Below are 144179 nucleotides of genomic sequence, written 5' to 3'. Positions count from 1 at the left end.
TATACAGAGCTGTCATTATGATTACTAGTGTGACTGTAGGTGTGACACAGACTTGCAGAGGTCTTCTCAGCTGTTAATCTAGATGGGTTTGAGGTTGCTTGTGATTTACAAAAATGCCATGATTATTCATTGCTCTCAATTCTTTTGTCCAAAATAAATTGAAAGTTCCTTAATATTTTGGGCTAGGGACTACAAATCAATTTTGAAATGATTGACTGTAGTATTCTGACTGTACTTCCTTGACACGTAAATACACCTATTAGTCCACTGTCCCACCCAACAAAGGTAGCAAGTTATGCTTTGCTAAGAAGTTGATCAGACAAAGCCCTGTAGAGATTTGTACTTATCTCACAAGACACAAAGCAGAGAACTCTCTTACTGTTCAGTTGGCTAACAGATCTTCAGACACTGACTTACCTTCACCATTCACCTACTTCTATATTCTCCCTCCTTCCACAGCGGTCTGCATTAAAGCCCAGAGAAAGGTCAAACTGTTCAAACAGATTCACTAATGCTAACAGTTAGAGTTCAGAATGGAGACAGTTCTCAGGATCAATTCAGAAAAGTTAAAGGCACAAGGCAGCTTATTAGTTCAGCTCATATAAACAATACTTGGTCAGACATTCACAAAACATGTCATAAACTTTACAGCAAATAACCTAATTGAAGTACTTCAGCCAACAACATGACTCAGACCAAATCCCTATGTTCAGAGTCAGCCACAGCAGAGGTTGTAAATACACTCAAATTCTGGAGAAGCATGTAGCATCCTGCTGTACACCATGTCATATCAAGCACGGATACACTAAGGGCCTCAGCAAGTGTGAGTTTCCATATGCAGTTGAGGAAGACCGAAGAAGTTGGAGGAAAACAGGCGATATTCTAGTAGCAGAAGATTGGCTGTTGCTAGAAGGACCATGGCTGGAATGTGCCTCTGCATAGAAAGCACAGTAAAGCATGTGGAGAATCTGAAACAAACATATATTCATGATACTTCAAAACTTCCAAGAAAAGAAGACAGGCATAACTACTACAATTGGGTGTGAATAAAATTTGACTGTTAGCAAGATAAAGATGCATCATGCTGGTTTTCAGTTACCAGCTTACTGAAAAACATTAGACATTCACTCATAATGCTCAAGAAGGAGCCATTTTTGTGTTCAATGACAAAATAAAGGAGAATAATGCATGTTTTATCATTTCTTTGAAGTGTAGCCCAGAATGAAACTGTTGCCTGACTCTGAACATACACTGTGCAGAACATGAGTAACCCCACTGAGATTAGAATGAAAGCTACTGTTTCCTAAAAGAATGACGTTACTGGAAAATATATTCTCTCAACATCAAATTTTATTTTATGTTTTGTATATATCCAACCACTCTATTAGTGAGTTGACTTTCCGTGAGCCTGTACTTCACAGAATCACAGAATCACAGAATCACTAAGGTTGGAAAAGACCTATAAGATCATCCAGTCCAACCATCCACCTATCACCAATGGTTCTCGCTAAACCATGTCCCTCAACACAACATCCAAACGTTCCTTGAACACCTCCAGGGAAGGGGACTCCACCACCTCCCTGGGCAGCCCAATCCAGTGCTTGACCATCCACTTCTGTATGTGGGTGCTGTTTCTCATAAACAGCTTTTTATAGGTGTTTTCTACAAAAATTTAATGCAGTGCAGCAGAAAGATTAAGTTCATCGTTCAGTTAAACGTAGAGATTTCCCATGTAAAAGTGTGACAGTGGTACTTCCTTGCCTTGAGCCTGAACGTGGTTAATCTTATACAAAAAGTTCAGTAACTGGATACTGACTATGTTGTCACTTATGTCTGCTTGGAACAGGAACAGTTCTAGTAAAGCCAGGGGATTTTATTTTGACACATGAAAGGAACATCATTATTATACAGAGCAGCTGAGCAGGTCAACTGTTAAACAGCTGTAAATCAGTTCAACTTGCAAAGAAATGTTTTGAATCAGATAGACTTACCTGCGTGTGTTCTATCTATATGAACTGTTACAGTGATTTTCATGCATTTTTGCTGGAGTAGAAATTAGATAAAAGTAATAATAGTAATATAATAATAGTAATTTTAAAAAAATAAAGCAATAGTAATAAAGAAATAACAGTATTTAGTATTCTATATCATTTTACATTTCCCCCTTTATGCCAGACAAGGAGAAGCATACTTTGAAAATAAACAGTCGTTAATAAGATCTCACACATAACTGTAGTGCTTTCTGTGAAGGAATGAAGAGATCCTGAAGCTGATACATCAGAATAACAGCTCTTTGCATTATCATAGTGCAAGTGGTAGAAGACAGAGGGAAGGGTGTTGAAATGCGTGGTAATATTTTGCTTCAGAGGGTTCTTCAACTCATTTTCTTGCTGCCTGCATATGACAAAATACCCAGTTGGCAACTTCACTCTGATTTATAGGGAAGGTCAGCTAAACCCAAGCAGGCATTTTGCTAAGTATCAAGATATCTTTCTGTGTGTATACTCCATCTAGTTGAAAGGAAATTGAAAACTGAAGTATTAGCAAGGCTAAACAATAAGACTGAGTGATGCTATCTTTAATCACTGTCACTTTTAGTAATTCTACTTTCTAGAATTGAATAGCTTGTTTATCATAATTAAGATTACAAATTTAGAGGAGTTCTCCGCTTGTCATGATGCTTCCCTATAAACAGACTGATAGGATGAAAGTCCAATTTCATCTTGTGCGTTATTGCTATGCTACCAGGTTAACACTACAGAGCAGAGAAAGAATGTTGAAAATAACCTTGCAGTTCTTATCTACACTTTGCAGTTCCTCTGAGGTCAACATGTGGCTTGCACCAAAGCCAGACCCTCCTAGAAACTGCAGTTCTTTCCAGCTGTCAACTCTTTGACATCTAAAATATCAGTTTTTCAAGATGTGCTTAACTAGGCTGCAGTAGCAGCACTCAGTGATTCTTTATTTTCCAGAGGCAAACAGTATTAATAGGTTTTTTTACAACAGAAAAATTAAAAAAACACTTTAGGGTCAATACAGGGTGCACAAAGAAAGTGAGGAAACTTTATGAAATTAATACTTGCAGAAACTTACATGTTTATCCAATGATAGAAAATAAATGGAAGTATTGGCATCAACATTTGTTTAAGTAAAGGCACATTAACAAAAATTATAAGTGTAAATAAAAGCTGATAAAAGTTTGGCAATATCCCTGAAGAAAATTGCTGAAGTGTCCAGAATCAACATACCAAAACCTTCTCTATATTAAAATAGTAAATCATACTTGCCAAGTGACCAAAGGGAAAAGAAAGTCACAGGAGATGATTTTTCAGAGTAGGTTTTGTTTATTTTTTCGCAATTATCTTCAGCATGGAGACCACAGCTGGTCCATGTGTGTCCATCCTGAAATTTATACAAGAGAAAAGTAGGTAAATCATACATCTATTAAAGCAGAAAACTCATTTCTCCACACAGTCAATTCACTGTAGATGGCACATGAATCTAAGCTTAAAAATTAGCATGTACATGTTGAGGTCAGAAGGCAAGATCTGCAGACCAGAACCCTCCACATGATTAATTTTCCATTAAGGCCACGAACATATCACAATTGCAGCTTGAGAGGAGAACTCCAGCCACCTGGCAAAGCAATAATGATCCTTTGTAAAAGTCTCATCTACAATGTCCTTCACTAAGTTTCACTTTAATCCGCCATTCCTTTGAAGTAAGTTGAGCTGAACATGCCCAAACATCAGTGCAAAGTCCAGACAGGATAGACATATTTTTGAACAGAGAGCACAAGAAAGTCTTGGGAATGTATAAGCCTTTGTTTGAATCCCATCTGTGGTCTCTTGTCTGCAAAAAATAGAAAACTATCTCAGCAGCTTCTTGACAACTCAGCTAGAGCAGTGGGCAGAAAAAAATGATAATAATTCATAGCCAAATCTTGTGTTCCAAGCTACCACTGGAAATATTCTATAAACTACTTAGTGGTCAACTTTCACAATGCATCTCCAATTAAAAGCACTAACTGTTTCAAGACAGAGTTTTGAACAAACTTCTGCTGCTGATTGCAACCTCTGTACAGTACTTGCTCTTTCCCCTGAGAAAGAGATTCATGTCTCTTGAGGTCTCTTCCAATCAGGGCCATTCTGTGATTCTGTGGTTCTGTGTCTCCATATTACTCTGGAAGGGTCCATCAGAGAGTTTTCCTGGTAGGGGAAAAATCACCTCGTAGCTCTGCTGTATCTTCCCCCAGTCATCAGGACACAACACAGGACATAGGAAGAAATTGTGTAGCACCTCTGGGAAGCAGGGAAACACCAAGCATGCTGAAGGTACGCTCATCTCTATCTTAGCAACATGTGCCACATCCATTTCTGCCAGAGCAGGTTGAAGATGTTATTTCACACAGTTGCTTTGCCACTTTTTATTTTAAAAGCATAATGTCTTCACAGTTCTGTCGTCTACATCTTATCATGTTTAATAACAGTGGAATAGATCTAAAGATTCTTCCCTTCTTTGTTGATTAAAATCTTTTAATCTTCCCATGAACACTAAGTAGAAATACAATACTGCTGAGCAGAAAAAGAACATTGACTCCTCATCCCACACCTTTGCCAAGAGGAAATCTTTTCAATAGATGTGGCTGAAAACTGAACACGACTTTCTATTCTATTGTAACAACAAAAAGCAAATCTCAGAAAAGTTTTCAGAAACAGTTTTAAGAAAAATATCATTTTTCTTAAAAGCAATTTGTCTTTTGCCTTGTAAAGTGAAAAAGATGGACTTTGACTGTCTTTTGAATGCCAACAAGTCTATAGCAATGGGCTGACTTTTCTAAATTTTTAACAGCTGTTGTTACTGAAGCAGATAACCAAATTTACAGCAGGTGACTCATGATGACACTTTGCTACTGTGAAATCTACAGACGTAAAATTATCATGTTGCATATTTTAAGGAAAATATAATGTCTTCCGGCTGAGTTTTGAGATCCAAGAGAGTTGCATTTTACAGTGTTTGATGGTTTCCATAATTTGCAGGTGTCAACTCTTTAATTCAAGCCAGCCAACTAATTTTGCCATGTTATTTTTGATGTTGTTTAGTATTTCTAAGAAAAAAATATAACAATTCAGCTCAAATAAATCCTAAGATCCTAAGATACCCCCACAGAATGTTCAAGCAAGTTCAAGAAAATGCAGCACAAAACTCTTTTTAGATCCCAGCTTTTCAGACCAATTTCAGAAAGTTTGAGATATTGTATTGAGATACTGAGATATTAACATTTTTTTAATTATTGCAGGGAAAAAAAAAAAAAAAAAAACAGATCAGGATGAGAAGAGCATTCTAAAACAAGAATTTCTTCCTTGCCTCCCCACAATTACTCTTAATTCAATAACTACCTAAGAAAAAATGGGATAGGAGTTCATCATCTAAGTTAATTGAGCATCTGACAAAAGAAGTCTTATTCATTAATAACATGATAATTGTTGCCTAAAATATATGAATAAAACAAAATTTAAAACCATCACTGTGCTGTTTCTCAGCAGTAAGAGCACAAACTTGCTTTAAGTGTCTTTGCTTCCCACACAGACTGCACATTCTGCTCACATTTATAGCAGTTAATTCTTTTCCATCTCAGCAAAATAAAATCACAAGAGTGTTAGACAGAACATACCAGACAGATTGTACCACAAAGGTTTTGTAAAACCTGTGTTTGAACAAGAAAACAAAAATTGCATGACATTTGAGGGATTTAGCCAGTACAAATCCCAAGGCACCAGTTCAGAGTAGTGCATTAATTTGTTTGGTAACTTTAAGAGCAGTTAAATGGCAATAGGCATTTAATTAAAGAAAATGTCATGGAACTGGAAGCACATGATGAACCTAAAATATACATTACTCTTTGGGGAAAAAAGGTGTTCCACCCTCCATGTAATACAATTAAAATCTTACAATTCAAAGACATTGTGACAGCTCAGTTACATTGCCCTTTATTTCATACTCCATTAGAGAAAAGAGATGACTAAGGATTTTTGCGGTCTCTTATGCAGTTATTTTAGCTTTAGCTAGGATAGAATTTTCTTCTGAATGTCTGGTATGATGCTACGTTTTGGTTCTAGGAGAAGAACGTTGATGACACACAGTGTTTATTATTGCTGCTAAGCAGTGTTCTACAGAGCCTAGGCCACTCTCGGAGAAGGGCCCAAAGAGCTGTGAGGGAACAGAACTAGGACAGCTTACTTAAACTGACCAAAAGGGTATTCTGTGACATATAATAACAAGTGGAAGGAGTTTTGAAGGGGATAGGAGTTCATCTTGCTCTCTTCATCTCAACTCTTGGGGGAAGAGCTGAGCATTAGTCAGAAAGTGGTAATTACTAGTCATTAGTTGTTTTATATATATATTTATATGTATATATGCCACAATTACTATCATTTTCCTCTTCCCTATCTCAGTAAATAGGTATACATCAACCCATGCATTCTACTTAGTTTTGTTTTTTTTTTTATTGTGTCACCTGTCTCAGTGGGAAGGAGGGGAGTCAGCAAACAACTTTGTGATGCTGAGCCATCTGCCAGGTTAAACCAAATAGTAGCGTAAATTGTAAGCTCCATTTTCTCCATTTTAAAATACAGTTTAAAAGTCTGTATGTTGCTGATGGTATGAGTGAAAAGTGATCTCTACTGTTGAACACTCAACCCTGGCTACCAGAAATACCTAGGTGAGAGATGAAATACATTAATGCAATTGCTTTTTACCTAGAGTAAACGTGCTCAAATTCTTCACTGAAATTTCCTTCTTGAAAGACAAAATATCTTGCACTTGCCTTTCTAAAAACATTATCAATCTGGAAAATACCAGTAAGAAAAATATACTTTCAAACTTCCAGTGTTATGCCAAGTTCACAACAGACAGATTTAGAAAGTCTGAGAGTTATGCCACAGTGTTTACCCTGAGGTCCAAGCAGGCACTAAAGAACATGTGTATATCTCTACCAAATGAGGTACTCACATAATATACATGGTTTTGTTATCTTAAATACATGTTATTATATTTTGGATCTTAGATTCCTGAGAATGAGATAGATCACAGTATCTAATAGATCAGCATTCCCAGTGTTGTATACTATACCCAAGAGCACCATTTTCAAGAGATGATATTTCAGGGAGTGAGAGTAAGAAATATAATAGGTGGTTAAACCAAAGAATGTGCAGCAACATACCTGCAGCCCAAGTGAATGAGTTGTACTGTTGTTTGGGGAATTATTCAAGTAAATACCATGCACTTAACCAGCTTTTTGAAAATTATTGTAGGGAAAGAAGACTCTACACAGAACTAAATCAAATTCTTCATACTGCTGTAATTCCAGCCTAGCACATAATTTTAATTCAGTAGAAATATACTACCTGATGACATTATAGGTAGATGAAGGGGTGGTGGGAGATAGAAGGAGTACAAGGCACTGCTACCAGACGTCACTAATGAATGCCACTCAATTCCCACAATGAAAATTTGATTACTTGATTCAAATTTTTCTCCCATAGAACTTAGAAGAAATCTAACTTGCATACCTACTCATGTATACCTTAAACCTTTTTTTTTCTCATAATACACTAATGTAATCTTGATTTGTCTACTCTCATAAATATAGCTTCATTTTCTTTAAACCTCCCTTTATATTCTGTCTTATCATCCCTGCAACTGGCAGATCCTTCTTTCTTAACAGCAAAGAACTGCTAAAAATTGTCCAAGTGCATGAGCAAGAAGTTCAGCTTGCTGAAGGAAGTTTTTCAAAATTCAGTTTCTTTAGAGGTCATGGGGTCAAGTGCCCCTTTTCCTATCTATAAACAATTCTTAGTGGAAATATAAAGAAAAATATAGATGGAATGCAAACAGCACTGCAAGTTTTAGCCTGCTTCCCCCTAAATCTCAGAGCCTAATGCATTCATCCGGCTCATTAAGTATTCCACAAAGAATCCTTCTGGGCACAGCATACATTTTCAGCATCCAACCACCAGCAAGATAAAGTGTACTCAGAGGCTTAAGGGGACAAGTGCACTTAGAAGTAAAAAGAGAGAATGCATCTGTGGGGAATCATACCCTTTTATCTCTGTTGGAAATAAAGAAGGGTACAGTATGAATAGACAAACTTCCAGCAGCAGGGAAATACTTTTGTTTTCTGTTAAATCATCTTCAGAAACAGAAATTCCAGTTAAAAAATTTCGAGATTTCTGCTGTATTTTTGATGCTTGTTGTTGAGTATTATCTGCTGTAAAATTACTATTACAGGTACATTATTTTCAGTGGAAAAAATATGATAGACTACTTAGCATTTCCAATTTCAACCTCTACTCTCACTTTCTGGGATTAGATTCCTGATTGCTTACAGAGACCAAACATCAGGTAGGAGCACAATAAGTGATGAGTGGTGCAAAGAATACATAGCTAATGGTGACAACTATGTTGAAAAGTAATGTTTTTTTAGCTAAGAAATTGCTCTCTCAGATAGTTTTATTATGCTCTTTGTATCTGTTGTATTTACCATGAAAAGAAATAGGAAACATTACTTTCAGATTGACCTAAGTACTTTGATGTCATTTCCTTTTTACCATCACTTGCACTCTGAGGCATATAAATGCCACCTTTGCAGAAGTATTACCTCGAATAAAAAAGTTACTTCTCCTGCTGACAGAAGTAAAATAGTCCTCTAAGAACGCCAATTCTGAACTTGATGTACACCAGAACAAAAAGGCACATATGCACATGTTTTAACAAAGATTAAATAGAGAATGGCATTTGTCTGGAGCAGTAAATAACTCCCATGTACACTTTTCTGGCTTTTAGGCTCCTTTTAATACTGTGTGACTTTGTGCTCTCTTCATAATCATCCAATGCTGGCCAGTGTTGCAAACTAGTTGTAGGACTGGTGTTATATGTGCCTTTAATTAGATTTAGCCCTCTATCATGTTTCAATATTATGATTTAGTCAAATCTCTTTGGGGTTAAACAGCTATAAATACTAATTTCTTTATCATAGAATGTCTTGAGTTGGAAGGGATCGTCTAGTTCCATCCACTGTTGCAGGCAGGGTTGCCAGCCACTAAATCAGGCACTGGATCTGTCCAGGGCCCATCCAGGACAGGCCTTGAATACCTACTTTCAGGGTGGGTCATCCACAATTTCTCTGGGCAACCTGTTCTTGCACCTTACCACACTCTCAGTTAAAATTTTCCCCTGACATCTAATCTAAATCTCCCATCTTTTCGTTTAAAATCATTCCTCTTTGTCCTATTATCTGCCCATGTAAAAAGCTGTTTTACCTCCTGCTTATAAGCTCCTTTCAAGTATCGAAAGGCTGCGATGAGGTTTCCCTGGAGCCTTCTCTTCTCCAGGCTGAATAAAACAAGTTCACTCAGCCTTTCCTTATAGGAGAAGTTCTCAGCCTCCTGAGCATCTTCATGGCCACCCTCTGGACTTCCTCCTAGAGCTCCACATCTTCCTTATGCTGGGAGCCCCAAGCCTAGACATTACTACTGATGGAGCCCCATGACAGCAGACCAGAGGGGAACAATCACCTTCCTTTCCCTTCTGGTTTCCTCTCTTGATGCAGCCCGTGTTATCATTGGCCTTCCAGTTTACAAATGCGTACTGATGGCTCATATTAAATTTTTCATCCACCAGGATCCCCCAAGTTCTTCTCAACAGGGCTGCTCTCTAAGAGTTCACCTTACAGTCTATACGCATATCTGGGATTACCCTGACCCAAGTGCAACTCCTTGCTCTTGTTCTTGTAGAAGTTCATGGCCCAAGAGGGCCATGGGCCCTCTTCTCTAGCCTGCTCATGTCCATCTGGATATCATCCCTTCCTACTGTCTTATCAACTCACCACTCAGCTTGGTGTCTTCTGCAAATTTACTGAGGGTGCACTTATTCTCATCATCATCACCAGTCAGTCCCAAGTTGAACCCCTGGGGGATACCATTTGTCACCAACTTCCACATGCACATAAAGTAATTGACCACAGCCCTTTGGCTGTGACTATTCAACCAGCTCTTTATCCACCTTATAGTCCAGCTTTCAAATACACATCTCTCCAATTTAGAGATAAGCATGTGGTGTGGGGACCATATCAAAGCCTTGCACAAGTCCAAGCAGATGATGTCATATACCAATGTCATCACACTGTTATAGAAGGCCACTTGACCTGCCCTTGGTGACGTCCTGCTCATCTCACATGTGCATTAACGTATCTTCCAGGAGGATCCGCTCCATGATCTCCCCAGGCTCAAACATAAAGCTTTATATCTTTCTTGCATATGGGAACAATCTTTCCGTTTTTTCAGTCACCCAGGACTTTGCCTGACAGCTATGACTTTTCAAATAGGATGGTGAGTAGCTTGGCAACCACATCAGCAAGTCCTTTTAGAACCCCGGGATGCATATCATCTGGGCCCATAGACTTGTACACATTCAGCTTCAGGTTGTCTCAGATTTGTTTCACTTTGGAGGCAGAATTTTACTCTCAATTTGTAAGAAGCTTCCTGACTAAAAGTAAAATAAAATCAAATGACCTTCCTAATTAAAATTCCACTGGATGTCAGATAGATCTTACGCACAGGAGTGATAAGTTTGACAGCATTTCAATTTTTTCTGAAGTAACACTGAATTTCCGGGCTGGACGGATGTGGAACAGCTTCAGGATGGACTCAGAATACCTATTTAGAGGGCCTGAAATAGCATGAGATTTAGTGTAAACTAGACAGTGGTTCAGGGTGACACAGAATTACCCTGGAAATTTATAAGATAATGTTTTATTTTGGACTAATGTTTTACTTTGATTTTTCTTATTTGCAATAAAATGAAACTTACCACCTTTAAATTCAGACGACCCTCTTCGCTGTTTAACCTGTTATCTAGTGTAATACAATCATTTGGAACATTTGGCAAGTCACTTTTCAACCATCAGTTATCCTTACATAGATCTCCTATTAAATCAAAAGCCTAGAACAGATTCTCCCTTTTTTTTCATCTCAAAGACAGCGGCAGTCAATAAAGTCATCCACTTCAAATTCAAGATATATAGCTGATGGATTTTCATACTTCAAGTTTCCAAATGCAATATTCACATTGTTTGCAAAGACACAGCAACCACCTGCAACAAGTAATAGAATTTTCTGTGCTTAACAAAATCTGATTCCTATCCAGATACCTGTTAATTGACCCGTAGAGAAAGCATTTCATTCTGTGTAGTCAGGCAGTGCTATTTAGATAAATCAATACAGAAGAGAGTGCTTGGGAGTCTGAGTTTTTCAGCAGAGGTCAGGGTTAGTCTGCAAATGTGTTTTATCCCTTGAAGGATTTATGTTAATCCAGTTTTGCTTCTGATGCTGCTGATTCAAAGCTTACATCATAACAAAAAATCTCTTTTTTTAAATACTCAGCTGAAATCACTGGATCATAGGAGTTTCAAGTCCAACAATCTGCTAACGCAAGATTCTTACAATAGGTTACACAAGAAAGCATCCAGGAGGCTTTTGAATATCTCCAGAGAAGGAGACTTCACAACCTCTCTGAGCACATGTTCCAGACCTTGAAAGTTCAGTTTTTTCCCTTGTTCCTATGGAACTTCTATTTTGTGCCCATTACCCCTTGTTCTGTTGCTGGATACCACTTGACTCCTACTATTTATATATTTATTAAGCACTGATAACATTTCCCTCAATCTCTTCTTCACTGAAAACCATGCTGCAATCAAGCATCACATCTTTCTAAACCAGGTTCTGATAAGGGAGATTTCTCTCTTCTACAAATTATCTCATTTCTTTGCTTTCTGGGTTTCTTCCAAAGAAGACAGCATCTTGAGCTGCTAGTCCAGCCACCACGACTACTCTGGAACATGCCTTCCTGAGAACATATTGCCACACCAGGCAATTTCCTTTTCTAATGCTGGACTGGCATGGACCATATGCAAGCTACAGATCAGGCTTCTTCTGCAAATGAGACCCAGCTGACCTGGTTGTATCTGTGGAAATTATGAAGATACCTACATATGTTCAGAGAAGGAAGAAGAGGCTAACCCATCAGCACTTTTTTTTCAAGGGATTTAGAAGATGCAAGCCAAACACTCCTATGATTGGACTTCTACTGATTTCCACACCAAGCTCTTGGAACTGCCTATGGCTAATGATGTCACACAGTATGAGAAACTGCAAAATATTTTAACTTTCCATGTCCAAGTTTTATGGCTAGGGGAAGGAAAAAGGAAAATCAGAACAGAGAGCCTACACTTTCTTTCTACAACAATCTAGTCTTTACAACAGACAAGATTTCATTATCTGCCACACATCCATGTTTTATTCAATCAGATCCAGTGTGCACTATTTCATAACTTCAGCCATTTTAGATGAATACAAAGGAATGTGTGTACGATTTGTATGATATCCCTTGCCCAAGGCACAAAATGCACTAAGACTGCTCATGAAAAATAAATGAAATATCACTGCCTTCTCACCATACAAGGTAGCTCAGTGATGAGTGCCAGAGCCTGGCCCTTGCAGTGCCAGGCGATGGAGGCAGCACTTGTGTAAGATGTGACCAGCTAAAGGACTTACTTTGCCTTGTGGTCAACCTGAAGGAGGAGGTGGAGAGGCTGAGGACCATAAAGGAATGTGAGAGGGAGATTGATTGGTGGTGCCAGTCCCTATCAGCCCTGAGATCTTGGCACACAGCTGAGGCTCCGTGTGGAGCATGTCACCCCCTGCCGCCTTGCAAACAGGTAGTAGAGGGGAACCGGCAGGTAGACTGTGTTCCTGCTGCAGTGCAAGGCAATTTGAGAGCAGAGCAAGGCAATCTAAGGGAGAAGGAGGAGTGGAAAAGGATACCAGCTCGGCAAAGTGGGCGTCCTCCATCCCGACCATCCTCGGCTCCCCAGGTGCCTCTGCAAAATAAGTTTGAGGCCCTGAATCTCGAGGGAGAGGTGAGTGAGGGGGTGGAGGGAGGTCCACCTGTGAGGTTGCCTCGGGCGAAGCGGTCGACCCCACGCCTCAAGACTGCCTCCGCCCGGAAGGATAGAAGGGTGGTTGTCAAAGGCGACTCCCTGCTGAGAGGAACGGAAGGCCCTATATGTCGGCCTGACCCTACCGGTAGGGAGGTGTGCTGCCTCCCTGGGGCAAAGGTCAGGGACATTGCTAGGAAACTTCCTGGTCTCATTGGCCCTTCTGATTATTACCCATTATTGATAGTTCAGGCTGGCAGCGATGAAGTTGCTGAGAGAAGCCTGAGGTCTATCAAGGAAGACTTCAGGGGACTGGGGCGGGTAGTTGAAGGAACGGGTGTGCCGGTGGTTTTTTCTTCCCTACCTTCAGTGGCAGGGAAGGATACCGAGAGCATCCAAAAAATCCGCCTCATAAATAAATGGCTAAGAAGTTGGTGCAAGCACAGGAACTTCGTTTTTTTTGACCACGGGGCAATTTACTCTGCACCTGGCATGATGGCTGCAGATGGAAGTAGCCTGTCTCCAAGGGGTAAGAGGATCCTAGCCCAGGAACTGGCAGGGCTCATTGTATGGTGTTTAAACTAGGTATGAAGGGGGAAGGGGACAGAATGAGGGCCACTGGGGTTGAGAGGGTAGTTCGTGGCTCAAAACGGAGTTCGATGGGTGAAAAGAGTGGTGTTCAAAGGGATGGAGAGGGGCAGGGGGGTGCTGCTTCCCTAAAGTGTCTATACACTAATGCGCGCAGCATGGGAAATAAACAGGAAGAGTTGGAGATCTGTGTGCGGTCGCAAGGCCATGATCTCACTGCGATCATGGAGACGTGGTGGGACAGCTCGCATGACTGGAATGTTGTCATGGAGGGCTATGTGCTTTTTAGGAAAGATCGACTGGCGAGGCAGGGTGGTGGAGTTGCTCTTTATGTGAGAGAGCAGCTAGAATGTATTGAACTCCACCTGGGGGAGGGTGATGTAGCAGTGGAGAGCTTGTGGGTGAGAATCAAGGGGCAGGCTGGTATGGGTGACACCGTTGTGGGTGTGTACTACAGGCCCCCTGATCAGGAGGAGGAGGTTGACGAGGCCTTCCACAAGCAACTGAAAGTAGCGTCGCAATCCCAGGCGCTAGTGCTTATGGGGGACTTCAATTATCCAGATATTTGCTGGAAAAGCAACGTGGCCAGGCACGCGCGGTCCAGACGGTTCCTGCAATGTGTTGAGGACAACTTTCTGATGCAGATGGTGGAGGAACCGACAAGGGGAGGGGTGTTACTGGACCTTATTCTCACAAATAAGGACGGGTTTGTTAAGGAAGTAAAAGTTGGGGGTAGCTTGGGTTGTAGTGACCACGAGATGGTGGAGTTCAAGATCTTGAGTGGAAGAAGCAAAGCAAAAAGTAGGATTGCTACCCTGGACTTTAGGAGAGCGAACTTTGATCTCTTCCGGGACCTACTTGGAGCTATCCTGTGGGCTAGGTTGATAGAAGGTAAGGGGGCCTGTGAGAGCTGGTTGGCATTTAAACAGCTCTTCTTCCACGCCCAGGATCGGTGCGTCCCTGTGAGCAAGAAATCAGGAAAGGGTGGCAGGAGACCTGTGTGGATGAGCAAGGAGCTCGTGCGCAAACTCAAAGGGAAAAAGAAGGTCCATGAAATGTGGAAAAAGGGTCTGACCACTCAGGAAGAATATAGAAATGTTGTCAGGGCCTGGAGGGATGCGACGAGGAAGGCTAAAGCCCGCCTGGAATTGAATCTAGCAAAGGTGGTAAAGGATAATAAAAAAGCCTTTTTTAAGTATGTTAACAGTAAAAGGAAGACTAGGGAGAATGTAGGTCCTCTACTAAGTGAGGGGGGTGTTCTGGTAACGGGGGATGCTGAGAAGGCGGAGATACTGAACGCCTTCTTTGCTTCTGTCTTCAGTGAAAAAGCTCCCCCTCGGGAATCCCAGGCCCTGGTGGTTAGTGAGAAGGTCTGGGGAATGGAAGACTTCCCTTTAGTCAGGGAAGAGGCGGTCCGAGAGCGCCTAGGCAACACCAATGTTCATAAATCCATGGGACCCGATGGGGTGCATCCACGGGTGCTGAGGGAGCTGGCAGAGGTGATTGCTGAACCGCTCTCTATCATCTTTGAGAGGTCTTGGAGAATGGGGGAGGTGCCTGAAGACTGGAGGATAGCCAGTGTCACTCCGGTCTTCAAAAAGGGCAAGAAGGAAGATCCAGGTAATTACAGGCCAGTCAGCCTCACCTCTGCCCCTGGAAAGGTGATGGAACAGATTGTGCTGGATGCCATCTCCAGACAACTGGAAGAAAAGGAGGTTATCAGGAGTAGTCAGCATGGGTTCACCAGGGGGAGGTCATGCTTGACCAACCTGGTAGCCTTCTATGATGTTGTCACTGGCTGGGTGGATGGAGGGAGAGCAGTGGATGTAGTCTACCTTGATTTCAGCAAGGCATTTGACACTGTCTCCCACGACATCCTTATAACAAAGCTGAGGAAGAGCGGGATAGATGAGTGGACAGTGAGGTGGGTTGAGAACTGGCTGACTGGCAGAGCACAGAGGGTTGTCATTGGCGGTGCAGAGTCTGGTTGGAGACCTGTAACCAGCGGTGTTCCCCAGGGGTCGGTGCTGGGTCCGGTCTTGTTCAACATCTTCATCAATGATCTTGATGAGGGGATAGTGGCCACCCTCAGCAAGTTTGCTGATGATATGAAGTTGGGAGGACTGGCTGACACACCCGAAGGCTGTGCTGCCATTCAGCGAGACCTGGACAGGCTGGAGAGCTGGGCAATAGAAACCAGATGAGGTTTAACAAAAGCAAGTGTAGAGTCTTGCACCTAGGGAGGAATAATTGCATGCACCGGTACAGGTTGGGGGATGACCTGCTGGAGAGGAGCTCTGCGGAGAGGGACCTGGGTGTCCTGGTGGACGACAGGTTGGCCATGAGCCAGCAGTGTGCACTTGTGGCCAAAAAGACCAATGGCATTCTGGGGTGCATTAAAAAGAGCGTGGCCAGCAGGTCGAGGGAGGTGATCCTCCCCCTCTACTCTGCCCTGGTAAGGCCTCATCTGGAGTACTGTGTCCAGTTCTGGGCTCCTCAATACAAAAAAGACAGGGATCTCTTGGAAAGAGTCCAGTGGAGAGCCACAAAGATGGTGAAGGGCCTGGAGCATCTCCCCTATGAGGAAAGGCTAAGTGATCTGGGTCTGTTTAGCCTTGAGAAGAGAAGACTGAGAGGGGACCTGATCCAGGTCTATAAATATCTAAGGTGTGGGGGGCAAAGTGGTGAGGCCAGACTCTTTTCAGCAGTGTGCAGAGACAGGACAAGGGGAAATGGCCAGAAGCTGGAGCATAGGAAGTTCCGCACCAAGGTGCGCAAGAACTTCTTTACGGTGAGGGTGACGGAGCACTGGAACAGGCTACCCAGGGAGGTTGTGGAGTCTCCTTCTCTGGAGATATTCAAGACCCGCCTGGACGCCTACCTGTGTGACCTGATGTAGGGATCCTGCTTTGGCAGGGGGGTTGGACTCGATGATCTCTGGAGGTCCCTTCCAACCCCTACGATTCTGTGATTCTGTGATTTCAGGCAGTCATGTCTCCTGACCATTATTTGACATTAATACCATCCCCTATGATGACATTTATGGTTTCCATTATATTTTGCAGCACTCCATTGATTTTGAGATCTATAGCACCTACATGAATTGTCCTTGAAAGTGTTGTCATTACTCCTGCTTGTACAAAGGTGAAGATGTGCCCAATTAATTCAGGATCAAACACTACCTACCTAGCAGTTGCCTGACAGATAAAGAAGTAAAGACTCTCAGCTTTTAGGGGAGGGGAAGGGGAAAAAAAAAAAAACTGAAATTTTAATGGGCAAGAGATATAATTACCATATTATCATTTTTGTTTTTCATTACTAAACACCTGAAGTTTTACAATGGCCTTTCAGAATTCTGAAAAACTAATGCCATACTTCATCTCCATCACAGCTAGTTCCCTCAAGTCCTGGATACCTTTCTCCATGGCAGACAATTTGCCTGGTTTAAATACTAGGCCTTCCTTTCCCTCATAGCTGACAAGAGTTGCCATCATAGGGTGAAAGACTTTTCCAGTTGCTTTGTAATTGCCACTTTCCCTAGAAAGAGATCCCAGCTGCCTGGCTTCACTGCCTGCTAAGTCCATTTTACTGAGTCCACCATCCCAGCATCAGAACAACCAGGTGGCCCTGTACTCACCTGGCCCACAAATATTATCTTTTCACAAATCTCACAGCTTACTCAACATTAGGAGTTGGGTGGTTTCTGTCTTATTCCTCCTGCATTTGTGATGGCTAGAAAGTTTTAGAAAGTTTAGAAAGAAAGTTTTAGTCTTTATCTTCTTCTCTGAACTCATAAGTTTATCTCCTTGCTAAATGTTCTGAATTTCATTGACATTTTTTTGTCTTACTTATAGGGCAACTGATAACAGTGGTTGGTTCTCTAGTTGTGCTATGGGGCTTTCGACAGGGACTGAAGTGGCCATAGGACTGGTTATGAGGGTCATGGCACCTGCAGAGCCCACCAGAAGGTTTAGAGTAACTGCAGAGTCTGTCAAAAAAGGTCAGAATAACTCTACAATTGTTCATAGCAGGTGTTGTAGCAGCTGCAGGGTCCGTCATGAGGGTTGGGGCAAACACAGCTGGCAATTTTATCATAACATAAGCCAAGGCCACACAGTAGAGCAAAATAAAAAACTTCACTGTGAATTAGCCTTGGCTCTCTACAACACTGCTTAGCAGCAACTATAAACATTGGCATGTTATCAACGTTGTTTTTCTCCTAGAACCAAAACATAGCATCATATCAGGCATTCTGAAGAAAACAATTTCATCCATGCTGAAATGCTGAAACTAAGATGTTTCCTTTACTAACTCTAAGCTTCAGTGTCAATTCCAAATTAATCAAATTTATTTTTCTGAGCAGAGTCTATAAAAAAAGATTACTTGTTTTATACATGCTGAAAGAAAATATATACAAGTGTACAACCATGTCCAGAGTTCAAAGGGTGACTTATAAATGTGCTCTTATAAATGGAAGATAGTTGAATTCCTTTCCCCCAGGCAAAAATCACTTTGGCATTTCCTAACCTAATTTTCCACTTGTTTTTCCATTAATGCCACTACAAGACTGTAAAATACAAAATACATATGTAGCATTTAGCTTAGGATATTTCTTCTTATGAGTTTCTTGAGGTAATATTTTATTTATAAGGAGGTTCAGTGGTCTGCTGGTCTGCTCACTGCTGGAGGCCTTATTCTGGATATGAAACCTTGGTAGACTTGATGCACAGTAAATCCATATGCAAAGGCCAATTTGCATAGTTATACTTTGTCCTGGGTCAGTTTCTTGGGCAGGCTGTGTCATCAACAACTTCAGCTGGCATAAAGACAACTTTTCTGGGCTTTTTTTTAATGAGCATTTGTTTCCACAGCTGTATGGAAAAGTAAGGAAAATCCTATTGCTATGCACTTTTTGTTATCTCTTAGGATACGTGGACTAGTATGAACATCTTATTCAACCACAAACTATGGAGATTATCTGAACATTTCTCTAGAATACTGAGATGAAATGAGTTTTGGCAATAGAGGAAAAAACAGCTGTTGTTTGCATAGGAGTTTGACTTGATATCAGAAAAAGAGCCAGATAAAAAATTTCAGGTCTTTACACTTGGGGAATATGAACAACTTCTTAGTCCTGCTTCACTTACAAGCTCTGACTGAAGGCAACTCAGAATAGCAGACAGATAAGGCTGGAGAAACCTTTAATCTAAAGTGTTTCATATACCAGCCTCTGGAGGGTGACCAGAAAACAGCAGTGTGCCTTTAATCACACTACCAGAATGAAATGGCTTTTACCTGCTCAGCATTATGTGGTCAGGGAAATTGTTCACACAGGGATCTTGACTTCCAATTCCACCCCTACCTTGCCCACAGAGAAATACAAAATTGCCTATGGGAAAAAGCGTAATAAACTGTGGAAGAGGCTGGCCATGAAGCAGCATGACGTAAGGCTGCACAGGTGCTGTTTGTAGCACTGGCAGCTCCTTGCCTTGGTATGCTCTTCATACAAGTCTGTGTTGCACAGTGGGCTACTTTTACAGCTGGAGCAAAATTCTGAGTCTGCCACTGTCTGTCTCTGACTCGACTCCAACTGCTGTCTGCAGACCAACACCGATACCCAATGCCTGAATGGGATCTATATGAAGCAGGCACTTGCCACAGTCAGCTCCACCCTTCTCACGTTTTAGCACTGATTAGATCTAGAGCAGACTTTTGGAAGCCATCAGCATTGCCTGAGATGAAGAGTCTTATCAAGCATAGATGGAAAATCTCCATTTTAGGATCCAACTAAGATTTATCAGTCAACAACAGTTCAGATTATGCTAAGGACAGTTTGTTCAGTCTCCCTCACACAAAAATATGCATATTTCCCATCAGCTGCAGGGTTCTCATAAAAAAAACACAGAAGAAAAGCTTTCACAGTGGGCTCCTTGTGACTGATGTACTACACTGCTACACATGCTATACACATGCTACATGTGACTAATGTGTAGCAGCTTGAAACTGCATGGCATGTTGTGCCATAGTGTCTATATCTGGATTATTCTCTTTCAGCAGCTATCAAATACGGGTTTCTCTGTTCTTTTTTTTAAGTAATTTTTGCTGACTGAAAGTAATACAATATCTCTTGAGGCTTCAGAGGCTTATTAAAAAGGTACCTCATTTTTTCCTTTGCATGCACACACTTGGGGTCCCTACAGTTTGTGTTTGATCAGTAAAAATGAATGGAAATAAAAATGAAAAAACAAAAGACATAAGTCTCATGGATTTATTTTTATCTTGAGAATCTTCAGGAAGTAATATTTTTCAGCCCCTAATCTTAATGATATATCAGGCAGAAGCTGTGATTATCTCCGTGAGCTTTGCACATTAATTAAGCTGCACTGCATATTCTTATCTGAACTAGTTCACATTATAACCATCTTAAAAACAAACAAACAAACAAACAAACAAACAAAAAATCCTACTTATAAAAAAATTGATTTACACAAGGTAATGAGAAGAGCCAGCAGTCCTTGGGAATAGCTAATTTGATAGTCTATTAGGAACAAAAGCTTTTACAGAAAAGTCTTGATCTATCTGTTTATTAAAAAAAAAAAAAAAAAAAGTAATCTGAAAGATTACTTTTACATTACCATTACAGGATTCTGTATGAGCCTTCAGACTACTCAAATACAGTCAAAGGCTCGCTACATAATGTTTATAGATATGCAATTAAACACAGATTAAACACTGCATTTACTGTAAAGATTTTTTAAGTTGCCAAACACTTTGCTGATAGCAAACAGCACATCTTTAATACAGGTCAATGAAGTGAGGTGACTATTAAAGCAGTTCTCCATTTACTGAAATAACAAGTTCAGAATATTCACTTTGATATTCATGCTCAACACAAAACAACTGAAGCCTTACTTTAGAAAGCAATTGGTGTTCTATGAAGTTTTGTTTTGAAAGCACAGCCCAGGGTCTCTGCCAGTCATCTGTGAAAAATCTAATCTAGATCCCAATGTCAAAGGCTGAGATAGCCAAATTTCTGCTGCAGTGATTCTTGTAAGGGTCTCTTTCTCACTCTTCAAGCTTATCTCACTCTCTGCGGCGTCTACGCAGCTTCTGTAGCAAAGGGCATACTTTCCTGTATGAAACAGGCCCTGTAACCAGAGACTTTCCTTAATTAAAGTCCAATCTGAAGTCCATAATTTTTCAGGTTTTCAACTTCTGATTTGGCCTGAGGTGTTCACCTAACCCTGTGTTCTTAACGTCACATGTCAGTGCTCAGTCAGGCAAACCCTGACAGCTCAATTCTAACCCAGGTATTTACTAAAATATCAAAAGCACACAGTTGATGAGAACACCAGTTCTGCCACTTCAAAAGGCATACATCTGTAACTGCAGCAATAGCTAATGTTCTCCATTACTCCTCTCACCCTTCTATTACAGGCCGTCTCTTGCTTCCATCATGATACCACTGTGCTCAACAATGCAGCTAGATCGCCTCCCTACCCTGGAGCCTTCACAACTAGGAATTTCCACTACACTCACTTTCCTGACTGTTTCATATACATTCCTATAAGTTGGTAATAAGAAGACATCAGAATTACAACACTTTTTTTACAAATTCTTAGAATTTGGTTTGAACTGGGAGCAACTATGTGAGGAATCTCTTCACAGTTCCTTAATACAATTTATCATCACCCAGAAAAAAGAAAGCAAAAAAATGTGATATCAGCCTTTCCAAGACTTGAAAACTTTGGTTTTCCCATTTTCAACCTAGAGTTTTCTATCAGAACATTGTGAATTAGAAGATAAAAAGTGGGCCTTAATGTATTATTGTGTTTTATGTCTGTCAACGGTTTACGGGCTGGTTCAGCCCAGTTCCGTGACTAGCGGGGCGGAGGGATCCGCAGATCCGCGCCTCCGGAAAAAGGGAACAGGGGACCCCAAAATAATTAAAAACAGCGGCAACAATCTGAGGAGAAACAAACTAATTTACTAAATATAGTATCGGAATGCAAGATAACACACTATAATACAATATAATTAAATCTGAAGCTAATAAATCAAATATAATGAGAGAGAGAATGTCCGAAAGGTGGGTAGGCCTCACCACAACGCGGAGAGCTGAGGTGAGATGCGCAGTCCAGTTGAGCAGCAGGGAGAAAAAGGGAGGAGAGCCAACGAAGAGCAGGCTAAGAAGAGTGCATCAGGTGACCTTGCCAGGAGTTGTATCTTGAGACTCTCTGTGACCGCAAAGTCCCCTGGGGAATGTAGTTCTTCTTCTCTTCCAGGCAGGTACCCAGAGCTTGAGCACCAACAGTTAAACTCCCACTGCCCCACATGATGTTATGATGTGGAATACCGAAAACCAAAAATCACAAAACCATGACATTCCACCCCTTATTCTACATCACTACATCATGCTTAACATATATAAACAAAATATAATTACCGAACACTAAACACATGCACACACAAACCTGTATATATACATGGAATTACTGACTGCACTCCCCCAACATCAAATTCCCTTGTGGTACACATTGAACATCCCCGGTTTTCTGCATCACCCACCAAGTGGACCCAGGTCCCTGGGCAAAAACAGTTCCACTAAGAGGTTTGCCCTTCCCAGAAGCTGGAAAGACCCAAACCGCTTTTCCCAGCATGTTCTTTACATGTACTACATGGACCTTATCTCCCTTGACAGTATGTAGGGAGCTAGCAGGACCATCACGATTGATAGATCCTCTAGTATTGACCAACCAGGTGGCTTCTGCCAAATGCTTCTCCCAATGCTTAAATGTTCCACCACCCATTGCTTTCAGCATTGTTTTTAACAACCCATTGTAGTGTTCAATTTTACCAGAGGCTGGTGCATGATAGGGGATATGATAAATCCACACAATGCCATGATCCTTGGCCCAAGTATTTACAAGAGAATTTTTGAAATGAGTCCCATTATCTGACTCAATTCTTTCTGGGGTGCCATGTCGCCACAGGACTTGTTTCTCAAGACCCAGTATGGTGTTTCGGGCGGTGGCATGGGGTACTGCATATGTTTCAAGCCACCCAGTGGTTGCCTCTACCATAGTAAGTACGTAACGCTTACCACTGCGAGATCGTGGCAAGGTGATATAATCAACCTGCCATGCCTCCCCATATTTATACTTTTGCCATTGCCGTTCCTCCCAGAGAGGTTTCATCCTCTTGGCTTGTTTAATTGTGGCGTATGTGTCACAGTCATGGATAACCTGTGAAATAGCATCCATAGTTAAGTCCACCTCTCTCTAGCCCATTTGTATGTTGCATCTCTTCCTTGATGACCCGAGGTCTCATGGGCCCACCGAGCTAGAAATAATTCACCCTTGTTCTGCCAATCCAGGTCTACTTGAGCCACCTCAATTTTGGCGGCTCGATCTACCTGATGGTTATTTTGCTGTTCTTCAGTAGCCCGACTCTTGGGCACATGAGCATCTACATGGCGCACCTTTACAACAATATTCTTTATTCGGGCAGCAATGTCTTTCCACAGTTCAGCAGCCCAAATGGGTTTACCCCTTCTTTGCCAGTTGTTCTGTTCCCACTGCTGTAACGACCCCCATAAAGCATTTGCCACCATCCATGAGTCAGTGTAAAGATAAAGCATTGGCCACCTCTCCCGTTCAGCAACATCTAAGGCCAGTTGGACAGCCTTTACCTCTGCAAATTGGCTTGATTCTCCTTTCCCTTCAGTGGCCTCTGCAACTTGTCGTGTGGGGCTCCACACAGCAGCTTTCCATCTGCGATGCTTCCCCACAATACGACACGATCCATCAGTGAACAGGGCATATGTCTTTTCATTTTCTGGTAGTTCATTGTATGGTGGGGCCTCTTTAGCACGTGATACCTCTTTTGCTGGTGGTGTTCCAAACTTTTTGCCTTCAGGCCAATCCATGATCACCTCTAGGATCCCTGGACGGCTGAGGTTCCCCATCCGCGCTCTTTGCGTAATCAACGCAATCCACTTACTCCAAGTGGCATCAGTAGCATGATGGGTGGAAGGAACCTTTCCCTTTAAACATCCAGTTCAGCACTGGCAGTCGAGGTGCCAGAAGGAGCTGTGTTTCAGTACCAACTACTTCAGAAGCAGCCCGAACCCCCTCAATACGCGGCTAAGATCTTTTCAGTTGGCGTGTAGCCCTCTTCCGACCCCCTGTAGGCCCGACTCCACAATCCCAGGGGTCGGCCTCGGGTCTCTCCTGAGGCTCTTTGCCACAAACTCCAAGCGGGAACTTCCTCTCCAGCAGCAGTGTAGAGGAAGTTCTTTACATCCTGCTCCGTCCGTACTGGCCCCAGGGCCACGGCACGGGCTATCTCTTGCTTAATCTGCTCAAAGGCCTGCTGCTGCTCAGGGCCCCATGTAAACTCATTCTTCATTCTTGTCACATGATAAAGGGGGCTTACAATGAGGCTGTAGTTTGGAACTTGCATTCTCCAAAAACCCACTACGCCCAGAAACGATTGTCTCTCTTTCTTATTAGTGGGCGGAGACATGGCAGTGATTTTGTCGATCACATCTGTCAGGATGTGACGGCGTCCATCTTGCCACTTTATACCTAGGAACTGAATCTCCTGGGCAGGTCCTTTCACTTTGTTTCGCTTAACAGCAAAACCAGCATGCAGAAGGATCTGGATTATTTGCTCTCCTTTCTCAAAAACTTCCTTTGCTGTGTTGCCCCACGCAATGATGTCATCAATATACTGTAAGTGCTCAGGAGCACTGCCCTGTTCCAGTGCAGCTTGGATCAACCCATGGCAAATGGTTGGGCTATGTTTCCACCCCTGGGGCAAACGATTCCAGGTATACTGAATGCCCCTCCAGGTGAAAGCAAACTGTGGCCTACATTCTTTGGCCAAAGGAATGGAGAAAAAGGCATTAGCAGTGTCAATGGTGGCATACCATTTTGCTGCTTTTGACTCCAATCCATATTGGAGTTCTAACATGCCTGGCACAGCAGCACTCAGTGGGGGTGTGACTTCATTCAGGCCATGGTAATCTATTGTCAACCTCCATTCTCCACTGGCTTTACGCACTGGCCATATGGGACTATTAAAAGGCGAGTGAGTTTTGCTAATCACTCCCTGATTCTCTAGTTGACGAATCAGTTTCTGAATGGGGAGCAAGGAATCCCTGTTGGTGCAGTACTGCCGTCTGTGCACTGTTTTTGTAGCAACTGGTACCTGTTGCTCTTTTACTTGTAGCGACCCCACAACAGACGGATCTTCTGATAGGCCAGGCAAAACAGACAACTGCTTAACACCTTCTGTGTCTACAGCAGCTATTCCAAAGGCCCATCGATACCCTTTGGGATCCTTAAAATATCCCCTTCTGAGGTAATCAATACCAAGTATACATGGAGCCCCTGGGCCAGTCATAATAGGGTGCTTTTGCCAGTCTTTACCAGTGAGGCTGATTTCAGCCTCCAACATAGTCAGCTCTTGGGATCCCCCAGTCACCCCATGAATATAAATTGATGTTGTCCCTTGGTGACTCGAGGGCATTAGAGTGCACTGAGCACCAGTGTCCACCAGGGCCTTATATTTCTGTGGTTCTGATGTGCCAGGCCATCTAACCCACACAGTCCAATATACTCTATTATCCCTTTCCCCCCCCTGGCTGGGGGCAGTGCCCCTCTATTTGTTACCTCCGTTGTCTGCAGCAACTGGAGCAATCACCTTTTTGGAGAAGTTCACCTTGGTGGTTGATTTGTCTTGTAATTCTTTTACCCGTGCTTGAAGTGCAGGAGTAGGTTGTTTATGCCACTTCTTCATATCTTCTCCATGGTCACGTAGGTAATGCCACAAGGCAAAACGTGACATAGTCTTACTGTTGTCACTTGCTCGAGCAGGAGGACGTCTTCTTTTGATAGCTGAGACGTTGGATGACACTGGCTGGGAGGAAACCAAGTTGATCAGCCCCTCCAGTAGGCTGTTCTGGGAATTCTGGTCCCCATTGGATGTGTCTGTTACCACCGTGGATCCATCAGCATTAGGCACGGTTGACAGTTTGTCTATTATATCTTCTTGTTTGTTTTCCATTCTATTCAGCTTTTCAGCTACTTTTGCGATGGCTGAAACACAAGCTCGCAGAGGGCTTAAATGTAACTCAAAGTCTTGAAGTTTATTAATCAGTTCATTTATAAGGGGTCTTCTTTCCCCTCTGCCATACATTGCTGCAAATGTACTGGCGTACCTTTCTGGTGCAGTCTTTGTGAATGTACACCACATATTTGGTGTACACCTGACTCTCTCAGGATCATGCTCTTGATCCGGCTCATCAGGAATGAAATCAGGGCTATGTAGCGTTTCCACCACAGCATATTCTCTCAAATAACGGATGCCTTTTTCTATATCAGTCCATTTCTTTTTCTCAGGCATCAGATCGTCTTTGAAGGGGTATCTTTCTTTTACAGCTAACAACATCCTCTTCCAGAGGGTGAAGGCCTGGTTCTGGCATGTACTAATGCCTCTGTCAATGGCTGAGTCCGTAATTGTAAAGCAATAAAATCCTGTTCTGAATTTCATTTTTCAATGAAAAATCATCAAGCACATTAGTATTGAAAAGTTTTACTTGTCTTTATTTTCCTCAGTTGCTGAGTTTCATTATGAGAAAAATTACAAGATAGCAAGTAACACACTATATGGATGCAAACCATAAATACTCTCAGCCAACAGCCTCTATTTAGTAGGGCGCTAAAATTATGGTATATACTCATAAGAAGAAAAGAAAACAGGCCGACCATTTGTTTTCCAGGGGAATATGATGTCCAGGGAACATTACATCTGGACAGACAGTACACTTACAGGACTAGTTTGTTTGCTGCCAAAGAAGTTCTGCATTCAGCAGAACATTGTTCATTCGGAACAAAATGTTAAATAAGACAGCTTAGCTCATTTTCTTGGCACTGCTCCTACTGAAACCAATGAACCATAATCTAAAACACATTCCCAGTTCTCTGGATATATTTGACTAATATTTCTCAAAGAACAACCTGAAAAAGAAGAAAAAAAAAGGTTAATGTCTCTGATGCTTAGAAAATTTTAAAACTTGTTAACTACTCTAAAAGCACACAGGAAACACAAAAAATATCTTTTTGCTAGGTACCTGAACAGAACCTTTTTTCCATGTAGAGAACACAGCAAAAACTCTACTTTTCAGGGTGAACTTTTGTGTTTGTTCTATTTTCGTTATATTCTTCATACTGATCTGTTTGTATTATTCTTTGTCTCATAGAGTCTCTGCAAAAGATTAATATTATGCCCTTTTGGAAAATCTTCATCACTGGGATGAGGTTTTTGTCATTAGTGTTTGATGGCATTCCCTTTGATGACTTTGGCATGCGACCAGTGGGTATGCTGCTCAGCAATAAGACACTGGTACTTGTCAAATAAATTTCACTGCAGTTGTAAACCTGCATTTCACTCCTCATAACTCCATCATTGCTTCTTCTTTCCCTTCGTCTTTTCTCACTTCTTCACATTGAGCTATCTTTAAGTAGATGAGAGGACTTTGTTCCTCCATAGCAGGCTTCCTCTTCCATTGAGTCAAGAGTCAAGATTTAACTCAGGAAAAATTTTGCCAGGTGTTTGAAGCTACAGAGTTGTAAGCAAACACTTAAGAGATGAGTACTTTTCTAATATTTTTTGACCGTAGGCAGTAGCTAAAATAAAATACCTAAAATTAAAAAATTATTTCTACTAGTATGGAATCGTGCATGTCTGTCTCCAATAGTCTAGTACGTATTCAAACATGTACATATTGAAAAAGATCAGATGCTCACATCATTGATCTTGAAGCAGGTAATTCGTGTGTTTTCTTATGCCAAATAAATAAATAAATAAATAAATAAAATCCTGAAATACTTAATAGATCTCAGTACAACAACAGCTGCCATTTTCAGAGGAACTGGTGGGCTATTAACCAGGGAATACTGGAGCCTGCAGGTTCTTATAACTTACTTTACAAGCATGATCTATGAATTTGTAGTTTAATGTGTGTACATCCATCTCTCACAAATCAAGTTCAAATGTGAAATAGTTTTCTTCTGTGTATACTTATGTAATGAATTCTTCCTCTTGCAAAGTGACCTCTAGAGTATGAGAACTAGTTTCATTTCAAATTTGTGTCAATAAAATATTTGACATACTGCTACATTTAGTTGCACGTACCCTGGATTTCAGTGCTGAGATCTGTTACCCCCCTGACAAAGATAAATTAGACTGTATGTATCTTCATGTCATGACTGCAATTACAGATATGTTTCCAAAGTGCAGTCTCCGTACAAAGTAGGATGCATCACAGTGACACACTATTTTCTTTCATAAAATTTACAGGAATCATATGCAGTATCCAGGTTTAAAATTGAGCATTAAACATAAAATGAGGCCCAGTCACAGAAAAGCAAACACGCTAGCTAGGTGAATGCATACAGATTTTTTTATTAGTATTTTCTATGTAGGTGAATGCCACCTAGATGCACTGTCAGCTCAGTTTAGCAGTGAGGGTGTTGATTTAATGCCCTTTTCACAAAGCTGACTCTTTGGAAGGAAGCTATGCCTTGGCTTCTTTTGTGCGTCTGCAGGATTTTCCTAGAGAAGCCAAAACCTAATCTTCCTTATTAACCAAAATAACAACAAAATGTGTGTACTCTTGATCTGAAGGCAAAGACTTCATCACAGAGATGATGAAACCATGTGCTTAGGATTTGTCCTCCCATATGCCGTACTAACATGAGTCAGTGTTTCTTTAGAGCAGTTTCCACTTGTTCTTACCCTTCTTGATCCAAAATTATTTGAGTTTCTCCTGGTGCTTTTCAAAGTAGCTCTGAACTGCTTTCTACTTTAAGGTTTATGCCAACATAGCAATTGTACAAAATGGTACCTAGGCCTAAGGTCAGAAAGCCATTTTCTTCTGAAATGATGCGTTCATAATTTCTTAGAACATAATTAAGGTTTAACAAAATATACTGAAGGGTTTTAATAAATGGAAAATACTCCTGAGGAATATATATGCGAGACACATCTCAGATACTTTCTTGCATCTTGGGAATAATTTACTATTCTAATGTCACCTGCCAGAAACTTACCCCAAAAATGCTGAAAACTGTTTTGTTAAGTAGCCTGTGAATATGTTTATTAGAAATAGCCTGACTTTAAAATCCTAAATCAAACCGCTAAAAATTTGTTATTGTTTTCAAGATCACATACAAGTCACAGTCAGGATACTTCTTTTTTCTGTTGCTTTTTATTATGGTATTCTCTTACTGACTCTACAACTGGGGATAAACTTTACCTTGAAAATATCAGAGCTCTATCACTTAGAGCTAATAGGCAATATATTACTTAGAATCACTGTTAATATTGAGTTTATAACAATGAAAAAAATAGTTTTTCATCAGGAGGAAGGTCTTAGAATGCTGAAATATGCATGGGTTACTTGCTTCAAATTAACAGAAATAAATTCAACATTTTATGTATTTACTCTTCTAACATTTGTGGAGACAAGAAGCACAGAACTGTGTTTTCTTTAAGTGTAAGTGTTTAGTCTCCTTGCACAGATTTAATTAAGCAAAGGAAGAATTTTACTGAGACTGAGTTAGAAAGCAAAACAAAAGCAAACTGGATTTGAAGTCATACTCCTATTTTTCTAACTAGGGTTTGAAATTAAAATTATTTTAAATGATATTGAAGTAAAACTAGGAAAAGGCAAGATGTTATGTGCAGTACCACTAATCAAACACAGCCTAGATAATGTACACCATGTCTTGCTCAATGAGAAGTAATTATTGTAACATTAACTCTCCAGTGTTTAAACAACCATTTCATGATATTTTTCTACTCTGATTAAATTCTCTCAGCATTTATAATGCATCATTACATGTGCTTTGTGCACAGATAATACAAAGTATAGTTACTCATTAAAACTTCCCCACTCTACTTCATCATTTTTAATGAATCTAATTTGACTGTTTCGGGAAAAAAATAAAATAAAAGTGAAAAAATAAAAGGCAGTACCTTAGATATGAAGCTACATGCTTACCACTGGCCAGAAACTCTGCTTTCCAATTCAAGGGCTTAACAAACCATGCAAGTAAATACAGTAATATTTAGTCACAATACTGGAATACTACAGCTGCCTATGGATGAGTTTCACTGTAGCATGGTGTGAACATATGACTTCAATACCATTCCTCTCATTGCTAGGACATTTTTTCTTATGCATGCTTTTTTTTCTAATGGAAAAAAGAGGAATCCCAGTCTATGGGCTCATAATCATCTTCATGTATAAAAAAAACACTTCAGAGAAAAAGTATCTAAAGAAAAAAGCTCTTTAAACTATCTCAAGAAGGATTTTATGTTCTTTCAAATAAAAAGCTACACTATTACTCTGAATGTTGTACCAGATGGTTATTCTGTGCTGATTCTTCTGAATCAGAAAAGTTTTTGTTTTTTTTTTAATAACAAGTGAAAAAACCATCTTGACTTCATCATTAGATGAAAGACTGTATATAAAAAAATATATTTATTTCTTCTAATCACTCACGATTTTTGTTCTCTGCAGTGTCCCATTTTATTTGTTGTCATTCTCCTGATTTAGTTTTGTTCTAAGATGCCCTGCTTTGCATTTATAAACATCATGTCTGCTACTTGGACAGCAATATAGGATAGCAGAGATGTCCTGTCTCTTATCACTCCCAAAAGCACGGGCCATCATTAAATGCCAGTGCAGTCTCTTGTCTTCCTATGTGCAAACTGATCAGTGCTAGAATTGTTTCTGCTTGGTCCAGAGGAAAAGAAAAACATATTCCATTCTTGCTATAGATGCAAATATTTTCTCTTGGGAGAAATGAAAGCTTTTATCTGCCCAAAAAGTTATAATTTGTCCTGCCAAAACAGAATTTGTATGGTTGGAACTTTTCCTTTGATGGGAATTAAATAATACCAGTGCTTTATTTGATGAACCTGGTCTATACTAGCCAGATAGGAAGAGGATTTTTACCCCACATAACAAACAAAATGTCAGTTCCACCGTTATGATCATGCTGCCAATAAGTAGTCTTCAGTAATCTTTGTTTCAGAACAGATTGCTCCTCTGTCCTCACCCATCTCTGTAGGCTGAAGTTCTTGAAGTCCTCCTTTATTTATACACAACAATACTGTTTCAAAAGCAAGTGTTGGCCTGTGATCAAAGAGAATAAATACTCTCCTTCTTCCTCGGAAAGGCCACACTATTTGAAGTTTAAATAAGCCAAATATTAAAAAATAAATAAATAAATAAATAAAAATAAAAATAAAAAGATTGTAAAGGAATGGCCTTTCAATAGTTTGACACAACACACAAAAAAAATAAATATTAAAAGATATAGGTAATAGAATGAAAATGCTACAGAATAACATCTTGAAACTCAGTACTAACTGCAGTTCCATGTTGAAATACTTTTAAAAGCCTTTCAGTGACACAATTACAAATTTCTCTCCTGAAACCAGTTAAAACCATTGTACTTCATTTTAAACTCAATACACCCACACATCACATCAAACAGATTAAGAGGATCTTTCCCACCCATCCTGTGTTTGTGTGCTGCCTCACTCAGAAGCAGGGCAGCATTGTCCTAGGGGTGTGTTACTCTTCAAAAGAAGTTCCACTCTGACTTTGCCTCAGGTTCCTGTTTGAAACTCAGACGATTTGTTAGAAGAGTTTACAGATCATTTGTCCAGAGGTCTCACTAATACCTACTGCATTCATTCTGTAAGACTAAGAAGACAATGTGAATGACTTTTTCCTTCTGTTTTTTGCTAAAGCCTTTACAGAGGAAAGGGAAATACATTTTTTTCCAGGGAACTTGTGAGCCAATTACCTTGACAAATTCACCCAGATGAGAAGAAGTCTAAGCAAGGATGGGAGGTTTCAACCATTCAGATATCTTCAGGGGGAAAAAAAAACCAACAACAACAAAAAATCAACCCACAACACAATGCAATCAAGCAATCCAGGAGAATCTGGGAGTTCACTGATGATTGCCTCCTGATACAGTATTGAACACACCTGAGAAATAAGAAGAAAAGGTTCAGGCACTGGAAACAGGGCTGTGTGGCCTGGGTAGAATACAGAGATGCCATCTGGACATGCAGAAATAGGTTAAGGAAAACCAAGGTGCAGATGGATCTGAACTTTGTAAGGCATGTCAAAAATAACAAGATGGATTCTACAGCTGTGCTGATCAGAACAGATGGGTCAAGGACAGTGTATCCCTGTTGATAAATGAGATGGAAAAAAATGACCACAAAGAGCATGGAGAATTCAGAGGTACTTCCCATACCGCATCCTTATCTCTAGGTTAGAGAGGCGTGTATTTGAAGGCTGGGCTACTTGGTGGATAAAAATCAGTTGAATGATCGCAGCCAGAGCTCTGTAGCCAACGGCTCTGTGTCCAAGTGAATGCTGGTGATGAGTGGGACCCAGAGCACTAGAAGAAAATAGAGCTGTTGGTGTGGGTCCAGATGAGAGACACAAAGTTGAATGAAGGGCTGGAGAACCTCTCTTTAAAGAAAGGTTGAGAGAGTTGGGCTCCATTAGCCTAGAGAAGAGAGAAAGCTCGAGGAAGACCTCATTGTGACCTTCCAGTACTTAAAGCAAGCTTATAAACATGAGAGAGATAAGATTTTCTCATGGTCTGATAGTGATAGCTTCAAACCAAAATAGGGAAAATTTATGTTAGATCTTAGACAGAAATTCTTTTTTCAGAGGGTGGTGAGGCACTGAAACAAGTTGCACAGAGAAGTTGTGGATGTTGCACCCATGGACATTCAAGGCTAAGTTGGATGAGGGTCAAGGCAACCTGATCTGATGGGTGGCAATGCTGCCTATAGCAGAAGAGTTGGAACTGGAGGATATCTGAGGTCACATCCATCCTAAGCCATTCTATGATTATTTCATTCTGTGAAAGAGATGAGGTATATTTCAGTATAGCATACAGGGTGCTAGAATATTTTCTAACTTGATAATGTAAAAGAATAACTGTACTTATTTCACAGCCATTAAATGTTTTATTGAAAGAATGACTAAAGAATGGAGTATTCCTAATATCCTATGCTGGGCATAACTTTGCAAGGATTGTTACATCATTCAGGCAAAATATGTCCCATCTCCCTGCCTCACTACCCTTAACTATAAAACTAGGTCAGTTACTTTTCCCTAATCATGCTTTAGCAAAGATGCTTAATAGTTGTCACACTATTTACTTTTACATTCACTTGAGAAAAACTTGCAGTCACTACATCAAAAAGCAAAACTTCAGTTAGAAAAAGCAAGTGGTGAATGAGTGTATGGACAGATTAATGAATGCAAACTGAATTTGAGGCCAAATATTTAGAAATGGAGTTCACAGAGACTTTCTACACGTGCAATGATGGCAAATATATTAACCATCTTTGTTAAGAAGCCAGACTCTGTTTTCACTCAAAAAAAAAAAAAAAAGCCTTGGTGCATTACAAGAGTCTCTTCAGCTCTGCTTGTATTCACACAAACCTCTCAACAAATTCCTATGAAGTCCTTCTGTCACGCTCCAATTTATAGTAGGGAGCTGAGGTTCTTTTATTATCTGTATACCCGGTGTGAGATTAAGAAACAACGGTTCATATGTTAGTCCAACCAGTTTATTATAAGTCTAATTAGGGAGACGGGGAAGGGAAGGAGTGCGATAGAAAAGCTAGGAAAAAGCAAGAATGCCGTGAAGCGGGGATAGTCACCACCAGGATCCAGTGGCGGTCCCGTTGCACGACGTTCCGAAGGTCCGAGGCAGAAGCAGCGGGGGGGAGAGCAGCAGCGTGGAAGGCCTGGGGCAGCAACAGGTAGCAGGAAGAAGTCGCAGAGCCAGTCCAGGAGGAAGCAGCAGCAGGATTCAGGTAGCAGGCCCAGGAGAGTCCGTCAGCATGCAGGAGTTCCGTGGTGAGGAATCTGATGGCAGAAAAACTTCACCATCCTCATGGTTTTCGATTCCTCCTTTTATCCTACTTCTTCTCCTGCCTACGTGACATCCCTGGGTGCTTGAGCAGGAGTCCTGCGAGTACTTCCCGAGATGGCCATCTTCCTCGAGATAAGCCCACACAAAAGACCACTTCGCAGCTATTAAGCTGCAGCTTATCTCTCTCTCGTTGCCCCCGGCCCAGTCCATCTGTCACCCTCGGACAAAAGATTTCGCAATCCTTGCCCAAGACTTGTCCATCAAACTTCTCCAGACAAAAGGTCTCTCAACCCCTGACCAGGACTTGCTTGAACTTGTTCATCTGTGTCCTTCAGACAAAGGATTTCACAACCCTTGCCCAGGACTTGCCTGAACTTGTTCGTCTGTGTCCTCAGCAAGCTTTGAGACAATGATGATGCAAAATAATAATCTCTTACACCTTCCTTAACAAAATTGCATCCACTGCTCATAAAAATATTCTAAATCCAACTGTTTTGTTGTTTTTTTTTCCAGTCAAGCAAAATTTTTGCTCTGTTCTGGCTTGTATTACTATACACAGTAATTATTCATCAGCTATTGTTAGCTAATGAAAAAGTACTTTCTCTTCTTCTTCTACGTTTAGCAAATGTGGACTCCAAATATTGCAGCTGGCAATCCCTCAATGAAAAGACAGGAAGCTAAAAGAAACAACCAGGGTCTGATTAAAATAGTCCAAGAGAACATCTGCTATCTGAAAAGCTTGCCTGAATCAGGAGAGGAATGCTCTAGAGCAGCAGTGCAACAGAAATCAGGAATGAAAGTAAGTTCTTTACTCAGATGGTGGTGAGGTGCTGGAACAGCCTGCCCAGAGAGGTTGTGGATGCCCTGTCCATCCCTGGAGGTGTTCAAGGCCAGGTTGGATGGGGCTCTGGGCAGCCTGGTCTGTTATTAAATGTAGATGTTGGTGGCCCTGCCTGTGGCAGGAGGGTTGGAGATTGATGATCCTTGAGGTCCTTTCCAACACAAGCCATTCTATTATTCTATGATTCTGTGATAATTCTAATTTTTATTTTTTTTATTTTTTTATTTTTTTGTACTGAAAGAAAATTTATCCTCAGTGTATATAACAAGGTCTTATCTGATCCAAAATATTAGGAGAAAAAATTTAGATGCAATTTATCTTATTCATCCATGTGTGGATAAAATGTAGAACATCTACCTCAAAATTGTCTCTACGTGTCCGCTTTGCATATGTTGGAAACATCCAAATAATTTTTGTCAGGACGGTATCTCTGATAAAGCAGATTTTATTCGCGATTGCAATGGCGGGCGTCCCGCAAGCAGGAGCGCACCTATGGACACAAGATTACAGTCTTTATACCCTGTTTTTCCCTTTATCCATCCCCCTGCCCTGTTTCCCCATTGGCTGGGTACTCCAGGTTCACAATCTTATCAGTTTACGTTTGTTGATTCGTGTGTTATCTGGTGTAGCCATCCTGTTGTTTCCAAGATGTCTCGGTGCTCTTCTTGTATTGATATGATGATTGTCTCCGAAGTCTTCGTTAAACAAAGAGCACCGGGGGGGGGGGATGATGCCAGGCCTTCAGATGTCTCTTCAGGGCTTTCTCGGCATACCATGCTTTGTTCTCTGGTTTGATCTCGTGCAGGATCTTCTTGCAATGTGTGTGACAAAATATACATATATACACCTATATACAGAGCGTGCATTCCTGGGAAGGTTTGTCTAGAAGATAAGCGATGTAAACTATCAGAGTTCTTCCCCAAGTTAAGTAGAAGGACTCCCAAAAGGAACTATGACAACAGAGTTCATGAAATAAAAATATTATCCAATTCTAATGCAGAAACAACATTTGATTCCCACAATTCCCCCCTTTTTCTTTTTTCATACACTGTTGATTTCTGCAAAATTTTTTTTTTTTTAAGTTTCACTTTTATAGACATCTCCCTCTTCTCCACTTTCTTTACCTTAGGAGATCCTATTTTTCAAGGCCATCCTACTTATGGCATCTAACTTTTCTGCAATTCCCTTTATTGCACTCTTTTGTATAATTTGTAAATCTCCACTGGTTATAACAAATGTAGTTAATCCAATCTACATTCTTGTTGATCATCACCCATCAGGACAGTGACTCAAACCCTGCAACAATTTGATTTCTCGCCTTAAAATCATCAGGACAACAAAAAGTGAAAAGTTTAAATCCTTAGCTTGCCCACATACCAAACAATTACTGATATAAGTATACTTTGCAATGATGTTTTTCACAAGAGATATAAAAGCATTTATATCAAATGCTGCACTTAATCAAATTAACATTTCTAACAATTATAAGAGCCCATATTACTGTCTTTGGATTCACAATTTTAAGGGTCCAGCTGACTTCAGTTCCCATTGTATTTGACAGACCTTTTTGACTCTAGTATGATGTATACACAATGCTTGTTCTTTAATTTTTACTGCTGTGCGGGATGTTAGCAGCACCTGGAACAGACTTATCCACCTTGATTCCAGGGGCGAATGTGAAAGACATCTGCTATATACATATAATCTCTTGTTAAAATATTATGTATCAAGCCGTCAAGGCCTTGGGCTCTAGTTCCTAGAACCAGTTTCTCTATTTCCTGAAGCTGTTCTTGTAAACTTACCACATTCAGTATTTCATCCCTACCTGGGTAGAGGTCCTGTTTGTACAACATAAGGCCTTTTGTACAATATTTTGAAAGACTTAACCCCACTTTGGCTCTAGGTTTCATTCTGCTCCTAAGGAGAGCCAAAGGCAACAACTTTGGCCAGGACAGTCCAGCTTCCTGGCCCAGTTTTACAACCTGTGATTTAATTAGATAGTTCATCTTTTTCACTTGACCACTTGCCTGTGGTCTGTGTGATATGTGCAATTGCCAATTTATTCCCAATGCTTACTGATCTGTTGGACAATCTCTGCAATAAAGTGAGTTCCCTTGTTGAAGGGTATTGCTGCAGGACCCCCAAACCTTGGTATAATCTCCTGCAGCAATACCGTGGCTATTTCTTTGGTTTTATTGGTCCTGCAAGGGAATGCTTCTGGCCACCCTGAAAAGGGTATTTGTTAGAACTAGCATATACCAAAACCCTCCTTTTTCCAGGCAGTTCTGAAAAAAAATCAATTTGCAATTGTTGTCCTAAAAGATTCCTTTTCCCAACAAGCCCCACTTGTACCCTGTTCCTGGTACTAGGATTGTACAGTTACTTTCTGATGTCTGTAACCCCATATGTTTTATTATGTTCTCTTAGAACCAATTTCTGTAAAGTAATAAAGGGCACAACAATGTGTCCATCTGGGTATGTACCCACCTGTCAGCTTGCTCTCTTCCCTTTTAAATCACCAAATTCCTATCCTCCCTACAATATCTTATAGGTTCTGATTAAGGTTCAGATATTTTAAGTTTACCGTCTGGAATTAAAGCCAGTTCACCAATTTCTTTTCCTTCAGCTGCCTGTTTTGCCACCTGATCCACCATCATATTCCCAGTTTCCTGTACAGTGTCACTCTTCTGATGTCTTTTACAATGTATAACAGCCATGCTGCTCTTTGTGAATTTGTTCTCCATGTGTGTAAGAAAACCTCGCTCTTTCCAGATGGTACCATGAGTGGATACCACCCCAAAAGCATATTTAGCATCTGTCCATATATTTAAGGTTCTTGTCAAGGCAGTTCTTTCAGCCTTCTGAGCAGAAGTCCCCACAGGTAATGGTTTGGCTTCATTTACCTTGTCAGTAGCAGTTACTGCATGTCCTGCCTTACAGTTTCCTTGTCTCACAAAGCTGCTTCTGTCAGTGAATCCAGGAATCCTCAGCGTTGTCCAACGGTTCCTCCTGTAGGTCTGACCAAGTGGCACAAACAGTCTCCATGCAGTGCACACTGCTGGCTTGGAGGTAGCTCTGCGTTGGTGTTCTGGGTGTTCAGCAAACTGCTTCCTTCTCTTTGATCAGTTGTGCTTTCTGTTGAGAAACTTGATAGCCATTTAAATCAAGAAATTCAGCAAACTCACAGTCCACTGTACACAGTCCTTCTGGTTACTGTAGTATCCATATACTGCAGTAAAGTTCCACTGTGAGATGGAGGAACCCAAATCTCAGGCTCACAAGTTGACCAGTTCTCAAAAATCACTGGACTGTTCTCACAACCCTGTGTAACACTGTCCGGGTTAGCTGAGGTTTTTTTTTTTTTTTTTTTTTTTTCTTATTTATTTACTATTATTTTGTTTTAATTATTATTATTATTTTTTCCTTCTTCCCTTATTGGAGTTTTCCTATTCAAAGGCAAATAATTTTAGACTTTCTTTGGCAAAACCAGGCAGAAAAAAAAAAGAGGTGTACTTCAAAGCCAGAACGGTAAACCCCACCTACTTATTCCTTAACTTGGTTAATAAAGATATACACCATGGGCTGTATATATTCAACATTTCTAACAATTGCCCTCAAATCTTGTACCAAACTATAGTTCTTGCCATCCAATTTTTCATTTGCAAGATCAGGGTGTTAAATTTAGGTTTCTATCCAATTAATAATCCAAAATTCAAAAAGTTATTTATTATTTCTTTTATCCTCCTACAGTCTTGTATCCTTAAAGGGCACTGCTTTAACCTGGTTGGGCTGGCTCCCGTCTTTAACTTAACTTTTATAGGGCTGCATTTTTGGCTCTGCCAGGCATTCCCAATGCCTGCAATCCTGTGTATACCTGATTTAGGATTTACCTAACTTCTATGGGTACAACATTGCTTTTCCCAGTTTGTGTTAAAGCCAGACTTAAAATTTTCCATCAATTGGTCTTGCTTGACACTTAGCTCCAATTTTCTCTACTGAATTTAATCTCTACATTCAACTGTTCTAATACATCATGCCCGAGTAACGATTTTGGAGAACCTGGCATGTACAAGAGTTTATATATTCCTACTTGTTCTCCTAACTTGTATTTAATTGGTCCCCAAAAAGTAAACTTCTCTTGCCAGAGTTCCTACAACTATTACAAAAATCATCTACGGGTAGTAATTCTTGATGTAGCACACAGTAAGAGGCATCCGTATCAGAAAATAAACCCTTTACCCTGCTTCCCCAGCTGCTTTCGGTCCAGCGGGGGTGGAACTCTCCCCGAGCCCTTCCAGGCTCCCCCTTACCTCTTCTTCTAGGTAAGGACATCCCTGTTACACCTTGCTCAACTTTGCCTTCCTCAGCCTGTGTTTTCCAAACCCTTTCCACTTTTCATACTTTCATCATTACTGAAATATAATGTTAGTAATTTCTGTTTCACATCCTCCCCTCCCCAGGCTTACAGTGCTTACACTGGGATATCGGGTTTCCCGAGATCTCTGCAGATGACGGCTATTCTCACATTCAATGTCCCGTCCCATCCCCACTCACAAGTCACACACCCTGCAGTTACAGCGGGAGGCTCCGGCCCCCAGCTCTCTCTCTCACTCCGAGGTGTTCTTACAAGCCGCGGTGGGGGGAGTAGTGCGGGGGATGTGTTCTCAACGACCCAAACTCTAATATCTCAAACTCACTGTTTTTCCTTAACCTTTTTGCCGTTGTTTTTTGTTGTTGTTGTTGTTGTTTGTTTGTTTGTTTGCTTTTCCACAATTCCACTATTTGTACACCCTCAATTGCACATCCATATACCATTACCAATTGCATATCCATATACCATTACCAATTGCACCATTACCAATTGCACTTCCATATATCATCAAGACAGTTTCTCCCACTGCCTTCCAAATCCACAAATCAAACAATACAGTTCTTCAACTTCCACAAACACTCAGCACTTGGTCTTGTGATTAGGGCACTCAATTATAAAATTGGTCCCATTACTCCATTTATGTTCCTGATTTCTTATTCAATATTCCCCCTGGCTCACCAGCAGTGTTTCTCCAGTGAGCAAAAATACAACCCAGGGGGTCTTCCCAGTATCACTTTAGACACCCTTTGTTCCACAACAGCCTCATATATGACATAGCATAGCACAGCATAGCACAGCACAACACAACACTTTCACAACATAAACATTTAACAATCACAAAGACAATGACAATAATAAGTACAATTTATCCTCAGGATCCTTCCTCTCTCCGCCTCCTTCCAGGGCCCAACCTGCCCTCTGTATTCATTTTCCACACTTGCATAGGTGCCCACCCAATCATACCTCTTTCCTTTCCAGTAAACAACATACCAAATAATAGACATCATTTCCATCCATGAGTAGAAATTTGGCTCCAGAAATTGATCTAATTGCTCTGCTACTTCTATAAGATCCTCAGTTAAGAATTTCTTTTCCTTCTTAAAAATTCCTTACTTCTCCGCTAGTGAGTGGGGAATTTACATAGCCTATTTCCCCTTGTCCCAGTGGAACCTCCCGTAAAGGATACATGAGGGCATTAGTATGGTTAGTTTTAGGGAAGGGGAAATTTTCAGTATCTCTTTTACATTGTTCTAATTCTTTCCTGAGCCCAGCATGCCTTCCTTCCTGTAGAGTAACCCCATTTGCTTCCCCATTTTCTCCTTCTGAGCCTACAACTATTGCCCCTGGTGCTACATTGGGGTTATATGGGGGAGGTAGATTCTTTAAAGGATCCTATTGATTAGTTCTCTTTTCTAGTTCCTCCCCTCCCTGGTCCGGACCTTTCCTTACTAGTAACAGACTGGCTTCTTGAATCCAGCAAGCAGCGTAGTCTGATTCCTCCTTTGAAAAGGGGGTTTTATTCTTTAAATATGAATTCAGAATCTGACACACCAAATCTTCGTCAGATCCATATTCTGGCCAGAATATTGATTTTCCCTGTATTGGCTCTCTAGGCTATGTTTGTATACAATATTTAAGCATTTTTATTTATTTATTTATTTATTTTCTCTTATCCATGTCCCTGGTCTTGGGATCATTTTCCAATTCTGAAACATTTTTCCCAAGGGGCTATCTTTAGGCACGACTTTGGAAACCTTTTTCCCCTGTCCTTGGGAGCTCCTATTCCCCATCCCTCCGGAATGCTACTGTGAACTACCCAGCCCACAGGTTACCACACTCCGATTCTCGGATTTAAGGCCAATCCCTCCGGAGCACCTCGCTCCGATTCTCGGATTAATAGGAGTGTACTGCTGGCACTTCGTCAAGTGTCCAGGGTACCGCACACCAACAGCTCCCTTCCGAGACTCTTCCTTTTACCAACACAGCCGCTTCGTCCGTCTCTGTCCGTGCCCCTCGCGGGACAACAGAACCGCAAATCGGGACTCAGCACTCGCTTCGCACTAAAAGTGCGTCTCAGTCACACACACTCACTCGAGTCTCCACCGACCCCCCAAGGTAAGAATCAAACTCCCTTACCTTGGTCCGTGCACGAAGTTACCGGGTCCCCAGGGGTCAATACCCGTGCCTACCTGCCCCTTGGCTTTCTCAGAGCCCGTCCTGTATGTAACAGTCTCGGTTTCTTATCGGCCGTCCCAAGGAGTCACCTCACCACCCAGACAGGAGCGCTGAAATCAGCAGGGTGCACCTATCCTGTCCAGGGCAGTAGGGAGACCTCCAAAGAGGCGATAATAATCCCGGACGAGCCCCCAAATTGTTGGAAACATCCAAATAATTTTTGTCAGGACGGTATCTCTGATAAAGCAGATTTTATTCGCGATTGCAATGGCGGGCGTCCCGCAAGCAGGAGCGCACCTATGGACACAAGATTACAGTCTTTATACCCTGTTTTTCCCTTTATCCATCCCCCTGCCCTGTTTCCCCATTGGCTGGGTACTCCAGGTTCACAATCTTATCAGTTTACGTTTGTTGATTCGTGTGTTATCTGGTGTAGCCATCCTGTTGTTTCCAAGATGTCTCGGTGCTCTTCTTGTATTGATATGATGATTGTCTCCGAAGTCTTCGTTAAACAAAGAGCACCGGGGGGGGGGATGATGCCAGGCCTTCAGATGTCTCTTCAGGGCTTCCTCGGCATACCATGCTTTGTTCTCTGGTTTGATCTCGTGCAGGATCTTCTTGCAATGTGTGTGACAAAATATACATATATACACCTATATACAGAGCGTGCATTCCTGGGAAGGTTTGTCTAGAAGATAAGCGATGTAAACTATCAGAGTTCTTCCCCAAGTTAAGTAGAAGGACTCCCAAAAGGAACTATGACAACAGAGTTCATGAAATAAAAATATTATCCAATTCTAATGCAGAAACAACATTTGATTCCCACACATAGAAATAGCTTTTCTTTTTACTGCCTGTTGTACTTAGGCTTGTCTTCTTGTGAAATAGATTTCAACATGTTTATGGTTTCTGAAGCGTACAGAGGACTACAAAGCTAAAACTTTTGCTCAAGAACATGGGCTTTTTTTTACCTGAGCAGAAACTTCACAGAATTTTCCTCATCAGTGCTCTGAACTTTATCAAATAGTTCAAGGGAGAAGGCACAGATGTGTGCATGCATACTCCAATAGAATGATATCCTTCCTTACTTCAATGTTTTCATTCATTTGAAAATAAATGATTTAGTAGTACCTTGGTATTTGGAATATTAGGAATAATGCCAGTTCTCTTGCCTGGGTAAAATGGTCAGCTGCAATAAGCTGGCTGCAGCGGATACCAACACAGTCAGTCAGTATGTATCTAGTGGCACTTACTGCTATCATTTTACCCAAGTTGGTAGCAAAGGTATCCTCAGGCTCTCTGGCACTCTGCTCCTACTTCAGCTTCTTCCTTAGGTGTTAACCCATCAGAACTTTGGTCAGTAAGATTCAGCTCTGCTAAAAGATTAATAAAATTCATCTCTAATTCAAGCTTAACCTGGAAAATTGATGACTCAGTGGAAAAAAAAAGAAAAACAACAACAACAACAACAACAAAAAAACTAGGCCAACCAACAAGTCAAGTGTGATTGCAAACAGCCAAGTGTGATTGCAAACAGCCTGTTTCTCACCTGGCAGTGATAATGCAGCACTTCCAAGAGATCTAGCAGGCTCAGGCCAGATAACACTCCCTCACTGATGTTCTACAGAGACTGTACAGGCTGCTCTCTAAAAAAAATTTTTAAAGTATAAAAAAAAAAAAAAAGAAAAAAAGAAGAAGAAAATAAAAATAAGAGAAAAAAAAAAGAAGAGAAAAAGGAGGGGGAAAGGAGGAAGGAGAAAGGGGAAGAGAAGAAAGAGAAAAGGAAAGGGAAAGCAAAAGGAAAAGGAGAAGTAGAAGGAAAAGGAGAAGGAGATGGAAAATGTTTTATTTTTCTTCTGCTCTGCTCTGCTCTGCAAAGGAGAACACAAAGTAGAATTTGGGGCAGAGAGAGCAGCACATTCTGGCAGCAAGTATACTCATTTTCTGGAAGATAACACTTTCTGTCAAGATCTACCTATAAAGTTTCATATACTGCTGTTGCTCTTCCTCACATTCAAGCTGAAAAGATCAGAAATTGTTTCCTAGGGACTCTGAGGCACAGATCATTTTTTCTATCCAGGTTTCTGTATGAATGAAGACAATAAGGGAAAAAAAAAACAATGAGGAATAAAAATGGGGTAAAGGAAAGCCTGAAAAGATGTGGGTAGAAGCTCTATTCACAATGTAAATTCTACACAGCCTACTGAAGAACTTCAGTGTCAGGAAATATGGGCAAATTGAGTTTAGTGTACTGAACTCCATTCATAGTGATTCTCTTTGGTGGATGTCAGGAAATGCAACAAACAAAATTTTTAAATACTACCACTCCAAAAACAAACTAATCTCAGATGCCTCCACCTCCAGAAAGGAGCACTATTCATTGAACAGAACTTGTAAATCGTTCTGCCCAGATTCTTCTCAGTCTCTGCATGAGAGTCTTCTGCTACACTGGCTTCTGCTAAGCTTTGATTTCCATGCCCTGTGACAGCTCATATGTAGAATTCTTCAGAAATACCACATTCCACAGCATTAAGAAACACTGAAGAACGATCTCTCAGAGATCATCAATGACATGTCCAGAGTTACCACAGTGCAATTATTGAAAAGCAACAGAGAGATATGAAATTCAGAAATTTGTGCCCAAAATTTGGTCCTACTGACTTTGGATGTGCTCCTGCTTATCTGTTTGAATTCATTTCCCTTGTGAGCAAGGGAAGGCAACTTTCTATTTGCATTCTGGGAATTCACTCCCACAGTATCTGTTACTTAACAAATGCAGAGCTTGCTCATGTAGTGTTTCTGAATTACACTGATCTGCCCAGAGTATCTGTTTTTCAGCAAGCAGCAAGGGATTCATTACACAGGTAATGGTACTCCTATTGCATAATGAGAGTGCTCAGGAATCTGGAAACTGTTGGGACTGGAATTCATGGTAGATCACTAGAACTGATGCTGAAAAACATGTTTTTCATCTAGAAAGTTACTCAACTGCTCAATTAAATTGAGCTCTGTTGCCTCATTCCTGAAGATGGATTAGAGCTCCAGAGTGCAAAGTCAACAAGCTATTTCTTTTCTTCTGCTATTAAAATACCTGTATAAATTCAGTGAAGTCTTTATGTTGTGAATTCTCAGTGCTTCTAATTAAAAAATGGGTATGTAATCTTCCTTGCCGACCAGAATCACTGAGCAGAAACACTGCCAACTCAAAGACACCTGATATATATATTTTTTTCATTCATATTTAGCAACAAAGGCAATAAAAAATACTTGTTAACATCAAGTGGACCAGAAAAAAAGAAAAAACAGAAAAAGAATAGAATCTTGTAAAATGTTTTTACTGCCAATGATAATATAAATACCAGATAAATTAGGTTATGATCAACTAATTTGATTGCTTCCTTTCAATATATCTCAGCTTTATCACATCTACAGAAGTCCAACGGGTACATTTTTCTTTAAAACTTCATGATATGGAGAAGAATGGGATCTTTCAGCTGGAACTTTTTCTACAATTAGGCCACTCATTTTCAAAGAGGGCAAGAAATAATTGTGTTGGAAAATAAATAAAGCACAGGTTCTCAGAAATTTGGTGATTTGGAGACTACAACTGAGTAGCCTCCTGGCCTCCAAATGAATGCTCATCACTGCTTCTTCATGTAATGCTGAAAATGTAAACAATTGCTGTAGGACAGATTGTTCTATTCTAAAAAGGAGGCAGACAGGCTACCAAGCATCTCAGCATTGCCATGTTCCAAATGTCACAGGCAACTGAAGGGTTCCATGGAAATGATTTGCCTGCTATGAAAGTAGCTCTGTTTATGAGCTGCAAAGTTCTCTGAATCGGATGTCTGCTGTTCAAAAGTGTTACTTCTGGCCAGAGTTTTCAATGGGACCTCAGGGAGGCATTCTGGACAAGTATAGGAATTGTCCATAGAAATTTAGAAGAGATCATTCTTTAAGTATATACTATATTGTACTTGGTCATTTAGTGACCATTTTCACTGACACACAGCTCCCTCTCAGTGGGCCTCACTCACAAAGCCAGAAATTTGTCAGATCTTCAAGATTTCTTTTTACTTGGTCTACTCATTGTAAGACTGCACTGGACAGCAATACACAAACTCTTTGGAAGCTTGCTTCCTTTCACAGGACTGCCAGGGTACATAAACCAAAACCAATGTGTAAGCTTCCCAACTTTAAAATACATTTATGCAGAGAGCACAACTAAGAAACTGGGAATTCCCTTCTGTGTGCACGGAGTCATCCACAGAGCCATTTGAGACAGAAACAAGCAAGCAATAGAGATAAGGGAAAACTGAAATATTCACTGGATTCTGTAATCAAAATGTGCCCTATCCTGTATCTTAAAGTATCTTATCTCCCTAAGTAGCAAGTCCCAGCAGGAAGCAGAGACAGGCCTTAACTGAGGTATTATCTTGACATTCAGCAGGAGATTTAACAGACCTCTGAGACAGACACACAAAGCCAGCAGGAAAAGGGAATATTATTTACATGTACAAAATACAAAAATAAAGCTGTAGGAAGGCACACAATAAGAATTTCTCCACTCTTTACATCTTAGATTTCGCATCCTTGTGACATAGCCCACTACCAAATAAATTTCTGCTCTGGAAAGGCTCCAAGCTCTAAAACAGATGTTGATGTCAGTAAGTGAGTCACAGTGGAAACAAGAAGTCCTGCAGGGTAGTCATAAAACAGAAGATGAGGGGGAAAAAATTAGATTGCTAAACCAACTCTATTATATCTGAGAAATAACTTTTAAAAATAGGCTAAAATAGCAACATTTAAATCACTGACACCATACATAAGTCCTAGGTGTACGTTTTTCTTTAAAATGTTGTGGTATGAGGACAATGGGTTCTTTCATCTGGAACTCTTTCCACAATTAGGCAATTTGTTTTCAGCTGAACATGTTACAGCCACTTAGGTATGTTTTCCTTCTTCTTTCATTTTGTATCTTTTATTGAAATGTACACGCATGCCTTATCAGATGCAGTCTATTTTCTACTTGGTCTAATTTCTTACTCCTTTTCCTATTTCTTGATGTGGAATTTGAGTTCCGCATTATATTTGGACATCAGAGCTTCAGATGCATCTACCATGATGCAAGAGCTTCAGAACAGCCCTGCAAAAAAAAAAAAAGATTTTGGATCAGTCTCCTGGAATTGTTCATCCTCTCAGCAACTATATTTCAGGCTCTATGTCATCCATAAGGCTGAAACTGATAAATATGCTGAAAAGGTCATGTTGTGCAGTAGTTGCTAAAGGGATACTACAAAAGGGCACAAGCAGTAAGTCTTGTGGAAAAAATTTACACACTCACTCTCACACATTTACAGTCCTTCTTTCCAGAAAGTCAAAATTGCTTGCTGGAACAGAGCTAATCTAATTATTAATCTAGCTAATACTTTCAGTACCTTCTTTTGCGAAGTTTTCTGCTACGAAATACAGCTGGTACATTTTCACAGATAACCTGGGGCTTTTACAACTACAGAGAAGAAAGGAAGAATGCTTGCAACTGTAATTCAGGTCCATTTCAGCAAGGTAATTACCCAGCTCTTCCAAACTTAAGGTATACATAAGGTATTAGTGAAATAAGCTCTTAAATTTTAATTCCAGTGACTCCCAATCTTTTCAACGTATAAGATTTTACGAAGGACATGGCTTTTGTTTTGATAAGTTTTAATTCATCTATTTAGTATTTCACTGCAATCCCATCATAATGTATGTAAAAATGCAAACACAACTGTAATTCTGTTTCTCTTCCTTCTGCTTCCAGATAGCTAGTACAAAATAAAAGCAGAGACATATCTGTTTTGGTACCGGGCTTAAATCCAGAAATAGTCTCAAAGCACTTTTTTTTTTTTTTTTTTTTTTTCTTCTTGCAGCAAGGCTTGAGTATTGGAAACTCACCTTGGATGCAGACTTTTTATGATAGATGTGAATACAGAAACAAAGCATGCCAGCTTACCTCACAAGATAAAATAATGGGAATATTTGCTTTAGCAGAACTCATAGGGAAATGGGTAATGTTTGGTAGGAAATTTTTGAAGATAAAATGAGCCCTGACTCATCAATAAAGTAAACTAAACTTCAGTAGCAAGCAACCCAGGAAACTGGATTTCTTTATTAATTTTTTTGGCTGCTGCTTTCCCATGCAGTGGCACAGATCCCTTGAAATGACAACCAGCAGTTGGGCCAAAAGAAGGTCCCAAAAAAGAGCAGTCTTAGGAGGACAGGGAACTTTAGCAGGAATACTTGCTGCCGCTGAGAACTTTGAAATGTAAGTGGTGGGAAACCTGAGAATCTGGCTGCAAGAGGGGCACGGCCTGACATACCTCTTGTGTCTCTCTCGAAGAACTAGCCCAGTGTTTTATGGCTACAGCTCAACCCCAGGAAAATCTGTTGTGCACACACAAATTCCACCTGAACACCAGAAAAGGACAGACCATGGAATACGTGAAGGTTAGCCCCGGTTTCTCTGCAAATCCAAAGGATTTGATGAGAAAGAAATCCACTGCTATGAAGTATAGCTTACCAATGCAACACTAAACATTGCTCCCTGACATCAGGACAATCACAGCAGAGATGGGTGGGGGGCTTTGGAGGATTTTTGGTTTTCATTTTGCCATTATCAAGGAGAGTAGATGAAAACATGGGATGGGTAGAGTGGGGAAGAGGAGGCATCAAATATAGGTTAACAGAAAGTAAGTTTCATGAATTTGTGGCAATTTTACACTGGTGCTGTACATCTTTAACAGAGTTTCCTTTTAAAAGCATTTATTCTGCTACTAATAGTTGCCAAAATTATTCTGAAAAGCAAATGAGAATTTCTAAGAGTGCAAGAGAAACCAGATCACTAGGCCGAAGAAACGTTCAGTGAGGGAACAGATATTTTTTAACCTTGTTTTTCTGTGCTCTTGCATTTCCTGGGAAATAGAGCAGTTTTTAGGTCTGAAATAACATCTATCCCAGGGCTGGAATTTTTCTAGATTTATTACACGGTGCCCAATGTGTCCTCTCTTGGGTGTTGCTAACACGGATGGAGACTAGAGTTTTCCGGCTTCTCAGCAAATCCACACTTGAAGTGCAAGTTTTGAGTTCGTGCAGTGCATAAGTGTAGGTGTGTTCCTTTCCTGTATCTATCTGCCAGTGCTCTTCCAAAGCTGACCAAACTATTTGTTTGGAGTCTAGCAATGTCAGCAGGTATGATTTGCATCTGAGCTGTCTCTCCTGAACTAATCTGTGGAATCTCCCTTACAGTCCATTTACCCTGTCGAAATACACCACAGGTGCAGGTGTAACTGAGATCCAGGACTTGAAACACAAATGGAAACCATGATGTCTTTTACAACTGACTCAAAGGTAAATACTTATCTTTCTAAATAAATTAAACAGCGCTTTGAAAATTTAATAGAAGTTTATCTGTCAAACCATCTATTCTGCACTGTGAATTATTCTCAGTTAATTTGTACAGGTTTTTCTTAAAACAATTGCAAATTCCAAAGGTCAAGCTCTTCAATTCTATGCCGCTGTTGCATCCATTGCAGTTGACTATAATCCCATGCAGACAGGCAGCACAAGTCTTCACTGTGCAGATATTCCTAGAAGCAATCTTACTCCTCTCTAGGAGGTATTGAAACACATCCTTAGGCCTCTTTTCAGGAATAGCTGTTGGAGATTCATGAGCTCAGGATCTTCCAGAACAGAAGCTCTCTTCTCTGTGTGCTGTATTTCAGACTAAGGATGAAGTGCAGATTCTTCTTCAGGCAGCAGGATCTGTGATCTTTTGATGGTTTCAGTCTAATAGGGATTTTCACTTGCTGCCTGAGGGAGAACAACCAATATCTGCCATTTTGGAATTTGTACAACTGGAGGGTTGGCTGCTCCAAACATTTAATGAAAGGCTATGAATCCTCAGCTAGCTGCTCCACCTTACTAAGGGTGACAACGTTTTGAATACCTATGATTCAGGCTGTCCAAATAATTTCTTTTTATGAAAAAAAGTCATGAAGGCTGTGGGTTGTCATTTTCTAGCCACGTAATACAAATGGATGAAACAGCCATGTTCTCCACAACATTAATGAGGCAGTTTACAATGCATTCTACTATAAAGCTTCCGCTCAGTAAGGGATGACAGAATCAGGGTCTTCTGGTGGAGCCTAATGTTCATTTTATTCATGTTATCCAGTTGGCATAATCAGCACCTCAGATCTATCTTTTATATGTAAACTAGATTGATGGTCAAGTGGAAGCTGTTCTGCCACCACTTACCAAATGGTAAGATTAAAATCATTGCCAGGATGACAAAGACATTCTCTTCACCTTTTGACACTCTAAGCCAACAAATTTTGCCATTACCCTTTGAAAACACCACAAAACAGAGTGTAGCAAAGAAATCACAAACATGCTCCCACAAAGCCCAGAATTTGTCTAGTGAATTTCAAATCAGTCAAAAAGAAAAGGGACAGGCCTGAAAAGGCAAACACATAAAATTTTCCAAGTTTAGATTAATTTTACCAAGGCACAATAATTCTCAGAATTAACTTAAAGGCTGGGATGGATGCCTGAGGTGGTAGGACAAAAGCACTCATCCATTATGACTTTTCAGCGAAATGTTAACAATCTTTTTCCTTGCACGGAAGCACCAACTGCATTACTTGCAGGCTGGTTTCTGCTCTCACTGTAATTGAATACTTCGGATGCCACCTCCTGGATACTCAGCACTACTGCACTGTACCAGCAGTTTCCCATCTGCTTTCCCAAATCTTTTATTTACAGACCAATACGTTTTAACTGTACTCTTATCCTAATCCAAACAAACACTTGACTATCTGTATATTTCACACTATCAAACAACACAGTCCTAAGTCTGTGTACAAGAGATCAGAAAAGCCTGCACCTCAGATGCAAGACAGATGTGAGTTCTACAGAGGAGGATGGGAGGTGCTGCAGTCTCGCCTACCCAACAGCATGGCAGTACTGACCTAGAGGGATCTGTGCTCTGCCCAGATCTGCCAACTCCTATCAAATCTAACCTTGTCTAGAATGAACAGGAAGGTGAAACAAGAACTCCTTTAAAATCAGTAACTGTGCATCAGAGATTTAACCAACATGATGAGGTAGGTAGGACTGGTTGTCAAGCAAAAAATGGCCAAATGCAGGTTCGTTGTGAGGAAAAAAAGAGAGAGAGAGAGAGGGAGATTTTGCATCTATTTGGCATTTGTTTACTTTCATGACATCAGACACAAAGTATAGTCATTAATAAGAGTGAAGCATTTTTAAGACTGAAGTGAATGTCTCTGTGGGGACAGTGCATTGCAGCACAGAGAAACTGATGAAATTCTGTGTGACGCTCAGATGGAGGGCAGCATCTTGGTAGATAGAAAGGAGATTTCTGGCCCTTTGTGAATAGGAGTTTTTAAGGCTGCTGCAGCTACATATATGCTACAGTGCCCAAATGGAACTACAAGGAAATGTAAGCTAAAAGTGAAAATAATAATTCTGGATGTCTTAGACTGTAAGACACTGATCTATGTCAGGGCATGTCTGTGCTGTAAGTCAGCTGAAAGTGTGAGAATGTGACAGGGTATCTACATACTCCTCAACAATTGACTCCTATGTGACCTATGTGAATAAGACCAAGGGTTGTAAGTAAGCATTTGAGCTAAACCAGGGGTCATGCATAGTTAAAAAGAGAGTGGACAGTCACAAGCACAACTACTCCTGTAACTGCAGCCACCAGTAACATCTGGCTTCTCTCATTACAGATTTACTTCCTCCCAGTAGTGTTTAACAGTCCCTACTGGCGTTATCTCTGTGCTAGGACTCTTCAAAGGCTTGGGGTATTTTGACACAGTGAAACAAGTATCACACTGCCAGGAAATGTGGAGGCCATGGCTGGATGCCCTAATCAAAACCTCTGTTCATGAACAAGAAGGCCAGAGGCACAGAGCAGCAGACACAATCCCTATGTTTATTAAAAAACAGTGCTATCCCATTGTAACATATCACATTTATTTTAGTTAAGCAAGGCAACACACACACACACACAAACACAAGTATATTTATAAAAAACTTTACAACAAATATTGTTTGTATATTTGAAATTTGCTTTCTACATTCATAATCTCCCTGTGCATTTACAGTATATTTTTTTCTGTTTCAGTGTACGGCATAAAATCACCCAGCATTCTCCATCTGTGATTGTCTGCATATCATTGAACTATAGAACTGCAGGGGCTGGAAGGGACCTCAAGAAATCGAGTCTAACCCTCCTGTAAAGTAGGTTCGCTACAATAGATCACGCAGGTAGGTGTCCAGACAGGTCTTGAATATCTGTATAGAAGGAGACTCCACAGTCTCTCTGGGCAGCCTGTTGCAGTGCTCAGTCACCTTTACCATAAGGAATCCTAGAATCCTTACAGTTGGATGAGACCTTTAAAGATCACCTAGTCCAACTCCCCTGCAATGAATAGGGATATTCACAGCTAGATCAGGATACTCAGACCCCAATCCAGCCTCGCCTTGAAAGTCTCCACAGATGGGGCATCCACCACATCTCTCCGCAACCTGTGTCAGTGCTTCATCACCTCTGCCCTCATCATGCCCTTCTCTGAATGCACTCCAACAGGTCCATGTCTTTCCTGTACTGAGGTCTCCACATCCTGGAATTCCAAAAATAACTGGAATGATAGCAGGAAAAGATGGAGAAATGAACATACTCAATCCAGCAAAATCAGAAAATTAAGCTTGGAATATTTACCTATTTTGCTATTCCTCTTAAATGGGATCTAGATATTTCCTCCCCGTCTGACTTCACACAATGTCTCCCTCCTCCCAGTCTTTGTGCCACAACCTCCAGGTCACCTGCCTTGGATTCCACCTGAGCTATTTCCCCATCCACTGCCACCTTTGCCTTTTCACCTAGTAAAGACAACTCTGCTCGCTAATAAATTCAAAGCAATTTTCTAAGATGAGATTTAGACTTACATGGCACCTGTCATCCACTGCACAGGTTTATTTAAATCTACTAATTTCCAAGGGAGCCTGAGAATATTCATGATAAAATTCACTACATAAGGAATGTATTATTTATTTAAATACAAATCAATGATATTCAATGTTCAGAGGGTTGTGACAATTTTCTTACAAGCTGTAACTAATTTTTTTAAAAACAAAACAACCAAGCAACTTTCCTAAAATTGTTTAGCCAGTCTTTGACCAAACCTCAGAAATATAGGTCAAATTGAATTAATACAATTACCACTCACTCTCTGCTTCATTCTGTGTTTCAGTCATTTACTTGTCACTATAAAGCATTATTTAAGGAAGAAAAGCTTTCCATTCTGTCTGGGCATAAAAGACTTGGTGAAACAGAATGCTTTTTATTCTGGGGTTGCCCTTACCTTCATTTCCTTTCACTCTTCATCTGCACATTGCTAGGGCGATTTTACTAAGGCAGGAAGACAGATGTCAACTGTTTTAGGAAAACAACAATGAAGCATCTACGTGAAATTTCTATGCAAGCCTGTTAGGACCCAAACTTTTTGAGGATTTTCCTTCTTCCCACTAGACATATAGCAAATTTACATTCCGTCTGTGGTCTCATCCCCTTTTTATCAGCTTGCATAGAATTGTGGGATGTTTGCTTTCCTTTAGCATTGTTACATTGTACAAGCTTTGTGGAAGAAGACGGTGCTTCACTGCAGTTACCCATGGGCATCAATTAGTTTCTCTTCTTTCATCTACATTCTCCTGATATGCAGTAATGATGCCTGGTCACACTGAAGAACAGATATTATCATTAGGCTCTCAAATACATAAACATGTCTGTTACCTCAGGAGAGCAATGCAAGGAATAAATGTGAATTTGAGCTCAAGTGCACAAGATGGTCAAGAACCCACAGATGCAGGGTTAAATACATATAAGGGTTATTTTTCTGCTTCATCACTCAGTTCTGTAAGTAATATAGTTCAGAACTGATGTTGCGTCACCTTGTGGAATTCACAGCTACACAGCATCAGTCAGAGCCAGATCAAACCTACTGCTGGAGGCAATAACTTTTTGGTCTCAGCTTGCTATGTTTCAGAAATGTGGTTTCTTTGCACAAGCCAGACTTACCGGACTAGAAAATTCATCAAGCTGTTCATTTCAATTAGCTGTCACAATACACAGAATGAATTTCAGCACTTCTCAGCATTCCATACAGGCTTCTGAAGATCATTTTGAAGCAGGCAAAGCCAGAGGGAGGATCAGGTAGGTCACTGCCATTAAAAACACTTTAATCGGCTTCTGTGGAAGTGAAACTGCTGATTGCTCATTAATGCACCCAACATCTTTCTATATTCAAGATTACTTTGAAATCAGATCTTGACATATTTACTCCCTTTACTTTTGTGCTTTCTGCTCAAGTGAGAGCATGAGAAACTCATTTATTCAGCATTCTCTTCCATGGTCTTTAGCAGGAAGCAAATGTGTCAATTTTATTCCTGATTGATACCATGTCAGTAGAGGTTATGAGTGAATATATTTACTGTTTAGAAAACAGAGCAGCTCTGGAAAAGAAACAAATCAAACTGAAAAAATGTCAAACTAAAACCTACGCATGCATAATAAATCAAAATACTGACCACAGAATCACAGAATCATAGAATTGCTCAGCTTGGAAAAGACCTTAAAGATCATCAACCACAACCTAACCACAGATGTAGACATTGAGAAATGCAACTTCAGGCTATTTATGCAACTTTTAAAAACAAAAGTTTGGGGTAATATTCTTTCAGTTTCACCCTCCCAGCTGATATGCCATGAGAAGGCAGGCCCCAGTAATTAGTGCAGCAGGGTATTCTCATTAATCAGCACCTTAGCAGCATAGCAGTGTGCCCAAAACACTGCAACAGATCAGTTTCCGCAGCCAAGCCGTCCCTTCAGCTCTGTGGGATGCAGGACTCTGTAGCAGCATGGGGACTATATCAGAGAAATTCTCAATGTTTTTAAACCATCCACAGCCGTCTTCATTAACCAATGCATTATTACTGAAACAGTGACAGCATGACAAAGGCTGCAGATTTTCAGATAGACGTGCGGAACAAAATTGTAGAAAGTCTGCAGCATGACCATACATACAATTAAAATGAACAGACTACAAAGACAGATGTAGTCCCCCTGACCTTAATGATGTTGATGTATACATATGAACCTTCCCACTCAGCTGCTGATAAGGAATGACAGACAATACTACAAATTAGTGAAGGTCGATAGAGCAAGAGGCAGCAGTTAGTCAATTACAAATGCAAACCCTTTCCTAAAGCATCAAGTTCTGTGTTTTCTCAGTATAATCAACTGCCTGAGTCACAGAGTGTAATAAAATTGACTTGTTTTTCCTTTGTCTAATTGATTGATGCCTGGAATTGCATGAACTTTAGGTGTGCTAGAATTTAAGCCTTAAAATCATATAGTAAAAGGCAGACATCTAATTAGTCTGTCTTTGTGTCTAACGACTGCTTCTGCTATGTCCTGGTCCATCCAACCATGACAAAGTCTTTGCTTTGAAGGTGTTCACAAAATTAAAAAAAAAAAAAAAAATGTTTACAAGCTATATATGAACTCTACTGGGTGCTACTAGAGTTGCTATAGCAAAATAACTCTTGTGTGAAGAGTAAGGATTGAATTACAAGTGAAAGGGGAAAAGAACTTTCCTCAGGTGACATATATTCTTTTAGCAGAAAGGTGATGAAAATAATGAAGCTCATTTTCTTCAAGTAACAATGCGTGGTAATATTCTTGATTCATTGCTCAGAATAAATCACCTAAAATCCTAAATAGCTTTAGCAATCTGTTTTTTCCCCTTCCCCTCTATGAGACTGCCAGGTTATTTGTGCCCTTTAGAAAGCTACATAACAATTTTCAAGTGTTGGGTTTTTTTCCCTCTACATTTCCCACAGATTTTGAGCTTAACTTGCAATGAGTTACAAATGGCCACAAAGCTTGCTCCCTAGTGATTAAGTAGCTACAACTGCAGTTGTAGCCTAAGAGAGCTGCTGCTTTACACCACACCAAGGAATTTGTATACATACTTGAGCTTCAATACTATTGCTGAGTTTTACCTGTAACTAAGCATTGGACAATGGCCTCAAGTTTGGCACTTGAATTTTCAAAGGAAACCAAGGACACCCACATCTCATTGCAAGCTTAACAAAATCTCAACACAAATTATTTTATGACCATGTATCTGATTTAAAAAGCAGTTGGATGTGGAAGATCCACTGAGTTTACCAAGTTTCTATGACACTCTTTGTTTGAATTGATACTCACTGACGTTAGACGTTGGAAAGCAGTTGTAAAACTCCACTGCTATATGATCTCCAGTATGGAAAGTCTGATATAATGAGGAAGAAAAAAAAAATTGAGTATGTATTCAAAACAACAGTGTATAATTTCTCATTAGGATAAGTCAACCCTAAGTCTAGTGTTACCATTAATTAATTTTGCTTCGCAACACATTATTAATTAAGGTCATAATAATGCACCAGAACGTATAGTCCCAGCAAAGAGACTCCTTCTGAAATCAGAAATTACAGAAAAACAGCTTGAAAAGCACATTCTTTGAAACCAAACAAAATTATAGCCTACATTTATGCGCTATTTGGTGAAGAAGTATACACAGTCTCTTCTCTCCCTAATCACACTATTTTTGTATGTAAATTTAAACTTACATATATAGATAAATAAAATATACAAGTTGAAAAAGCACCTACCAAATTCACTGAGTTTCCAATTGTTACATTAGTACTTTCTGTGCTCCACTAAACCTCGAGCCACATTTTCTAACAGTCTCTATCTTTAGGCTGGGAAATTTCCTAGCTGTTTTCCTTTTCTCTCAGCTGCCTCAATATAAAAATTATTAAAAATATTAAAAATGCCTCAATAGCGTATTTCCCTTGAACTGATATTTCTTCTCAACCATCTCTGCGTTCCCTAGTGTTATACTGCTATTTCTGGACTAAACAATGCATTCTATCACTGAAGAAGATTCCTTCCCTAAGAGGCAGATCCATTTATTTGCTATTACTCTCTTCTTTTACCAAAGGACTACTTAGTTGAAAAAAACAAAATTTATTTTCAGCATTCCTGAAAACGCTTCAACTGCACACCACAAAATTCAAGTTCAACAACACTCTTCTGCCCATGCTGAAGTTTGGATGTGAGGATCTATCATTTCCTAAAAATATTAAAACAGCATTTTATGTTGCCAGAGATGGCATCTAGACCTACAGTAAAAGGCCAAGGAAAGTGGAATTATTTTAGTTACTCACACGATCTGTCACAAATACAAACATTTTATTTGCAGATGCAAAACAGTGAGAAGTAAGTGGAGTTTGAGACTCCTATTGGCCGTATCTACTAAACTGTATATGTCCTGTCACTTTCAGCTTAACACTGACATGTCTCAGAAATCCTTTAAAAATTTTTCAGCTTCTATTCAACTCTTATATAGTTCTAAGGAAGCTCACAATAGGCCCTGGTATGAGAATGTTTTTGCCACTACTGTCTTGTGTAGTCAACTTTTACAGAAATGTTTCACATCACAATTCTGTAATTCTGTAGTTTCCGTTCCATTGAAAAGCTCTTAATACAATAATGTCAAGAAAAAATGAGTAAAAATCAGAAGTCTCTGTCTCCATCATCCACTTTTTAAAACAAATGACTAGTATAAATAAATTTTAGGAGTCCATGGGATTTCCCATATAAATGATAGCGAAAAGTTTTTTTTTGAATGGATGATGACATTAGTTTCTCACTAGAAAGATATGTTGACAAATACTAAGGCAAAATTTGAAAGATTAAAAAACTCCAGCTCTTTTCATTACTAAACATTAGCTGTACTTATCTCTTTCTCAAGGGAGAAATAATGCGGGTTTTGTGATAGTCTAATCACTTCAAATATAGTAACACTTGTCAAATGAAATTACTTTCAAGAGAATATCTAAACACACATTTCTTTGGACATCAAAGTCTTTGCATCATGTTTAAAGAGGCATGAGAAAGACTGAAGGGAAAAGTAAATTGAGGAGGAGAAACAACTGTTCTTACAGATCCATGCCTTGTTGTACCTAGTTCCTCTTGCACACATTGCATATGTTGGCAGGACCAGGCAGTTCCTGCTATGCTGGATACTTGCTGCCTGTGGAGCAAGCATATACAAAGGACCAAGGCTCTCAGCATCTTCACTGTAAAGACACAAAAACTACTTCTCTGATACTCTCTTAATAGCTATATCTCTATGACTAGACACACTGTGCACTGTGCATACCAGTTTCATCTCCACAACAGTGCAAAAGCATATCATATGTGTCTCCAGGAGTAAAAGGAAGGATTGTTCTTATCCAGCACAGACCAAAACCACTGGCTAAAGTATACCCACATATGGACAAAAGGTCACCAACATGCCTTAGAAACACAACCATGCAAATCTCCTATCATTTGATTAACAAATCTTGAACTGACTCTAATAATTTATTACACGGTAAGTGCTCTATAGATTTGACAAAATGTCAGCTTGCCCATGAAGGCCAAAGAGGACCACAATGGGAAAATTAGGGAGACCAACTGACAAGCAAGTTTAAAAAAATAAATTAATTAATTAAAAGAAAAAAAAATAGCTTATAGAAAACAGAAGCAAAGGCAGCACAAAATTGTATGTTTCAGTTTTAGTTTAATATACAGCCTTATGAACCATAAACAGTTGTAATCTCACACTGAGATACAAAAAAAAAAAAAAAAAAAAAAAAAAAAGGAATACATTGCTAGTAGGTTTAAAGGCAGTGTTAACAGACAGTAGTTAGCACAGCAAGGCAAATGAAAGAATTTATATGCAGATAAACTCAGAGACTCTCAGAAGTAATCTTTAAGTCTGTCCAATCAAAAAGTAGACATCCAAGAGAAAGAATCTGATAATTTATTCGTTGGAAAACTGGGTAATCTGGTTTTTAGCAACCTGTCAGACAAAAGCCAAAGCGTAGATATTTAAACAGTCTTTCTAAGAGATGGGTCAGAGTATGCCCTAATTTGGGAATGGGGCATATTAAGAAAGAAGTCAAGGAGGTTATGATATAATTCTTAACATAAAGGAGATGTTGAAAATCAAGGAAAATGCAGGAGAAAAATTTGAAAGGATGAAGAAACATAAGCATTCCTGAAGAGATATCTGCAATATCTCATGCTTTTTTAAAACATGAACTATATTTGCAATATATGAGAATTAAGGTTCTCATATGAATAAACTGTAGCTTGAATGAGAAACGCCTTGTGAGACTGCAAACCTGATTTCTTTGTTTCACAGACAGACAATTCTCCTAAGAGAATAGAAAAAGGCACTGGTGAAATTTGCATGTCTTTATGCTGAACTTAGCTTTCTGTTTTTTTCTTTCTCTTCCCCAAGAACATTCACAGGGACAAGCTCAAAACTTGTGTGATCCACACTGCTGTGAACATTCGCAGCTAACCAGATAGCTCACTGACTCGCAAAACGTGATCATGAGATGCTGCCATCATAATGATGTTTGAAGTTAACCATTTTACAGCTTGAATGAAAGACATGCATGGCTAGTTAACACTTCTCACCTATTAAGGAACAGAACTGGTCTGCAACGTTATCTGAAATCATTTTGTCTCACTATGCTCTACCACATACACATTGATTCCTTTAAAAGAAATCAAAAGGTATTTTGAGTCTGAATTGCTGCTAAAGCTGTAATGACATTTCAGTGGGATTCCATCAACTTTCCTGAAATCATGCCATATTGTTCCATGCAGCCTTAAAAACTGATGACCTATGCATAACATCACCATTAATACTGTGTCACTTTATTAGAACACACTTTTGATCCAAGAAAACACTGAAATATAAACATACCATAAAGTTCCCTGTGTCTGTGTTCTCTAAAAGTGCCATTAAATATAAAATCTTTGGCACTGCCAAACTCATGACTTCACCAAGGACAACTCATGCCTAACAAACTTGGTGGCCTTTTATGACAGAGTTACAGTGTCAGTGGATAAAGGAGAAACAACTGACATCATCTATCTGGACTGTCGCAAAGTATTTAATGCTGCCCTGTGTGAAATCCTAGTTGCCAAAATGGAGAAAAACGGATTTGATGGATGGACCACTGGCTAGATAAGGAATTGGCTGGATAGTCACACTCAAGAGAGTTGCAGTCAACAGCTCAATGTGCAAGTGAAGACCAGTGACAAGTGGCATTCCTCAGAGATCAATACTGGGACCGGTGTTATTTAACATCTTTGTAGGCAACACAAACAGTGGGATCAAGTGTACTCTCAGCAAGTTTGCAGACAACACCAAGCTGAGTGGTGGAGTTGACACGCGTGGGGTAAAGGGCTCATGTGGAACAGGTTTCTGAGAAAGGTTATGAATGTCCCCTCCCTGGAAGCATTCACAACCAGGTTGGATGGGGCTGTGAGCAACCTGGTCTAGAGGGAGGTGTCCCTGCCTGTAGCGGGGGTCGAAACTAGGTGGTCTTAAAGGTCCCTTCCAACCCAAACCATTCTACGATTCTATGGTTCTATGATTCAGTGATTACATAGTATCATTAAAATATTTTTTGTCAAACTGAGTAGATTTAATTAAAATCTGTTATATTGTACCATATAGCAATAAAGCGCACTGGTAAAGACAAAGGCAGCATGCAAATGTTATATGCAGTTCTGCTATTGTTAAAGTTGCCAAGTAGAAATTATCAGCTAGATCAAAAGCAGCCAGCTGTTAAGATTTGGAGCAATGGCAAAATAGTGTACGGCATTATTCCAATGAGTTACCTTAGATGTATAGTTGAATATATTTTAGATTAAAAACTTTAAGACTTAAAATAAAAAAGAATTCATAAAATGAGTCAGTAAGTGTAAAATTTCCTCAGAGTTACTAATTAGATATTTGATTGTTGAGGTGTTTTTTCTCCACTGGACTGTAGTCACATTCCAGATTTGTGCCACATTTCTTTCATGTTGCACTGTAGTTGGCAGAAAGCTATTTCAGAGCTGCTGTATAATGTAGATGTAAGTCACTTTCCCTTTCTCTTTGCAGCTACATCAAAAGATTCAAGGTCTTGTCTCTGCATAAGCTCTCCAGGTATATATTGAGCTTTTGAATGCCATTGCACTCTGGAATATATTTTCAGCTCTGGGATGTTGAAACAAATTTACACACTGCAGTGAAGTCCGTATTCCAGTGTAAAAAGGCACAATGAGTGTATGGCAAAAGCTAAAGGAGTAGTCAGGCACAGTCACTTCAGAGGACAAACTCTAGCCTTACTAGCCAGCAATAATGAAACAGAAAAATAAGACAAACAAAACTGGGGCTTTTTTTGGACAACAAATATATTTGTTTGATAATCATTAAATTAAAATTCAACATTTGGTATTTGCCATGCATTTCTTATACGAGCTACCAAGTTACTGGATTTCTATAAAAGTTTTCTTCTGTTCCTGTTCACAGTATTTAATTCACACACACATATACACACACAGTTTAACTCTTCAGGAGGCAAAGCAACATGAAATGGATTACCTGCTCCTTCCCTGCAGTTTTTCCAGACCAATGTGTAAAATTTTGACAGCATGTGCTCTTTTGAAAGCCAGTTCAACTTGCCTGAGCACTGAAGCCTGGTGAAACTTCAGGCAACAGTGACGATCCAAATAGCTGTATTTTAGAAGAAACCATTTGTGACAGCTTCAGATTCAGTCCTCCTGACAGGACAGAATTTATTAATATTTTAATATCAGCATTAAGAGGATCATACATTTTACATAGGATGCTTTGGTTCCAACATGATTTCTTCATTGAGTCACTGGACAGTGAGGCACTTGCTTCTGTCTTACCTGAATAATTCATGAGGCATTCCCCAGTAGAAATCATCAACTTGGCTGGAAAAATCAGTCAGCAGAACAATCTTGTCATATTTTATTTTTTCCCCTTTATTAAGTTCCAATGTTAACCAAAGGACTACATTCCACACTCCTTACCCCACCTAAAAAAAAATATTGCGTGAAGCACTTTATTCATGGATGCCTATTACCTGCCACGTATCAGAAACAGCATCTTGGGTTACAAATTGTGAAATCTGTACTGCAGAATGTAAAGTTCCTAAAAATTAGTGAGTAAATACCAATTGATTGATACAAATAGAATTTTTTTTGTAAATAGGTAAATAGCTACCCACCAAATACCTACTTGTAGTTAATAGGGATTTTCTCAAATAAAGAAATTAATATGATAATAACTCTAGACAAACCTATAAAATTGAAAAAACTCTGCCATTACCATTGAATAAACACAGTGATCTGGAGCCAGAAGAGTGTTCTCCATCTTTTGTAAGCAAAGAAATCAAAGACATCTGTAAAACTTACAGTTAATTCAATCCCCATTAGAATTTCACCCAAACCTTTGCAAAGGCAAAGTTCATACCAAGCAAAGTGAAAGAACCTTGCTTTAGAATTGAAATAGAATATTAAGGCAAAGACTGACCCCAGCTTTCTGAAAGTTTAAAGCATTCACAATGTATTTCTTCTGACTTAAAAGTGCCAGAAAGTCAGAGAAGATGCAAATCATGGGGTTGATGCTCTCAGATTCTATAATATACCTGTCTCTACATTGAAACCTTCCTTCAACAATTATTTTCCTGTTCCTAAATTCATTTGCAGCTACCTTAAAAAGCAAACAAACAAAACCTGAAATGCACAACTCCCTCTCTCCAGACTTCAGTATCACTTTAAATTAGGTATCATTTTCTCACACACATGCTGTGAACACAACAGTAAGTCAGACCAATTTATGTTTATGGTGTTATCAGTGAGGGTATGCTTCTCTGGATTCCTTTTTAAAAACACTTAAATTCCTTTTGCTGCAAAGCCCTTAAAAACTTAAAGGAAGGCATCCCAGAGAAGGCTGCAGCCATCCACACTTTTGATCATACAGTGGTAATATAGATATAGTGTTACAACCACTCTGATGTGTACAATAGTCATGCCCATTTCACTCCCTCTGTGAAGTGACACATGCCTCCGGAGAGGTAGAACTTGAACTGTTCTTCATTCTGTGCGGCACAAGGGCTGTGACCTTCCTTGCATCTTCTGAAGGGCACATAAATGCAGAGCTCCCATTACTTGTTCCTAGGCAAGATACAAAATCTGGTCCTTAAAAGCTGGCTTTAATACTTTATCCTTTATCTTTTGACAAATACTGGGTTTTAATTTTTTTCATCTCAAGTAAACCTCTAGTGAATAGCAACTGCAACAGACATTTACATTCAAAATCTGTTCTTCCACCTCCTAACAACAGCTCATAAAGCCCCAACACTGACAAAACAGCTCTGCAAATGTCATCTGTGACTCTACAGTGATAATGGGGTCACAACAAAACCATGACTGCTGTCTAAAGAAAGAGGAGGGGATGGTTGAGTTCTGCAGGAAGAGGTGTAAGTTCATTTTGCCTTGCTGAAGAATGTGAAACTCTAGCTGATCACAGGGAGGCTATCAATATGAATCCTGGAGGAAAGAACAGTTGTCTGTTGGAGAGAGGCAGATAAATAAAGCAAAACAGAACAACAAGCTGACAACTGTTTCAAAATCAACTGAAACACACACTTTGTTTACTAAAAAATGCATACTGAAAACCAGAAGAAATTATTCTGAACAAAGAAAGGGCTAAAAATGTGCTGAAAGTTTTTGGCTAATATCTGACTATCTTCCATTAAAAAAAAACCATACCTGGTTAGTGACTGGGACTTGGGTAGAAGGAGAAGAGATCAGTTGAACGAATGGTTGTGTGAATGGTGATGTATTCAGAGCTTTGGATACAATGGTTTTGGACATACCTTTGAAAGACTGGGAGTCTTGATGTATGATAGGATGCTACTGACCAGGAAGGCCTTGTTCTGGGAAACAAGCTGGTTGAGCTGATTAACAGAGTTTTAAATGACAGTTGTCATGGGAAGAGGATGTGCATCTGAGTAACAGAGAAGAACCAGGGAACAATGTCACTGTAGAAAGTAGCGGGGGAAAACCTCTGATTTGTCCCAAAGGAACTTTTCGGGGATCCTTCAAGAATGTAAGACAATTGACAGCCCAGCTGAAGTGCCTCAACACTAAGACACATAGCATGGGAAATAAGAAGGAGGAGATGGAAGCCAGGGTGCAATCAGTAACTAGGACCTAACTGCTATCACAGAAAAATGGTGGGAAAAGTCACACAAATGGACTACTATGATTGAGAGCCACAAGTTTTTTAGAAGGGACAGACTAGGGAGGAGGGATGGGGAAGTTACCCTTTATATTTAAGAAACAGGCAGATTGTAAACAGCTGCCTCTGAGAAAAGCCACGATCAGCTTGAGAGCTTGTGAGCTAAACTTAGGGACCAGCAACACAGCAAGCTGTAAGCAATCCAGGAGGTTCACAAAGATGATTAGAGGGCTAGAGCACCTCCCCTATGAAGAGAGGGTGCAGGAGCTGGGTTTGTTCATCCTGGAGAAGGATCAGGGGAGACCTTATTGCACTCTACAACTCCCTGAGGGCAGGTTGTGATGAGAAGGGCTTTCTGAGTATTACAATCCAGAATGAAGCAGAAAAAGTAATAAGCTGGAAGTTCTGCATAATTTTATTGTACTCCAGTGGAAATAAATAAATAAATAAATAAAGTCTACTCTAGAAGTAAAAAAAGAAAATTCTCATAACTTTTCTAAGTAAAATTCTAATAGGGTATTGTTACATCTAAATGTAGTATTCTTCCTAATGTTTATTCCACATTTGGAACATCTAGCAGTGACTTAAAACATCCTATTGAATTCCAGCACTGAAAAAAATAGGGTATTTGATTTTGTATAAAATTCAAGTTCCTCAAAGGTTTATTTCAAGCATAATGAAGTACCATAATTGATAAATTAATTTTCTACAACATCACTTTTGCTCAATGCCTACTGTTAATAGTTATGGAAAAGGTTCAAACTCAGATTTCAGCTCTGCAAATGCTGAATTATAATGAGCACATAACCAATTTCTCTACACATCCATTTAAGAAAAGAAAAAAAAATCCATTACTTTCCTCTAACCATCTGCTGTATTTTCAAATACTCATGCAAACATCTAAAGCAAAGAGAATTCAAGGAGATAGATAGAAACACTGACCTTTCTTTAATAGGAAGTATTCTTTCTTTCAAAAGTGATTTAAAAGCTGGTGATTATTAATAACTATTTATGCATTCGTACTGAAAACGTATTATGTGTATTCACATACTTGCATTTACTTATGCAAATAAAATGATTAATGTATTATTAATTTGCCAAATATTTTAAGTTGCTCTGTTCCACTAACACACAAGGGAAAAGACTTGATTTAATTTGTGTTAAAACATTTTTATAAGCTCTCTGATACACATCTTTATTGAGGGTTAGTCTTAAATTCAAGCCCAGACAACTTCGTTGTGGTATTTACATAGCAGGTAAATTCCTAGTTTCAGTTCAGATGTACGAGCTTAAACACGTAACCTGTCCTTACAGACACAGCAGACTACAGCATGGCATATGGGCTGTTACAACTATTGAGGTTTTTAATTATTGCTTATATGGGCAGAGAGGGCATTTCAAAGCTACTTCCAGTTGAGTGTCTGCTGCCTCTTACAACAATGACAGAAGATGTGCAATATGCAGGCAAGCACAGACCCAGATCAAGTGGGATGTATGCAACACCCTCAGCTGTAATTGTGCTGCAAGCACTGCAGACATATAGGTACAGCAATTTTTCTGCTGTTTAGCAATAAAAAAACCTTCTCACACAGAAAAGAGATAGGTATCAAATAGGTCTAAAAACTTCTGTGCATCTTAGATCAGTAAAACAAAACAGGCATCCTGAGATATACTCTGCAAATGAGCCAAACTGTTGGGATAACACCAAGCCAGAGTGATGAGCTCTGTATCGGTTATCCTGTAAATTATAAGCAACTTTATTTTAGCCCCTTAACCAATTTCTTAAAGCATAGTACTTTCCCTTCTTTCAGCCCTTTTTAATTCCCAGCCACCTGTCTCCAACTACAAAAGCAGCAGCACTCAAGACATGAACTGCTAGGAGTTTGGACGGACTGTCATAAAGGGCACAAACTCATTAGGTGCAGGTACATGGAACTTCGTAAAGCACATGTTTTATAACAGGGAGATGAGAATACAGCTTGCTTTTTTTGCACTTGAACAGAAAAAAATTGGGAAGGAAAGGGCATGGGTGAGAGACAGCATATTTGGATTATTATTGCTAGCAAGACACTGAGCTGGAAAAGAAGCATTTTGGAGATGATGCTCATTGGAACAGGCTGCCCAAGGAGGTTGTGGATGCCCCATCCCTGGAGGTATTCAAGGCCAGGCTGGATGTGGCTCTTGACAGCCTGGTCTGGTGGTTGGTGACCCTGCACATAGCAAGGGGTTGAAACTAGATGATCACTGTGGTCCTTATCAACCCAGGCCATTTTATGATTCTATTATTCTATGATTCTATGATCGAGTATGGGAAGATGTGCATGACTGTGGGAAGCAAACAGGAGCAGCCACTTCTGCAGAAAGACAGGAGAGCTCTGAAACTGAAAAGCTTGAAAGGCACTGCTGCAGAAATCAGTCTTGATGCAGACTTTAAAGGAAAACAAAGGAACCCTTTTCTTGAAATGGCACAGAAAATGCACACCTATTCATCAACTGAATGAAAGATTTTAAAAAGGCACAACATAAGATTTGGTGTACATGCTTGTGATATTAGAATATGCAAACAAATCCAATTCTGTAGAGAAACAGTAGCACATGACCACAGAAAATTAGATCTTTTATACCTTTGAAGCAGAAACAAATACATAATTTATGTACATTTGAGTATATAGGCATAATAAACACAAACCTCAAGAGAAAACTATGAACTGCTACCCTTTTCTAAAAGTTCAGCACTTAGTTACATTTCAAAACAAGCAGAAAGGTGGTGGAAAACAATGCATCATGAACAGTCTTTTATCTAAAACTGCAGCTGAGGAGGAAATCCATGCCTAAAAATAGTTTTTCTCAGTTTTGGAGTCAGTTGAAAAGTTTTGAAGAAACTTATTTGAAGAAAAATTAAGCAATAAAGAATTTCTTCGTAATCTGGTAACACCATCTTCCAGACATATTTATGCATGTCTCGCACATCTCTGAACTGTTTATTTGAAAACTTTATAAACATAAGGATTTCCTTATGTTCTTGATTTGAATGATTTCTAGCTTTACCTATTTTTTTTAATAATCTTACAGACTACTTACAGACAATGAAAATACGCAGATTTAATAATACCCAAATTTAATATAAATTAAATATGCAGATTTAACAATACCAATAATAAAAAATGCAGATTGTTTACATGTGCTTAAAGGGCTGCTATTCATGTCACAAGTTCCCCTAAGCACAACACAAGAGGCAAACAGAAGGCAGATTTCATTTTGGTAGCAGCATTCAGAAGCACAAAGAGGACATGAACAAAGAAACAAACATTACAAGTAAATGCATTCCTTTTTTCTTAATCAATATCTTGTTAGACTGCTGGTTTTGACTCACTAATCTTTTGGTAAGTGGAAAAATGAAACAGATTGACCATTACAGAAAACAAACAAACAAACACACAAACAAAACCCTCCTGCAAATTAAACTCATTCTAATGAAATTGCTTGAAAAGTGTGCTGCTTCATCAAGCACAACTTTCATCAAGGAGATTGGACTACAGAGTGCCCATTTCTTTGAATTAATGTAGTTAGAGGTGTACTCTGAATCCGAAACACCTGAAAATAAACTTCCCAAACTCCTACTACCCTTATTTTTTTCTACTGCATATGTTTTTAAGGCCAGACAAGTTCCACCAAAATGAAAGAAGCAAGCAAAGTATGGCACTTTGTGTTCAACAGATTTTTGCAAATCTGAAATATTAGTACTTTAGTGATCTAAATGATCACTACATTATCGCTGTGATAGGGCATACAGAAAATTTACATAAAATGTCTGGAGGTTTGCAGTGAATCATTTTTCCTTTCTTCAGCAACTGTTGCACAGTGATTGATCCAATGCCGTGCAACAAGGGAAACTAGCAATTAAAGGCTTTCATGAATCAAGCATCTACAGATCCTGCTAACTACAGGAATAAAATCAGCAGAAAACAAGGAATCAGCAAAAGTGAAAAGTAAGCTGTGCAGAACCCACCCTTTGCTGCAAAACATGAAAAATCTGAATTCAGAGATTGTATGCATAATTCAGGATTATAACTCAATTAAGACAACTGTTTCTCTGATCTTGCAATTCTAAGACATTTTGCAGATGTCTGTGAAACCAAGAGTGTAAAACAAGTGTCTTTCTGTTCTCTATAACATAAGCTCTCATTCTGTTGAAAGATACACTTAGATTTCTCTGTACAAAAACAGTCTATGAAATGCAGGTCAAAAGATACACTGTTGTTCTAAAGGAGTTTAAAACAAGGGGAACAAAATTAACATATACAATAAATATCTTACCTATATGTTATTATGACATTAAGAATAAATGCTAACTGCTAATCTTGTTTCCTTTATAAACGCTCAGGCCCAAGAGCATAGGGGAAAGGGATTCCCAGCTATGTCAGCCCAGAACTAGAGGCAGTTTCATACATACAAGTTGTACAAGTTCTGATTCTACGCTAGCATAAAGATTTCTGCACTGTGCTTCTCCTGCAGGAATAAACACACCGTTCCTCTGCCGCAAGAGTTCACCCACAAGATCATTCATCACTTGCTTCTGTTTTGCTTCAGATGTGTCAAAACCAGTTCAGGTTTACTGAATTAGAAGCAAATAGAGCACTTACATAGAACAGAAGAGGGCAAGGTTATACAAATTTCACTAGCACAGACAGACAAATTAAATTGTTCATACATGGCTACACAAAAGGTCACTGTTAGCTTAGGGTTAACCAGAACTTCTTAGCTTATCTCTGACCTGGTTTTGACCTCCCTCATTAATTGTAGAAGTGTTTTCAGTTCAATTGATGAACTGTGTTTACATCTCCCATTTTCATAGTTTTTTTCACTTGCTTTTGAAAAATTAGAAGCAAAATATCTTTCCCTTATCAATAACTAATTAGTGTACAGTTATCTCCATGTTGTTACCATGACCAGAATAGACAGTAAAGACAAAGAGTAAGCAATTTCAGCTATTTCATGATGGAGGCATTTAAGAAGAATGGAACTTTAAAACCTTTATTTAACTTTTTTTTTTTTCTTCTCCAGATCATAAACCATTAATTCACAAAGCTTGTAAAAATACTCAATTCCTCTGCTTCTAACAAGTACATAGACATCACTGGTAAAAGAGAAGAACTAGTCAAAGAGCACACAGAAACTTAATGGATTTGCAAAAATGTTAGTAGGTTGTACTCAGAAATAACTGTTTGTCATTGCATCATACTTCTGAATGGGCTGCCACACAGAACTTGTTTAACTCTTTTACTGTCCTAACAGCTATTTGTAAAGGTATGAATATGTTGTATACTGTTGGTCCGAAGCATAAAATGTCCCTTTTGTCCCTTTCTACAGAAGCGAAAATTTAGTTTTAGCACCTGAGTTATAATTCAAAAATGATTTCCCTACATTGACTTTATTCTTTTGTTTAGTTTGTTGTTGTTTGACCAGAAGGGTTCAGGTTCACTTAAAAATATGTGGACTTCATTTAAACAATTAAGTTTAGGAGACAAACTAAATCTGGCGGCCTTGTAAAATACTCATTCATTTTAAGAAGGGACAAAATATAAATCTCATCATTGAAAAGAACTATCCAAAAAACATGACTTACATGTAGTGATCTAAATAACATAAGGAATTAATGTTTGAAAACCTTCAAAAATTAGATTCTGAAATTAAAGTAACCAAAATTCCATATACTTCTAAATTCTGAAGTCTTCCCAGTCCGTTACATTGACATTCTGTTTTGTGATCAAACTTCTCCAAAAGAAATCTAACAGGTACTATTCGTCCAAGAGATAACAAATCTAAATCAAGCTCCAAATTTTCATCTTTTTTTTTTTTTTTTTTTTTTCCCTAAGGAAATTAGGCTAATCTTCAATCATCTGAACAAAAGAATAAAAAACTTGTCCATTACTGTTCATCTTATTGGAGGTAAACTCTTTTTAACTATGAAGGGCCTCCAAGTTGCTTTGTTACACTACGCACAACTCCGTGGATTAAATTCAGATCCATATTCATTGGCTAGCTGCAAATACATCCCACTGTGTGGTACGTACCATTTTCCTATATTTTTACATTATTTAACAAAAGTTCCATTCTTCTAAGTTTGCGCTTATTCTTTGGCATTGGCTTGTCATATAAGCCATTTTTGAGAAGATGCTCCTTGCTGTGATGGATCTGGGCTCCATGCTGAAGCTGGAAAGAGCACAAAGCTTGAAGAGGACGTAGTATAGTCTGCAGAAAAAATGGAAGAGAGGGAGAAGGAAAAGATGAAAAAAAACCAATCTTTCCAATCTTCTAGTAGGCTGCCTTGAAGACATCATTTATTCAAGATTTTGTAATCAAGAAGTACTTTTAAAAAAAGATAAACTACAACCGTTGGAGCCACAGAGAATATCTGTGAATAAGGCAAAAAAAGCCATACATCCATCTACCTGCTACAGTTCCTTACTCCTTCCTTCTACACCTTCAGTTCCAGCCACATTCTTTACGTTTTAACTCGACCTCAGCAACCAACTACAATCACTGCCATGACTCAGCCAAATTGTAACAATAATAATAAAAAAAAGTAGCAGTAAAGAAATTGCTTGTGATTGCATGAAAATAACTTGAAGCAGGGTTTCAGAAAGAGATCTCGTGATCAAGGTAGCTAGACTGCTGTACTGGGGACTAGACTGCATCCCTGCTTTTTTTAGGAATACTATGCAGGATTAATGAAGCAACTTAAGGTCAACTTAACTCAAATGGTTACTAACTGTGCGTTCTTCATTTTCTGGTTGTCTGGGTCTGGTTCGTAACTACTCTTAGGTCTGTTTCAACAGGCTTACTAAATTGATATTATTAATGTCACCCAAAAAAGAACATTATCTCTTTCATCACAGACTAGTGTGATCAAAACTTGCAAGGAAAAGGCTAAAGTCCGATTAGCTTCCTTTGACCTTGGATAAACTTTAACTTAAGCACTCTTATGACCCAAATTCTTCAAATGACACCTAAGCGTTGTGAGCACGAAGACAAAAGCCAGTGGGTTGTATTCCATGCCTGCAGAAGTGCAGGAGGTCAGTAGGATAGGCTTACAAAAGCACTTTTCTCCAAGCTAGTTATAACATCTGTAGTCTACAAGCTAGCTTTTGCACAGGAAAACTTATTATTTTCCATGAACTAAAATACTTAATTGTCTACCTCAAACCAGATCAGCTATTGGTTTTGTTTTGTTTTTTTTTTTTTTTTTTTTAGAATTACAGAACACCTTGCTGCTTTCTGACTTCAGAAGATCGTATTTACCTTGAAGATTACTGGACTTCAGTAAATATTTTGAGACTAACTACCACTAACTTAAACTCCTGAGAGTCTACCAACAGTCATTCTCAAAGACTTTTATCAGCTCAGTAATTTTAAACTCAGATCTTAAACAAACTTAAAGGCAGTTAAGTACTTGAATATTCTAATTAAGAAGAACAGAAACTTTCTGAAGCCAATTTGCAAATTTTCCTAACTTCTCACGTTTTTGAAGTAGTTTTCCTTTTTAAAAAAATACATTAAAATATACTTTAATAATTCCCAAGAGCTTCCAACTGATAGTTGGAACCTGAAATAACACTACTTCCCCTGTCAGACTATGTAGAGACTGGTGAAAATATTTGAATGAGAAATCAGATGTGAAAACTGAACAAATTCGTATTTGATCTCAAATGATCTAAATAAACTTTTAAAGTTATGCATACACATCCAAACATAAAATGTCTTACAGGACGTATGATTTAAGATAAATAGCCTGTACTGACTTTACCTACTGTTCAAAAGAAGCAGAATAAAGTCAAAGGCACAAAACCTTCTAGATTCAGGCCTAAAAGTCCAAATGTTGCCTACCGTGCCATTCAATATCAATGAATTAAATAACCAACATGCCTTTTTGACTTCAAGAAAATTAAAAGTCAATGTGATCATAGGTTATATAATCATTCCCAAGTTTACTAATACTTTCTGCTGCCACAAAATGCTAATCAAACTACAGAGTAAATATAACTTCAGTAACAAAAGAATATGTAAATTCCACATATTACAACAGAACATACAGTAAGCTAACACTGCACATAAAATACATCTAAATGCAATATTGTTAAGAAATAGCCCCTAAAAATCTGTTATAAAAAAAGAAATCAATCCAACATTACATTTATGTAAATTAGAGTACACATAATTGGTAAACAGTTTATGATCCTTTGTTTTGAAGTTTTGCAATAAGAAATGTCAAAAACACAGGAAGAGGTAATTCTCACATCTATGGTGCATCTATGCACCATGTGCACATACAGCATACAACACAGTACGGCACAGTTTTGGACTAATTCTTTAATTTTGTCATCTCTACAGGCTTTTATTCCACATTGTGAACAGCATAACGTACTTGGTGCTTTATCAAACAATTTCTTAATAAATGCATGGATTAAGAGAATTTGATTAATTCTTCTCAAGACATTTCAAACTGCAGGAAGGTATGTGCAAGGAAGTAGCATAAGATGGCAGCATGTAATAAGAAAGAAAAATGAGACAGAAGAAAAGAACAAACTGGACAAAACAGAGACTGCTGAGTTAAAAATATGTAAAAGCTACAAGTAGGAATAGTGAATAAAAAAGTCAAATAAAAAAGAGGGAAGAAGAAAAAGGAGATTGACTAGCAAGTACAAGAAAAACAGCATTCAAATCAAGAGAAAAACAAAACTGAAAACCGCACAGCACAAAAGGAAAGCTTGATAAAGAGTATCCCTAAGACAGCACAGTGAAAACCTGTAAAAGTTGAATTGTCTCAGGAAAGCAGTAGATAAAGGAAGTAAAGAAAAAAGAAGGGGAAAAAAAAGGAGCTGAGAAACTGAGATGGAAATGTAACAGTTGTTATCAATGAGCAATCTTCTCCAAATACAAAATGGAGCCTGACCACAGGCAAAACTGGTCTGTAAAGCAAATTCTGCATTCATCCACAATGAATATTTCAGCACTAAATGGGTTTTTTTTTTACAGGCAATGATCAGACAACTTCTGGTATTTTTAATATCATCAAGGCAAGATTTTTATCTGTGAGCTCTCCCCAGGAAAAGACAATCTTTAGTGGCTAAAAAGCAATCTAATTCCATCATGGGACAAGACAAAAAATACTGTACCGCCATTTACAGTTCTGAAAACAAAACTGTCAAAGCAATCAAGTAAATCTAATAAGTTCTGTCAGCAATCTGACAGCTATGTTAAACACAGCATAGGAAAACTAAATAGACTTTTCAGAGTTACAAGGCTCACAGAAAACTCAAGATACTAAAGTTAACAAATACCTGTAGAAAAATAGTTTCTACTGGTAGTCCCTTTTTAGTTTGCTGTGCAACAAAACTGTCAAATGCAATCTCTTATGATTTTCATTGTCAAATGCTGTATTAATAGCTAAGTAATTTTGCTGCCATCCTACTATTCACAACAGAAAAACTTTAGTATCTGAAATTAGTTACATACCTCTTGTATATTCTTATTTTTTTCCATGATAGCGAGAGCAACAGCTGCACACTCAAGCGTAGAGAGACAGTTGTTTGTTGGCTGTGTACGAATTACATATTGACTTGAAATGTTGGTTTTTAACTGCACCTGAAAAACAGCAAACTCTACTAAAATGAACTGGTCAGTATATCAAATATATTTCCTAGATTTATGCAGTTTTGCCTCCCAGTTGCCAATGACTTTATAATCTGTATACAGCCTACAAGTCACCATCTGAGACAAGAACTGCATATTCATTATTGTACAAACACTACAGAAAACACAAGTGTATGTCAGAGGTAGACTGAATTAAACAGGTTGTTTTTCTTCTGTGCATTTCATAAGCAAAAAACCGAGAAATTAAATTAATTTTAGCCATCAATTTCACTTGCCATGCACCTTCTGTAACAAAAATAAAACAAAATTATTCACACATTTGTTTAATTACACACTCTAATGATTCTATACAGATAATACAAAATATGATTCTGTACAGTACCCAATGGATACACATCATACTATAAGATAACTGTGTAATCACTGACCTATTTCCCCTGGTTAAAAATTGTCATTTTTCAAAAGACCTAAATTATACATTTATTCATACAATTCATTAATTCAGTGATTAGAGCAATTTGCTTATTCTTATCATGTCTGAAATTGATTTATTGACTCTGCATCAAGCAACACTTTATATTACCTCATAATTTAAAGGTACATCAGAAGAAGAAAGTTAATTCAACCAATTGCCTATTTCATTCGCTACAGAAACTTTCTCTGCATTTCTAAACAGCCATAAATTTTTGAGTTTCTTTTAAAGTAAGATATAGTATGGTGCAACAAACCCTAATGAGTCACTATTATAGTTCAAATCAATTCATTTTCCCTTTCTGAATCTCTAATAAACTACTGTTTATTTTTTCCATCTTCTATGGAAAATAGATTACTTTTTTTCCCTGATTGTCACAATATTGCTCCAATTTTCCACTAGCAGTGGGAAAACTAGAGGTTTCACTATTACCTGCTTTATTCAGACTTTTCCCTCTTCTTTGTATTTGCAGTGAATCATTTTCCTTCATCTCTATCACACGTAATTACCCCATTTTAAAAGTTCAAGATCTCTCATTTATAAAAGGAAATCTCCAAGTTAGAGGGGAACCTTGAACAAATTAGATCAAATTCTAATACTTTCCCTGGCCTCAACTTAATGGAAACTAAAATAAAACCACAAAAAATACAAGAGCCATCTGAAAAGGCAAAGTAAACCACCTATAAAAGCTTAATATACTCAAACAAAAATAAGGAAAAGAGAAAAACGTAATTTTGAGACAGAAAGTCTGACTCTCTTGTCAAAGGAAACTGCCTTGTCATTTTTTTAAAATGCTCTTGTTCTTATTGGATAGAACAAAATTGAAAGGCAAAATTATGCATGCATCAGAATGTTTTTAAAGTCTCTAGTATGGATTGTTCAGTTTGGAGAAGTCAGCTACTTCCTGCAATTTGTTATAGCACTAAAAAGTGAAAGAGGAGAAACAAGTTAAGGATAGAAAAAGTACATTTTGGATTGCGGTGTATATAATGAAAAGTAAACAAAATGAAATGAATATATTCACATTTTCATTTGTCATTCCTCAAAGCTCACTTTATGCTTACTTTCTCTTTCTGCGATCATGTAAGGATGTCCAGAAAATCTAGTTAATTGCAATTATACACAGATCTATTCTAATGGGAGCTTTTAGCCCCTCAGAACTGCTTACAAGATTATCAAAACAAAACCTCAGCGTAACTCCAACACAAACCCTGCTGCCCCAGGACTAGCCTGAGCAGTGGGACAGATACCTACCCCTGTTTTCTCACCATCAGACAATCACTGTCTCCACTGATTATCTCCACAGAGACTTCATCACCTACCTGAAGATGCACTGGCTTCCCCATCCTCAGACAGGGACAACAGTGCCTTAAGGCTTCTTTCATTCTTTTCATTGTAGGAGCTGTCTGGAAAAATTTCTATGCGCTAGTTTCTATGTTTCATTGCTTAAGGGTTGTGCAGAATAACTTCTAACTGCAAAAGAACTTCTAGGGAAGAAATGCTGCCTTCGCTCTGCCTTATACTCTGAAGTCCAAAAGTCTGTAAAGTACAGAATTCAAACAGCTGACACTGTACAAAAGGGCAAATTTGTATTTCTGAGAGCAAGAGGAACCAAATTCCTTCTTCTTTCTTGGAGATAATGAGAAGAGGGAAACAAGTGGTTTCCATCCTCAGATGTGGCTGGCAGACAGATGACACTACCTTTTTCAGCCAGCAGGCCTAATCCTTTCCTTGCCTTCTGAGGAGCTGAATTAATGGCCACCAAGGTCCTTGCAGGAAGTTCTCCAGCATCTAGACAGATTATTTCTTTGTTACGTGCATATCTCAAATCCAGCTGAACAAATTTAATTCTCTCTTAAGGAAGCAGTGTAAATGAATTCACATCGTCTACCCTAGTACTATAATTCAAAATCTCAGAATGGGTGTACATAAGCAATATATTTAAGTACATTTCAGAAAGATAATCATAGTATTTTATAATTATTTCACTACAAAATGCTGAAGATGTAGTGATAAAAAAATAACATACTCAAAATAATTTTACATAGTCAAAATAATTTGCAAACCATACACATTTTGGAATATTTTCAGTTATTGTCAAAATACAGCAATGTCAGGTTGAAAAAACAGCAATGCATTTAACACTGCTCATCAGAATGAATAGCGTAAGACAGAAGATGGAGATATCTCAACTAATTCAATTAGAAAGAGGAATTAAGATAAGCTGAATGGAACAACTCACTGGAATTCAGCTAGAACACTGAAATTAGGGTATCTATACAACACATACGACAAAGTTTTCTATGTGTAAATCAAAACCCAAGGTTTCCAGAAACCTGCATGCTAGCAGTTCTCACATTTTATTACACTAACTAGCTGAACGCAGGATTCTGTGTTGGCTCTCTAGTCTCTGAGCATTTGCAGAGCATCTGAATCACAATAGAAACAGTGGTCCATCACAATTTCTTGGGTGCTGGGATTTTCTTCAGGGCCCTCTCTGGAATGCACTGGACACAACATCCTAGTGGATGATCCAGCTCAGCTGTTGAGAACTGAGCAAAGCAAAGATTGGCCTTGATATGGTCAAATACTTACTGATGGAAATTTTCCAAAATTCAGTAAGTTAAGGCAGGCAAGTGGACTCTGCTCTTATTTTAGATAGTAGAACTGAAAGTCTTGCAGAAAGCTTGAGTGTTATCCTCAGTCCCCTCCTTAATGTCAGTTTCCTTATCTTTTAACCTTTTCAATGCCAGTTTCTTCATCAGTATTTTTACTAGCTTTATTCCCTAAAGAGAATCCAGCATTATGCACAATTATATTTGGAAAACAATGCATCCCAAAGAACAAAGAAAAGCAATAGGGTTACTACATCTGTCTCTGACAGCACTCTTTCAACAGTTCTTGGTTTCCTCTGCTATTTTCTGCAATTAGACCATAGGTGCACCAAAATACAAAGAGGAACAAAATATCCTTCTGCGGCTTCAGTGAAAATCCTAGCACTTGTTTTAAAGCCCCCTCTTCCTTTACTTATGTTGACAGAAATTCTAAAATTTAGGTTTCTGTTTCAGAATTGATTTGCTCAGCTCTAAGAGAAGGATCAAAGAAAGAGCCATCAATCATACTTTTTAACTTAGGCAGTGGTTACAACTCACACATGCCGTTACTCCAATTATCTTCCAGAAAAAAATAGCATAAGCCCCCCCCCCTTTTTTTTTTATAAAGGAACTCAAAGAGCATAAAATAACAGAAAGACTGAAAAAAACCTGCCATTTTGGTCTTCATTCCAGAAACGAAGAAAAATCGCTTTTAAGTTGCTGATAAGGAACAGCATTGTCTGTGTGCTACTTCACAAATAAACCCCAACAGGAAACAGAAATGGGCATGGGAAAGATCCCTCACTCAGCATCCAGTTGGCAAGTACCCTTTGCCTGTAAGCCAATACAAACTGTATTCTATATATTAAAGCACAGAAAACTCAAGCAGTTAAATAAAGTTGCCTTCGTGACAGAGAAAATAAACTGAGTGAAGTTAGTCTCAGTATGCCACTGGAATTTAGATCAGAAATATAAATAAGTTATTTCATTCAAAATCCTGGCTTTAATTTCAAGTGACATCTTAAGAGCAGTGTTTTCGAGCACTGCAGGGAACAACTGCCATGAAACTGTCACAAATGGATAGCCTGAAAAAGTAAATGGATGTCACAAAAAAAACTTCTGCCCACTCCGCATGTTTTTTAATTGAATACTTAGGTGTATCTGTGACATTGCTGTGTGTGCTCCATGTACCATTTGCTGCATCAAACCACAAATCTTACTGTGACTTTCAGGTAGACCTTAAGAAAGCAATTTGTTCCATTTCTATGAGACAACAAGGTATTTTCCATGTTTTCTTAGATATTTCACAATGACCACCTGAAATCATTCTGTGTTTGCGTACCCCACAAACCTTCCTCTTGGCAATGTATGACTAGGGATATCTCTCTGCTACTGTGACTAGAAATGTGATAAACATAATATTCCCTTTTGCTAGAGAAGCAGAACAGCTTCTGTAGAACAGCACAATGTGGCTACAAAACATTCTCTGTGCCCAAACTACTTTCTTCCTTTCTTCCTGAACTGCAATCCCAATTCAGTCTTCCACACGTCCAACACAGAAAGCTTCTTATACCGCTATAAAAAGTACCTGTATAAGAGCAGCACTCTGAATTTCTTCCCAAGGTCATTAAATATATGGCTAAAAGATGAAAATACATTGTACTTCTATGCACTTTCAAAAATGCCCTTATTTTGCTCCTGCAACCAAAACAGTTTAAGAAACGAACTGTTATTCCAGCAAGCACTGCACAGTGAAGATATCTGGTCCGAAACAAGTCATTAGAGCTACTTGTTGAATTACTTATTACTCATCATCTGCATATAACCCTAGAAAGATGCCTCTTTGTTCCCAGACTATGTTTTTATGTGGAAAATTAAGCTTGTATAGAATATTTCTCTAGTCTTGCTTTCACTTTTAGATAAAGTTGACATGAAGAAAGGAAGTTCAGCTGCAAGAGGAACATGCTCTTCACAGACAGATTACATGACATCACTACAGAAAATTTTGAAGCAAAAAAATAGAAATTTTCCAAAAAAGCCCCACAATTGTATTTATCATCTGCCTCCACACCATCCCCTCAAAACTGACATGCTCCTACAGCACTTCATCCACATTTAATCAACAGCAAGTCAACATCTGAGGCCCAGACATGGAAGCAATGAACCTACAAAGAAACACTGCCTTTAAGGAGGAATCAGAATAAATTCAAAGTTCTTATGATCTTGAAAGATAACATCACAAAATTCACATTTAAAAATGGTGATAAATAAAACCAGAGCAGGAATAAAATATTGTAAACAAACAAACATAAAGAAAGCCTTACAGAAACATTAAATTATCTGTAGAAGCCTAATTTCCCATATAGCACAATTCCCAGTTTGTAACTTGTTTTTTTTTTTTAAGACTCTATTACTATTACTCCATACATAAACAGGAATTTTCTGTTATTTATTTTATTAGATAGTTTGAAGGTTTGTGTGTTCAATATCTTCAAAAGTTTAAAAAGAGATGTCAAAGTAGATATATGAGTGTTTCAAATTTATCTGAAATTATTAAAAATTATATTCATAACTGTATTTACCATCTTTACATATTATTCCACGTGAAGTTAAGGTATTACAAAACACAACTTTCTCAAAGATATTTCTCAAGATATTTAGTACCGCATCTGCAGATTTTTTTGAGCAAGTCCAACAACTACCAGTTCCTTATGATAAACAATTCTCTTCACACAGCAGAAAGTGTACCAAAAGAGGTACAAAAACATACAGAATAGTTTTCAATGTCTTCATCTGCTTTATAAAACTATTTACAACTGGTTCTTCTCGCCTATGGAATCATTCCTGACGTGTTCTTTACCAGGAATCTGTCACTGAAGTGTTCAAGTAAAATTTTGAGCATCTTCTCAGAAAACCTAAAAGAAAATCAGTTTAGCACTTATCACATATTAGAAATATCAAATAAAACTGACTCCTCTTCAGAGTAACAGAGACACCTGCAAACTTTAGTAGTTTGGAAGTATCACCAAAATCTGTATCCATGTACCCTGTTTCTCTGAAAGAAAAGACCTTGGGCTAAATGTCAGGGATTATCCTAAGCTTGTCAAATCACAGTGCCAATTTAGGCAGGTCAGCTTCCTTTTCTGGTCACCAAGTTCTCAATTGATAAAAAAAAGTGGGAAGGGATGGTGGAGGATCCGAAGACAAAAGCATAACAGTATGTGCTACTGAGGATGATTAGTACTTCCTTCCTTCTTTCTATGCTTCAATGTGTGTGTGTGACATGTTTAAAAACCTGAGAACAGCAAGGAGAAAAAAAGTAAGAAGTGATTATTTTCATCTTATCTGGGGGTAAAAGAAAACAGGGTTCCCTTTATTCTTTTCCCTGTTTTTCCTGTATGAATAGCTACAAGAACGAATACTTGAAAACACTATAATAATGAGGAAGAAGGTATTATTATTCTAAAATACTCGAGCTGCTCCAAAAAAAATGCGTCCTATTATATTATATTGGCCCATGACATCAGAGGTGGATGTTGGTGGTATGCAGCAGAGGTTGAACCTTCCCACCAATATCCCATTTCATGTTGCTGTTCTGTGACAGATGGCAGCAAAGGGCAGGCTGACAGAATGGCGTCTGACATGGAAGTGCGTATGGAGCAAAGGTGTGAAACTGAATTCCTCCATGTGGAAAAAATGGCACTCACTGACATTCATTGATGCTTGCTTAATATTTATGGGGACCAAACAGTGGATGTGAGCACAGACAGGTGGAAGGTGGTCAGCACTGGCAATAGAGATGTGAAAGACAGCCATGCAGATTTTTATGAGCACGGTATGCAGGCTCTTGCCCATCTCTGCCATAAATGCACAGCTAATTACTGTGATTACACTGAAAATCAGCTTTTTGTAACTGACAATCTGCTCTATCAAATAGCATTATTGTGCTCTTCGTATTTGTTGTAGTTTCCACAGAAATAAATAGGAAGCACTACTTTTGAAATAACCTACATACTACAGACTTCAGTAATACAGGTAACTGAAATGAAGACCAAGCACACACGAGGTAAAGTTCTAATTTAAGGGTACCTCAAATTTCTGTACGGTAAGCTGAGGTTGACCCAAATGGCTAACACAGAATTCAGAGCTAACAGTGAAACTGTAAAGAAAGGAAAGTCCTCACAGCTCAGATAAAATAAAAGAACTGACATAGTAGTATTTAGACTATTCTTTCTACAAAAAATTGAAATATCATCTAGTTTTGGTCTCATCTTTTGAAACTGCTAAGCTAAACATAAGAAATGATGGAATTATTATGTTAAAGTAATCACATTTTAATGTGAGTTTTACTGGGCACTTCATAAAATACCTCTGCATTTTTAGTTAGTTTCCATTCATTGCGGCTTTGTACTCAGAGCAAGGAAAGATACAGAAATTATTTTTAGTAATATCCCTCTTGCTCTGCTTACATTTCAAAAACTAATGTCAGGCAACAGATCCATGTTTTATGCAGCACTGTTCTTTTAATAATTAATACAACAGGAAAGTGCTGCAAGTAAATTTAGCCAGTGAGCAAAGAACTGATCTAGAGAATGGGGTCATGAAATGAAGAAAGAAAATTTAATTTCATAAATTGTCACAGCCATTTAACTTTAATTACCTGTAAATATCAGAAAATTGAAAAGAGAAATTAAATACCTTAGTGTCATAAAGTAGCATTAATGCAATGGAATTTTGCAATGTTCTTTGAAATCTACTTATTCTGCTTTTTCTGGCTTCTTTTTTTCCTATTAAATTTAAATAGTCCTTCCATGGAATCACGAAAATAAGCACAAGAAGCCTTGAAAACTTCGATGGTGCACAGGGGAGTGTGTAAAGAAAGACTATGAGAAGAAAATCAAATTCCTTTTTTTTTCCCTTGTTTTTGAAGGAAAATTCAATCAAAGCAAAAATCACTTCTAGTTTCTTTTTCACAGTGTTCACATCCCATGGGAATTTCAGCATGTGCACAATGGTGCAAAGCTTGCAACTGCTTCTGAGTTTTCCAACAGCAGAATATTCATATTTGTAGATGTGAAATACAAGCAAAGAGTTTAACAACAGTTATGACAGAAATGGCAGAGAAATAAATTCAAATCAAAGCTTCTGCCCACAATTCAAGAGTGACAGTGGCAGACAGACTGACGTCTGGCACATCACTGAGACCTTTCAGTCATAAAGGAAATGTCACCATATTGAGGCAATAAACACATACTTATGAACAGAAAGATGTCAAAGCGGACAAATGTAATTCAAATTAACCTAAATCTCAGACAGACAGGCTCCTGTTGATTACTCATATCTTCACCTGCATGAAGTCTTGAGTTGAGGTAATTCTCCATGTTTGCTCACTGACCTCAGCCTTTACAGTTTCAGTCCACCCTTGCATAGAATACTTTCTCCTTAGAGGCCAAGATATTCATTTAACGTTTAAGTCGTGATGAGATACTAAGTAAAACATACCAAATTTCAAACATATCAGAATATGTAACAGATTTCTTTCTCTATGACTGAAATCATTAAAAGTCATTATAAAATACGACATCTCAATGTTCAATGACAGTCCTTCCAACCCCATTTTGTATTAGCAATAGATGTTGCCTCAACCCACGTGCAAAATCTTGCATTTGCATTAAATATCCCCCTGTGCTCTCAAAAATAAAATAAAATAAAATAAAAAAGCAGTGGCATTGGAAACATGATCCTTAAAGTCTCTTCCATTTTAAGGCATTCTATGATTCTATTACCATTTAATTCAAAAAAACACTTCATATCAAAAAAGTGCACGCCTTTAGCCATTACAGCTCGTCAGTCAATTTTAAGGCTATATCCATAATTACTGTAAAAATAAGAGAATGAAGTTCAGTTTGTTCTCAACTATGTATGCTGCCAATTTTGCATTGATGATTACAACAATGCTGCAAGCAGAAGAGCTGGCCAAAACCCCTGGTGTCAACTAAAATTCTATGCCCTACACCAACTGACATTTTCTCCTACCTACTATACACTTTACATTAAACCAGATGACTTTTTTTTTATTTTACATCTAGCATTTAATATCTCCTTGCATTCCCATCAGCTTTTCCAACCAAGCAACTCCAGCTGCAGCTGCTGCTGAATGAACTGCTGCAGATGAATGCCCAAAATAACTAGTTTTCTTCCTTCCTTCCTTTCTTTCCTCTTTTCTTCCTATCTCTCCCCCTTCCTTCCTTCCTTCATTTCCTTCTTCTCTTCCTTCCTCTCTTTTTCAAAAGAGTGTGTTGTGCCAGCTTAATAGATGAAAGGTTTTTCTCACTTTGCTCCTCCATCTGCCAGCACAGCGCCTCCTGCCCTGAGTGCTGAGGAAGGTTCTGACAATAGTCTGAGCAACCTTTCACTGACTTACAGAAGAAGGATGGGAAGATTCTCCAAAGTGTCTTTGAACCTATACTCACCCAGCAGAGGCTGCACAGTAACTGTGAAGTCCACCTAGCAAGTGCAGTTCACTCTGAACATAGTGAAGATTTGATGTGAGAAACAAGGTAAATAGCCTATAAATTCTTACAGCTGATCTTGATGTGAGAGACACTGTGGAAGTCAAAACTCTGTAAACTAAGGCAGCAGTTTGTGTTCACAATTGAACAAGCATATTAAGAGATCATCAATGATTAACGGGGAAGAAACAGAAATGCTCGAATGCTGCGTAAATATTTTATCACAGTTTTCCAAACTGTAAGAATATGGCCATGTTTCTCCAAAGCTGAGAATAAGAATCACAGAACAGCCTGGGTTGAAAAGGACCACAATGATCATCTGGTTCCAACCCCCTGCTGTGTGCATGGTCGCCAACCACCAGACCAGGCTGACCAGAGCCACATCCAGCCTGGCCTTGAATGCCTCCAGGGATGGGGCATCCACAACCTCCTTGGGCAACCTGTTCCAGTGTGTCACCACCTCTGTGTGAAAAACTTCCTCCTAATATCTAACCTAAACCTCCCCTGTCTCAGTTTAAAACCACTCCCTCTTGTCCTATCACTACAGTAAGTAGTACAATACACTACAATAAGGAGTTTCCCTTTTTTGTCACAAGTTCTGTTTCAGTGACTGCATTTAAGACAGCATATCACTTTGATGACTCAAACCCCTTGGGCCATTTTAAAAGGCAATATGTGAACTGTGAAGTGGCATCAGTGCCTCTAATTCACCAATTTATGAGGTCAAAGATCGTAACTTTCTGTCATAAGGAACACTTCAGGTAATACTTTCTACTGAAAACAGTGAAGTTTTTTGAAGATTTTTTGAAGTACTGTGGAAGTATAAATAACAAGCAGATGATATTATTTGAAACTGAAGCATATTTTGCGAACTGTGCCCATCTTATGCATGGAGTAAGCATTATACAAAAAGGCCAAACAGAACAAACTGCCCTTCATTTAAAACAATTGTTTGCCTGGAAAAAAATGCAGCTTCTTGAAAATTTTAATAGTTTTAGGGCTACATATTTACAAAGCACCTTCTATCACAGGATTTCTAGGGTTCTGTATAAATGTTTGCATCTGGAAATAAAAAATAAAATAAAACCTATCTATTGGTAGGTCAGTTTTAGGTCACTTCTTTCTACTTCATTTTATAGTTCATTTCAAGTTCATAAAGTTGTGTAACAATGAACACTTAATTCAGCTGGAAAAATTAGGGAAATTGATTTGATGAGAATGTTTAATTACTTTGGATGAATTCAGCTAGGGTGCTTGAACTAACAGACCATAACATGTTGAAAGACATCATAAAATCCTTGGTTTTTTGTTGTTTAAATGTTGTTTAAATGAGTTTAAATGAGTTGAAAGCACTTAAGCGAAACAGCATCTCCAACAACAGAGCATCCCTAAACTCATCTTCTTTCCAGCCATAAAAATAGAGCTAGAAACTTGGTCTTCCGTGAGAGAAACCTGCTGACGGCTTTGTGTACACAGCACTGATGATATGGAATAACCTATCTTAAAGGGAAAACATCATGCCATATAGCTTGCCACCTATTGCACTTGTCTCCTCAGATCCATTGTTACCCTGGTTGCCCCAAACAGTGATATAAACTTAGGAAGGCCATTTCACTCTTGGAGAAGAGGTAATATGATGCTTCTCGTGCATTTCTGAGCTTGTGGGAGTCTCCACAAGTTAAGATCACGGAACAGAGATGAAGACCTAGAACCTGACCATCAGGGGCAGACCATGGTGCAAGAAGGTACCCTGTGCTGGGCACAGCTGTTTACAGACAGCTCCACAGGTCCTACTTTGAGGCCACAGCACAGTGACCGTGACCATCACTACAAGCAGACCAGGACAACTTAGTAATCTGGGGACTACAGCCAACAGACATTGCTAGTGTACCAGTGAGTGCTCAATGCAAAAGGGAATCAGCAGCTACTGGGGCTGAAGCTGTGTGGCAACCTGTGAAACTACAGAAGGGAGGTTCTGTTGCCCCTGAAAGAGGTCTCTGTAATGACAATGAAGATGTTGGGAAACCAGAGCAAGAAAGATGACAATGATGACATCAGAAAGTAGAGTCCTGGGGACTGTGGACCTTCGATACTGTAAGTGCTGTCCCACATAGGAGAAAAAGCCACCAGCTAACAGAGGGGTATCACAGAACAATGGAATACCCTGAGTTGGCAGGGACCCACACAGATCACTGAGTTCAACTCCTGGTTTCACAAAGAACTGCCCAAAATTAAAACCCAAAGCCTGAGAGCGTCGGCCAGCGGCTTGGTTGGCCACTGGATGTCAGAATTAATTTTCAAACACTTCATTTTACTTTAAAGGAAGCTACAAGTGTATGCTTGTATACAAGCTCTATGTAGAACAATCCTACTGCTCCCACAAATGAGTCATCCCCCTGGAGTGCCGAAGTGTGGAAGCTGTGGTTGTAGATATTCAACTAGCTATAATATTGCACATGTGTCTTTTGTAGATACACAGGGTGGATGCTGTTGAAATATTAAACTCTATCCTGGTGCACAGCCAACACTGAGCAGAGACTGTAGTGTATAAGTTGTCAAAACTATTGTAAATCCTTTTGGGTTAGGTGTTGCACAGGAGCAAGAAGTGGAATGCACTTCACTGAATGCACGTACATACTGCTACCAAGTCCATTCCAGTTACCCAGTGGCAGGGTAGAATTTATAACATGTCTATTAAAGTTGTGATGATGCTAAAAGAGTTGTGCCACATGTAGCTGTTCCAGCTGGACTTGCAGTGGACCTACTGCTAAGTCTATCAGCCAAGCACACAACACCTCTGGACCAACCACAGAAGTTTGTAGCTAACCCTGGCTGTGACCAACCCCTCACTAAGTGCTTCATTGTAATGAAGGGTGTAGTGTGCAGAATAAAATTGTGGAGAGAGTCCCCTAAGTCTTTGTTTGACTTTTTCTTTTTGATACTTAAGTCAGAAATTATAAATGTGCTGAATGACAATAAATTAAATTGAAATTAATATTTTCCTAGCTTCCAAGACTCACAGATTTCACAGGCTTAAGTGGTTTCTTGGCATTCAACAATTTAACACCTGATAGCTTTTTCTGCCATTATTTTGTCCAGTTGCATTCTGATCTTCCAACCCATCCAAAATAACAGCAAAGAATACCATCTTTATAAAACATGTGAAGAACTATCATTTCTTCATCAGAATTTCTGAATTCCTGTTGCTTTGGATGGCTTTTAGTTCATGTATTAGCGGAGATGGTCACCAGTTGGTGCATATTTACCCCTTTTGTGTCACTCATGCATTTACAAGACTCTGGCAGTTGTCTTTATAGCTAAAAAGTCATGGAGCTTACTCTGCCACTCCTTATTAACATCACCCACCCCATACTTCAATCACTTGCTGGCTTTTCTTGAAGCTCTTCTACGTTTGCATTTTTGGGGGGTTTTTTGGTTTTTTTTTGGCCTTTTTTTCCTATGCTGTGTGGCTGAATGAGATAGTGAGCATGAAAGCCAGAAGTTCTGCAACTATATATACAAACGCATATAAAATTAACACTTGTTTTATATATATACACACACATATAAATTATCATTATTGTTATTTCTCCCTTCCTTTTCTGTCTTAGTAAACAGTTTTATTTCAACATGCAATTCTACTTTTTCCAATTTTTTTCCTCCATCCTATAGGGAGTGGGAAGAGTGACTGAAAAGCTGTACAGTGTTCAGCGGTTTACTGCTTAAGCCACAACAAGCAGGATGTAAATTCCTCCTTCATACCAGATCTTATAATCAACTATGCAGCACTTGCATAGTTCAGATTTTTTAAGAAACTATTCTTTCTTTCTACGAGTATACAATATAAACATAATTATCTCACTGAGTTCTTCACTGTCTGTTCAAAAAACAGAAGAACAAGATAGTAGGTGACAGAAATAATCTATTCGTAGGCGAACAGGTTTTTTTTCAGCCTTTTTTGGTGATTAAGTAGGAGAAGGTCAAATACGCTTTTTAGCCATCTGCTCCCACTATGCTCTGCTTATCTCCTCATTAACAGAAGCAGCTTCACCCACTGCGTTGTGACTACTTCATACAATACACCAGTAGTCTAACTGAGCCAAATATGCTGGCTGTGCAAACCAGCTCATTCATCCCTCTCAACTAATTGCAACCACTGGCCCAAGCTAATGCAATACTTTTTCTGTATCAGCTTTGCAAACCACAGCAGCTGTTGCAAGAAAGCCTGCAGTGCATACCCTAATGCTTCTGGACTCCTTCTCAGTGGTGACTATGCAAAACATCCTGGGCTAATGCACTTCTCAAAAGGCTGTTAACTGATGGCACAGGAGACACAGTCATTACAGTCATATATAAACTACAGAAGTCACCTTAGGCCATATGTCTCGTAAATTCCTGTTACGAAGTTTTTCCAAGGTCATTATTTTTCATTTTAAAAAATTTCATACAAAAAGAATGATTCTGCACCAAGACATAAATGTAAATATTTCTTATAAAGGTAATACATTATAGCTGTTTCCTCTCAGGTGCTCTGGAAGAGTAGAGTCAAAATTTCTTCAGACGTTCCTTTCAAAAAAAACAAAACAAAGCGAAAAAAACTCCACAAAGCCAATACTTCCGACTAAATAACTTTTCACTGATATTTTTAACTTCTAATCTGAATTTAAAAGAACAACAGAATTTAGTAAAACATCCTGCACCATCTTTAAAATCATTCAATACAGCAGCTCATATTACACAAAACCAGTGAATGAACACAATTAAACGTGGTCTTCTAACACCTACAATTTAATGTCTTCTTCCTGTGTATCTTGCAGTTAAGAAATTGTAACCATCTCACTATCAGAAAAAGCTTTTTATTCTGTTTTAAGAGTCTGTATTTAATTTACAGGTAACCTCCTTAGGAATCAATTCACTTCTCCTTTAGATTTACCTCACTCTCTTTCTACAAAAACAAACTTCCAAACGTCCAGATCCAATGACATTCTTTCAAAAGAATTTCAACTAAAGCAGAAGTTGCTTTGGTATCCCATTAGGATAAGACAAAGGTTAAGTAAGAGCAGAATTTACACATATTTACCAAGTGCTATGATTGCCAGTTCAAGCCAAATTCTTCAGTTTTATACACAATACAGACTGTTTTCATGCCACTGCATTTACATTATGCATTTATCAGGTTTTTTGCTCTGTTGGAGATTTCAATTTTGTGCTTAAACACCTTTCGTTTTTATTAACTATTATGAAAAAGTAGTTTGGCTATAACCCCTCTGATTTTTTAGAGCTCAATGAATTCTGCTGCTTTGTGCATGTCTGACTACGTTCTTTATATTCATTCAATAAAGTTGGAATCTTAGCACAGGGGAAAAATTTCCCAGTACTGCAGCATGAAGCCGTTTAAGGAAAGTGTTTGAAAAACACTTTATTTCCAATACCTTTTCATAGAGGAAATATGACGTCCTAATTTTCTCAGTTACACTGAAGTGTTAGCTGTTGCAACCAAACTGTGCTTCACTGGTATTGTTTTTTTGTTTGCTTGTTTGTTTTTATAACAGTAATTTGGAACAATGAAGCAGTGATAAATAAGTGCTAAGAAGGAATAAAATAAAATGAGTTTAAATTCATTGCAAACGTAAGTTAAATAAACAAATCAACTCAAGTAATACAGGTACAATAATTGGCAAAATATTAGCTTTTTCTGAGTAAAGAAATACCAGCAATTTCTTTTACATTCTAATATTTTTATTTCAATGGGTCATTTAGAAAATAAGTTCACCTTACATATTAACATTTGATTGGACAAAAACAAATTTGAGGGCAATACTGAACAAGAAATTGGTTCTACAGCAGTAACGTACTTTCATAGTTTATGAATGAATGGAGAGCTTATGGGCGAGAATTAAAGGGCAGGCCAGTGTGGGTTACATCATTGTGGGTGTTGACTACAGGCTGCCTGATTAGGAGGAGGAAACTCCTCCTGATAAAGCCTTCAAAAGACAGCTGGAAGTAGTTTTGCGATTCCAAGCGCTGGTACTCATGGGGGACTTCAACCACCTTGATATCTGCTGCCAAACCAACACCACCAAGCAGATGAAGTCCAGCAAGTTCCTGCAGTCTATGGAAGGTAACTTTAAAGATGAGGGTGGTAGTGGAGCCAATGAGGAAAGAGGGATGCTGCTTAACCTTGTTCTTACTAAGAAGGAAGGAATACATAGGGATGTGAAGGTTGAGGGCAGCCACCTTGGGTGCAGTAACCACAAGACAGTAGAGCTCAGGATTTCATGTGGAAGAAGCAAGACAGTAAGCAGGATTGCAATCCCGGACTTTAGGAGAGCCAACTTTGACTTCTACAAGGACATACTTGGAGGTATCCCATGGGGTAGAGCATGAGAAATAATGGTACCCAAGAGAGTTGATTAACATTCAAACACCATTTTCTCCAAACTCAAGATGGGTGCATCCCTAAGAGAAAGAAATCAGGCAACAGTGACAGAAGTCCTGCATGAAAGAACAAGGAACTCCTGGAAAAAAACAAATATGAGAAGAATGTTTAGCCTGGCCAGTTGAGAGGAAAACAGGAATTTTCAGGGCGCACAGAGATGCAGCAAGGATAAATTGTAGAGAACCTGCTTTAGCAGAGGAGTTGGACTAGATAAACTCCAGTGGTCTCTTCCAACTTCTACCAGAAGAAAATCCAACTGCCAGCAGAAAAAAACAAAAAAAGTTAATCATTCAACTTTACAGGAAAAAATGGCATGAACCTTAGACCTTCAAAGAAAGTTGAACGATAGAACAGAAAAACTCAAGTCAGTTTTAAAATGACTGGGTGAATAAACAACACTTTAGAAAACATATGATACACTACTTGTCCCAGCTTCTGCAGAAAGTGTATCTGTCACATGCAGCCACTGAGTGGAAATTCTGCCAGCAACAAGAGCGTAAGAGAATGGAAGCAAAAAGGAAGGCCACCTTAAACATCCAAGCTATACCAACAAGTAAGGGACACTAATCACACTACAAATTAATAGGAAAGATTTACTGTGGGATACTGGGCTTGAATTATAGTTCAACTGTAACCATCAGATGTTATTTTTCAAAATATTAATCTATTACAGAATCACAGAAGCATATACTCTGTTGGGTCGGAAGGGACCATTGAAGGACATCTAATCCAACTCCACTGCAATGAACAGGGCAAGCTCCAATAGATCAAGATTCTCAAAGCCTGGTTCAGCTGATCTTGAATGTGTCCAGGGTCACAGCATGTACCAACCCTCTGTACAACTTGTTCCACTGCTTCACTACCCTTACTGTAAAAAAAGTTCTTTTCCTACATTCAGTCTAAATCTCTCCTCTTTTAGGGGATTTCCCCTTGTCCTGTCACAACAGACCCTGATGAATAGTCTGTCCCCTTCTTTCTCATAGCCTCCTTTTAGATACTGAAAGACTTCTACAGGCTTCCCTGGCCATCTCTTTTCCAAGCTGAACAATCTCAACTCAGCTTTCTAATAGGGAAAGCATTCTATCCCTTGAATCATTTTTGTGGCCTTGCTCTGGATGCACTCTAATAGGTCCGCATCTCTGCTGCACTGAGGATTCCGCATCTGGATGCAGTTGCTCCTGAAGCAACCAGAGCAAGCAGAGGGGCCTCTTCTTCATCCTGCTTTTGATGCAGCTCAGAATACAGCTGGTCTTCTGGGCCATGAGGGCACATTGCTAGCTCATGTTCCGCTTGCTGTCTACCAGGACCCCAAAGTCCTTTTTGGTAGGGCTGTGATAGATATATCCCTCCACCAGATTATAATGATCATAGGGGCTGCTGCAACCCAGGTGCAAGATTTTGCACATGGCTTTGCTGAGCCTCAGGATGTTCCCTTTGCACCACTGCTCAAGCCTGTCTAGGTCACTTCTCCCATCTGAAAAAATAAAAAATAAAAGGCAAAAGCAGAGGAATAATTAGTGACACAGATAGGCTGTGAAGTGTATTTTCAGGAATACTTTCTGAATTGTTAAACAGCCACTTTACAGAATTATGACTATTGATGTCTGACTCCTTTGGCAAATTTGGTAGCTTCCAGCTACAGGGATTATGCATGAAAACACTGTTGAAGTGTTAAAGGCAAGTCACGTATCACTGATTAGGTATGCCAGTATAAGACAAATGATCTGCAGAATTTGAAATGAATTGCAGTGAAATAAGTTCCATAAAATCTATTCATAGAGCTGCAGTTAAATTGAAATACATTAAAATGAGTCCCATAAGTTCCTAGCTGCAAATTCCATCTTCTTCTGAAAGCCAAAATAATTGGACTAAAACCAAGAATCTATTCTTCCATTTCACCTACACTAATACAGTTTGATTGCTAAGAGCTTAAAAGCAATTCCCTTATTTGATAGCAAACAGATTTTATCACCTAAAGCAAATTATTTATAACTTAAGTAGTTACATTAGTAGATTTCTCTTTTTTAATTAGCAGCATGCTGAAAAATAGTATTCCATTTAAACTATTCAAACATTATAATCAACAGGGGCTTGGATATTTATAATTTTTCATATTGCCTCTCTCTTGCCCCGGAAGAGTTAGTCAGATTTTCGCTGACGAAAAAGGTGATCCAACAATGATATGTTTTCTGTTAGTAAAAATGTCAGTGATAACCCTTTTTCATAATATACTTTTAATAACATTTCTGAAAGAAAAAGAAGAGGAAAAAGGTATAGGTGGACAAATAATCCTATTCTCATGGAAATACAAAAAAAAGAAAAACATAATCCAGCACGCAGTATTCGAGTACATACTGAAAAACATTCCTCTAAGAGGCATTGCTATAATAATTTAAAGGAGGAAACATCTCACAGGCACTATGCCATCTACAAGAAACCAAGGACAAAATACTGCCTTCTGTTTTGATCTGTAGAAAAACCACACTTATATGTGACTTCAGATAGCCAAATTGAGCTTGCTGATGAAACAAATACTTCAGAACGCTCACACAAGAATTCAAATGAAAATCCTGTACTACACAGAAGTTTCAAAAAAGTACAATAAACAAGGAACTGCACACAAGCTATGAACTAGAACAGAGACTGACACAAGTCTTACACAAGGGCTGTGTGCATTGCCTTTGACAGCTCAAGCTGCTGTGCATCTTTTCATTACAAGGGCCAGAGGCCATTAAACTCTCCAGGGTACAGGTGCTCTATCTCACTATTTCAATATCAGTATGAATGTAAGGGAGCTGGTAAGGAACAAAATCAAGTATCTCATAAGAACCAACAGAACAGGAATCCTAAAGCAATGGCACCATTCAGGCATCAATTTGAATTCCAAAGAAATTCAAACCTATGGTATTACAGACAAGTTCTGGTCACAGCAGAAACAAAGTCTGACCAGTTTCCGCATGCTTAATTGACAAGCAAACTCATTTAAAAAAAAAAAAAAAAAAAAGACATGTTTCCTTTCAAAAACTTACAATCAATCAAACCACTAAAATTTTCAAGCCTTCAGATTTGGAAGTTCTTTATTATGAATGACACATAACAGAAACGACAAATAAGCATAAATGGAACTTTTTATAGAAATCCATTTCTAGAATTCTAAAATCTATTTCTGAATTCAGGTGTTCAACCCAGAGAAATCATAGTTATGCATGATGAAGTGCCACTACTATGTTTACGTAACATGAATAAAAATGAGTTCAATCTAATAATGGGAGAAATTCAATCTTTGATGTCAGTGATTCAGTTAGACAAAATCTAAGTTTTACTTTCAAAAGTTACATTTAAGACTGCTGTGCTAAAGCGACACTCAGGTATCTCTCAAAAAAATTCTTTGAGAAAAAGTTCAATACCTTTTATGAATGCAGCAAAAGGAACATATGTCCATTAATTATATTATGTTAATATCAATGGTATTTTCATATGTGCAGGGAGAGCTGCAATAATTGCATAAACACAGCACACAACATCAACAGTTTTTAATGTGGAATTAGTGGAAAGCAAGTTTCTGAATACAACTGTGGGTTTTCATGACACTATAAAATTCAACTTTCACCTTCTCTGTTAGTGCAATGCAAAGTACCCAGCCAGGAAAAGAATCCATGTTTCACTGCACATGGTCTAACACTTTTGTAAGAGCAAAAATTTTCAACACAAACTCATTTTCAATTTTATAAAAAAAAATGATACACTGAAGTTGTGTTAAATGAAAAAAAATTCAAATGACAAAATGAAAAAAACCCACCAATGTCAAGTCAACCTTCTCATAAGCTCACACTTTTTTTCATCGTTGTTTAAGTTCTCCTTATCAGCTGGTACAATTGAAAAGGAAATGAAGACTTCAATTAATTTCCTTAACTAAAATCCTCCTTTTGACCTGGTCAGAAAGTAAACATCTCTTATAAACATATCTTTAATTTACATATTAAAACTTGCCTGCCTGGGAAATCGGAAGACAGAATTTTTGTAAAATATATCTTTAGCCTGGCTCCAAGTTCCATCAATGATGATCATAACTGGTGGACTAGAAGACATCACAGTGACTTCTTCCAAATTGGTCGCTTCAGCTCCAGGATACAAAATAAAAGTACTGGGATTTCTGCATACAGCTGCTAGCTCAGGATACCTTCAATGAACACAGAAGAAAACAATAATTACTACAAGTGTCCATGACAAATATGTACTTCCAGATATTCTATATTGCTAAATCCAATTAGTCTTCTCCAAAGTTCATTTGAGTTTTTAAAAAAACACTTAGTTACTAATCTCTCTTTCCAGCACTTCGAGAAAAAGTATTGGAGTACTGTGCCCAGTTCTGGAGCATGCAGCACAAGGACATGAAGCTGTTTGGAGCGGGTTCAGACGAGGGCCACAAAGATGGTCAGAGGGCTGGAGATCCTACGAGGACAGGCTGAGTAAGCTGGGGTTCTTCAGCCTGGAAAAATGAAGGCTCCAAGGGACCTTGTAGCAGCCTTTTAGTACCTGAAGGGGCTAACAGGAAAGCTGCGGAGGGACTCTTCATAAGGGCATGTAGTGACAGGATGAGGGTAAATGGCTTTAACCTGAAAGAAGGTAGATATAGAATAGACATTAGGAAGAAATTCTTTACTGTAGGGGTGGTGAGACACTGGAACAGGTTGCCCAGAGGAGCTGTGGATATTCCCTCCCTACAAGCACTCAAAACCAGGCTGGATGGGGCTGTGAGCAACCTGGTCTAGTGGGAGGTGTTCATGCCGATAGCAGGGGATTGGAACTAGATGATCTCAAAGGTCCCTTCCAATCCAAACCATTCTTAGTACTGACCCTCCCTTCAGTTCTTAGGATGAAGGAAAAAAAAGCCACAAAAAAAAATCACGGAAAACACTAATGAAGTAATCTGTCAGGAATATTTTCCAATACTTCAAGTCTAAGAATATCCTCCACAGTACATCTGAACCAAAGATATCATGAACTGTTTACTAGAATTTAATATATGTATTCATATAAAATTTGTTCAAGAGCTAAACACAGAATTATTAGTTTCCTCATTTTTAATCTTGTATATATAAGGAATAACAGCAATCCTGATTCATGTCTACATGAATACATTTTTGAGAAGTTCAACATTTCAATTTTATTTATTACTATTTCTCTTGCTACCGTCCCAAAATATATACATTCTCTTTTTTCTTCCTGTAAACATCGCAATAGAATCAGGAATTCTAAGCTATTCTCTATTAAGTGTTAATATACACAGAAATTCCTGAAGTTTTTGCAAGACACTACTATAAGTTACTTTATAAAAGCTATGAGAAGCATTATTATTTAAATATCACATTGTACATCTTAAAAAACACCTAGTACGACAGATTAGATGGTAAGAAGCCTTCTGAGAAAAAGCTAGCAATGCTTAATAATTATTTTTGAGTTGATATATAGCAGGTGCACTTCAAACCTATGCAACCCATTACCAATCTTTGGGGACATATATGAAAACAGATTTTAATCAGTATGAGGTTTCAACACAATTGCACTGTCTAGGACATTGAGATTCTGAGCTTAAAACCAGAAATGAAAGAGGAAATGAATTCAGTGTACCAACAGGTTGAGAGCCAGTACACCAATATTTGACCATTCTCAGTTCCCAAGCAAACAATCGAGGCTGATTTAACAATACTTAGTTAATTACTGAAGAGAATATTTACTATAAAAAGAGTAGCAATACTTACTTACAAAACAAACAATATAAGAAGTGTAAACAGAGGCAGGAAATAACGTAAGATAAGTCTGTGGCAAATAGAATGACAGAGATTTATCTGCCCATCACTTTTTTTTAACCTTACTTCCATTATCACATCAGTTTAAGGAAAAATCAGGTACACAAAATCAGAGCCAAGGAGTATCTCATTACAGGCTACATTGTACTCAAGGTTTAAATCTACAAAACTGTTCACTAATTTCAGATGTTCGTTCTGAGAGCCCAAACCCTCAGAAGTGCTAAGTACCTTTATTGAGTGTTGGGAGAGCTTTCCAGTAATTAAAAACTCTTATCTAGTTAAAATAAAAAAGTCTTTGAAATGGGGGTTTAGCCTTGAAGATAGGAGAAAATGCAAATTTTCTCTTAATACTAATGCAAACCCATAATCATTCTGCAGCAATGGAAGTCATGTTTTGCTTTTAAACAAGTGCTAAAAAGATGACACTGTGTACAAACGCACAAAATTCAACTCAGTGCATGGTTAAACTTAACAACAACGTCTTCTTTCATGTAGGGCACACTTGTTACATACTTTGACTTGCTTTTTTTCTTTTTTTTTTTTTTACTTTAAAGATTTCTTATTTTTCCAACAAATTAAAGGCCATATGTACATATAGTATACATATTATAAGAAATGTAAATACTTACGTCATTAAAAGTATGAAAATACAGTAAAGAAATGAAAGACAAGTAAATAAAGCATTTCAGAATGCTAACACACATAGAAATCCAAGATGATCAGGTTTGCAACCACCTGGAACCTGAACATTCACAAATCTACACGTACTGATGAGATGCACCCCAGAGTCCTAATGGAACTGGCTGATGTTGTCACTAAGACACTCTCAATAATATTTAAAAAGTTAAGGCAATCAGGTGAAGTCCCTGGTGACTGGAAAAAAGGCAACATCACACCTATTTTTAAGAACAGTAGAAAGAATAAGCCCAGGAACTACTGACCTGTCAGTTTCACTTCTATGCCAGGAAACATCTTGGAACAGATCTGCCTGGAAGCAATGCTAAGGCACACAGAAGACAGTGAGGTGTTACAGGAGAACCAGAATGGCTTCACCAAAGGCAAATCCTCTTTAACCAACCTTTTATGATAGTGTAACTGCATCAGTGGACAAGGGAAGTGCCACTGATGTCGTCTACCTGGACTTCAGCAAGGCCTTTGATATGGTACCCAACAACATCCTTCTATCCTAATTGAAAAGATTTGGATTTGATGGGTAGACTGTTCAAAGGACAAAGAACCTGCTGCAGAATTGAATCCAGAGAGTGGCGGTCAATGTCTCAATGTCTCGATGGAGATCAGTGATGAGTAATATCCCCAGGGGTCAGTGCTGTGACTGATACTATTTAGTATCTTCATTGATGTCATCCACAGTGGAGTTGAGTGCACCCTCAGCAAGTTTGTAGATGACACCCCAGTGTGTGGGGTGCAGTCAACATGCCCAAGGGACAGGATGCCATCCAGACAGACATAGAAAGGCTGAGCAGTGGTCCCAGGAAAACCTCATGAAGTTCAACAAAGCCAATTGTTGCACCTCCGTTACCAATAAAACCTGGAGGATGAAAGAACTGAGCACAGCTCTGCTGAAAAGGACTTGAGAGTACTGGTGGATGGGAAGCTGGATATGGGAAAGCCCTGAGAGCCAAGAAAGCTAACCATATCTTAGGCTGCATAAAAAGAAGTGTGGCCAGCAGGATAAGGGAGGTGATCCTGTTCCTCTGCTCTGGTGAGATCTCACTGGGAACACTGCGTCCAGATGTGGAGTCCTCAGTACAGGAGAGACATGGAGCTGTTGGAGTGCATCCAGAGGAGGGCCACAAAAATGATCCCAGGGATGGAACCTCTCCTACAAGGACAGGCTGAGAGAGCTGGGACTGTGCAGCATGGAGAAGACAAGGCTGTGAGAAGACCTAAGAGCAGCCTGTCACTATCTAAAGGGGAGCTATAAGAAAAAATGGGACAGACTCTTCAGTAGAGTCTGTGGTGATAGAACAAGGGGAAATGGTTTCAAACTTAAAAAGGGGAGATTTAGGTTGGATATAAGGAAAAAATATTTTACAGGAAGGGTGGTGAGGCACCAGAACAGGTTGCCTAGGGATGTGATGGATGCCCCATCCCTGGAGATATTCAAGGTCAGGCTGGACAGGGCTTTGGGCAACTTGATCTAGCTGTAGGTATCCCTGTTCACTGCAGGGGAGCCAGACTAGATAACGTTTAAAGGTCACTTCCAACTCTATAATTCCCAGAAGCAAAAATGAACACCCAGTGAAAAGCTCCTTAAGAAAACTACACAAGAGAAAATGCAAACATTACTTCTGAAGTCTGAGTCTTTGCAAGAGTCATTCACAGGAAAACAACAGCTTCTGATGCACTGGTGTCTTCAAAGAGCTATCACTAACTTCAGCTATCAATGTCATGGTTTTGTGATTTTTGGTTTTCGGTATTCCACATCATAACATCATGTGGGGCAGTGGGAGTTTAACTGTTAATGCTCAAGCTCTGGGTACCTGCCTGGAAGAGAAGAACTACATTCCCCAGGGGACTTTGCAGTCACAGAGAGTCTCGAGATACAACTCCTGGCAAGGTCACCTGATGCGCTCTTCTTTTGCCTGCTTTTCGTTGGCTCTCCTCCCTTTTTCTCCCTGCTGCTCAACTGGACTGCGCATCTCACCTCAGCTCTCCGCGTTGTGGTGAGGCCTATCCACCTTTCGGACATTCTCATTATATTTTATTTATTAGCTTCAAATTTAATTATATTGTATTATAGTGTGTTATCTTGCATTCTGATAGTATATTTAGTAAATTAGTTTGTTTCTCCTCAGATCATTGCTGCTGTTTTTAATTATTTTGGGGTCCCCTGTTCCCTTTTTCCGGAGGCGCGGATCTGCGGATCCCTCTGCCCCGCTAGTCACAGAACCAGGCCGAACCAGCCCGTAAAACGTTGACAAAGAGCTATCACTAACTTCAGCTATCAACTGATTTCATTCTAGAATGACAAAGGGCACATACAGAGAGCTATTTAGAGCTTTCGTATTAACAGTTTCTCAGAAATCCATGCAACCTTTTCCAGGTTATAGTTCACACAAACAGTACCTGCTGCCATCCATCACACAGCAACAAAATGTAACAGAATACTGGTGGGAAGGTTCAACCTCTCCTGCTGTACCACCAATATCTTTGACATTTCACCGACATAATAAAAGAAGAGGCGTTACTTCCAGAGTAACTCTCACACATATCAAGAATATCAGTTTTCACTGATATGTAAACAATAACATGTTTCTGATGAGTTTGCTTTGGTAAACACTGTAATACACTCTATTTAATTACACAGTATTTATGAAGTGCTGCTATATATTGTGGTAAGAAAGGATTTTATCTACTAGTGTCATATGTTTTCAAAGGAAGCTTGCAAGAAATAATTGCAAAAAAATTAGCAATTTCACTGTAACGCTGAAATAGAGCTTTTGCTTAATGAGCTCTTTTGAAAACCTTATCCATAGTCAAGGCACAACTTTATTTTTTCTACACAAGTCTTGCATGCTTAAATTTACAAAAACACGAAGAAAAAGTCTAGGAATTAGATCTAGTCTTCACAGAGCTTTATTTCTAAAAAAACCTGCATACAGTCCTACTTTAAAATACTGATTTCATACTGATTTCATTTTGAATACTATTCATTTATTTCAATTTGAGACAAATACTATGGCTTATTAAAAACATAAGAGATAACTTCATTAAATGTTGATGTTTATATTCATGATGATTCTAAAAATACTGAAGGATCTCTAGAGATATTAAAGGATATCTGCCAGCTTTGAAAGTCTCCTCAGAGCCACAAAAGAAGTAGGTCAGTGCTATGCTACAAATGGAAATGTATTTTTGCAAATTCTAAGGGAGACACATGCCTGATTCCAAGTGTTTAAAACTGGCAAAAGCTATGAGGAGTTGGGTAAGACTCACTAAAGTCAGGTCCATAGCTACTTTTTCTGTGAACTCTTTACTTTGGGGTGGGCTTTTTTTTGTTTTGTTTTTGTTTGTTTGTTTTTGTTTCATTGGTTGAGTTTTGTTTTTTTGCATTTAATTCTAAATTATTTTGTTTAAATTCATGAACACAATTTTGTAGTTCAACCAGAATTGTAAACGTGGGGGAATTAAACCTAAAGGAAACACAGATGGGAGCATGGAGAAAGTCAGGAAAACCATGAGCAGAGACCCCAGGTAAACTAGCCCAAGCTCTTAAGAAATAGTTGAGTTTATGAAGGAAGAATATCACACAGCAGCTGCTTACAGCCAGAAATTGGTCTTCTTGCTTTTGTTGACATCTTTTGGTATACAGAACTTAAGAGCTTTTACAATAACTTTTATGTCTGCCATGAATTCATGTAGCTTTGGCAGTGTAGATGAAGAATGGCAATGTCTGTGCAGGCAGGACAGAGGGACCACATGTTTGACAGCCAAGCCTTCTTTAAGAAGCATCTTCACAAACAAATTTGCCTGTGTCACGGAGTTAACTAGATCAGTTTATGCCTATGACAGGGGGCAGTAGGCCCCTGCCCTCCCCATCCCCCGCCTGGGCCCACAAAATGGGAAGGAAGGAAGGGGGGAAAAAAAACAGCGGCAACAATCTATGGAGGTAAACTTATTTTACTAATTATGATATCGGAATGCAAAATAACACAATATAATACAATCTAATTGAAATTGAGACTAATAAATCAAATAAGATATGAGAGAGAGTTCCCGAGACCGAGTCAAACCTGAAAAAGCTTGGAACGGCTAGGAAAGCACCCTCCAGCACCCACTGCCAGGCAGTAAGAGACCGCCCCACCGGGAAGGGTCAGATCCCAGGACTTGCATAATGTATAGGGATAGATACGTAGAATTAGAGCATTAACACTTTAATTCCAGTACACGATGTTTTGAAGTGGAATACTGAAAATCAAAAAAACATAAAACCATGACAGCCTGATAGCTTATTTTTTCTGGAGCAATTCAGTGAGATAATTTCTTCCTGCAATTATCACTTACCAGCCTTGTTCAGGACATCAACGCTTCCAATACTTGAAATGTGATGATAGACTACTACCAGCAGACATCTCAAAGACAAAGTCAGGGCATGGTGGAGTGCTCCACAATTAGCCCAGGAAGTTAGACTGGCAGAGGAAGAAAGGGGTAAGGTGCAATGGGGATGCTGGCCAGTGCAGTAGACAAAGCTAAATTATATACCAACACCTTTTATCCTAGGTATTTCAGTAGCACTTTTGTTGAAGCCTTTCTTAATGTGAAGCATGACTAACTTCAGAGAATTAGTGGGGACTTAAATTTTATCTTCCACTTCAATCAGAAGAGTTAACAGGCTGATGGCAGACTCTTTGAAGCTACCAAATCCGAATAAAAGGCTAGAAAGCTGAATTTCCAAACAATAATTATTTCTCTTCCTACAGATCAGACGTTGATTTTTTTTAAAGAATTTAAAATCCTATCAATCAAGGGGGAAAAAAAAAAGAAATGATGCTATATATGAAAAAAAATTCTTAAACAGTTGCTCCTCCCAAGCATTTTTAAAGAGGCTGCAAAAGAAGGTAGTAACTCCTAACTAATGAAAATGAGAACACATTTCTTACATTAGGAAAAGAATGAAGTGAAGGCATAAAAAGCATCATGAAAACCTTCAGACAACTTGGAATTTCTTTCCTAATCATTTCTACATTGCTAAATCTACTAGACACTCTCCAAAACATTTTCCAAAAAAAGAACAACAAAATGGAAACAAAACAAAATCAAATAAAAGCAAAGGTATTCACAGAGTTGGTGAACAAGACTAACATGAAGCCTGAAGGCAGGATAAAATAAAGAAGCTCAAGAGTTACTATTCAAGTAGCAAAGAATGAAGAAGAAACAGAGTGAGAACACTATTACACTTCACTAACATCAAATCTAAATGAAGCACAAACATGAATTAAGAGACAGCACTACCAGATAAGAATGGTTACAAAATATAGCATATGTCAAATTGAGGTAAAAAATAAACAAGTTAATTAAAAGCAGAGAAAAAAAAAAAACAAAAAACATATCAGTCTGCAACTCAGAAGGAAAAAAAACAATGAATAAAATCAGCAATGAGTAAACTTCAAAAAATGAATTCCATAGTTGTCCTTTTCAATGGAATCGTGGGTAGCACAGTAGGCATCAGTAAATAAATCAGCTCTGACTCAAGAATATAGGCCACATCAAAAAGTACTCTACTGCAGTTAAAACACTGTGTCCTTTCTAAAATCACAAGGCAAAAGCTGGTCTGTGAACTAGAAGAGCAAGAAAGACCAGTGCCTTTACAGATAAACTACATAAACAGAGGTTGTAAATTTTAGAGAAAAGGCCAAAGTATAACCTCGTTAATAAACCCTAAAAACACAAGAGGAAGAAAATAATCTTTTCTCCATGTCTACAGAGGACAGAAAAAGAAATAAGTGTAACTTCAGAAATAAAGGTCCAAATTCAATAGAAAAATAATATCTCAAAATCTTTCTAATCTTAACAAGGTTAAGTTCACGTGCCCAAAGAAAATAGACCCAGAGATTTCTGCAGACGCTCCAGTCTTCAACTGTACTGATAACATACCTATATACCTATATACCTATATTTCACTTCCACAAGTGTGTAACAGCAGCATCCTCAGCATCTTTCCAGCCCTACTTCTCCAAATTCACAGCTAAATGTAATAAATATCCAGTCCAACATTGGTCTTTCCTTTAATTTATTCTTAAACTTAGTGGTCTTAAGTAATGCAACTATGCTGGAAAAATATCTTGTACGTATGCATGATGATACCCCATAAATTCACTGCTCGCACTGTGCTTTCTCTATTTCTATATGTTACTAGCTTTTGAGATTTCATCAGCAGTTTGTGGAGTTTTGAATACACTGAAATTCACGAGTAAAGTAACTTTTTTATTATTTAAAGTTACTTAAAGTAACTTTTTTATTATTTAAAGTTTATTACTTAATGTATATATTATTTAAAGTTATATTTTTATAATAATTACAAATTAAACCAATCTGAAGATCATCACTTTCTAAAAATACATCAATTTTTCTTTGTCTTAAATTTTCTTTGTCTTTCCATGTTGAACTGCTAATGTAAAGTTCAAGATGATGATGTGATATTAAAAAAAAAAGGGTTTCAAGGTAAAACTACAGTCTTTAACTTCTAAGAGAAATACTTGCAGTACTTGCTTCTCATGGAAATCACCACTCAGCCTTAGTTTCAGTGTGCAACAGGCATTGTGGGCCCATATGAACCCATACGTTCTGACAAAAATCTCTGCTAAGCAGAAACATTCAGATCTTTGACTTGTATCTGAAGTGTATTCAACCGCTCTGCCACAGGAGATTTATATGTTCTTTCTCATGACCATACTTAAGATAAGTCATGTTTCATTAATTCTGGGATGCATGGTCTTGAGATGTGTAAATTAAACACTTATCTCATTATAATCTAGTCTTACTATCATAAACATTTTTATTATACTTCTATATTCAATTTTTTTTTAATTCTAATGCCTGTAAGTAATTGCAATTCAAGGGGATTTATTAAACATTGCCAATGCCAAGGGCAAGCATTACAACTGAAACAAACAAAAATCCAACACAGCTATTAGTGCATACAGTAGTCATATTATAGAATACATGCTAATGTATTGGCAGTTGAAAACCATTAAGATAATAGCAACTTTTGTTTTTTCTCATAACTTGGTCACAAACAAGGGATTTTACTCATTTCCATACTCCTGCACTTGGAAGTCTGTAGGAATACTGAATCAACATAATTCACGTAAGGTAGTTAAATGAATAAAAATAAAGGCAAACCTCTGTAGTCTGTACACTAAGAAAGTATCCCTCAGGATCAATACCGAAGAATAAGAGAAAAATAAAAATCTGATGTTTTCATAAAAAGATACACTACTTTTTTTTTTTTTTTTTTTTTTTTTTTTTAAGGGTAAGTGGTATTTAGTTGCTAATATAATCTGGACTTGTTCATCCTGTTAATCAAATCAGCAAACACCACACCAACACACACATAAAAAAACATGTTTCTGTATTCTACTGATGGTGACCTTTTTTCTTTTAGTCGGCATACAGTATCCTCTTCCTATCTATGGTTCACAACATAACCTAAAACTTTCCAAAACATTCTATTATTTATGTAGCTTCAAGTTTAAAAGCGAGCTAATATATGGTTTTCCTACAAAGAAAATGAATATTGTCAATTAACCATGGAGGAATATACCTTGTATCTCAGAGAGCAGTACCTGATATTACTAGATGCTGTAACCACAAACCAAATCAATTCCCTTCTGCACAACCAAAGTCTAATCCTCTCTCAAGCAATATGTGGGAATTGGTCAGAAAGCAGCCAGAGAAACTGCAGTAATGCTAGCAGAATTTTCCAAGTGCTTTACAGTCTCAAGATGCCTTTTGTGTTACACAATCCAGCCATCCATGAGCATTTCTAAATACCTTAATTTCTGTAACAAGGTTTTTCACCCAAACCCCCTCCAAAAGGCTGTAAAACTTTGTTAAGTATTTTTCTTTAATGCCTGTATGCTTGTTAGCTATATTTTTGCACGTTAAGTATATATACTTTAAAAGCCAGTACTTCTTCAAAGCACTTGTTTTATTGAGAACCAAACTGAAACAGAAGGCACCAGAGACAAAAATAATCTTCTATTCCTTCTGCAGGGAAATAAATAAATAAATACATAAACAAAAAAACAAGTCCAAATATTTCTCTATAAACTCAGGACAAAAAAAAAAAAAAAAAAAAAAAAAAAGGACATTTCTAAACCTACAGTCCTGTAACGATAGGAAAAGGTCACATCATACCTTAATTCTAGCCCTATGTATGACCAGAAAACAAAGCAGAAAAACAGACTATTCACAGCACAGCTTCTCAATACAGCAAAAATATCCAAGCAAATTTGAAACTGAAACCCAGGAAGAAAAGCAAATATTTTAAATGGCAGCCACACTTAATACACTTAGAAATGCACATCCCCTTAAACAAATGGCACCACAAAAAAAGATTCTAAGTTTTGCATGAGGGAGCTAATGCATCTTTTTCTCATTTGCAACCTGGGTTAACGCAATTTACTTCATTATTAATATGAAGAGCCTGTGACAAATTATTTTCCAAATGAAACAAATGAAATATTACTAGTGTTAGATAACTTCTGATTTTATTCATTATGAGAAAAAAAAACTTCCGTTCAAATTTAATCCCTAATTCACAAACTTTTTGCTGGGATAGGCCCAGAGGAATCATTCCGTGAAGGTTAACAAAGACCATTATGTCATTATTATAAAGCTGGAGAGACATGGGCACTGGTCATTGTGTTCATGTGCTGCAGCCCATGAAGAGCTAGTGGTAGAGCAGGGGAAGAGGGTAAAGGGGAAGGAGCAGCAGAGTAGAACAGCTGTGTACTGACCACCAAGCTGAAGGCTTGCAGCATTCAAGGCAAAATAGCTAGAAAAAACATTATCCAAACCAGACTGAGGAATCTGAAATTTGGTATGGTCAAGTACAGTTTCAGAAGTAAACAGGCAATAAATTGAAGTCTCTAGCTGTCTAGCTTGATGATTCAGATAAAGAAAAGAAGCTGAAAATCTAGTTTAGTAAACAGATGCACTGAAGCACATGAAAAAAGCCTAATAAGAAAGTCTACCTGAATGTCTTACAAATAGCTTTAAATTATTTGATAAGTGGTAAGTCTTCATTAGCTTCTGTTTGATTCTGTAGGAGTATTGTTATTTGTCAACAAGCATGAAAAAGTACCATATCTACAGCATATAATTAATAGATGCAGCTTTATAAAATTGACAGAAATAAGTTGTGTTTATCACTTCAGTACAGTGTGAAGAGGCCCAATTCATTTCGAGCCAAAATTACTGTACTGTAGCAGAGCAAGCACCTATACAGTACAGAACATCTGCAGCTTGATTTCTGAGAACAATGTAAATAAAATGCAATTGCTCCATCTCATAAACAACAAGGTGGTGGAGGCAGAATATCTGAATTGGTTTTCCTGTTACTGATCATTCATTGCAGTATAAAATTTTATCACAGTGCACAGAATTTGCAAACTACAGAACTGTGACTATCTGCAGAGAGAGGTTTAAGGAGAGAAGGAGACTAGCACTTAAGTAAACAAATAAACAAAAAAAAAAAACAGGTCAAAATCACTCCTCCCAAAGTGTGACAAAGTATTAAATAAAATCCAAAAGCAGTAGTAACATGGCAGTTTACATATACGTTTTCTCTGTGCATGTGCAGGGCCTGAAATTTAGATCTTGTAAAGCTAATTTATTACTGAACATATTTCAGAGAGGAGACTAGGATTTGGTTTTTCTTTCAAGTGCATCAGCATTTTGAACAAATGGGTATCATTGATCCATTTCATCTCCTTAATCATTGCTATCATGCAACCTTACCGATCCACTTGGAGTCTGATAGTCTTTCTTTTCCAGAGTCCTCTCAGAGCAAATGTTACTTGTAAGAAATGCGCTTTACCAAAAGATGTTTACATGCACTTCAACTTACTGCTTGTCGTTCCCAAGTCAGAATGTCAGGACACTGGAGAAACAGCCTATGCCCTTTCTTATAGGCTATTTTTCAAAAAATCCAGCAAAAAAATTTCCAAGTGTCATCTTTTGAACACCTCTTGTTATTAAGGAGATACAGTGTACAAAAACAATTTTAGCTAGTGAAGTAGAGGGTGAAAGAAAAGGATAGACATTCAGTGTTCCCATGATACTATGACCATGATCAGATCTGATTCAGGAAATACTCATTGTTGCATATGTAATCACACACTAACATACTTAGAAAATCTCAAACAAGATATATTAAAAAATCTACCTTCTAAATTAACATAGCAAATGCATACATAGTACAACTGCATTCACAAGCTGCAGGTATAAATTCTGAAGCAATAATTTGCAGTATTCAAGCAATGAAAACTCTTACCTTTTGAGACCTCAGAGAAACTGTAAAAACAAAACTGAAGTGAGCTAATCCCCTATCAAAGGATTAACAACCTGATGATTAACAACCTGATGCAAAATGGATTAAAGAAAGAAGTAAGAAACCAATAATAATAATACAAATCATAAACATCAAATACTTTATCAGGAGCTTGACATGATTCTATAAGCACATAATAAAATTTATGGCAAATTGATTTTTTAGGACAGAGAAGCCCAGGCTAATTACCCCTGCAATTGTTTCCAGGAAAATTAAAACAAGTCTAAATAGATATACGACAAAAATCTGAAAAGTAATCAAAAAGAAACAGATGTCTTTGGGTAAAAGGAGATGTGAGGACACATTTCAAGAGTGAAATGGGATGACAGAACATCAGACAAACAAAAGCTGTAAAAGCAACAAGCTTATTTTCAGTCTGACAACAGGAGATAGCATCCTGACTTGTCAAACAAACAAGACAAAGTAGTTCAATAAGCTAAGAAAACAGTTGATCTGTAGGATTTTCAATAGGCTTCCCTGGGAAAAGACTTATACTTGTCAAGGTCAAAGAAAAGTGTGCTATCATATTTGTAACAATGAAATTCAAGACAAGAATTTTAATCTCAAGCTTAGCAGTCACCAGAACATGTCAGAAAATCATGACCTCTCATTCTATTTCAAGAGATTTGCAAAAATATTACAAACAAAGAAGATATTCTAAAATGAAAATAAATATGTGAAGAAAGGGTAAAAGAGATGATTCTAAAGGGAAAAAAAAAAAACAAAACAGATGCTACAGTGCTACTATATGAAAGACCATAGATAGAAAAAAAGAGAGGGGCAAAACAAATAACTTTTGTGGAACAGGAAAGCCAAAAAAATCAAGAATAAAAGACACTCTATTACACTATATCATTATTGAGGAAAAACAGCAAAATAAATGGAGAAACATCAGCCTGTTTTGAGAAATAAAACAAGAGTGGTGACAATGTTGGTTGCAAAATGGAGAGGGCTGATTTAAATGAAAATTCCCAATTGTTAACTGCAACTAGCAGAACTGAAGAAGAAGAAAATAAGACGGGCAAAGAAAATAAATTCTATCATGGTCTAAGAAGTCCGTTGTACAAATGGAGAACTGAAAACTAACTTTGAGACTGGAAATCTCCATCATGAACACTGATAAACGGGCAGAAGGGAAGACACACGCTAGAGACTGGATGTACTGTCGTAAGACAGGGTGCAACTCACACTGGACAATACGCTGGCTGGGCTGGTTAACAGAGCTTTAATTGACATTTGATGGGAGAAGTTACTGTACTTCTGAGTGAAAGAGAAGAGCCAGGGAATGCTGTCACTTTAGGAAGCAGAGGGGGAAAACCTCAAATTTGTCCCAGAAAAATGTGGGAAGGCTCCTCCAGGGAGGTAACGTGGCCAATAGCCCACCTGAAGTGCCTCTACACCAAAGAGTGCAACATGGGAAATACCAGAGTTGGAAACCACAGTGCAGTTACATAACTATAATGCCCTCAGCGTAGAAAGACATAAGCTGTTGGAGTGAGACATAAAACATAAAGACATGGAGATATTGGAGTGGGTCCTGAGGAGGCCCATGGAGATGATCAGAGGGATGGAACAGCTCTCCTATTAAGAAAGATTGGGGGAAGGTGGGCTTCTTTAGCTTGGAAAAGAGAAGGCCTTATTGGACCCTTCCTGTAGATGAAGGGAGCAAAAGGAAGATCAATTTTTTACATAGTCCAATCAAGTTAGGACAAGGGGCAATGGCTTTAAACTAAAAGAGAGGAGATTTAGGTTAGACAGATTAGGAGGTTTAGTAATGCAGAAATTCTTTATTCAAAGGGTAGTGAGGCACTGAAACAGGTCACCCAGAAAAGCTGTGGACCTACAGGTTTTCAAGTCCAGGTTGGATGGGGCCCTTGGGCAGTCTGATCTAGTGGTTGGCAATCTTACCCACAGCAGTGGGATTGGAACTAGATGAGCAAAGACAGGGTGCAACTCTGGTCACATCCAATCTAAGCCATACTATGATTCTGTGATTCTATGGTTATGGATATGTAGTGTATATTTGAATACCGACAAGCCAAAAAAAGAATTACATGAATGACACGTGTCAAGTCAGTAAGAAAATACACTATTTTGTGAAAAAAAGATGTGAAGCAAAGAGCATCTTACAACTATGAGATAAGCAGTCTTTCTAAATAGGAAATATGCAAAGTAAAATGGACACAACAGTTAAAAAGTGACATAAACATTTTCCTAACATTCCCAATACGAGTGATTTTGTTACATTATGGTTACTACAAACTGTTAAAAATACATTTATTTTATAAACACAGAATAAAAGCATTGAGATATCAATATAAATTAACTTCCACTCTTTCATTTCAATGAGATTTGAAAATCTAAGGTACATGGAGTTAGAACAGTCCCTCGTCAAATGTATTGGTAAAATGCATTTTGTCCACATTATAACTGATTCACATGTGCACGTGTTTTGCAGCAATAATAATATGAATCTAACAGTCTTGTAAAGAAATGAATAATCATAACTGAAATTACTGGCAATCTAGAAATTAAGCAGAGTTCTCCATGCTGTTTTGGCAGGTCTGGCTAACTCTTACTATCAACATTTTTGTGTTTCACTGATTGTTACTTGGTCATGTCATAGTGAAAACTTCAGTTTCCATGGAATATGCTTGACTTTTTGCAAGGGAGGAAAACTACTTCTACAGTGCAGAAGAATGTGTACCTCATATTATTTCTCTATCTGTAAGCACTGTTTACATGCAAGACCAGTACACTCAGACTTTAAATTGTTTCTATTCCCTTCCAACCTACACATTTCTGGTGGAAGCTGCACTGAATGTAAGCGTCAAAGCAGAACTTCAAAAGAAGCAAATATAAGGCTTTAATATGCTTCAAAACAATAATGTGTAAAATGCATCAGCAGGCACACATTAATGACTTTTTTTCTCACTCAAAATAACAAAGTGTACTTCCATGTGGGGCAAGGTTGATTAAGGAGCTTATATAGCAACTAGTAAGTTACTTACAAAGCATGGCTGTTATGGAGAAGAAAAAAAAAAAGAACTGTTTAGCTTACTATGCCATAGACTGCAGCAGTTCAGCTCAAATTTTGACTTTTAAGAGTCATGTTAGCAAAGATTTTCATCCTGAGAGCAAGCAGAAATCAGTACAGCCCTCCTCATTCAACTGTAAACACTACAAAGTTTCTACCTATGTCTGCAGATGCCTACTCCTAGAACATATCACAGCAGAGAAGGAAGCCTGACAGGATGCTAACAAGTACAAAACTACATTGATACAACACTTTTGCTAAATATTCCAGCAAGTAGTGCTGCTTAAAAGTAAGGAATATAGAATAAAACAATGAAAAGTTGAATAGAGACCTAAGAAAAACAAAAGAACTGTAGAAATGGCATGTTGTAAAAATGGAACATGCTTCCCAGGATGAAGAGAACAAAATTCTATGAGGACAGGCTGAGGATACAATGACAGGCTGAGAGCTGGGGCTGTTCAACATGGAGAAGAGAAGGCTCCAGGGAGACATTATAGTGACCTTTCAGTATCTAAAGGGAAGGTTATAAGAAAGAACAAGACCGACTCTTTAGCAGCATCTGCCATGATAGGACTAGGAGAAATGGTTTCAAACTACAAGAGGGGAGATTTAGATTGGATTTAAGAAAGACGATTTCTAGAAGAAAGATGGTGAAGCACTGGCACAGGTTGCCCAGAGAGCTGATGGATGCCCTGCCCCTGGAAGACACCCAAGGTCAGGCTGGATTGGGTTCTGAGCACCTGATGGAGCTGTGGCCATCCCTGCTCATTGCTGAGAAGTAGGACAGGATATCTTTAATGGTCCCTTCCAACATAATCAGTTCTGTGATTCTAAGAACTCAATGAATGAGCATTCCAAATTTCTACAGTCTCACACTCACAAAGCAGGTATACTGCAGATTCTTCCCAATTGTTGCCTTGAAACTGTAGATTAAATCAGCAAAATCCAAATTAATCTCAAGAAAACTTATTTCAATCACCATCTTCATAATGTCTTATGGCAGAAAGCATCCTTCTCATAGGGACAATATAATTCTGAATCTGTTTAAACTATTTGGTGGTTGAGATGTTCACAACTGATTCTGACCTAAACAGGATCCTTCATGTCAGAGAAATCACTGTATTCAAGCCTGAAGAAAATTTAAAACTGTAATCATCACTTCTAAAAAAAATTCTAAGTATATTCACTAGAAACAAGACTGCATTTGATGGCATTCCACTCTGCGCACAATAGTATGAAAAGCTGCTTCATTTTCAGGTTTAGTGGGAAGAGAGAACAATTTCCCTGTGGCCTAGAACTTCTTAGATAATTATTATTGTTATTATCATAGGAGAGTAATAGAAAAGTAATATATTTCTAACGTGCTTTACTTACTATACAGGCAGCACAAAGACATGGAGCAGCATTCTGAATCACCTTCTGATGTTTTTGTTCAGTGAGCTCTACAAGAAGTTTTCTCCAAAGATTAAACTCAATTTTAGAATTAATTTCCTTCATCAGTATTCATGATTTTTGTTTGCATTTATTAAAATGTACATAGTAAAATGTCATTAGCATTTGTTCCAAGAACTGGTTTCTAAGACTTAGCTCCATCTAATGAAAATGAAAGACATTACCTAGGAGACCAATATTGTCCAAAATCTCAGAGTATTAAAAAAAGGGGGGAAAACAAAAGGATTTAAAAAAAAAAAAAGGATTAAAAAAAAAAGGATTTTAAAAAAAAGGATCTGAGAGCTATGATTTCATACAATTAATTATAAGAAAAAAGGAAGAGCATTTGAAGAAAATACATTCTGTAAGAAGCTTTCACCTCTGGGCTGTCCTCTCAAGTACAATGGTACAATGTCACACACATAAGTACAAAATGTTACTTGTATTTGAATAACATCCAAATGGTTTGTTAAACAAAGCAAATACAGAAAGAAACATGAGAAGATAAACTGAGTAACAGGTCAGAAATGAATTGCGAAAAGCTTTCTAAGAGTAGCAGAGTGAAGGCTTGAACCAGGAGCACCATAGCTGAAGAAGTGACCTGACAAACTCAATGCACTGTAGTTTACTGAAAGAGCAAGGAAAGAAGGAAATCTAACTACTTGAAATACTGGTGACATGGTACAAATAAAAAGAAAACTGAAGAAGGAATGAAAGTAGCCCATTATAAGAGAAAAAAATATTGTACTACAGAATCTTGACAAATACTGAGACAGCAAAAGCTACAAAGTATAGGAAGATATATTAAATGTTTCAGACCATCACGCCAAATTTTACTGGCTTATTTAACTGAGAATCAAAGACACCAAAAGTGAATGCACAGACTAGAAATAAAAACTAAGAATGCTGCTTGCTATTAATAAAGATACTGGAAGAAATATCTTCATAAAAATAGATTTATCAATCTAAATCTAAAATACCTTCATTAAAAGCAACCCAGAAAAATGAATAAGCAGTCCTGCTCACCTGTCTTCACTAAAACGCCGACCAACCAAAATTTTACATTTGTCTGGAGGTAGACAAGCTGCTAGCAATGGCGCTGTCCTTAATACACGACTTTCCTGTAAAAAAAGAAAAGTCACTTTTGAGTAAAATCAGGGAGGGCTTCTGTGAACTGCTAACATTTCTATCCACTTTCAAGATCTTTGACTATGCATGGAGAACAAGCAACAGTTTGTACACACAGACACACAAAAATTAGTTTCATACATATTGTTTTTACTAAGAGTAAGAAATTTAGTTTTCACAGAATCACAGAATTGGCAGGGTTGGAAGGGACCTCAAGGATCATGAATCTCCAACCCCCCTGCCACATGCAGGGCCACCAACCATTCCACCTAATGCTAGACCAGACTGCCCAGGGCCCCATCCAATCTGGCTTTGAACACCTCCAGGGACGGGGCATCCACAACCTCCCTGGGCAGCCTGTTCCAGTACCTCACCACTCTCTCCGTAAAGAATTTCCCCCTGACGTCCAACCTAAATCTCCCTTCCCTCAGCTTAAAACCATTTCCCCTTGTCCTGCTGTCACTCATCCTTTCAAAGAGTTGATTCCCCTCCTCTTTATAGGCTCCCTTTAGGTACTGAAAGGCTGCAATGAGGTCACCCCGCAGCCTTCTTTTCTCCAGGCTGAACAAGCCCAGCTCCCTCAGCCTGTCCTCATAGGGGAGGTGCTCCAGTCCCCTGATCATCTTCATGGCCCTCCTCTGGACCCTCTCCAACAGCTCCCTGTCTTTCTTGTACTGGGGGCTCCAGACCTGGACGCAGTATTCCAGATGGGGCCTCACAAGAGCAGAGTAGAGGGGAACAATCACCTCTCTGTCCCTGCTGGCCACCACTCTTCTGATGGAGCCCAGGATCCCATTTGCCTTCCGAGCCGCAAGGGCACACTGCTGGCTCATGTTAAGTTTTTCGTCTACCAAGACCCCCAGATCCTTCTCCACAGGGCTGCTCTCAAGGACCTCTCCTTCCAGTCTGTAGGGATGCTTGGGATTCCTCCGGCCCAAGTGCAAAACTCTGCACTTTGCTGTGTTGTAGTTTTGTCCTAAACTAGGACCATTAGCAAGAGCTTGAGCTAGGTTATCAGTAACAAAAGCAAAAATACGTGGAATAATAACAAAATGTAGCCAAAAACAGCATTAGCATTAACATAACAGGTTGGAGCATTAATTTCTCTACGCTGGAAAACAAGAGGAGGGCTTGGTTTTCACAGACAAACGCTAAAAAATATGATCAAAAGATGTGTCAAAATGGTGTTAAACATAAATGTCTCCACTCTGTTACCAGTTCACAACAGCACAGTAGCACAACATTGAAGCTGCTGTTAAGTGCTCTATCTCCTGCCATTTGGTCTGTGCAGAGCAGGCATCTGCCTACATCTCTGTTGCAGATAAGAAGATTGCAGATAAGAAGATTGGCTGGGGGGGGGGGGAGCAAAGGCTCTCCAGATCTCAAAGAGCATGCAAGAGAGCTGTGCTGGACTAAGGAATGACTGCTTCACAAGACACAGGAAGAGGGAAGAACTGACAGGTGGAGCAAACCATCTACATACTAACCAGAGAAATTTGTTTCCATATGCAATGTAACTCACTGTTACCTAGACAAGAAGCATTGAAAATTGAGCTAGAATATTTAGGATATCTTCAGTAAATGTTAAGAGTAGAGAGAATGTGTCAATTTGTGTTTCCAGGCAAAGAAGAGGGAGCAAAGGTTTATCTTGAATTTAATGGAAACAATGCTGAAAACTGAAAGATGAAAATAAGTTTCAGTTTATTTTTTATAACAAGACGAACAAAGATGTACAGTAGCTGAACCTAGCTGAAGTCTAGACACTAGAGACTGCATTAGGATTACAAAAACCCAAAACACTTAATGTATTCTCAATTTCAATATCTTACAATTCAGAAACTGAAAATCCAAAGTTCAGTCCCTAAGCCACAAGATTAATTAATAAAAAGCCAGGTAGTTGATCCATTTTTTTTTAATATATGAGTCATATGTCAACAGTTCAGTATTTGCAAACAAGTAATGCCTTGACTAGATCAGCTCCATGATTACTGTGGCTCTTACTCTCCACAAGTACCAATGTGCAACCAGCTATAGCCCTTACATCTTCAAACTGCTCTTAAATTAGTTCTGTGAAACTTCATGTCACTGTTGCCTAAAACCTTCAATAATTTTGCTTTTTCTGCTCCATACCTACTGATTCTGTGAAGTATAAATAAAACACCACAAAGTTAAAGGAATAAGTTGCCCTGCTATATGCACCACCACTTTGCACTGCAGTAGCAGTATGATATGTCCTAGGGATAGATGAAGATCAAAGTATCTGGTGAATGAAGTGCAAGAAAAGTGAGGGAGAAATATCCTTCAAACTACCATCAATTACTATCTTGACAAAGCTGAATAAGTCACCATTGGTAGTACAAGATCATAAACACCCTGATACACACAAATGTAAAAGCAGCAAGAAAGGAACCAGAAGAAAATTAATTCTTTATCTCTAATAAGCAAAAATTTAAAAAGCTTATCAGTCATGGGAAAGCCATTCAATCATTCTCTTCAATGTTGTATTATTTCAGAATTACCTTTCACCAAATAAATGCATTCTCTTACCAACAGGGAAAAAGTTGCAGTTTTCCAATCTAAAAGCCAATCTATGTTTACAAGAAGATATAATACAAAATTCAAAACTGGAAAAGGAGCTTAAGAACAGCTAAACTACCTCAAATGTTCCATTTGTTTAGAATTTGCATCACAAAAGTGCCTGTACTTAGCTATTTCATATACAGCCTGTTAGCATATCAGCTATTTTCCATTTTCTGCTTTGAAAGAGAATAGTTAATGGCTCCTTTGTTCTTCTCACGATCATAAATTGAATGTTTATCCATTATTTAACCACTGAAATATATCTATACAAATAGGTTTGGAGAAGTTGCTTTTAGATTGCTTTTTTCCTTTTATGGGAATTCATGATATTTTTTGGTAACACTGCAGGGGCGTTCTACCAGGAACAGAAAGTTCTAACTAATAAAAACATTTATTTGAAAAGGTCAATATACTTCATTTTCTCCTCAACTTGTAAAACAATTAGCAAATTATATTTTAGACTTACCATTCAATAAAGAATGTTGTTAGATACAAGCTCACTAAATACACATTTTCTTTACAGGTGCAGAAAAAATGAAAATTCTTACAATTCTGGAAAGAAAGAAGGCAGAGAAACAGAACAACCTAAGCAGATACTTTCTGCTGTGGTCTAAGGGCTCTGTCCTGAATTATAACCACCACCCAAGCTCCAAAAAGTATACAGTGGCCTATGCTCCACTGCAGATCACTCCATGGACAATAAGGCAGAGGTAAGAAAAAGCTGCACAGCAGTTTGTACACACCTGACTATGCCACTGACCATCAGGACTGCAAATGAAGGCATGGGAGAGAAAAAAGATGAGAAAAGCAATTTACCTACTTGTATTTATTTATATTCCTATGTATGTGGAAAGAAGAAAATAGAAGAAATCATGCTAGGCTAATAGATTCTTCACTGTTCCACTATTCCTGCTGATAGGGTTAGAATCTTTGGTTTTTATCTACTTTATTTTTAAATTACTCTCATTATTAACAGCAGTGCACTAGCACTATTCCAAAAACATTTGCACCTAGACATGCAACGCTGAATTATCTTCACAAATGAAACTTGAATTAATCCATGGATCTATTATGCAAAGATGAATGCTGGATGGTAAGACTTATAACCTGGGATCTTAGAGAATCCTTGCTGCCATGCATTAAGGGACTACTCTCTTTCACTGCACCCAACATTTGTGTGAATGTATCCAACAGCATGCCTTCTCAATCAAAGGACTGTGGAGGAGCAGGAAATCCTGCTCTCACTTTCATGCCTTACCCTCTTGCCCAAATATAAGTCACAATGCAATAATCACCCCACAGTTGGTGGTCTACTTACTGCACTGGAAACTGCAAAAACCAATAAATAACAAAACAGGTGGAGGATGAAAGTCATCACTGATGCACAGCAGGAGAAATACATTCTCTGTTCGGTTAGTTTAATGATACTTCTGAAATGTACTTCTGTAATGACATGGCAGCCTGAAGGATCAGATGCTGTTACTACATTCAAAAGGTTTATCTGCCTTGAAGTCTGACTGAGTTTTGATTAAAAGCAGCTACTGCAAAGGGAACCTACCCTTTAACAGATATGCCTCTGCCATTCTGGTATCAGAAGAATCACCTGTGATCAACTAAGGTCATCATAAGCCACGTTCTTAGCTTTTCAGCTTTTGTTTGGATTTGTCTCCTGCAAGCCAAGTTCCCTTTTACAGTCAGATAGTTAATTTTTTCTGCTCTGATGTCTTTGTTACTTGGATAGCACTGTTTTAACCACTTGTTTCCATTAACATATACCTGTGCAACAGTTGCACCCTCTTGTAACAGAAAGCTGCTAATTAAACCTAATAAAAAATGCAGATAGAATTTCAGAAGGATGATCAGGGGATCTAAAAAGACCATGTAAACTTGTTCTAGTACTTTTCAGCACAATACATTCCATACAATTCAAATATCAGTTCAAAGCTCCCTGGCACATCTTGCTACTTCTTTTTTTTCCAGCAGATAACTTAATGTGACACATGCTTAAGTACTTTCAAGATAAAAAGTAACACATAACAGTATTTTTACTAAAAACAGTCAGTTAAAAACCACAGCTTTCCCATTTAGGGACTAAACACTTATTTCTCTAGACACTTTTCTCTAATTTGATCATTTATATTCTGCTGAAGTTCCTTCAAGCAAGGACTCTGCCTGTAGACTGAGCTACTGTACGTACAGCTGGATCATAAGAATATGGGTTCTGAATGCCACAGTCTATTTTGTAAAAATACTGTCTATCCAGATCTGTGTAACTGTGGTTCATCTTCTAAAATTTGTGATCCAGCATAATACTGCATTATTAACAGAAAATAAAACATCAGTATAAATGCCTGTAATAGCTAAATCAAAAATCAAGAGCCCATTAAACCTTTGAAGACATGAAATAGGCAAATTCATAAAAGGATGAATTGTATCAAGTCCAATGCCAGACACATTTCAAAGCCACCCAGAGTCTCTGAAAAGCAGAAGTACCTTTACCAGGAAATGCAAACTGCAAAGAAAGCTGCTCCTTCAGTGGTTCTTTCATGTGCTTCACTTCAATAAGTGAAACAAACAAACAAAAAAAAAACCCAAAAAAATCACAGAAACAGACTATTTTGAAACTAAACTATAGATTTCCATTAGCTAAATACTTTGAGTCACTACCAAGATGCATTGCTTAATTCATATTTATAATAGATTGCTTCTGTGTTGTATCAAGATTCCCACCCGAAACAGTTTGTGCGAAGTCAAGCAGACCTCCAAATCTAGGAGGATTATCTGAATAAAAAAAGATGTTTTGCGTATATGAAAACCACAGAAGTCAAGCATGTTATCACAATAATTCAGATGAACTGGTATCTCAGCTCTCTGATTTTAAAGGAAAAATTACTATGTGTTAAAAACATGATTGCTTCCTTTTGTAGGCCATTTGCTGCACTAAGATGGTAGCTGAACTCTTACAACAACTTTACTCACCTCTGCAGGATGCTGAATTATATACAAGCAGGTGGAGATTTTTAGTGGATGTATCGGCAGGAACGGACACAAACACACCTTCTGAGGGCGGCTACATGACAGAACAGAGGGGGGAAACAATAAAATTAATCAGCAGTGGAATAAATATATTGCACCAATCCTTACCCTGTCCCAAAAGGGCCACTAAGGCCTCCCCCTTATGAAACAGCATGTTGAAACATGATAAAAACTTGTTTGAAATTTCTGCTGCTTTTAAAATAGAAAGAAAGGAAGGTTTTCATTCAAAATGAATTTTGAAAACATTGTTCAGACCTCTCCCATGGTTTGGCTAGCATTAAAGCACTTTCATAACCATTTCATCACCTTCAGGAGGAGCAACCATACCACAATTATATAAACCTGTTACTGCATTTTATATCAAGTTAGTGTTTCAATGATGGAATGCTGTAACAGAATATATAATTAATATAGTTGAAAACCTATTCAAAACAGAGCATTTTAAAGTATACTTACAACAAACCCCAAATACGCTGTATTTATGATCAAGTTTTTATTATTTCATTCATTCTGAAACGCCAGCAGACAAGAAGTATGAAAACAAACAGCATCATGCATTTCTAACTGAAGTCTGAAAAACTAACACAACTATTTGAAGTTTTTGGTGCACTGCATGCATCGTTAAAATTACTAGGGGAGAATGGTATTCAAATAAATTAACCTACATATCATTTGGCATTAAGCTAATATGCTGAATAGTTAAGAGTAAACTGAAGCAAAGAATTAAGCTTAAAGCTGCACAGAATCACTGAAGTTGTTACGGAATTCACGCAATTACTGGATGTTATTCAGGAACTTGGAAAAACAATGGACTTCCTTAACGCTGATGTGATTATCATTACTCACAATTCACAACGCCTGCAAAACAAACTTTCCAAGATTAAGAAAATAAAGTTGGGATTTTCAGCTGAATCCAAGCAACTCCAAATACAACTCGACCTGCAGCCTCCTCCCTGTTTTTGTCGTTAGCAATGTTTACGTTGATCACACATGAGAAAACATAAGCAGCCACTGTAGCAGATGTGATGTGTTGAAGTTAATTCTCAGGTCCAGCCAGCCCCACTGACACTGCAACGCTTGCCCACAAGAGCAGTCCATTAAGCAAGCTCAGTGATCTAAGCCAGCATAACTGTTCTTTACTCAGATCATCTTAAAATAAAACATTAGCTCTTACCTGTAAATGGCAATGCAGTAAAAAAGGCAATAACAGTGGATAAATTGGTCTTTAACAGCTTGCAGGTTGTGATAATTTAAGACCCCTGCCTCTTTCTAGCCTAACTACTGCCAAAGAAAGATTACTTTCCCTTGCCAAGGGGAACCAGTTAAAAGTTATCTAACAACAGCCAAAATCTGAACTGGGCATGAGATAGGAGGGGAAGAAATTGCTACTGATCAAAGAAAGTATTTTAAAATATTTACATCAAAAAGCTCATGAACAAAAAAAAAATTGACAAAATGGAATTATTCCCATATGCTCTTCCAATATCATGCTCCAAAAACCTGCCTTCTTTCTTTCCTTTCCATTTCTACAGCTGGCATTTTCCCCTTGATATGCCTCCATAAATATGGAGGTATAAATTAATTATAAAAGGTTTTGAAAAAAAAAATGAAGAGCTCACTAGCTTCAGCATTCAGAGGGTTCTAGCAATGGCCTTCACTCTGAACCACAGGAAACCAACCTAACTTCCAGATCTGACGAGTTATGTCAGAGGATCTCCAATGCTGTGACAGTACCTTTCTTCCAAATTTTAATCTTCTCATGTAGATAATTTAAGCAAACACATCTGCGAACAGTTTCTTAACAACCTGGAGGCAGCAGATACTCCCACAGGCTTTTTGATGCCTGCCCCCAGGGCACTAAATAAAACTCATCCTCTTTTGATCAACATATTCACTCGTTTCGCACAAAGTGTGATCCCTTAGCTTCTCCTCATTATTGAAATGAAACCATCCCATACCTGGTTTCATTAGCAAGAGAATTCTCCCCATGACTGTATTTTCTTTTGAGGAGAGATTAGGATGTGAAAATCTACTACATAAAGGTACCAAAACAGTCAACTGGTGACTTCGATACAAAGAGCTGCATTGTTCCCTAGCTTTTATAAACAGGCAGAAACAGTTTCTGATGGTTTCTGACCTCAGGGTGTTTACCATTACAAAGTCGGACAGATATAATTTACTTGTTTTCAAGTCTCCAAGTTTCCTTTTTTCTGGTATGGGCTCTTTGTATTTTCTGTGGCTGGCTCATGTTCTTCATGGGTTGTTTTTTATCATTATTAATGTTGTAAAAAAAGAAATTACTCCAAAGGCAATCATTTCTAAATCATCACAGAATCAACCCTACCTATACTTTGATTTGTAGGGAGCAGAGCACACACAATTACAAACAGAATATTTTCCAGTATAACTTAATGGCATACATATGTATATACATTACTTTCAAGTACTCAATTAGGTGCCTAATTATGTTGAATGGGTAGGGTACTTTCACAACCCCATCCTAGGAGCACAAAGACTTATTTCTGTACTCTCACTTTGGTACACAACGGTTGTTGTGCTGAGATAAAAACAAACAAACAAAAAAAAAACACTTTATCCCTACATGAAATCTACATTATGAGTCTTTATCAGTAAACATTTAGGAAACAGTTCTTAACAGGAGAAGTCCTGTCCCACTACCACAAAAGCTGTCTTTACTCTCAGAAAGGCCACCCAGCTTGAAAAGGCTTTTTGTGTTTTTCTTCTGTTGAAAGCATGTGCTATGTCTTGTGCAATGTATGGCACTGATGTTTCAGAAGAGCAGGGGCAGAGCACCAGGGGACTCAGTTAATGACAACTATAAGTATTCATCCATTTCTGGAAATGAAAGCAATCTGCACCAGACTCCAGGCAAAACAGCAGTACTGAGAATATTATGGAAAAGCCCAGGGGTAGGAAGAAAAATTCGAAGGAGAATAATTTTTATGGTAATATTCACCTGTAAGCAATTTCACTATAGCTCAAAGCTATCCAACATCTTTCTACCTGTTTCTCAGCATTTCTAGTTTAAAAACTCATGACAAAGCAAGCAGACATACTGGCAGGATTCAAAAATTATTTTCTGTCTTCACATACAACAGAGAATCATGTGCTGAAGTCTCATAGCTTTGCTTTCATTCTTCACATCTAAGTTATAATGTTCAGCTTCAAAATAACGTGGTCTATTTTCCCAACAAAACTGAAACAAGACAATGGACTGTGCATTGTGATTACTAGTTTCGGGGCAAAGGTAGTCTAGAAGTGAATATCACAGAATCACAGCATCATTACGGTTGGAAAAGACTTATAAGATAATCTAGTCCAACCATTAGCCCATTACCACCACTGACCACAAATCAATGTCACAAAGTGCCTCATCTCCATGTTTCAATGGTTCTCAACACAGTCTTCAAAGTCTTCTTCAAGGCTTATCTGAGGAGTAGTAAATATAGCTGGTTTTCAGCTGCAGTGTTGTCCATTACACTTGATGCATAAAGTGGTCACATGTTAAAAGTCAAGCTAATTGTGCATGCTGTTGACTTTTATCTGTAGCTGACAATCTGTAAAGGCAGTACTGAAAAATACCTTTGAGTTAGGCTTTTCACGATTCAGTTTTAACATATGTCAGTAGTTTAAGGAAGATAAGTGGAAAGAAACCCCTCAATTACCACTAAGATTGTTACTGTGAGTGGAGTGGCTTTGAGGTCTCTTATCTGGAGATTACAGTACTTTATTTTTTAATATTCTGCCTGTTTTAGTGGAACATCATTCCTGAATTCATAAGAAGAAATACTAAGGAAGAATTTACTACAAGAGAAAAACATGAGAGTAAGAGTTGTTTTAGCACACGTCATGCACAGACAGCCAACATAGAGGTATGTATCCATGGATGTATCCTAGTGCTTCCAGCAATGCGTGCAGTGCCTCTCCTTGGGACTAATCTTCATCTATACCAAAAATGCAAAGACAAATTCACAATAGCTACAGGTCTGCCAGCCAGGATGGTGGGAGTTTGCACAGACGGAAACCCAAACATCTGCCATCTGGCACCTCTTTTAGACTGCTTTCCAGTCTACTGGCTCCACCAAAATTACAACACAGACATAAACACTGCTGATTGGAGGAAGACTATGAAATACACTGAACAAAAACAAGACGAAGATACAAGAGAAACAGAAAGCATATCTTCCAACTGGCTGATTTTTGATTTCCACTCAAGTGCTGAGTGGCCCAGCAACCATGCCTCTGCCACACATTGGAGCTGCAGGGCTTCACCCGAGTGAAAAGGGTGGTAACTGAGACACAGGAGAGAGGGCAACAGGTCTCTATGGTTTACAGTGTGTGAGGAGCATAATGCAACAAAGACTGAGGACAGTGATGGTATCTCACATTTTTAAGTGAATATATGAACAGCAACTAATGAAAGCAAAAGCACTTACAGGATGGGGAAAGCAAAGACACCTCTAGAGAGCACTGCGAACAACAGCTAGAAACAAAAGGTTACCGAATGTAGGTAGGAGAGTTCACATTCCATTTCTGGAGACTGAAAATGGGAGAGTTAAACTCCCAAAAGCAGAGACAAGCAAATCTGGTCCATGAGAAGAGGGACATAAATAGGTTCATTCCCACAGCTCTGTCGAGTGCACGTAAATGGCACTCTAACCCTGGTGTTACTTTCCACTGTCAGGGGTCCTACTGCAATATCAGGGTCAACTCCTCATTAAGAAAGAAAAAAGAGGTACAATTTTTAAATGCCAGGGTTTCTTCCCTGTGATAACACTGCACAAATGCAATGCCACACTGGTACATGAAAAAGTCTAATCAATAAAAACATTTATTATGGAGTTTCAGGAACAGAGATTTTACCCTGTGCATATCATAAAAGTAAAAAGAAGTCAGATCATATGCCAGTCTAGTCTGGCAGTAGCAGTGCCACTCAAGCCAGATTTTTCAGCCTGGTGTCCTTAGGCAGGGAAATCAAACAGCAGGTACTTTGTGTTACAACCAGCTTTAATTCTCTGTACTGTTTTATAGCTTAGTTGCTTCTTGAGCTGCTGCAGTACATGTCTTTCAGATTGTTTTTTTATGTTCAGTTCTAGTGAAGAAATTAAGGTAATGGATGGCCAGGTTAAAGCAGACCTGCCTAATATATAATGCTGTTGCAGCTAAGTAGAAAAGATAACAGCTTCTGTTTCAGTGAAATAAATGCCCACAACTTCCCCCCTTTTTCATGTACACATCTCCAGGAAGAGTGGTTAATACTACACAGCTGGAGTTGTAACTACACAGTTGTAAGATCCTGCATGTACAAAGTTCAGAGTCAGTGCATTTTCAATTAAAAAATAAGAGCAGAGAAATTAAAGAAAGGCTTGAGATGACAACTATAATAACTTCCATTCGAAAATTTTTTATTCCTCTTTTTTAATAAGCTTTTTGTGTTCTCAAATTGGAAATAGTTTAATGCACCACCCAGGGTTTTAAGATGCAGGCACTTTTTTTTTTGGTATCACTGATTCTAATGTAGGTCCTTGGTTGGATCAAACCAAGATACATTGATTTTTGACTATATTCAAGGGCTTATCTGAAAGTAATGTCTATTTTATTATGTTGACCCAATACATCAGAAGCCAATGTAACGCTGGCAGTATGGCAAGAGATTGAACCTCCCTGACAATATCGCATCACATTTTTTGCCATGCAACAGAGGCAGTAGAGGGGCAGTCTGACAAATTTGTATCTGACATGGATGTGCCTATGAAGCAAAGGTGTTCAAATTCCTCAGTGTGCTAAAAAAGTCACCCACTGCCATTCATCAACGCTTGCTGAACATTTATAGAGAACAAACAGTTGATGCGAGCAAAGTGAGGTGGTTGGTGGAACGTTTCAGCAGTGGTGACAGCACCAGTGGGTCACCTCTGCTGGTGCAGATGTTAAGAAGAGAGGCTCTTGTTTCTAACAGGAGAAAATGCAGAACTAATGGTGGTGACTGTGTGCAAAAATAGTGTTCTGTAGCTGAGAATTTGCTCCATCAAACACTGTTATTGTATTCTCTGCATCTGTTGTAGTTTCCATGGAAATAAATAGGATGCATTACTTTCAATGCAACCTGAGAAGAAAGGATATAAGAAAATAGTTTTTTTTATGATAAGGGTAGTGAACCAGTGGAACAGATTGCCCAGAGAGTGTCTCCATCCCTGGAGATACTCATGGTTAGGCTGGACCAGGCTGTGAGCACCACAAACCAAGCTGTGAGTGTCCCTGATCAGTGCAGAGGAGTTGGACTGGATGGCCTTTAAAGGTCCTTTCCAACACAAACAATTCTGCAATTCTACAGAAGATTTCAGCTGCCTCCAGCACTCCAAAGCTGAAGCTTTGCTATGCTATGTGAAGTTAAATTACTGAAAAGCTTCACCTATTGTTATTTTGTGGTTGCTTTTTTGATTAAAAAGAGATTATTACAACTTCTCATTATGTGAAACCTTGCAAGAATCTATGCAAGAATAAACACTTCTAGCAAATATTTCTGGTTTTTCCAAATCTTTCAAGAGATTTTCAGCTTTCTTCCAAAGTCAGTTTTCCTAGGATAGTTCTACAACATTCCCTTGTTCCAAAAGCATCAGACCATGTGATTAACACACTGACTTTTGTAATAATCACATATGTGATAGCTCTTTTCATATTTGAAATTCAGGTCCAGCTATGTAGCATTACTTTATTTAATACAATATTTTAGGGACAGATAATAAGGACAGACCCTATTGGCATTTATTTACTCTGTCTGTAGACAGCAAACTATGCCTGAATCCTAGCTTGAAACAAAGCAGATGTAAAAACAGTTAAATGGTCACTCTCACACCAAGCAACCTCAGGGGTGAAGTCTGCCATTGACCTCTAGTGAAAGCAGGATCAGAGCACACATATCATTTGGACATCATTTAAAAGAAGAGCTATTATATGAGTATTTATATTTCCCAATCCACTCCACAATGCCGTACCTAATCACTTAGAGCTAAAAAAGTATTTTTCTTCTCACAAATAACTGGAAAAGCAATGAAAATAAATTATAAACAATAATCTATTTAAGTAAAACACATGAACACATAACAGAAAGCCTGTGCCAACCTACAGACAGCACAAACAGAAAAGCGGATGCCTTCTAATAGCAAAATTACTTCTTTAAATAGTAAATATTTATATTAGAAAGAAAACCCACCATTCTCTGCAACCCATCTGTAAGTGAACATAAGCTTGAAAAAATACAGTTAATACAGCTTTATAACCAGTTCTAGGAGATGGCTAAATATTAAACAAAATCTTCAATTTCAGCATAACTATTCACTTCAGTTACAGATGGTAGAAAAACTGAGCTTTGTTGTCAGAGAGCTTGAGAACAAATCAGAGTCCTAATGACACGAAAAAGGCAGTGTGTGGGCAGATTAATGTCCTGCTCAGAACCCACCCACAGCTCAGAGCTTCAGGAGCACTACAAATGCTATACTACACTCTAGTGTCCTTCTTCTAAATAGCAGGCACTTCTGTTGAACACACTTTCACTTCCATTTTGAATCCACAGTCTCCTTAATAAACATTATTTTAAAAAGCCAGTTTCCTGGTGTCAAACAACAAATAATGTATTTTAAGATAATACACCTGTTACTAAAAAGTGGACAGTTATTGGATTTCATTAATATTATGTTTTTTTGCTGAATATTCGGCATTTTATTTATATTAACATCATTGAGTTACTCTAAAGCTTTCAAGGATACTGTGAGATGCTGTTTTTAAGGTACACAGCCAATTAAATATTTGCTTTGAAGCACTAGATTACAGAATCAAAGCGTATCAAGTAATATTTCATTCTGATTAAAACAGAAGTCCAAGGCAAAGACTAACCTTTCTTCCACAATTTGGAAACACAATTTGTATAATTAATGTAGTTTGTTTAGCAAGTGTGCTCATAAAAGCTTAGAAGAAGATAGCAGCCAGGTACCTCACACTGACAGGAACAATTTGCACTGTAACAGTATGATTTTATGCTGAGAAAATTAGCATCACCCATTCCGAGAGGCCATAGGTATGAGCTCACACAGAGCATAACTGTACAAAGCTACAAACAGACTCAAAGTAATTCAAATTGCACGGACCTTCTGAAGGTCATCTGCACTAGCTTCCCACCCAAAGCAGGAATAATTTCTAACACCCTGAGCAAGCTGAACCCAGCACTTTCACAGACTGAAGCTTCATGGTTATATTATACCAACCAGACTACTCCAGCACTAAACCACCATCACTATGAGTTAATTTCATTATTAAGTTCATGTCTACAATCCTCTTGAAACACTGCTGGCTCCCAGTCAAGCTGCTGACCATCTAGGTGTCCTGGCTCTTTGTTGCAGAGTGGTTCCTCATTGTGGTTTAACCCAGCAGGTAGCTAAACAACACACAGTTGAGATGGGAGATAATTAGCAAAAAGACAAAGTAGTACTCTTAGATTGAAATAAAAACTATGATAAAGAAAAGGAATAGGAAAAAAGAATAATAGTTACAATAGTAATATCTATATTTATTTATACTTAGATGCATGCAAATACCAAGTGATGCACAAGCTTCAGGCAAGAATAACTAATCTAATAGGGTAGATGGTGGCGTGGCAGTAGAGGTTGAACTTTCCCATCAATCTTCTGTTACATTTTGCCAACAAAAATCCCCAGCTAATTTTGTACCTGCTTTATCAAACAGTATTATTGTGCTCTTTGTTGCTGTTGCAGTTTCCATGGATATAAACACAAGGCATTACTTTCAGACTGGCCTACACAGACAATTCTCCATGCTGTGTTAGCTGCTTATTCTTCACATATTAGTGTTTTCAAATCAACTTCAGACACTCAGATTCAAAGAAGTTATATGCAAGTCCCCAAGAGAAACAGCACATCTGGATTTAATTGCTCATCTCTTTAGCATTTTAATGAAGAAATTCCCTATTACTGAATGCAATTAACATGTTTACATTAGAAATAGCAAAACACATATAAACTGTCATAATTTTACAGACTGAAACCTCCACCCAATGAAAAATCCTACTGATCAAGCTTCTAAATCAAGTTCTATTAAACACTGAGCAAAAACTTAATGGGACTATTCTCAAAGTGTACTTCACTATCATGAAAACAAAATTTCACACATTACAAAACTGAAGACAACCACCACTGCTGCACCAACAAGCAGTAAGTCACAAGAAATACCAACCTACCCATTTTGAGCATTCTTTTTTATAAAGTACCATTCCTGATTTATGATTTTCTAGGAGTTAAGGACATAATGATAGAATGGTTTGGGTTGGAAGTGACCTTTAAGATCATCTAGTTCCAATCCCCTGCTATAGACACGGACACTTCCTGCAGGTTGCTCACAGCCCCATCCAGCCTGGCCTTGAATGCTTCCAGGGAGGGAGCATCCACAGCCTCACTGGGCAACCTGTTCCAGTGTCTCACCACCATCACAGGAAAGAATTTCTTCCTAAATATCTAGTCTAAATCTACCTTCTTCCTACTTAAAACCATTTCCCTTCATCCTGTCACTACATGCCCTTATAAAAAGTCCCTCCTCAGCTTTCCTGTAAGCCCCTTCAGATTCTGGCAGGATGCTACAAGGTCTCCTTGGAGCATTCTTTTCCTCAGGCTGAAGAGCCCCAGCTCCTTCAGCCTGTTCTTGTAGAGGACGTGCTCCAGCCCTCTGATCATCTTCATGGCCCTCCACTGGACCTGCTCCAACAGCTCCATGTCCTTCTTTTGTCGGGGCCCCACAACTGGATGCAGTGCTCCAGGTATCCACAGTATCAAACACTACAGCTTCCACCAAATGTTTCTGCTGCTAGATGTCTCACTTGTGCTACTGTTCTCCAGATTACTCGAGGATACGTTTCATTATTCATCCAACCTCTAAGCTCCAAAAGCAGTTACTAACAGTTTTCCCTGTCACCCAAACAAGAATTACTCAAAGACAAAAAAAAAAAAAAAAAGGTCAACCAAATAAAAAATGTTTTAAAGCTCCTTGACTGCAGTTATACTGAGCCTAACTATTTTTTAAATGTAAATGTTCATCATATCAGTTTTTCTATGCTAGCATATCTTTCTTCAATGGAATTTAGTTACATCAGCATGTTTACTGACTTTATTTAAAAGCAACTAAGAAGATAATAGGTTTTCCCTGGTCTAAAAAAAAAAGAAAGAAAGAAAGAAAAAAACTTGCTTACTAGGCATTCATTGAAAATATAGTTCAATGTTAAGTTTTACAGTATTTTAAACATTAATGTCTACAAACATTATTTCAAGCTGGTAACCACTGTAACAGCGAGCATCATCATAGCATCGATCTTCCACCACTCCTTCAATAGTGCCCCATTACTCAAGACTTAAAAACTTTTTTTTTTTTTTTAGATATCTAAATAAAACTTCAAAATTCTGACATCTCTTCTGAAATATCTTTGATAAAAAATTTACTAGGTCAATAAAGGAATCCAGCCTTAGTAGCTGCCATTTTAGCATGCATTCAAAGGACTGCTGAAAAGGCTAACATCTGAAATAAATATCCTATTTTCCTCCTATGATTTTTTTAAATGTCTTTTTAATATTTTTAAGAATACAACAGAAATGTAACTGAAGTAACTTCTTTTTATTCGTCACAGCTTTGGAAAACATCGATAGATCAACTTTTCTGGCAGTAGATTTCTCTAGATTGCTTGACTTCAGTAATAAACCCATTAACTGTTGGTGCTTTATTTCAGACAAAAAGTCCACTTTCTCACGTGAGCATTGGAATACATCATTCCTGAACATTTCCCATTCATTCCAATTTGGTCCATTTATTCTCTCCACAGTGCACAATTTTCAACTTCATTAGCCCAGACTTCGGAAATAAGGAAGAACTGTTGATGTACTGAAACTAAACAGAATATAAGGGAAAATGACAATTTTAGTAACACCATAAAAGGAAAATACTTTATAGCATACATGCTGAGGTTCTATTTACAGATATCAAAAAATTCATACAATGCTCCTTCGAAAACCTAAGGAGCATGCACACATGCATTTGAAGTCTCCAGTCAGCTGACTGCTTAAAAAGCAAAACAAAACAACAACAAAAAATTATTTTCTCAATCATGAATCACAGTTAAGAAAACCATTCAAAAAGAAACATTTGACTCATTAGGTAAAAAAAAATACCATTCAACTTTAGTACAAATTATATACAGTCTACTACTGATGACTCAGAAAAGCCACAAAACATGGGACTCCATCTATTTCTGGATATTCACGAGAAGGCAAGTGAATCAAAACCTTCAGTTACAGACAGTTTGTGGGTCTTCATACAGACGTAAAAGCTTAGTAGCTTTAGAAACTGGGAAAAATAACTTAAAAAGAAACTTGACAGAAATTATAGACATAATTGATATGATTCATAAATGGTATGTAGAAAGACAGAGGAAAAAGTAGTTGAAGCCAAAGGGAAGTTATACTTGCAATAACAACATAGCCAAGTACCAGGCTGACATCCAGGAAGGATGATTTGTTCCAAGCAAAATACATTACAGAGTATGACAAAAAACATTTCAGCAGAGACTGTGATGCAAATGTATGACCCAGCTAAAGCCATAAGACGGGCAAGGGAAAACTGAATATAATGCAGACATTATTTGACTTTAAAAATTAGGAAGTGACAAACAAGTAAGGAGAGGACAGATGATGAAATTAAATATAGAAATACAGTCACTGAAAGGAGATAAGACAGCAACAACCACCTTCCTTAAACTGAAAGAGAAGAAAAGTGCAAAAGTGAAAGGCAGGCAAAAAAAAAAAAACCAAAAACCTACAGGTGGAACAAGTCAGATTGAGTAAGGAAAGGACAAGATAAGGATTAACTCTTGTTTAGGAATGTAGGTAAGCAGGATGTGTGGTCAGATAAGAAAAGGACATCTGGAAACTGTGTTGCAACATTACACAAGGAATGGGTCAGGATCGGATTACTTCTGTCAGAGACAATGGGTCTTCTCCCATGCAAAGGAGACCCCCACTGCTCATGGCAGGACTGTATGTTGATAGTCAGGAATGTAATGAATATGCATGCGAATTCCACTGATTGTGTATTCGTTTGGCCTACATCTGTACCAAGCTTCTTCCTTACGGTGTGCAAGTTTGGAGGAGCTATCCCCCTTGCACCCAGCTTGGCGCCAAATGCTGAATAAAACATACCTGCTTTATAACCTAACTCTGGGTAATAGAGTTTGATTCCGTGAGTCAAGATTATCCTGATAATTCATTCTCAGGGAAGAGAGAGGAACATTTTTTTAAAAAAAAAAAAAGGAAAAAAGAGATTATAGGCACATCAACTCAAAAATAAAGTAAGGTTTATGCTATGCATCTGAAGTGACAGGAAAGCTCAGTTTTGCAAAAATGAAAGTTGATTAGTCCAGGTAGGGAAGGGAGAAGACAGTGAAACAGAAGAAGAATCTCAATTTGACACCAGTCAAAGGACCTTCAGACAACATCAGCAGCAATGGAATGCTATAAGCAGCTCTGGGATTTACTTTTGCAGAAAGCAAGCTCTGGCAAATACCTCTTCTATTTCAAAAGATATTTAATATCTCCAGTGAAATTCACCTATGGCAAATTCTCCTCCGTAACAATCAAGTAAAATTACAGACTTGGCTGTGCCTAAACCAAGTCTTCGAGTACCCAGATAACAGCCTTCAGCTCTCACCTACTTACATAGGCATTACCATATAAAAAGAAATATATATATTTATATATGTGTATGTAAGGTCATTTCTGTTTTGTGTTATATTTACTAAAATCAATAAAGATTCTTGTAAAGGAACCACTTACGGTTTTAGATTCCTGATGATTAAATTGAAGAAGTTTGACTGCTGTTAAAACATCTTTGACTGACTTCTCTTTCAGTAAGCTACCACCCGGAAGGCAAAGTCACAGTTGATGTAATTACAGAGAAATCAGGAAATCAAAAGCACTAAAGTTGCTTTAATTAACAAGAAATTAACAAGATTATTCTCTGCTGCAGGTCTCATCTTTGGTTGTGCTCCTCCTAGCCCTTAGTCATCCATAGTCAAAAGGATATGGCCAGCCTGAGACTCGGTGTTTTGTTTTGTTTTGTTTTGTTTTTTAAATGCCAGCAGATCAAAACGGATGTTAACTGAGTTGGTCACGCACAAAGTAAGTGGCCTAAAAAGGTCACTGCTCATTAGTCTGTTTAGAATATAACAGCAAATGAACAACTGCTTTTGAAACTTAGCCAAGCAGAAAGAAGTAGCATTAAAATCAGTAACATTTTTATTTCATCAACAGCACCGGCAGCACTCATTACTGCTAATACAGGCCAAAGAAACAATAGCATGAGGAATTTCTAAAAATACAGTAAATACTAAATACAGAACAAAAATATACTGAGACTTCCATTTATGCCATTCTATGATTCTATTCTATGATTCACATCTCTATCTTTCTTACATTTCTGCTTTTCTGTATTAAATTACATACATGTTTGAGATGGTTTATTTCTGTAACAACTACAGGAATGAAAAATTATTTTACATTCACAGTAATGAGATGGGAAAACTTTGTCAATGCTTCTCATTTTGTAATAAGTACAACATACAGGTAACAAGGCTGTATTTTCATAACTACTCAACAAGGCTGTATTTTCATAACTACTAAATCACACTTAACTGTGCTGAAACTAGCTTACAAAGGTGGTATCAATTCATTATTTTCAGTAATTATGTGCCCAGATTTGGACTAACCCTAACCCTGTCCTTGCTGGTCACCCTTCTTCTGATGGAGCCCAGGATACCATTTGCTTTCCGAGCTGCAGGCACACACCGCTGGCTCACATTCAGTTTTTCATCCACCAGGACCCCCAGGTCCATCTCCGCTGGGTTACTCTCAAGGAGTTTTCCCAATCTGTGTACGTATCTGGGATTGCTATGTATGACCCAAGTGCAAAACATTGCATTTTGCTATGTTGGACCTGATTAGTTACACACTGGCCCACCTTTCCAATTTATCAAAGTCCCTCTGGATGGCATCCCTTCCTTCTGCTGTATCACCTGCACCACCCATCTTGGTGCCACCTGCAAGCCTGCTATAGATGCTAATGCTGCAAACACCCTTGAGATACTGCCATGTGAAGTCCAGTATCATCAAAATGTAACCTTTCCCTGTGGCTGTGATCTAGAAAGTCCATTTCATGTCTTAACAAGGTTATTTCTAGAGGATTTTCCTTCATCCCCAAATTTTTTTTTATTTTAAAAAGTGTTATTAATTGTAAATTTATAACTATGATAAATACTTTTATTAAAATCACTACAGTTTTATTTAAAATATTTATCGTATTATTACAGCTCGCAGGACCTCCAGATCAGGGAGGATGGGATGAAGCCTTATGTTCTGAGGCCTTGGTCCTCATGGGCAGCACTAACCAAAGGACCCAAAGAGAAGGGAGGAGGGCATAGTATATTCTGTATATACACACCATGTATGGTATGAAAACTATAGTGTACTGCTCTGATTTAGGAGTTTTTAATAGTTACTTACCACAAACGCCTTCGATATACCATTCAAGAAACTGAAATAATGAAATCTATTCAGGACTGTCACCTATCATGTGTATTTCTTTATTTGTTTCTTTTTCAAAACAAATTTAACAGGAAATGCATGGTATGACTTCAGAAACAAAACACCTCACACTGCAGAATAGGCAGGCACTTCTTACAAGTCATAAACCATGGGAAAATACATAAGTTTAGTTACTTCAGCAGTTTATTCAAACAGTGATAAGAAATCAATGCTTTCAGGGAGTGAAAAATCGAAGTAAACTCAGAGCAGTGAAAATAAATGCCTGGAGCTCCCATTCAAAGAACATCAAAGAAATGAAAGCAATGAAGCAATTTCCATGCAGGAGGTATTGATGAAAGAATTAATGCATGCTTATTTTGCTTTCTCTGATATCACCAATTAAACATTAAGTTCATGTTTACACTTAAACACCTTCCCAATGTGCTATAAAGCAGCTGCATCATTTATTTGTGTGGAAGACAGAATACATTACTTCTTCTCACTCAGTATGTATATAACTTAATTGGATTGTTAATATACATGGAATAGTTATGTAAGAACATTACAGGAGGACAGTTCCATAATGTCGTTACTCATCTATCAATCTTAACAAATGAATGCATAAATAAAGAGTACCCCAATGAAATACATGTAATATTTTAGATACAGGTGAAGACAGCCATTGGATTAAAGTTCTCATTTTTACTTGGCATACAAATACTATTTCACAGTTTACAGCATAGCTTACAGCATACCTGGTGCCATTCAAGGCCAGGCTGGATGTGGCTCTTGGCAGCCTGGTCTGCTGGTTGGTGACCCTGCACATGGCAGGGGAGTTGAAACTAGATAATCATTGTGGTCCTTTTCAACACAGGCCATTCTATGAGTCTATGATTAATCTGAGAAAGCACCACTGGATGTTACCCTAATTTTACCCAAAGAATTAGTCCTGCATACATCTGGCGGTGTTTGCAGCAAAAATTTTTGCGTGCCTATAGTCCAAGACCAAACAGAGATCATGAATGACCATCACAGATACACATCTCAAAACTTTTCCCGACAGCATTCCTCAGAAGTTCTCCATCCACATTAACAATCCAAATGACAAGTCTTACACCTCCAAAGGGCTTTTTGACTGTGGGCACACTGGTCATGCAGACAGGAATGAACCTGCACCCAAAAGTACACAATGTTAAAACACTCCATTGCTCCAAGACCAGCACAACACAGCATCAAACTGTGACTGTGAATGGCTCCAAGTGCAGGGTTTGCTTATTTTGTTTTGCATACTAGCAGACACAGGAGAGTTATAATAAGCTTATTTCCCAGTCCAAACGTCTGCAGGTGCAGATTCAATTCCTGATAGTAAATGCAACGGGTCTGATGAGGAAACCCTAAAAAGTGAGCAAATAGCCACCAGCAATTCAAAGGGAACCATGATTCACCCATTGCTTACGGCAGGCAAACACAGTATCTGTTAAGCTGTAGCCTCAAGAATAAAACCACGTGAAGTGCACTGCACACGCTTCCTTTGCACCAGCAGTTTGCTATTGCTGACACCACCAATGAGTAGGATCATTTCTCACAATCTCAAGTAACAATATTAGATTTCATTCCTACATCTCATTTAAATCCTCCACAATAAGCCACTGCTAACACTGTCCCTTTGTCTGAAAAGGCATGGGCAATAAAAGGTTTCTAAGCCATAATACTTACAAACACCCAACTCCACAAAGAGAGTCAACTCATTTTATCCAGAATAAAAACTGTGCCGCAAAAAGACACCAACTGCACAGCACTGCCTGCTATCTCAGTAAAAGTTACGAAGCACGGCGACAAAACGCACAGCAGCAGCACCGCACAGCGCTAAAGCTCGTGGCTCAACGACCGAAGGACGGTGAGTTGACTCTCCTGTCACAGTTCCACGTAAGCAGGAGCTCTTATCACAAATACCAGCAACGCCAGGCCAGCTCAGGCGGAAGCAGGGCGCACAGCGGCACAGGCCCGAGGCTCAGCTTAGACGGCGGGGCACGGCGGGGCACGGCGGGGCAACGCAACGCAACGCAACGCAACGCAACGCAACGCAACGCAACGCAACGCAACGCAACGCAACGCAACGCAACGCAACGCAACGCAACGCAACGCAACGCCCCGTGCAGCTCTCCCTCCAACTTTGGAGTAGCGGCCAGCCTCCCCACTCACCCTCCCCACTCACCTGCAGCGGCTGCATTCCGGCCGCCTCTCGCTGCGCTCCACCGGCAGCTCCCACAGCCCCGCGCAGCCCTCGCGCTCCTCGCCCTCCTCCCCCGCGGACGGGCCGGCGGCGCCGCCACTCAGCCCCTCCATGCCCGCGCGGCGGGAAGTGGTACCACCTTTCCCCGCCAGGGGGCGCCACCGAGCAGAGAGAAACGCGAGCGGACCTCAGCCAATCAGGGCGCGGGGACGACGACGCTCCGCCTCATGGTCCTCCATCGGGGTGCGGCGCGATGCGGGCGGCAGGGGACGCTGTGGGTGCTCTGTTTTTCCCGATGCGGCGGCCGTCGGGCTATGGCGAGCTTGAGTCTCTCTCGTCCCATCTCTCCCTCCCTCCTTACACTTCCAGCCTGAATGGAAGCAGTGCTTTTAGAGCTGGGTTACAGAACAGGTCCTTGCTACCAGGGACAGTCACGATGGATGTGGAATCATTATCCATTTACCTTTAAGACAACTTTGTCACTAGGTGCACGAGCAGAGAATTTATTTAGGCTGATTCTTGGGAGCTAACACCATTGTAGTGGACAGGAAGAAAAGTGCTGATGAGTTTGCCCAAGGTCACCTTCCCTATCTCTGTATTGGAAAGAGTTCCTGTGCAATGCTCCTGCTAGGAGCTGGGTATGCCTTCACAGCTTCCCATGGGTGTCCACAGAAACAAGCCTTGTAAAATAATCTGGTAAAGCTTAAAAGCAAACTGTTGTAAACACTCCTGGCATAAAATAGATAGATGCATTAAAAGAACTGAGATAACAAGTATACAGATGGTCACTTCATTGACAAGGAAATGGATAAATGTAGCAGGGATTAGCTATGCGCTGAACAGAGCTGCAGCTTTTATCTGTACACATCCTTCTGAGCAGCAAAGTAAGCAGTTTAAGCCAAAGGAAAATGTTGATAGAAGATCAAAGTAGGATAAATTGCAGATGCCTAAGATGCAGGCTTGAAGCTAGAGGGTTCCTGTTATCAGCACATTACCGTTCTGCACTCCAAATAAAAGCAGAAGGGATTGAAACCCAGACCATGGCTTTCTGTGTGTGTGTGTGTGGAACAGAGTGTTTGCAGCATGCAAATTGTACTGGAACTTAACAGATAAGTGACTTCTGTAGTTACAGGCCAGCAATCTGCATTCTGACACCAAATTGTCATTAAAAAAAAAGAAAAGAAAAAAAAAAGAAAAAAAGAGCACAATTCTAGGAAAAAGTCTAAAGCTATGGAACTAGTTTAAGAGAAATGCCTCAATATTAAAGATTGAAGCTAAAAGGTTTTCACAACCTACTGATGATCAGTTTTGGTTTGGTTTGGTTTTGCAGGCTAATGTGGAAATGTGTGTTAACAGTACCAAAGTAATGCATACCTAACTTGACTATTTGCTGTGCATACTTAGATCTGAATTAACACCTCCCCCGTTGTACTGAAGGACTGAGAAACTCCAAGCTTCTTTTTGAAGCAATGTTTGCAGTTTGTGAATTCATCAACTTGCTGGAGAGCATGACTGGGAGCTTTATATCAGTATATAATACTCCTTGATGAACTGCTCCATGTCCTTTTTTGAGAGTGTGATCCCATTATGGAAAGTCCATTAAATTTTATGGAAAGTGCCATTCCTCTACATGTGCAGTAAGTTCACTTTTATTCTAGGATGAGGCTTTACTAACAACAATCTCTATTTCTTGCTGCTACCAGTGGAGTAGTACTCACTGGTCTTGTCCTGTGAGTCTTCCAGAGAATTTCAATCCAGTGTATATTTGTTTCTGAGAGTCATGAAGAAGCTGTCAAAACAGCAGTTTTCAAACAAGCATATTGAGGACTGGAGCACCTCTTCTGTGATGAAAGATTCAGGAATTTGGATTATTTAGTTTGGGGAAGAGAAGGCTACAGGGAGACCTCACTGCAGTCTTCCAGTGCTCAAAGGGAGCTTACAACTATAAGGGAGACTAACTTTTTACACAGGTAGATAGTGATAAGACATAGGGAAATGGATTTAAACTGAAAGACTAGGTTAGATGGAAGGAAGAAATTCTTCACTCAGAGGGTGGTGAGTGCTGGCACAGCTGCCCAGAGAAGCTGTGGATGACCCATCCCTAAAGGCATTCAAGGCCAGACTGCATGAGTTCCTGGGTAGTTTCATCTTGTGGGTGGCAGCTGAACCCATGGCAGAAGGGGTTGGAACTGCATGACCTCTGAGGTCCCTTCCAACCGTAGCTATTCTGTGATTCTACGGAATTCAAATGGCAAGAGTGCTTAGTTCCTCAGCAGCTTGAGCAGTTTAATTCATTGAATTTAAATGCTGCATTTCCACTCTGGCTCAACTCAGTTTCAAGTACCAACACAAGGCACGTGACATTCTTCTGCGTTTATGACCTGCTTTTGCAAAAGCTGCAGCCTCATACAAAATGTGCTTTCAGGGCAGCTAACAAATGTTGAATTCAGACTTCTTGTTATTCTTTCCTGCCCACCTCCATACTTAGCTATATATTCTTGAGATAGTTCCAAAGCCAGCAGCTGAGCAGGATGAACTTCTGAGCAGAATGAACTTCTGAGCAGGGTCACCAGCATGAGGTGTGGGATGCAGAAGCAGAAGCAGAGCTGGGAGCCTGGAAGCTCTGACAGTTGAAGCTGCTGTCTCAGCACACCAGCAGTGAGGCTGCAGAATCCAGCAGCACACGGCACTGTGAATCAGACTGAGGTGCTGCAGAACAGCACGTGGAAGAAAAACACTGGGAAAAAAACCTCATCCCGCAGTTAGAAAAATGAAACATTTTTATCTGTTCTCAGATATTTCACAAAAGAAAGCAGTTGCTGGTTGTATGGAAAAATAGCATTAACATTAACCTTCTCAGCTGGAAATATTTATGACAGAAGCCTACATGGACTCAGACTAGCCAGAATATTAGATAGGGAACTTTATGAATAATGTTGCTAAACACTGCTATGTCTGAAAACAAGTACAGGACAAGTTTGGGAGCATCTGAATTCAAAACCAGGAAAGTGAGTTCTGAAGGGGAGCTTGCTTTCTGTTTGACTTAAGCAAGTGCTGACGTGGTTTGCCAGTCCACTTGCATCTTGAGGCAGGTCTTTCTGATAAAAGAAAGGAGTTAGTGGAACAAGCTATCTGGCTAGCACAATACAATTGCAACCTCCCAACAGGGACTTTGTGATTATTGCTATCAGCGGTGCTGTATTTTCCACATGCATGGTGGTGCGGGGAGGCTTAAAAGCAAAGGCTGACAAGGTTTGTCACGAGGAGGCATTGTTATTGAGTTACAATGTGAAAGCTGTGAGTAAATCACCCTATCTTATTTGTCTGAGCAGCTAGGGACCATGCACATCAAGGAAGAGAAAATGTGAAAAATAAGTAAAAAGGATTTAGTCATCCAATATTGAAAAAATAAACAAACAAAAAAAAGATTGCATAGTAACATCAGTGTAACAGTGAGGTACAATGCAAGGTGTGTCTTGTAATCTGTTGAGTCTGTGGGCTTTAGACATTATCCATTCTAAATAAATTTGTTTATTACTTATGGTGAGTTATTGCTTTGCAACAACTGACAGCAAGTGAAAAATACAGAATTCCATGCAGGTATTTTAGTCAGCAATGAGTGCTTGAAGATGTCCTTTGCTAACTAGAGAAGCAACAGCTACAAAAGAAACACCCTGTTCCTTGCTTAACTTTCATCTGCATTTTTTTACTGTTGACTTAAGGGCTAAAATTTGCACAGCCATGTCCAAAATGCTCTGCAGCAGTGATTCTTCCTTTATTTTGTCTGATGAAAACTATTCCACCAAGCTGGCTGTTTTTAGCTCCCGTCTTCTGCATTTTTTGCCAAAATAGAGAGACTTTCCACAATATTGTTTGCCTCTGAGAATTGCAGGATTTGGCAGATAATAATATTCATCCATTCAGACTTTCCCTCCACAGCATGGAGATACCTCATAAGAAAAACTTGTTAAGAACTATTTCCACGTGAGGCAATAGTTGAAAGTAACGATTCCATTCTTGCTTTCTCACACTAGTCCTGCATGTGTACGTTAAGGTAAATAAAAGTAATGCCTCCTTTTTATTTCCATGCAAACTACAACAGATACTAAAAAGCTCAATAGCGTTATTTGACAGAACAAATTCTCAGCTACAAAACATTAGTTTTCAATACAGTCACCACCATTAGCTATGCATTTTCACCAGCAATGAACAAAAGCCTGCATGTTGCACTTGTGAAAATCTGCACCAGCTGTTTCACATTTTTGGTAGGAAAATGCTGCCTGTGCAGTCCATTTTCCATCCACTCAAACAGATGTAAGTCACAAGCTGTCAAATCTGGATTATACAGTGAGTGTGATAGGATAGTGCAGCCAAGATAGGCAGTGTACTCCAAGCTCTGCAAACTGGTATGGGGCCTGGCAGTATCATGTTGCAAGAGAAAGGTTGTCTTCTTCACTGGCCTGACTGGAAGTTTGAGCCGTCAGCTTAGTTAAGCAGCGGTCAGAGCTGATGGTTTTTTTTTGGCTCCAGGAAATCCTATCCCAAAAGAGAGTGCACATCATTTAACCTGCTGAGAACTGCATCTTGGACTTTTCCTTTGATGGAGAATTCACATGTTGCCACTCCCTGGACTATTGCTTTGGCTCAAGCTCATATTGGCTCACTGGTAATAGTGCAGTCCAGGAAACTGTCTCCTTCAGCCTCATATTGGTTTAGTAGGTCCTGGCAAACTTGCATACAATGTTCTTCTTGAAGTTCCTGCACATGTGTTTGTAGAACCCATCTGCTGTGAACTTTGTGATATTCCAAAATTGCTACCATCAGCTGTAACACACCACTCTCTGCCTCACTGTACCAACATCCACTGTTCAGTCTCCATGAACATTCAGAGATGTCAGTGAATGTCAGTGGGTACAATTTTCTCTGTCTGAAGGAATTCACCCCTTTGCTCCATACACACTTCTATGCCAGACACCATTCTGTCAGACTCCTCTCTGCTGCCATCTGTCACATGGCAATGGCATGGAATGGAATATTGCCGGAAGGTTCAACCTCTATTGCCATACTGCCAACATCTGCCTCTGCCATCATGAGCTAACATACTAACATAGGAAGCATTAATTTCAGGAGGCATAAATTTCAATTTGTAGCTTTGCTTTTCATAACGTAAGTGAGCTACCGTGAAATAATGAGGGTGTGACTTTGAAAGGCAATTACTACATTGCATCACTGTCAGTTCCCATGTTTTCACATGCACTAAATGTGAGGAAGTGTTTTTTCTTGTCCCTTTCACTCAGGAGTAATTATCTTCCATTTTGCAAAGGTAATGATGTGGATAAGTTTTTATGAGGTCCACTATTTCTCTGGTCAGTCTTACAAATGAAGCCTTTTAGAAATGCGTTGGAATATTTCAACTGTATTATAGAAAGGTATATATTACAGTATTTTTGTTCCAAGAAGATGGAAACTACTGGGGCAGGACTAATACAAGCAGAGTATGCCTTTGCTTTGTAACTATCTCTCAGCTTAGTCTCAGCAGCTTAAATAGTTTATTCCTGTTTTGAAAAGACAATCACTTACGAGCCTGAAGACCTATCTGCCACTACATAGCTCTGCAGGCATCATTTGTCTCTTGCAAATAAATACATTTTAACAAAAAGCAGCTATAAAATTTTACAAAATTATGCAGAAAGATAGCTACTCCAAAGGAAACCAGTAAATACTAAAATGCTAGCAAGGCTGTCTGCAATCTACCTGCACTTGGAGTTTAGTGTTCTGTCTTTGATGGGCAGGTGCCAATGGACTTGCAGGTATTCGTATTTGGTCAGACAGTCACATTTAATGGTGGAGAACTTTCAACAAGCATGCACACCTTGAACAATCTGTGAAATAATGTTTTGAATGAAAAACAGTGTTTCTCCTCTAGTACCATCTCAAATACTGCTGGGTGCAGTCTATGGAGCAGATGTTGGACAAATGTCATTTGCCAGCTCTGTCCAATCAACCTCCACCAAGTTTAAATGGGCACATGGCTCAGTTTGACATGTATTCTGCAAACTTGAAAAGACATGGCTTATTTCTAGATGTGACAAGTAATTGAAGGATACTGTTGCTGCTGCTGTAGGTGATGATCTTGCCTCTGTTCCAGTCACCACTCTAACACAAGGTCATCATGTGGCCTCCCCGCTGCTCAGCAAATTTGTTTCTCTTGTTTATCTTCATACTGGATTAGTCCAGTTTGCTCTCTGGCCAGCCAGGCACTAGTGCTGGCAGAAGTGTGCAAGAAGAAGGAACGGAGATAGGAAAAGATCCATTACTTGGGAGTAGTCCAAGTGATGAATCACAAAATCGCAGAGGCTAGAAGGGATTACAGGTGATCATCAAGTCCAACAGTCCTGCTGAAGAAGGTTCCATACAACAGGTTGCTCAGGTAGATGTCCAGACAAGTCTCTAATATCTCCATAGGAGACTCCACAACTTCTCTGGGCAGCCTGTGCCAGTGTTTCGTCACCATTACAGTAAAGAAGTTCTTCCACATGTTAGTACAGAACTTCTTATGTTTGAGTTTTAGGCCATTACCCCTTGTTCTATCTCTGCACACCACTGAGAAGAACCTGGCCTCATCCATTTCCCTTCCACCTCCCTTTAGACACTTTTAAACACTTACCAGACCCACTCTCAATCTTATTTTCCCATGCTGAACTCACAGAATCACAGAATTGCCAGGGTTGGAAGGGACCTCAAGGATCATGAATCTCCAACCCCCTTGCCACATGCAGGGCCACCACCATTCCACCTAATGCTAGACCAGACTGCCCAGGGCCCCATCCAATCTGGCTTTGAACACCTCCAGGGACGGGGCATCCACAACCTCCCTGGGCAGCCTGTTCCAGTACCTCACCACTCTCTCCGTAAAGAATTTCCCCCTGACATCCAACCTAAATCTCCCTTCCCTCAGCTTAAAACCATTTCCCCTTGTCCTGCTGTCACTCACCCTTTCAAAGAGTTGATTCCCCTCCTCTTTGTAGGCTCCCTTTAGGTACTGAAAGGCTGCAATGAGGTCACCCCGCAGCCTTCTTTTCTCCAGGCTGAACAAGCCCAGCTCCCTCAGCCTGTCCTCATAGGGGAGGTGCTCCAGTCCCCTGATCATCTTTGTGGCCCTCCTCTGGACCCTCTCCAACAGCTCCCTGTCTTTCTTGTACTGGGGGCTCCAGACCTGGACGCAGTATTCCAGATGGGGCCTCACAAGAGCAGAGTAGAGGGGAACAATCACCTCTCTGTCCCTGCTGGCCACCCCTCTTCTGATGGAGCCCAGGATCCCATTTGCCTTACGAGCTGCAAGGGCACACTGCTGGCTCATGTTAAGTTTTTCGTCTACCAAGACCCCCAGGTCCTTCTCCACAGGGCTGCTCTCAAGGACCTCTCCTTCCAGTCTGTAGGGATGCCTGGGATTCCTCCGGCCCAAGTGCAAAACTCTGCACTTTGCAGTGTTGAACCTCATCAGGTTCACCCGGGCCCACCTTTCTAGCCTCTCGAGGTCCCTCTGAATGGCATCCCGTCCTTCAACTGTGTCAACCACACCACTCAGCTTGGTGTCGTCAGCAAACTTGCTGAGGGTGCACTCAATTCCGTCATCAATGTCATTGATAAAGATGTTAAAGAGCACCGGTCCCAAGACAGACCCCTGGGGGACGCCGCTCGTTACCAGCCTCCACCTGGACATAGAGCCATTGATGATCACCCTCTGTCTGCGGCCTTTCAACCAGTTTCTTATCCATCGAGTGGTCCACCCATCAAATCCACATCCCTCCAGTTTGGAGAGAAGGATGTGGTGGGGGACCATGTCAAAGGCCTTGCTCAAGTCCAGGTAAATGACATCGGTCGCCTTTCCCTTGTCCACCGATGCCGTCACTCCATCATAAAAGGCCACCAGATTGGTCAAGCATGACCTTCCTCTGGTGAAGCCGTGCTGGCTGTCATGGATCACACGCCCTTTCCTCATGTGATCAAGCATGTCATCCAGGATGATCTGTTCCATGATCTTCCCAGGCACAGAGGTGAGACTCACCGGCCTGTAGTTCCCAGGGTCCTCCTTGCTCCCTTTCTTGTAAATGGGAGTGACGTGACCCTTCCTCCAGTCATCCGGGACCACACCAGACAGCCACGACTTCTCAAATATGATGGAGAGCGGCTCGGCAACCACCTCAGCCAGCTCCTTCAGAACCCTGGGATGCATGCCATCCGGCCCCATAGACTTGTACACATTCAGTCTCATGAGGCGGTCTCGGACCTGCTCTGTCCTCACAGCAGGGGGGGATTTACCACCCCAGTCCCCACCCAGAGGTGTAGGGATGCAGGGCTCAGGGACGGAAGGAGTACTGGAGTCCTGGCTGCCAGTGAAGACCGAGGCAAAGAACTCATTCAGTACCTCGGCCTTCTCTTCGTCCGTTGAAACCAGTTCTCCTTTTACGTTTACCAAAGGAGGTACACTCGCTTTGGCCTGTCTCTTCTGGCTAATGTACCTATAGAAAGTCTTCCTGTTGTTTTTCACGTCCCTCGCCAAGTTCAGTTCCACCTGCGCCTTGGCTTTCCTGATCCCACATCTGCAAGTCCGGACAACATCCCTGTATTCTTCCCAGGTGGCACGCCCTTGTTTCCAGAGTTTGTACACACCTCTCTTTGCCCTCAGCTCTCTCAGCAGGTCCTTACTGAGCCACGCTGGCATCCTCCCTCCTCTGCCCGCTTTCTTGTTCAGTGGGACAGAGAGTTCTTGCGCTCTTAGGAAGGCATCCTTGAAGAGTAACCAGCTCTCTTCAGCATTTTTGTTTTTAAAGAGAGCATCCCAGGGGATCTCGGCCAACAGTCCATTGAACAGCTTAAAGTTTGCTCTCCCAAAGTTCAGGGTCCTGATGCCACTCTTCACCAGGCCCACAGTTCTCGAGATCACAAACTCGATCAGAGCGTGGTCACTGCAACCCAGGCTGCCTCCGACCTTAACACCATTAATTATTTCCTCCACATTGGTGAGCAGCAGGTCCAGCAGCGCTTCACCTCTGGTCGGTCTGTCCAACACCTGGACCAGAAAGTTATCATCAACACATTCCAAGAGCCTCCTGGACCTCTTGCAACTCGCCGTGTGATCTATCCAGGAGATATCTGGATGGTTGAAGTCCCCCATCAGGACAAGAGCCCGTGAGCACGAAGCCTCCCGCATCTGAAGCAAGAAAGCCTCGTCAACAGTCTCCCCTTGATCAGGTGGCCTATAGTATACTCCTATCACCAGCTGGCCTTTGTTAGACCCATTCCTAATTCTAACCCACAGGCTCTCAACCTGATCATGACTGTTTCTCAGAGGAAGCTCCTCACAGTCTATCCACTCTTTGACATAGAGGGCTACTCCCCCACCCTTCCTACCTAGCCTATCTCTTCTAAAGAGCCGATAGCCCTCAATGGTGGTATTCCAGTTATGGGAATCATCCCACCACGTTTCCGTGATAGCAACAAGGTCGTAATTTTCTAAGCACATCACGGTTTCCAACTCATCCTGCTTGTTTCCCAGGCTGCGTGCATTAGTATAAAGGCACTTCAGCTCGGCTTTCCGTCGCACCGCCTTTATAGATGGTCTAGGTTCCCCTAGAACAGCAGCATCTCCAACACCCCCCTGCCCCAGTCCATCCCTTCGTACTTCACTGTCGTCGCCCAGCAGGTTCGGTACGAGCCCTGGAATGACTCGCTCAAGCTCAACATCCCTGATTTTGCTCCCTTCCCCCTTCATACCTAGTTTAAAGACCTGTCAATGAGTCCTGCTAGTTCCTCAGCTAAGATCCTCCTCCCCCTCAGAGACAGACTACTTTCATTTGCTGCCATCATGCCAGGTGCTGAGTAAGTTTCCCCATGGTCAAAAAACCCAAAATCCCTGGATTTGCACCAACTTTTGAGCCATTTATTTATGAGGTGTGTTTTTTGGTATCTCTCGGTATCCCGCCCTGCCACTGAAGGTATGGAAGAAAACACCACCTGCACACCCGCTCCCTCGACTACCCGCCCCAGTCCCCTGAAGTCTTTCTTGATAGCTCTGAGACTCCTCTCTGCAACTTCGTCACTGCCAGCCTGGATTATCAATAGCGGGTAATAATCGGAAGGGCGAATCAGACCAGGAAGTCTCCTAGAAATGTCTCTGACCCGTGCCCCAGGGAGGCAGCACACCTCCCTGCGGGTGGGGTCAGGCCGACATATGGGACCTTCTGTTCCTCTCAGCAGGGAGTCTCCTACAACAACCAC

The 144179-nt window shown here is 39.1% G+C and overlaps 2 protein-coding genes and 1 long non-coding RNA gene across 3 annotated transcripts; all 3 read right to left on the bottom strand.

Annotated features, from left to right (window-relative positions):
* Window positions 1–21013: 21013 nt before the first annotated feature.
* LOC149912919 (uncharacterized) lies at window positions 21014–23644 on the bottom strand. The gene is made up of 3 exons (XM_090131884.1): window positions 23274–23644; window positions 22418–22827; window positions 21014–21146 (listed from the first exon to the last, which is right to left on the bottom strand). The coding sequence occupies exons 1-3, from the start codon at window positions 23547–23549 to the stop codon at window positions 21014–21016; spliced, it is 819 nt and encodes a 272-aa protein (XP_089988010.1). The 5' UTR covers window positions 23550–23644.
* A 21590-nt stretch (window positions 23645–45234) lies between these two features.
* Window positions 45235–56778, bottom strand: LOC149912918 (uncharacterized). The gene is made up of 3 exons (XR_016462064.1): window positions 55306–56778; window positions 53113–53255; window positions 45235–46113 (listed from the first exon to the last, which is right to left on the bottom strand). It is a non-coding gene; the product is annotated as an uncharacterized LOC149912918 (long non-coding RNA).
* Window positions 56779–64248: 7470 nt separating this feature from the next.
* Window positions 64249–134060, bottom strand: DTWD2 (DTW motif tRNA-uridine aminocarboxypropyltransferase 2). The gene is made up of 6 exons (XM_031601406.2): window positions 133881–134060; window positions 116964–117054; window positions 111303–111397; window positions 92909–93098; window positions 72764–72892; window positions 64249–69499 (listed from the first exon to the last, which is right to left on the bottom strand). The coding sequence occupies exons 1-6, from the start codon at window positions 134009–134011 to the stop codon at window positions 69329–69331; spliced, it is 807 nt and encodes a 268-aa protein (XP_031457266.1). The 5' UTR covers window positions 134012–134060; the 3' UTR covers window positions 64249–69328.
* Window positions 134061–144179: the final 10119 nt, after the last annotated feature.

The sequence above is a fragment of the Phasianus colchicus genome, chromosome Z (assembly GCF_987193195.1).
Source record: "Phasianus colchicus chromosome Z, bPhaCol1.hap1.1, whole genome shotgun sequence".
NCBI lineage: Eukaryota > Metazoa > Chordata > Aves > Galliformes > Phasianidae > Phasianus > Phasianus colchicus.
This window is presented reverse-complemented; position numbering and strand designations above follow the sequence as displayed.

Excerpts from the sequence above, each read along its gene's own strand:
- DTWD2 (XM_031601406.2), bottom strand. The coding sequence starts at position 134,011 with ATGGAGGGGCTGAGTGGCGGCGCCGCCGGCCCGTCCGCGGGGGAGGAG. Across the intron at positions 117,055-133,880 it reads CCGGAATGCAGCCGCTGCAG|CCGCCCTCAGAAGGTGTGTT; the intron begins GTGAGTGGGGAG and ends TCTGTCATGTAG. Across the intron at positions 111,398-116,963 it reads TAATTCAGCATCCTGCAGAG|GAAAGTCGTGTATTAAGGAC; the intron begins GTGAGTAAAGTT and ends CTTTTTTTACAG.
- LOC149912919 (XM_090131884.1), bottom strand. The coding sequence starts at position 23,549 with ATGGGGAACCTCAGCCGTCCAGGGATCCTAGAGGTGATCATGGATTGG. Across the intron at positions 22,828-23,273 it reads AATCAAGCCAATTTGCAGAG|GTTATCCATGACTGTGACAC; the intron begins GTAAAGGCTGTC and ends GCTATTTCACAG. Across the intron at positions 21,147-22,417 it reads AAAATTGAACACTACAATGG|GAATGTATATGAAACAGTCA; the intron begins GTTGTTAAAAAC and ends ACCAACTTATAG.